The sequence below is a fragment of the Tetrao urogallus genome, assembly GCF_951394365.1.
Source record: "Tetrao urogallus genome assembly, chromosome: 1".
In the NCBI taxonomy this organism is placed as follows: Eukaryota; Metazoa; Chordata; class Aves; order Galliformes; family Phasianidae; genus Tetrao; species Tetrao urogallus.
In genome coordinates this window covers 147182916-147304811 of record NC_136813.1, presented here as the reverse complement: position 1 = coordinate 147304811, position 121896 = coordinate 147182916, and the positions used below count along the sequence as shown (strand labels likewise).

Genomic DNA, 121896 nt, shown 5'->3' with positions numbered 1-121896 from the left:
TCCTTTGGTACATTTCATAACACTCACACAACCTGTTTTAGTAGTCAGCATGGGGGTTTTTTTACACATTTTTCTTTTGCAGTTTTTAAATGTCCTTTCATAAAAAAAAAATTGTTGTTTTCTACTTATCTTCTTTAATATCACTTCATATTTCTCACAGCGAAGATTATTCTGTCAGGATGAGTTTGAAATGAAAAAGTACACCGTTCTCAGAGTATGCCTGAGTTACAGCTCTGCCTCATCCTTTGTAAGAACTTGCTGCTTCAGGTCATTTCAAGTCCCCTATTACTCTCAAGTCTCACCTTAAGAAGGTTATACTGATTAGCATTGTAAGTTTCCAAGTGATCAGCATCACCAAAGTGGGAAACTATGACAGCAACACTCTAATGTCAGTGCTTATCAATCAGTAGCCAGCTAGTATGTGCATGATGGTATTGCTCCATGAGAAAGTCTCTGTCACCACAGAAATAAAAGGTGCTACTGTCTATATATCACTAATTACTGCTGGGTAAAGCCTTTTTTTTTTTCTTCCCCTTTTTGACTGCAACACCTGTAAGCTTAAAGATGATCACAGTGCTAACTATTCAGCCAGACAGGAACAAGTTTTCTTACATAAGTTACTCAGAATTTGTTCTAATATTGTTTCCTCTGTACTTTCTTGTCAGCACTGATTTACAGGAAGTAACTGTGGGCACGTTTTGCATAATTGCAAAGAAAAAAAGAAGCCGTGTTGTCTGTTCCTACTGAAATACTTTCCTGAGTCCCATTTCAAAGAGTTTTAAAATCTTCAAGTTATGACTTTGAAGGAATACTTTCCTGTGGTATAAGCTGAAAGTGTTTCTCATAAGTGCTGAAGAAGGCTTAAGTGCTTTACCATTCAGGTCATGAACTCTCTCAGTTATGCCTTCAGATGAGTGGGAATTGGAAACTTACAGGTTGCAATTTTTCTGGAGAGCCGCATGTTGCCAGCTGGCAGTAAATTAGGATGGCTTTGGATACATTAAAGCTAACAGCTGATTCTGCTTTATAGAATTTCTCAATGGCTGCTTGAAACTTACCATACTCTTGCGTTTCTCCTGTATAGGTAATAAAAGGCTGAGAATGGCATTTTATTATGCTTCCAGGCAGGCTACTGTATTGGGTTGGTTGTGGGTTTTTTTTTGGTTGGTGAGCGCTTTCTGGCACATAAATATTATTCGCTGTGTAATGATTTTTCAGGATTTTTCCTGCTGAATTTGGCCAGAATTGCCTCAGTTCTACTCCAAGTTCTGTTCAGCCATGCACCTGTGACTGTGTTGGTGTCCACTATGTTGCTCAATTTTACAGCGCGTTCTCCTGAATGGCACTGCAGGATGACACCTCAGAAACAACTTCCCATAACACCTATCCTTAATTGCAGGGTCTTACTTAGAATAAAATTATCAAAATTGAAGCAGAATGAACAGATTAAGATTCCAGTGGAATGAAGAGACATCTGCCTGCTATGTAATTTTCTCCAGCTATGACAAAAATAACACAGCCCCATTCCTACAGTAATTTTATGTAGATTGCTTTTCTCTTTGCTTAGTCATCCTGCTTGTAAGTTTTTTGGAGAACTGAGAAGGGTATAAAAAGACACAACCCAGATGACACTCTATAGTATTAATATAAACCCTCTTGTTACATCACTATCTGTAACACGATGGAAAGCACAAGACTACAGAGCAGCAAGATGCCAGGCCACAGCAAGTGAGTATCTGCTCAGACACAACAGTGGGCACAGAAATAACGGAAAGAAGCTGCTCACCTTCAGAAGGCCTGTAATGTCCTTAGGTAAGCAGGGATCTCCAAATGAAATACTCTTGCCTCCACTGCCAACCTTTAGCTGAGTCTTGGAAGGGGTACAGCCAGGATCTGGTCCCTGAGGTGCACAGCATGGACCTGAGCTCCCTTGGGTTGTCCCTGCCTTCCCACCAGGTGCTCAAACACTGCTTCGAGCCATGCCTTAGCATTTCCACTACACCATCTGGCAAAGGTGGGTAAGGGATTAAATATGGCTGTTCCCCAAATGCAGAAAACCTCTGTGTACGTTCCATTTTCTAAAAACGAGTACGTTTTTTTTCTAGCTAGCAGGATAATTGAACAAATAAATGGATGATATCAAGGTGGAGTTGTTCATCTACAGAATCTGAGGAAAACTAGAAAAAAAAAACCCAAACATTCTATTTTAAAAGATAATCATAAAGTGCTACAAACAGAATCATGCAGGTTGGAAAAGATCTCTAAGATAATCTAGTCCTACAAACATGATAAACATTTTACTGTAGAAGGCAAAGTGTTAAATGTTCAGGCACTTCACGTCTTATCTAAAGAAGAAAACAGAATATGCCATGAGGAAGACGGTAGAAAAAAAAAGATAAGCTATCTGAATTAGAAGTGAAATAAAACCTGTCTTAAAATCACAGTATGAAGTTAATAGCCAAAAGTTTATAAGAACTTCAATTAGAAATATTGACATCTCGTTTAATGAGGCTGTTTGTGAGTCGGCAATCAAAGCAGAGTGGTCAGGAAAGAGACGGAGCTGAAGTGACTTCTTGGACTGCCATCTAGTGGTAGAGAGCTGAGGTAGAGGACAGTCCTGCTCACCGAGTTTTATTTGTGTTTAAAAGAAGGAATGAAAAATTCGGAATTCTGAGAGCTGTTCCACACCATTCTTCTTATCAGTAAAAAGCGGTGATCATCATACAATTGAATATGACAATTCTTACCGCACAAGTATTTTCCATGCTGAAAACCTGCAGTAATTACTCATACAATGCAATTACACCGTGACATTTATGACAGTTGCACCTTCCATGGTAATGGTTTGTTGAGGTCAGGAGTCATCCAAATTTGTTCTGCAGATGGGCTGTTTGGAGGCTCATTTCTTACTTAGCACTTGCTGGCTCACACCATCACTTCTGCAACGCTCAACTGAGCTCACGTCGGTCAAATATTTGAGATATTGCCAATCATCTATCTCAAATCAAATCACAGTGGTTTCAGTCATACCCTAGTAGTAACCAGCTTAATCTCACAGGATATACAGCAGCAGCCCTTAATTCATACGCTTTAGAAGGCAGTCAGCATTTTCAGTGGTCCCTTACCGAGCTGCGATGCAACTTATCTTTATGTCTAAAATTTTGCCTCAGAAAATCTTAGATAGTCTAACAGTCAACACTTAAACTACAGGGAAAAAAGCTTTAAGAAATGCATACAGTCCACTTCTCATGTTAAAATGAAAAGGCAACAGAAAGGCAATGGATAATGAAGAAGTAACAAAATGGAGATACTTCCATGTAACTGGTTAGTCTTGGCTTGGGCAAAGAGATAAAACTAAAATGACCTTTTATCAAAGTTAACAGTGTTTACCCATTTAAGTAGCTGACAACATGTGAGTTCTTTCCTTGAAGTGCAGAATGTTTCCCTTATTCTGTGTAAGAGCAGAGGCTATGAAGGGCATTCTGTTGTTGTTTTGAAGACTCACTCCTGCAGTCTGCTTCAGCTAGCAAAGCCACGCAACGTACTTGAAAGCTGCTTTACAGTATGTGAGAAGCTGCAAATTGCAAAAAGTCTTTTTAAATTCTCATGTTGGCGTTTCAAAAATAGCTCTTTTGTAAAATTGGTCTGTTTTTTCATATTCAAAATCCACATTAGCCAATAAGCAAATATTTTAATTAGTAGCTAGACAATTTAAAGATAAAATGCCTAATCCTTGCTTACACTCATTAAAATAAGTTTAAACTGCTTGAAGCTTGTAAAAAAAACATAATTATTTAACTGAAGTGGCAGTAGGTGAGAGGAGACCATCAATTTTAACTCATTTAAATTTCAAAGAGAAAATAATGATAGAATTATAAGATTTTTTTTTTTCCCATAAGAATGCTGAAGTACACTGTAAGAGCTGTAACTACACAACTCGTATTTTCCATTAACCTTAAGACTGAAGCTTTTTCTTAAGTTGATTGAGAAACAGAGCTTTGTTCTTCCAGCAAGTGGTTGCTGCTGGTAATCTTTCCCTGTTTTCCTGACACCACCTTCTAGTGATTAACCTGATCTTTGTACAAATGCTTTCAGAACTAGATCAATACAAGCTTTTTTTTTTTTTTTTTTTAATAGAAAATGGATTCTTTTTACTCACCCAAAGACTCATCCGCTCACTTTGAGCTGTTCACTTCTGCAGTATATCATTACATTTTTGTACTTCTGGAAGTGTGGATTCTAGATAGAAATTTTTATTATCAAGTTCCCTGTATGTTTCGTACGAATAAAGGCAACCATCCCCATGTCAGGCTTAGGAAATGTTCTGTAGCTAGCAGTTCAGCTTTAGAGATCAAATATGATTCCAGCTTAAGACTCAAAGTCCATCCCTAGAGGAGCCTGCTTACAACTGAACAGACAGGGAGAACAGATGCAGGCAGGCCAAGAAGGCAGCTCCTTCCCAGCCAGCACCACCCTTCCCTCTGCCAAAGGTCGTAGTATATGTAATCCAAGGACTGGAATAGTCTCCGTCATTAAGCAGGGACAGGGACATGGACACATTAGAGAGCAGCCAGGATCTACACAACTCTATCTCTTCAACAGACCTTTTAGAAGTAATTCTGTAAGGCTGTATAATTTTGATTTAAAACTGGTGCTTGTTGTTAAAGAGTTACTGTGAGAACTGAAACAACGCATGACAAATGTTTCAATGACATTGCTTGAGAAAGGGCATAGGCTCCTCAGTGTCAGCCAGTCTGACACTGTACTAGACACTGGAACAGTATTTCTAAACAAGCCAGATGAGCGTTAAGCTAATGGGTAGACCGGTTAAAATTTCCAGAGAAAATGTAAAATAAAACTTGGTATCAGTTTGCTTGCAAGCTTTCTGGAGTCAGTCTTCTGCATGCACTGAAGTTCGGTTTAGTTCTTTGCAGAATAAAAGGCTGCGATTCATTCAAGAGACTCTACTGATGATACACATTTCATACATAGGATTTAAGGAGGTTATGAGTATCAGCAGAGCCCTGAGAACAAATTAAGCCTTTTTATTTGATCTGAGGCCTTTAATTACTATTTTTAGGATTACCTATTAAGGTTTCATTTAACTATGTACTTTCAAACACAAAAAAACCCCCCTCTCTTGTTACTTTTACAATGTCAGAGTGACACAGTACCACCACTCTCAGTAATGTGAAGCCCACCGCCAAGCACACACTTCTGAACGGTCTGCTCATTATTACAAAACTGTCCTGAAAAGAAATGTATTCAGTTGTAATGAAAAGCAAAAAGATGAAACAGAATTTCTGTATCTGCACGGGGAAGAGGCGCTTTGTTTGGGCTGGGTTTTTTGGTTTTCCTTTTTGCTAACAGAAACAGGCGTCAGCTTGTGCAGTAACAAGGAAGAAGTATCTGATATTGCTATTTCTGTTTAAAAATTAAACAAGTCTCAACATATTATTCCAGCATCGTGCTGCCAACCATTCTACACATTCCTTTCCTTAGAATAATTCTAACTAGATCTTGGCAGGGGTAAGCTGAGTTAGAATTACCAACTCTGAGTGTACCAATCAGAACTCAACCAGATGAGAACTCCTCCCCTGACTCTAACATGATATCTGTGCAAACTGGGCGACCCACATTTAACACTGTGATTTCTTAAATACCTATTTGAAATACACATCTTAAGTTTCTGTATTAGAAACTGTCATGCACATTTTTGTTCACCTTATTTAGAATAAGATAAAAATTTCCATGGGTGTTAAAGGGAGTTCCGGGTTTTGAGAGGCAGGCTTTAAAATAGTGCCTGAACCAGTTCTTCCATAGAGCCCTTGATTAACATTACACACTTTCAATAACTTTTTACAGCAGTGAAAATTCAGTGTCCTCCAAAAAGTTTTAATGAAAAGCAGTTTAATTTAAACCAGTTTGATAGCCTGAATACACAAAGTCAAACCATGGGGTACTAAATACTTTTTGAGATATATCTACATTTATCTGCGTATCTACAAACAAAATATCCCCCAGACATCCCATGGAGCAGAAACAATTCATGGTAGTAAATAAAAGATTCTAGTTGTCAGATTCAAGGTCACCAGTTAAATTATTCAGTCATTTTCACTTCTAGCAAAAACAGTCTCTTACAGGTATGCATTTATTTGATGTTGTTTCCAACACTGTTCAGAAGCACACTGATAATCTGTTTCACAGCATTGTGCTTTTTTATTCATTCGTACCAGTTTTTAGCTGAAAATTGATTAATTTGTACAAACCACCCATGGTTTAAACTGCATAATTACATCTCATGTAATCTCACAATTTTATAGGGTAATTAAATGTTTCTCTAAAGCTTTTTAATATATATGTGTATATATATATATATATTTATAATCAAAAAAGCAATATACAATTAATGAATCCCTGTAGGAATTTCCCTCCTGCCCCCCACAAGCACTGACCTAACATATTTAAATACGCTGGACCAAAGCCTCGGGCATGTCTGATAAAGTTCACAGAATCAGACGTAGATGCAAAATGGCTGAAAGATCACCTTTCACAAACTGCTGGATCCTTCTGCAGGGCTATCTCCTCAGCACAGAGAGAGAAAAGCATGTGTGTGAATGTCTAAATTAGACCAGCTGTACAGATGCTGTGGGCTTTCGTGCTGGAATAAACTCCAGTAGTGCCCTCTAACTTACATTCTCCAGCATTTACTGTGGTATTTCAGGAGCATGTGTGGAAAGGGTACATAGAACTCTATAGCACCAGAGGATTATTCTTAAAATCCTCTCTGGGCAAATTACATAGAATTTAGGGCCAGTTTAGGGCTATTTTAATTTTCAGTACTATACTATTCTAGGGGATCTAACATATCATAGTGCAAATGTAACCTCCTATATAGAAACTGTCTAGTAATACTAGAACATAATCTTAACAAACAGAGGTACAGTTTGTTAACGAGGCATGGTGCGCTTTACTCAGTTAAGCAACTGGGCACCTTCTTTCATTGCTGAGCCATCCAGTTTTCAAAAAAATCCAAAGTGTTTTAAAAATAACATCTCCTTTAATAATATTGAAAGTAGCTGATATGATTTTTTTCTTCAGTAAATTAATAAAGTACGGTATAAACTGATTTCTCCAGTCATTTCAGTTTAAAATGGGCTGAAAAAAGTTACAGTATCTAATGACATTTTCAGAATAGTAACTATTTCAAAAACATTTTGTTTGTGATGAGAAAACTTTTGTTCGTGACCCAAAAAAAAAAAAAACAACCAAAAACCATGTCTTCCAGCAATTCACAAACAGTTCTTCAGATGTTGCAGTCACCTGAAGTTCTGGCAATGCCTCGCACCAACAGAACATTGTCCTACTGATGATCAACATTCATCTTCTTTATATGATGAAGCAGGGCATCTTTCTCCATTTGGACCTCAGCAAGAGCTGCTTTAGCTTTGGCTAGTTCCTGTTTGAGACATTCGTTTTCTTCAACAAGCTGAAACAGTTGGGTTAGAAAAACATGTTATTGGCATTTCTGCATACTCTCAACATTATCCGTGACAGTAACTTCTAAAATGACATACACTGGTAGTCATACCCATTGTTTGGGGATGGTCTGTTGGGGTCAGTGACCAATTCCCAGTTAATGACGGCAGGAAATGGAAAGAATTGATGCAAGATCCCTAGATTCCATGCTCCAGTTATGCCATTTCCATCCTGCAGCAGAATGAAGTAACACTACATTCTGAGGTCTAAGAATGGATTCTTATCCAGAGGAGAAAGAAAGCTAAACTGATGTGTGAACTTTTTCACCATCAATTCAATATCCAGATACGACTGAGAGGTTAATAACAACCTGACTCAGGCATCTAGTCCTTTGCCTTTGATAGCTGTGCTATAAGAAGCTGGGGAGGTGGGGAAAAGGAAGACAGGAGTATTACATAGTTTGTGACTTTCTCCTTCATGAAACTCCATCTGATATAGAGGGAAAGAACTGCTCTGCAATATACTACCACTCTGTTTAGATAGCAGTATTAAATTTATTTTGCATGCATATGTACTGAGCCATACTATATTATCTGCAATTTCTACTTTCCAACCCAAACAGATTTCTAAACAGAAGTAAACCCTCAGCTCACTCTCAAATAATCTAACAATTCTGATGACTGTAGCAACTTTGAAGGAAGGGGAAATAAAGGGGGAAAAAAAAAGAAAAAGAATTCTTACTACCTCATTTTTTATGAAGTCAGCTGAATCTCTGTTTGATTTAACTGGGCTAGGAATTTCACAAGCAGTCTGCGTAGCTTGGTCCTGTGTTTTATGTCCTGCAGGTCTTGTTGCTTGCTGCAGTGCACTACTTGAATTCTTCATCTTCGACCCATCATTTACTCTTTGATTGTCTGTATCACAGAAAGATGCTTGAGAGTAGTGTTCACATTTACAGTTTTTCTTTTTTTTTTTTTTTTTTTTTTGAAATAAAACTTAATCAGCAGCAGCAGTAAACTAAAGCCACTTCAACAAATACAGTTTTAATATCAGGCATGTTCATATTTACCTTCCAAAATTAAATATAAAAATTGAAACGAAACTGAAATATAAGCCAAATACTCTTTTGAAGGAATTAAAAAAAAAAAAAAAAAAAAAAAAAAAAAGAGGAGAGGAGGTGTAAGAAGACACAACACACATCTTCTAGCTCCAAGAAAATTATCACATTTTTATACTGAGTGCTATCATCACTACAGAGAATGCATTCTGAGTAATTATCTATACAAAGACAACAGAGCTTGCCAAAGGAAAAAGCATATCTGAATAACTGTATTTCAGATCTTCATTATCAGAAGCCTGGAACATGCATTAAAACGGGGGAGAGGAGAGCACAAGTTTGAGAACTATTAATATTGCCACTGCAGGAATGTCTGCAGGTCCAAATCAGATCTGAGGTCTGCATTTAAGTTTAAAGATACTTGGATAAACCTGCAAAATGAAGATTTTAAATTAGAAAATAACTTAAATGGCTTGCTATTAAGGAAACTTTCTAACTGGAGTGCATGATAACATTAGGTTGGATGGGGCCCTGGGCAGCCTGGTCTAGTATTAGATATGGAGGTTGGTGGCCCTGCATGCTACAGGGAGCTTGATGATCCTTGAGGTCCCTCTCAACCAGAGCCATTCTATGATCTATTAAAACAAACTGCTGTACACTAAGTGTTAAATGAGGGCATTTGTCTTTATATTCCAATATTTTTTTTCATCCTTCTAAATCCTCTTTAAATTACTCTTTCCTCCCTTGTCTAATATCTGAAGATGGCCAAAATCTGCCCTGCTTTGAGCAAAGGGAAGGACCAAATTACTCTGATATTTTGACCCATTTGTAAAAGACAGCAGTTATCAGTATTTAGTATTTGCCTATATATGTAGGAAAGAAAATTCATACATTATAAACCTTTCATAAAAGGTACAAAGTTAAATCCCTATTTGAAATGCAAGTCTCAGCACAAACGTAGTCATTATAACCAGGATGCAACCATAAAATGCACCATTTAAAATAACTTAGTGCATTTCTCAAATCGCACATATTGTAGAACAAATGATTATCTGCTATCTGCCAATCATAAAAAGAAAAAACCAACATAAAGCATGCAGATAGCTATCTTGCTGAACTGTAAAGAAATGCAACTTTCTTCAAGGAAGGAATCTCAGGCATCTCATGAAGTGATGTGCATTAATGAAACAAGCCCTGAGAGTGTTTTATGCATATTCCTCACAGACAGATTCAGCTGCAGGTTGGTACCACTAACCATAGGCCACTCAAAAAGGAGTATTTCTGCTGTGTGACTACACTTAGAATTCTACTGCAGCACTACTGACATAAATTAACCACCAGTTACCTTTTCATTATTAGGTATGTGTCTAAACAAATACAAACATGGAATCAGTAATAACTGGATTATAATACTGCGTTAACCAGTGGCAGGAAGATACAAACCTCTAATGAAGAAAGAGCCATCATCATTTCGTTCTATCCAAAGTATGTCAATATGCAGTTTTATGGGTACTAGCTCACACGCTTTGAGATTTTCACGTGGACTATCATCCTGAAAAATAAAAGTATCCAAAAATGAGTTCACCGGGAAATCAAAATTGTAAAGATGTTAAATTAAACTTAAGTTTCTTTAATGAAACTTGAAAGGGAGCAGAATTTTCTAATGGGATTTCCACTATACTTCTGCTTTCTTTTTTTTTTTTCTTTTTTTTTTTTTTTTAATTTTCCTGTGGATCATATTTAAGGCCTAAATTTATCTGTCAAGTCTGCTGAACTCAATATATATGCAGTTTGGTTAAAATACTTCAAAGTATTTTCACAGACATTTCAATAAGATTTAATTCCAACTGAAGACACTTTTTAGCTCAGGAGCTCTCAGAGTCAAAGATAAGAAGCCCACACTATATAGTATCTGATTTTCCCCTGACCTATTTGAAGATTCAGTGGCACAGCTACCATTCTTGACAGAACCTCATCTTTTTAGAATTTAGTTTGGTTTGATGCCAACTGCAATTCAGCTCATTATTGTACCAAGCGGAAGGAAAACGTCACTAATTATTTCCTTTGGGTTTCCTCCAGGAAATCTTTATAGTTCATTATCCCTGTCAAGCAAGTTGATGCAGAAAAATCATACATATTATCATTAACACAAAATTGGATGAGGTGTTACTGTCAACATTTCTTGAACATCACTAAGATGGCAGCAGAAAGTACAAAAACAAATCAGAAGTTTGAGGAAGGTTTTTTTTGTCCCCACAAAACATCCTGCAACAAGTCTCTCGTTCAGAAGAATACACGCAGCACTGAACAGATGATGAGGTATAAGGTTAAACCATGCTCTCCTGCTCTCTATTACCAACAATGATACAAAAATGAGTAATCTGTATGCCAAATCTGTCACTGGTCAGCCATCACAAGCAACTTCACTGTGATGTATGCACTGCTGTGCAAGAACTTGAGTACTTACACTTCCAAGCAGAATCTTATTGCCAGTTTATTCCCAACCTCAAACAGCCATTTTCTTAAGAACCATTTGCCTAAGCCTGCTTTTATTGGCAGGGTTGTGCTGCCAATAAGCCAGTACAACCCTGATTTTCACATATAGGTGACTGTATGTTAAAAATTTTCTTTTTCCACTTCAGTATTCACATTTGTGATGCATTGGAATCTAGGGAACAGATCCATTCTTAACAAGTGTCCTTGCACTACTTCTGTTGTAGAAATAGCCCTGAAGGAGTGCCTACAGATCCTCAGGGGATGAAGAAGCTGCACAAAGGAGAGAGGGAACACTGATGCAGTCTGATATTCAAGTCTGAGCAGAACACTGTGGAGGCAATAGATGACATTCTGGTCAAGAACGATCTTAACAGAAACAAGGCCTTAGCTCAGATGCAGAATTTGACCTATTTCAGTTCTCACTGCGTTCATCATTTGCGTGCGCAATTATTAATTTCCAAAGAAATGTTACAATGATTTTTTTTATTATTATTGTTTTTAACTGTCCTCATTTTTGCATCCAATGGTTCTGCAGCACAGAACTCACCACTTCATTTAGGTGTCTGAAAGAATGTCTTCGAGGAGACTTGAGTAGCACTGTCCTCTTAGCCTTACTATTTTAAGCTAAAGTGGTGAGAAGAGCTGCATTTAGTAACTGTTTCTAGGTAGGGCAGAACCTGAAAATCTGAGTTTGGAGAAACAGCACTCAAGAGGTTTGAACTGGAATTCTTGTTATTTTTTCCTTATTTTGAACTGAACTTTCATTATGAAAACTGTCCTTTAAAGAAGAAGAAAAAGTTAACCTCAAAAAACAGTTTTATAATTAAAATACCATTACTTTGCTAATCAAAAAAGCCTAGTTTAAAAACAAAAAAATGAAAACAATTCCACAGTACTTTTAGAAATACTGAATACTTTACCTGTATACACCAAAACTTTCTCACTCTACAAAAGTGGCTAGGAGAGGATGTTTTAAAAAATAACAAATACTGATTTCTGTAAATGGCTTGGTCTTGCAGAGAATTCCTCTCTGGGAATATCAGAGTTAACCAAATCTATGGATTTTTAAATTGTTTTAGTATTATCCAAAGACATTACAAAGCATGATAGCAGTTTCTTTGAAGTTAACTATATCCAGATTACCAAGTTATTATCAAGGAAATGAAAACACAGTTTCCTTAAAGCAGTTAAGTAGCTCTTTGTTAACATACTTTTAAATTAATCATTGCATTAGAAACTTTTATCTTCATAGGCATCACTTCTGCAACAGCTTCATCTTCTAGAAAATGCTGAATGTTTGTGAGGGAAGACGTTAGAAATTCAGCACTGAAGTTCTCAACGTGACACTGAAGAAAACCATTTTTAACAGCCAGCAGAGAGTGCGTGATGGCACTAGGCCCACTTTCCCATCTCAGACTAATCTCAGGTGATGGTTTAACTGGTCCAGCCACAGCTTTACAATCAGAACCTGTTGCAGAAGGAAAACAAATCTGCATTAAAATTTTGCAATGTACAAAAAGCAATTATGGTTCAATTATTTCCATCTCCATTGTCCAAATAGTTTTCCAAAAGTACTTGGGAAGTATTACTCAGGATAATGCAGCACTGCACATATATACTAAATTCAGACTGTACCTAGAAGTACAAAATTTTCAGTATATTACAAGTACTTGTATTTCACTGTGACAAACGAGACAATATGTAAGTACTATTGTACACAAAAGATATGCATTTTCTCAATGTCCTGACAATCAAAAAGCAATTGTTTTCATACTTTTCCACCAACTCCTTCAATTTTAATTCAGAAAAACTTGCAAGTCAGTTCACACTCTCAGGAAAGCAGGTATTCTCTTACAAAGGTAGAATTTCCTGACAGAGCAAATTACTCGCTGTGCAGGAACATAAACAGCAATCAAGATAGAGAATGTGACTATATATTGTTCTATCATTTGTAGCAGTAAATTTGAACTTTAAAAGAACTGGCATTCTCTTGTTAGATTCAGACTTTTTAACCAGTAAGGACAATTGCAACATTCAACTAAACAGTTCTAGAAATTAAATAAAAAATTTAAGGCAATGAGATATTGAGAAAGTAAGTCCAATATCCCTCAGAAAAAGAGGGTTCACCACCAGAAATAAATACCTCAAGGGTATTGGCCCTCATGGCCACCTGGGCACACTGTCGGCTCATGTTCAGCCAAGTATCAACCAACACCCCCAGGTCCCTTTCCTCTTCACAGTCATCCAGCCACTCATCCCCAAGCCTATAGCACTGCATGGGGTTGTTGTGGCCAAAGTACAGGACCTGGCACCTGGCCTTGTTGAACCTCATCCTTTCACGTCAGCCCAGTGATCTAGCTTATCTAGATCCCTCTGAAGAGCCTCCCTACCCTCAGGCAGATCGACACAACCTCCCAGCTTGGTGTCATCTGCAAACTTCCCGAGGGTGCACTCAATTCTCTCATTTAGGTCATCCGTAAAGGTATCAAACAAGATGGGCCCCAGCACCGATCCCTGGGGACACCACTTGTAACCACTTGTCGCCAGCTGGACTTAACTCCATTAACCACTACCTGTTGGGCACGGCCCTCTAGCCAGATCCTTACCCAAAGAAGGGTATGCCTGTCCAGGCCACGGGCACCAGTTTCCCTAGGAGAAAACTGTGGGAGGTCACGTCAAAGGCTCTGCTGAAGTCTAGGTAGACTAGACTCAGCAGCCTTTCCCTCATCTACCAGGGTGGTCACCCAGTTGTAGAAGGAGATGAGGTTGGTCAAGCACGACCAGCCTTTCATGAACCCGTGCTGGCTGCGCCTGATCCCCTGGACGCCACACACGAGCTGTGTGATCTCACCAAAGATGATTTGCTCCATAACTTTCCCTGGTACTGAGGTCAGGCTGACAGGCCTGTAGTCCCCCAGATCCTCCTTACGGCCCTTCTTGTAGATGGGAGTCACACTGGCAAGCCTGTTTTATCCTGTTCTTTATGCTCTCCCCACATTACTGACATGCAGTTTGTTGAAATCTCCCCTTCTTCATTTCTGGTTGTGTAAATATGAGCAATTATAGTAAAGCTGAAGAGATGGCTTAGGGGACATCTACAAGCAGTCTTCCAATACGTAGGATGAGGTTACAAGAAAGACCGAGCCAGGATCTTCACAGTGGTTCTTAGTTGAGAGACAACAGCCCAAGCTGAAACTGAAGGTAAGGAATGAGGGCAATTATCCTGTGATCTGCTGGTTTCCTGTGGTGACTGCTTTGCTGTGTACTAACATTAAGTCATAAAACATATCATATTTGTTACCCTTTACCCCTCTCTTTCAGAAATAACCTACTCTGAATTATCTGGCAAGCATTACAAAAACAATCAAAGACACTAGTATGCTGGTGAGTTGCAAGTTAGCTACATTGCTTCTTGGTCACAGATTCCTACAGTTTAAAACATTGCACACTCTGCTATTAGCAGTACATGTAATGTCTTATTAGGAAGGAAAAAAAGAAAAAGAAAAAAAATATGTATTCAGTAATGCTTTAATGCTTATTCTGCACACCTCCAAATGAAACAAACAAACAAAAAGATACTTCACAGAATTAGGGTTCCTTCTGAAATTATGCAGCCAGTTCACAAGGCACTTGGTTAAAATTCCAAGATGCCTCTGCTGATCACATTACATTCATGAGACACAAGCTTTTTGATACATCACGTCTCTACAGACACACTTAGGCTGCCTCTCAAAGAAAAGATGTTTGCACTACGTGAGCATATTTTGAAAAGGCATAGTTGGCACACTGTTAATTGCTCCTGTAATGCTATAGTAACCACTCACAGTGTCAGTGCCTAAAGATTCAGGTTTTTGATACTCTAAACCAGGAGCAGCGCAGACCAAAACTGTAGAAAACCAGACAATTATTTCATAAGTCACACTGACATTCTGCTTGGTCAAATTCCAGCCTTGAGAGGTGGGCCCAGGAGAACTTCGTGAGATTCAACAAAGCCAAGTGTACAGTCTCTGCTCTAGAGTGTTTCTCTTCCTCTCAGGCATATTTAAGGACTTTAATACCTAAATCCCGTCTGTCTGGATTAGAGCTAAAAAAAGCTGTAGCACATGTTGTGGTTGCTTTTTTGTTGTTGTTGTTTTTTTCTATTTACTTTCATAAATTACTTTCCTCTTGCTTTCATAACGACATGACAGAGAACCAAAGCTGTCTGCTGATGCATGAACCGACAGCCAGACAAAAATCCTCCCCCGCTGGACCACCCTCTCGTCTTCAGATGCAAGAACTCAATTGCAACATCATGCAACAGCTGCTCAGGTTACCAGTCCATTTTTTGTTTGTTTTGTATTAGCTAAGACATCACAGGCTGCATCACCAAGCCTCCTGAAGAAAATCCATATTGCTGAAAAGCTGGAAATAAATGGCAGTCAAGCATTGCTGTATCTTTTTCTCATGAAAGGAACTGAACCAGAAGCAGAAGGCAGGTGCACTGGGGATCCACCCCCAAAACCCTATTGCTGGCATCCAGCGATCTGTGTAGAAGGCTGGCAAAGGGGAGGAAAACAAACTGTGACAAAGTGGCATGCCAATACAGCAAGCCAAGAAAAAAACCTCATCGTATGTAAACTATGTTTTCTGGCAGAGAATGTACATGGATCCACACCCAAGAACAGCTCTGACTTAATACACTGGTTGATCTAGTTGTGCCAACACATGGCATGAAACTACATTTGCATCAAGATTTAGGAAAAAAAAAAATAGAAAGGAAAAAAAGGCCATCACAGTGGCCATCTTTCCTGGTAAAGAGTCAGTTTTTATTTTTCTTAAATCATAAATTATAAATTAGCTTAATCTGTGGGCTTTAATTTAACACACAGAAAGCATTTTGGAGAAAAGAATAAACTGTATTCAGAAACAGTCTTTCAAGACAAGGTACAGTTAGGCAAAGCATCATTAGAGCAGTAACAGGACTCTATCTTGATGAAACAATAACAAAATGTAATGCAACTTAGATGAGCTTAAAAAAAAGCAAATTCATCAAGAGAATTCAATACAATAAATGTGGGTTTTTGTTTTTGTTTTTTTTTGATTAAGATCTCACTGTTAGTTCTTACCTACAGTCCTGTTGCAAAGATAATGTCGAACACTGATGTTTCCAAGTTGATTTGGTATCACTTGGTTGACCTGAAGGCATATTTCTGTGTCTTCCCCTCTGATGTCAATTTCACCGTTAACACCAAATATTTGGAAAACCACAACAGACATCTGTCAACAAAAAATAAGATAAAAAACAAGATTTTAAATTGAATTTATATTGTTTATTGCCTATGAAGTTGTCTAGAACTTTCTCCCCTCTCTCAAAAAGAATAGAATCTTTATATCCATAACTCTTGCTCAGAAGAGTAACAGAAATTTTTCTCATTTCTTCTTCTTTTTGCACCCATTGGATTGACAACAGGTTGGTTCAATTGTCTGCTCAGACAAGAGTCTTGTAGTCATAACCCACCATAACAATTCAGAACTGGCCAGAAAAGTCCTGAGACAGACTTTCCCCACTCTTGATACATGGCCTGCGTCATACCCAACATTTTTTAAGGATGCACTGAACTTCCTGCATATCGTAAGCACAACCAAGCATTTTCAGTGCTGAATCCAGCCACGATAAAGAATCAACACAGAATACAAAACTTCAGCCATCTGCTCAGTAGTCAATCCTTCTTCCTCTATTTGCAGTGTCTTTTGAAAAAAGTAGAAGCCAGTTTCAAAAGTCGGCTTTGGTACTGGGATACATCCATCCATCATCATCATTACTACAAATTTGGGCTCCATTTTGTTCTTTTTCCTGGTGAAATGTAGAACAAACATGCCAGCATATATTTGTGTAACAAGCTGCATGAACTTAGTACTCTCCATATTACTCATACGCACAAGTGAACGAGAGCTTATTTGGAAGGAACTAATCACTTACATGAGCTATGTTCTTTTTCATTTGTTTTTATTTTTAAATGAAAGTGAAATTCACTCCATTTCATTTGACCCATGCATCCCTGGGTTTCTGGTTCACAATCTCAACTGATAGAAGAATATAACTGAAGAAATACTGATTAGTGTAAAGACCAGGAAGGAGTAAGCAGATAAGCAAATGAAAAAAAGGTGGTGCTTGCACAATGTCTCAGGAAGAAGATATTTCCCTATATCCCCTGTTCTTACAGTCCTCATTAAATAGTGGCCATTGTCTCGACATAATTCTGGACAAAAAGCATCTCTCATCTGAGCCAGGAGGACCACTGGCAAGCTCCTCTTTGCAACTACTACAGAATGTTACATGTGCTGAGGAAACATCTCCACCTAAGAGGCTTTTGAGTTATAATGGTTAATCTATACTCAGTGTGAAAAAAGCTTAAAAATACCATATTCAATACTTAAGAGCATAAAAGAACACGATGATAGAACAAAATATTTCTGTGTACTAAACCAGAAAGATTTTCTGGCATTTTAAATTAATTTTAATAAATGGAATAGCTACTGCCATTTATTAATGGTAGCTACAGAGGAGATAACAAGGATAGAGAATGCTCAGCAGAACTTGGACTATAATCTTCATTTGTACTTAATTGCACCAGATCTACAGGCCTACATAATGCACTAACAAAACCTCCCCAAACTACTTGAAAATCCCTTCAGAAAGTATTCATTTCTGCTCTATTTTCATCTTTAATTTACTGAACCATGTATTCTAATGGAATTCAACAGTATTACCATTTCTTCACTAGTCTCATGGGCATTCTCTGAAGCAGCACTCATGGCATCTGGAGATGACCCATCACAATTTTCAATCACTGTGCCTCCTTCATGGGCATTTTCTGATGGGCTTTGATAGTTTGTGGCTGTAATACCTTCCACACACACACCAGAAAAAATGCAAAAGTTAACACAGCATAGCCTGAATCACTGTTGCATTAAGAATACAGTCAGTGTCTGATACCGTATGCATGCACAAAACTCATTTTTAAAAAATGAGCTGAATAGCTTATTAAACAAAACCTATGACTGAACTGCCAAATCTATTCCTCATATAAAGAGGAGCAATTAAGGCAGGGTGGTGACAAAAATGAAATGGCACTCTACATGGATTGCCTGAAAACTTGTGAAGGGCCCTTCTTAGTTTTCTAAATCAAACATCAATCTAATTCAGCAGAAAAAAGGTTAAGGGTTCCAAGGTGTTTATCTAGAATACCATACAGCACCTTTAAAGCAAATGCAGTTTTGTGTTTAAAGAAATGAGATACATCTTTTTTTCATTAGAGTGATCATTGAGGTTATTGTTTCCTTGACAACTAGGAAGCACACAGACTTAATTTACAGCTAAATAGCGTTTAAGTTAAAAAGACATATAAAGGTTATTAAAAATGGAAGATTCATTTTATAGCATACTCCTACATATGCAGGAATACTCCTACAATCCAAAACATATAACAGGTTTGCACATACAGAATTACTGTTCTTTCTTTTCGGCCTAGAACAATAAATCTATGGAAAAAATTACTGTCATTCTAATTCAAAAGTAGAAAACAGGTAATGTCTACTTATTATATTTCCTGACATTAGAAAATTACTTCATCCGTTACATCATTAGTTGCACAAGACCACAATGCTGCAGACTATATAGAGACAATTATATTGATAAATTCATTTTTTTCCACACAGATCAGAACCAAAGACTCATGCACAGATAAGCAAAAACTGAACAAGTATTTGCTGTTACACAGTCAGTAGGTATGAACTGCTTCATAAGGAATGAGACTACCAAGTTATGTGCCAGGTGGCATGACAAATACTAGTGAAAATCTTTCTTTCTTTTTTTTTCCTCCCCTCATCTACTATTAAAATTGAAGCTCCTTTACCACTTCAAGTGTATTTCAGGGCACAACTCTAAAAACTTACAGCTGAAGCAAGTGCTTAAAGCAAAGCAGGAAACAGTTTGCTTAATTCAGGGTTCCAACACAGTGCTGCAATGCATCACCTCAAAAGATGAAAACTATGTAGTGCTTAAAATAAGCTGCACATGCAATTGCTTTCCCTTGAGATGACATGTTGTGGAAATGCTTGGTATTACTCACTAGTGGAGCTACTAGAAATAGTGCTGTAACATATCCAGGATTTGCTGCACCACAATGCATCTGAGAATCATTTTAGTAATGAACAACATTTTCATGCATTGTTTACAAACATTTTGTTAAGTGTATTTACCTTTTTCTAGAAAGCTTTGGCTATCACTTCCATCACTCTCCGCTAAATGCTCCTCTAGCATCATACTATCAATAGAGATGGTATCCAGAGAGACCTGTGATGGACTTCTTTTCATATTCTTGTAGGAAACAGAGAACGCAGGAAGGCTGGATGGGCAGCGGTCCCTAGGCTTTGCACTTTGAAACATTAAGACATAAGAAATTATTTTTTCACCTTAAGGGAATTTGCTAGAAGTTACTTTAGAGAAGTCATGTAAGCCAGGCAAGATATAAAAGAAAACAAATAAACAAGCAAAAAAAACCAACATTATTTTACAATCCTTTAGCATGGAACAATCACGCAAAGAAACAACATGCATTCCTGTATGCATGTCAATATTTTTCTCAATACATAATTTGTAACATTTAAATCAAATAAGCTGTTTAAACCAAGTAATTTTATTTTCACTTTCATTTTATCTTTTACTGAACGCTACCACATATCTTCAGAATTTATATACTTGTAAAATTTTCATCTACTAGATGTTAGATAGGTCCACCTTCATTGATCATTATCACAAATACATGGACAAGACAAGAGAAATATTTTTGAAATAGCAGTAAAACTGATTTAGTATTAGATCTTCCATACCTTGATGAAGACTGGGATGCAAACATTCTAACTGAAGCCACCTTCTCTTTGTTGATTTCAAGCTCTTCGGATTCTAAGGCAGTTTCTGTTTCCAAGTCAGTGACTTGGTTAAGACAGGCTTCAGTTGTACCTTCCAGTTCATTTAACTTATTTGACAACATATTTTTCTCATCCTCTTTGTCAATGAAAAATTCTGTAGAATCTTCTCTCTTACTTAAAATGGACAGTGAATCCCTATGATGCAAGCCACTTCTGTCACTTAGAGGTCCATAGACCTCCTCTGAATCACTTCTACTAAAAAGCCCACTGCTTCCTCCTTCACTGGTATCTCCCAAACCTTTATCTGATGCATCATCTGAAAATGACGTTCCTTTCTGAAAATCCATAGTACTGTCTGATTTAAACAAGAGAGGATCCATTAAAACGCCTTTAACTTCAACATTCGTAGGCTTACAGTCAGATACATTATCAATATTATTAATACCAGCTTGTTCCATCTTATTATTGACTAACTTGTTTTCTGAAGTAAGAGCTTCCCCATTCCCCAAAGGAGAGAGCTCTGTTGCTATGGGACTTCCTTCTTCCACAGCTGGAGACTTACACGGGTTTCCCTGAGTCACTGGGTGGAGTAGTAAGGCTAATTCTGCACTTTTCACTAGGAACCCAATGCAGATATCTGTTTGCTTTGCAGGTTTTCCTGTCACTGCTTCTACATCATTCCTTAAGTTTTCCAGGAGCAATACCAGAGATTCATGGAGAAACAGCAAGAAAAGATACTGGTAATGATTGATCTGCATGCTTACATGTTTTTGAACGTGGACAAGAACATGCACATCTGCATCAGAGGAAGAGCTTTCAGAAAGCACTCCCGAAGAGTCTGAAAAGTGAGACATTTGAATGCCATTGGCCAAAGGTTCTGTCTCAGTGCTGTAATATTCTTTTAGAAGTTTTTTGCGTTGCAGTCTATTGGCAAGATCACTAGATTCACTTTTTGGAATGTTAAAAGCTGGCTGATTGTGTGATAAAAGCTCTTTTTGTGACTTTGCATATCGTAGTGGCTGGCAAATCCAAAGTGAAAGAGGGAATGAGTCCACAAAGCTTACAGGTCGCCCCTTCCCACTTTTCGTTCCTTCATAATCTATCCAAAACTGAGAAAAATGTAAGGCCCAAACATCAGTAGCTGCAGATGTCTTTAACGCGTATTTATTCAATTTGGGGATGATATAACCTTTATAAACATCATGCATTTTAGTATCTTGTTCGTGAGCATGTCTCTGGAAGATTGGATGTAGGAGATTAAAATTCTTCTGGGACTTAGGAAATGCTGTGAAAGTTCTGCTAAAAAATTCGCAGTCTTTGAAGTTCTGAAACAAAGCTTCAAGATCAGAGTGCCTGCAGTTTGGTGAGTATCTTGTATTTGTAGCAATCATCTCTGAACTTTGAATGGAAAGTGCACAAGGTTGATCTTTGTGAATTTCAAGTTTACTTTCAGCTGGAATTATGAACTGCAAGAGAGAAACACATTTCACCAAGTTATAAAGTTGTAGGTTAACTATACAATTAAAAATTTAATAATAGCAGCCACCACAAGAGCTAAAATACAGGAATGTAATTAGAATTTTATGAGAACTCAAGCACACTAATAAAGGAACAAGGTGTCATGGCTTTCCTGTGGGGGGAAGAGTGAGGAGGGCCTAGTTCCTCATTGCAGGCAATAGGCCCTCAATACACAACAACATAAACGTCAGGCTTGGAAATTATATATTTCTTCCAATTTTTAAAAGGGATCATGCAGTATCAAAAACTCAATGCTCTTACAAAAACATATGGGACTCACACTTTTCTTCTCCAAAAGACTTAAATTTAGAGCAGCTGTGTTAGGCTAAATTTTCTAATTTCTTAGTTGAATTGAGAAATGGCTTGGTAGAAAGTTTCTCCAAGTATTCACAGTATTTAAAACTTTCAACTCCAAATTTTAATCCTCTTGTTTTAAATCTACTTTGTCAGATATGGTTTTTCCCTGCACTATTTCATTTGCATTGTAAAATAAAAATATATATATGTGCTAACACAGGTAATACTCTTAACATTGCAGAATACAGAAGAAGTGTGTGTGACAATTATCTGAAAAACATCTTCTGCTAAGAAAAAAAATAAAAATACACTCCAATTTCTAAAAATACTCAAAATATGAGAGTATTCTAGACTTACTTTTAACCTGAACACCTTTAGTTTGAGTTTTAATGGAAATGTGTATTAATGCCTGTTCCTGTATCTAATATAGCACTGTGCCCACACCCATTTTGCTGGTACCAGTGTTATAACGCAAGGTATTATCACATCCTCATATTCTGTCTAGAGAGATCAGAGTAAAAAATTCATCCTTACACTTAATAGACGGAAGTGACTAAGCCTTCCCATCTAAATAAAAAAAACTCAGAACAAAATAACCAAATATGTAGCTATGTAGTAATTAAGTATAATATGCAAATATCATGCACACCAGTAATAAAGATTCATAACTGATTAGGAAGAAAAAAAAAGCAATTAAGATATAATTAAATAAATAATATGAATCAGAGTTTGAGGAATTGATGGGTACTTTAGTTCTACTTTCTCTTAGTTTAGTGGGCTATTCACATACAGTCATTAAATATTTTATCAGCCTGTACTTGTAGCTGACTGGTCGTCAGCCCTAAATAATCTTTTCATTCAGCACCACTTCATCAGACCCTTTTAGAGATCCATTAAACATGAAGTGAGAGCCTTAAGAAGGGGACAGTCTTTCCATAAGCTGCTAAATTTTTAGAACCTTTGGAAACTCTCCTCTGGACGTTATTGAAAAGATGTTTGAAAAGATGTTTTTTCACCTCTGAACCTTGGAAGCAAGAAAAAAAAAAAAAAAAAAAAAACAACTGATGGCTTGACAAACCTTCAGTTTCAAAGAAGAAGACAAGGAAGACAAAAAGCTGATATAATACAGCTGTACAGCTGTAATATCTACTGCCATTGTTCTGGAATAAACATGCAGAGAACAGATTTCTGTACCTGAAACACAGCACAGGGCCACTGTGAAACAGAAAATGGTAAAAGTGGGTTTTGGAGAAGGACATGTGCCTTCAAATGGAGTAGCTCCTTCACCCCAGAAATACTCTAACATAATCAGAGGGCTCTGGTATGCTACAACTAAATGAGCAAAGAAGGTCACTAGCAAATACAAGGTTTTTGCTGTTTCAATACAGTTATCTTAATGTTAGATTTGAAGTTTTTTTTTCTTTTGCAATGTAATCTTTACTGAACATAGTGAAATATTTTTTGTTAATAATCTTGGTTTAGACCCTTAACTAAAAGAAAAAAAAAATAAAAAAGAAAACACCATAGGACATAGATTAATTAGTACCAAGAAAGAAGTTTGCTTTCAAATCATATTTGCATACTTTCCCTAGAGCACTGCAGTTTATTGCATGGGTTGTTTGTTCATTTATTCCTCAAGCTGCTTGGCTAATAGCTTTTCAAAGTAAAACTATTTTCTTGCAAAGAACCTCAAAATCCCTCATTAATGGCATTATACCTTTAACATTAGTCCATCAACTCTGACATCAACATGTTCATCTGATTTTGAATTGTCATTTAACTTGTACATGGCCATGAACTGAATAAGGCTCTGTTTCAAATCCAACACAAACTGGTTTAGCCAAAGAATACTTCTCTCATCCAGGGTGAACTGTAAAGCATTCAGCTGGCCATACAAATTTGGACAAGGAACTAAAAGAGAAGACAAAACAAAATCATTAGAACACGTAAAACATTTAGGGATTTTGTGGGTTTTGTTTGTTTTTTCTTTAAAACAAGCATAAAATCCTATTTTCACTTGTATTTTACATCAGAGTAACAGAAACCTACTCTTTTGGACAGGGGATGCTTACAGTGATACACCTTTCCCTCACCTGAAGCAACAAATTGAATTTTTCACTTTAAATTACTAAAATACAGTGAAATCAGATGAGAGCAGAAGGCTGTCCTCATTACCAAAGAAGGGCAGGACCAAGGAGATTTGCTGCCCTCAGGTTCCATCCCCAAGAAAACCACTGACATTTCTGTAATACAGAACAGGGAGAACCCACAACACATAAATGAAATGAGCTCCTGCAGATCTTTCATTGCATCTTAGATACAGCTACAGCAGTTGGAGTTTTTATGTGGCTACGCAGTGTAACTACAGAAACGGTGTATGGTAAAGAATCAGTAATGTCTCAGTAAAAACATTATGTGTGTTTTCAGACTTAATAAGCTATGTCTGTAAAAGCCAGTATTTATAGGGATTTGTGAGGAACAGAAATGAAGCAGTGTTGCGTCCTTTTCATTTAAAAAAACCGTTAACTATTTTTGATCGTCAACCGGGAATTAATATTAAGCTTCATAAAAGTGAAAATTACATGCTAGATTTATATATTGATTAAAAAATATATATATGTGTATCTTACTAGGAAAGTCTTTTCCATCTGGATAGTAATATTCAGTGAATTCAATATGAATAGCTGGCATTTCTGGTGGAAGATAAAGTGACTTCTTATTGCAAGAGACCAAAGTTTTAGGGGAAGAACGACACTGGTCTGCTGTTGAGACCTGTAGAAGATTAACTCTGTTAATATATTACATTTTATAAATCATTAAGCAGCTGTAGGTGCAAATCTTTCCCCTAGCAAGGTAACATTCTACTGCTCTCAGATGTAGACCCCCAACTACATAAAGCCAAACAAGAAATATCCAGTTGCCTTATAGTAGGAATCTGCACAGAATAGCTGCACAAGAAAACTATGTAGTATTAATCGTATCTGATCTCTTTCGCTCTTGTGAAGCAGGTCACTTTCAAAGACATTCAGTAGAAGCCTAAAGTAAACTGATATGTTTAATGGAAACGCTACAGTTTCTATATAAGCAATTATGTTAGGACATGGCATATTTGTATACCAACTCTCCAAAAGGGTCCTATATCTAGATGACATGGGATAAGCTAGATAAGTTTGTTAATAAAAAGTGCTATGATGTCCTTGCACTTCCAAAAGGACAAATTCCAGCATATGGGCCAACTGTGGACTGTAGACTGCTAAGCAAGCTGTTCAGCTGTCCTAGCAGGAGTGTATAAATTCAGCTGTGCCCAAAGGTCTACTTTACAGGAGAATCAAAACATCACAGAACAATAACTTATCATTTCTGTTTTCTTCCACTGTAAACCGTGAATCAAGAAAGACATCACATTTTTATATATATTTGACTCAAAATTTCATGAAACATACCATAGTTAAAAATATACATTTCCAAAACAAAGCTCTTTCATCCAACACTTTTCAGGTCTGACTGCTATCTGAAGTTAGACAACTTTCTAATATCGAATGTATGATGATATATTTGTATTATTTTCACTGGAAATAATGAATAAATAACCTTTATAAGTCTGCTTCACTCCACGTAGCTATTTTGAAATTGCAAGTATCTCTGTATTAACACAGATTTAAAGTAATGGCATAGATAGACCTATCCAGAAAAATAGCTTTTTGTAAATTGTACAGAAAAAAGGACATTAAAACATTGAAAAGGCAGCTGTGTAGGAAGGAGAAGACAACAAGCATCTGAAGAGCAGAAGACAAATGAAAACACTGGCAGTACAAAGTGATATTACAAGAACACTTGAAACCCAGATGAAAGTTCCTGGAAGGAAGCTCCAACCTCCTACTCTACCAGAAATGATATGGCTAAAAGCCCTGGAAAAAGGAATAAGACCAAGCAGAAGTAACAATGACTAAAAGAACACACTAGGCATTTTTGTTAGGATCTGAAATTTGGAGTAGGTCCTCCAGTACCACTACCATTTCACAATTACATTCCTTCTCCAGTTGCTTTGTCTGCACAAAAAGTAAGCAACTAAAACTGCTAACTGAAACAAATAATAAAGTAACAGTTAAAGAATACTCAAAATCTCACTAGGTGAAAGAGGTGTTGGAGAACAATAAAAGCCTTCACTGAACATTTCATAAAAGGAAAAACAAACAAAAAGAAAACACTATGCACTTAGATATGCACTTAGGAAAGGAAAGCAATAAGAGAAGCATGAAAAAGAAAAGAACACATTAAAATTCTACGTACCTAAGAAAGAACAATGAAGGGTGAAAGTGTCAGGATTTGTGGGATGGCAGGAATTGCATCGAAAACATGATATGATTATGATTATGATAGCTGTCCTAATATAAAGTCAGTAAGGAAATATCCACCAATTTTGACATAGTAAAATCAAGTCCATAAAGGCCTAATCCAGTAATGAGTGGAAAGACTTCTATTATATTTCAATGGACTTTGGATCCCTCCTTGAAAAAACATACTTACACAGCAGTCAAGCTCAAAGTAGCCCCAGTTTTCTAAGCTCAAAGAAGCATACCTGATATATATTGAAATCCGCAAGTCTAACCACAACAGGACTAGACATCAGTTTGCCCTTTGGCTGCTGGGAAGTTCCTTTCAGTGTCTGTTCCTTGCCTGTAGGAAAGTGGTAGAATCAATGAAAACAAGTCACCTTCTGCATAGTTTTAATAGCTAATGGAGTTAGAGCATTAGAGATACAAACAAAGGACCTGTTTGTGGCTTTTGAGGAGATACAGCAGGTGGTGATGTGGCAGGAGAACCTATGCCTTGATCCTTCACAGCCTGCTTAAGCAATTCAACATTACTTTTGAATTCATTTAATAACTCTTGGGCCCACCCACTTCTGGTTTTAGTGGCATCGCTATAATGCATCCAGTGATTGCAGCTGTCTCCTGAAAAGAAGAGGAAAATACTAATTCATTTCATTTGTAAACAAGCTTCTAACTGGGTAACAAATTTTCACTACTTCGCTATTGTACTTTATTCAAAATACAATCCCTTTGCATGCTGCAATTGTAGAACAATAGAAGTTAAAACATATGTTATAACAGGAGTTATACATTGCATAAAAAGCAAGTCACACAGCTTTATAAGTTCACTCCGAAAATGACATAACATTGCTACCTATCTTTTAACACCCCTAACTAATGCTAAAAAACATCACTTGGTATATCTAGTCCAGAGAAATTTGATGACACATTGATTTCTTATGTCAGAAGATGCAAAAAACCCATCTGATTCAGGAAAAAAGGCCAATAGCAGGAAAACGTTCCCATACTCACTCTTTCTAATCTTAATTTTCCCTCCAAAACTTTAGGACAAAATTGTTGCTGGTCCCTTTTCAGAACTGAACTGTTTGTTTTGTTTCTCTAGCACTTTCATGGCACGCAACCAAGAAGATATGCACAATCAGACATAGCCTTAAAAATAAAAACATTATTTTATTCCTGACAAGTTTTTATTGATAAAGCATTCAAACAACTGAAAAAAACTGAGATCTCTTCTAACAGACTCTGTAAATACAGTCTACTGATCTGTTCAAGTATGCAGTACAAACAACTTTTACCAAGTGTCACACACCGTTCTTCAAATATCAGCATGTAAAAGCTCACTGCATTTTGAACTAACACTGGAGATGAGTAAATATAGCTGGTATTAAAACAGGAAAATGACTTGGAGAAAAGTATTTCGAGTCTGAATGTAAAGACTTTCACATGGAAGACACTGCAACAGAGAAATGTACCACAAGAGATGACATTTCACCCCATCCTCCTGCCTTCTAGTGTTTTCTGATGGTTATTTCTATCTTTCCAGCTAAGAAAGAAGGAAGAAAGGGAAGAAAACAGCAAGAGTGCAAAAGGCAGAGGTACGTTAAATTCAAGCCCATGAAGTCCATGTGTTTTTTCCAAAACAGGGAAAAAGTAGGGTCACCTCAAACATTCGCACACAACTACAGGAAGCAGCATTGGAGAGAAAGGCTTCACCCTTCCTGTCGGGTGAAGTCGGGATAGGTGTGTTTCTCTGAAGCACCCCTACACTGACGCATGCACGTTACATGAAGAGCATGTAGGAGCAGCAGGAATTAGAGATCTGCATGCAGTTGCAGGGCTATGATCTCACTGGAACCACAGAAACACAGTGAGGTAGCACATACAAGTGAAATGCTGCCAAGTACTGATACAAGTTCTCTAGGAAGAGCAGGCTGAGAAGGAAAGGATAGGGAGCTTCCCTTACTGTGAAAAGGGAGTTTCCCTTACAGGAATGCATGGAGCTCTGCTTTGGTGTGGATGATCAGCCAACTCAGAGCTTACAGGTCAAGGCAGACCAACATGGATGACAACGTGGTGGTTATCTGCTAAAAACTATCTAATCATGGACACTATGAGGCACACTTCAGACAACAGGAAGTAGTATCATTTTCACAGACCCTGGTTCTCAAGGCAGACTTTAAGCACTCCATAATCTGCTGGAATGACAACACATTAGGACACAAGCAATCTATGTTTCCAAAGGGCAAAGTGCAGCGATGAGAGCCTTCTAACAGTAGTCAGGAAGTCAAAGACAGGACCTGCTCTGCTGGACCTGATTCTTACGGGAGGGGGAGGGAAGAGTCAAACTGGGCAGGGATATGAAGTCACTCCAGCAACCATGAGATTATGACTTCAGGATCCTGAGGTGAAGAAACAAGGCAAAAAGAAGAATAACAACCCAGGACATCAAGAAGGCAGACTGGTGTACTTGAATTACTTTCATGGTGTATAATGCTATCCAGGAGATCTATTGGATATTCAAGAATCAACTACAAGCCCAAGAATGGTCTACCTTGAAAAGCAAAAAATCAAACAAAAGTAGCAAGGGGCCTCTGTGAGTGAGCCAGGAGCTAATTTTGGATACAAAAAAGAAGGATATAAGAAGCAGCATGAGGTAACCCAGAAAGAATACAGAGGATAAGGATAGGAATGCCAAAGCGGACCTCATGGGTTGACATGATATGTGGTGAGACATGTGAAGAGCAACAAGAAACACTTCTACAAGTGTACTAGCAGCAAAAGTGAAAATTGGGCTTGCTGCTTTACTGAGTTGGGGACCTGCAGACAAAGCACATGCAGAAAGCAGAGGTATCCTGTGCCTTCTTTGCTTCATTCTTCAAAGTACTAGCACTTACCTTCCAAACTCCCAGGTCCCTGAGACCAATGTGGAAGTTAGAAGCAAGGAAGTCTTCCCCTCAGCAAAGGAGCATTAATCTAGGAAACATTTAAATAGATCAGACACATAAAAGTCCATGGGGTTCTGAAGAGATGCATACAAGAGCTGAGAAAACTGGCTAATGTCATGGAAAAGCTATTTCAAATCATTTTTGAAAGGTTACCAATGAATGGTAATCAAGACAGGTTCCAAAGGACTGGAAGAAAGCTTATTCCTATCTTTAAGAAAATAGAATAAAAGGAGCCTAGTCAATCCTAATTCTTGGGAAGGCAAAACAATTCTAAAAAACAATTCAAAACACACTGAAGAAAGGAAGGTGATTGGGACTAGTCAGCATGAATTTGTGAAAGGGAAGTCATGCCTCATGAACTTTACTGCCTTCTATGGTTTGGTGGATGAGGAACACAGAGCTGACACAGCCCACCTTGACTTTAGCAAGGCTTTCAACATTAGTCCCATAACATGCTCAATGACAAAATGTTGAAGTATAGACTAGAGAAGTAGACAATGAGGTGGATAGAAAACTGACTAAACTGACTTCAAAATGTTAGGATCAGCAGTATGAAGTCCAGTTGGAGGGAGTCATTGAAGGTGTACCCCAAGAGTCATTACTGGGGCCAATGTAAGTTCATTAACGACCTGGATGGTAACACAGATTGCAGCTCTGCACGTGGTACAAAAACAAAGAGAAAGTTAAAAAAAATAAAAAAAAATAAAAAAAATTAAAAAAGAGAGAGAAATCCAAGCCCTGGACAGGAATATTCCATTCAACTGTACAGGTCAGGATATGGTCAGCTAGGAACCAGCTTTGCAGAAAGAAACCCAGGAATCTAGGTGGACAACAAGCTGAATGTGAACCAGCAACGTGTCCTTGGGGCAAACAAAGCCAACAGTATCTAGGACTGCTTAGGAAAAACACTCCCAGCAGCTCAAGAGTAACAATTTCTGCCCTTTGCTCAGCCATGGTGAGACCATATTGAGAGTGCTTGGTTCAGTTCTAGGCTCCCCAGTATTAGGAGGCCATGGATTTAGTGGAGCAAACCCAAAAAAGGTTACAACTTTGCTTAAGAAACTAGAACATCTTTCAGACTAAGCAAATTTGAGACAGCTAGAACTGTTCACTCTGGAGAAAAGAAGGCTCAGAAGATCTCATCAGTGTGCATAAATACCTGATGGGAAGGTAAAGAAGATGGAGTTGCATTCTTCTCAGTGGTACCCACTAATAGGACAAGAGGCAAGAAGCATAAACTGAAATACAGGAAATCCCACCAAAACTAAACAAAAGCTTTCTACTGTGATTACCGTGTGTGTAATTAAACATGGGCTTAGGTTGATCAGGGAGATTGTACAGGCTCTATCCTTGAAGCTATTCAAAACCTAACTAAACACAATCGCAGGCAGTTTACTTTAGGTGACCTTGCTTTAGTTGGATAGATAGTTTCAGGGATAGAGGATGGGGCTAAACAGCCTCCAGACGTCCCTTCTATGTTCAATTACTCTACAGTTCTATACATGGGGATATCATAGCCACATTTATCTGTAACAAAATGAAGAGATAAGCCAGACTGCAACAAGAAAACAGCATTTTATTGTGTTTAGCACTGATGTTGATACAATCTGAATTCATTGCTGATTACCCAGGAAGATAATGCTATCCTATTTCTCATATTATCTCAATATATCTGCTTGATCAAGAATTTCCTTGACTGAAAAATATTCTGCATCATGGCAAAGCAGTAGGTTTCTCTGATTGTCATCCATCAGCACATCAGCTGCACAGATAACAGATCTGCTACAAGCAATTCTTCCAGAGCAATTCTGGAAGGACAAATAAAGAGATGGACTGCTGTACAGACAGCTTTAAAAAACCCAACAATCTGGCTTATGCTTCAATTATGACAGTCAATGGGTCCAATCCTGTTTCACTTTCCTGAAGTTATTATCAAAGGCTAATTGCTGGAAGGATTGATGCTCAATGGATTACAAGTTTGCCATATGGCAATTATGCCTCACATTCCCATTGGTCTTGCTGTGGTCAACTGCAAACTAAGAAGCAAACAAAAACCCATAAGAACTCAATCAGCAAACACTATTAATTATTAAGGGCTTCTTCCAGAAGGGTTAATTTTAATTTCCAGGAATGTTGTACCAAAAGAGGCATTTCTAAATATTTCATAGGCCAGAAAAGTACCAAGCAGAACAGTCTAGTAACCTTTTTCCCTTGTGTAAAAGGTCTCTCCCACCTGTGACAATAGTTTGCCCTTAGAATTGACACACTATTCTAATACAAAGATGACAACTTCTTATAGGAAAAGAAAAAGAAACCTTTGACAGTTTTATTATAGCTGTTTCTCAAACATGTTTGTGTAAAACATCAGTTAAAACTGCAGGAGAACACTACATTTGCTCTACAGATGACATTTTCTACTTCTGGTTTTGTGTGGTGGGAGTCAAGTCCCTCATATCCATTACTTTTAAAGTATTCTCAATCAGCTTCCAACATGCCTGTCCAAGATTCTGCAGTTTGTGCTTCAACTTCCAAAAGAAAATCCCTCCAAAAGAAAATCTAATTATTATTTCTTTTCCGTCTTCCACGTTTTCTTAGAGGAGATCTCACAGAAAGCATAAGTAGTGAGATCGTGCTCACACCCAATCATAGAAGGTATCACTTATGAATGAAATATATCAATATCACAGGACTCCATTCACAACCATAAGTGACAAGGACCTGCAGCAAGCTACTGCTAATTCATGTTTTTAATGCACTTAGATATCACTCCAAAGTAACTGAACTTCCTTCACTGTACTGAATTTGATCTCAAGTTCAACAGATTCATTTCCTCTCTTCCTTGTTAATAGCTGCTGGAATTATTATTTTTCTCAAATTTCTGAAAAACACATTTACTAGAAATGGTCTGTAGGAAATGCTTAGCTGGAAATTGATAACGTCTGTTCAATAACAATTCCCTAAAAACTTAAAAAAGACTGCACAATTGGCTCTCTACACACTAGCATTCTTGTTCAGCCAAGTTATAAAAAAAAAAAAAACAACCCACAAATGAGTATTGTTTATAAATGGACACAAAATCATAGACTTCTATGCAGAAAGAAGCCTGCTGTATTAAAAGGCTGCATCTGATTCCTGTAGATACCCAGCTAGCAAATTCTCAATCTGATGTACTGCCTTCTGCTGTCAAAACAATTCTTTCCATGTCAGAAATGTGTAAACACCATTTTGTTGGCCAAACAAAACAGTGAACTGGAAAACTTTCTGGCATTGAACAGTTGTTTTACAGGAATAAAATTTGTTTCAAGTTGTTGCTTTTGTTGCTTCATCTTGAATGTTGAAAGTGTACATTTCAAGTGTTTACAACATTATTAACCAAGCCTTATACATATACTTCTTTTGTTGTTCTTGCTGTTGTTGTTAGTAACTTAGCTACATAGTTACATGCACAGGTAATGCACAACACGTTCATACCTGCTTTGTGGAATGGGTAATAGTCCACCGTTAAGTAGCTGAAAGAAAGCTGCATGGCTCCTCCTGTTACACGTCTATTTGTATCTGTAAAATAAAGCAATGCTGCTCTGCAAACCTTAGATTTAGGATCATAATTCTCATGTTCATGCATTCTCTGAAACACTTAACAGCTACTACTTCTACTAGCTCTCACTACATCCTCACTAATCTCCCTTAAAATTTTCATTCTGGTGGTCTTTGCTGCTTTCAATAGACCAGATCTATGTCCTGTATTCAGTCATTACTAACAACTGCACATTGCTTTAAATGCTACCAGAAAGTAAATGCAATTCTTTGTACACACACACCTCAAGTTTACCTGAACGAAAACTCTTCATACTGAAGATTATGATCAGTAATTCAAAGACAACAGGCTTACTTTCCAGAATACTGAAGATATAATCTTTTTTATCTGACAAGATATTATTGCAGTGAAGAAAGTTTCTGAGTATTCAGTTCTGGTTTTTCTACTATTAAATTTCAAACTTTATAGCAAAAAATGTAACGGATTAAAAAAAAAAAATCTTAAGAACAATAAATTCCAGATTAAGCAGACATAGTGAGTGATATATTTCCTAAGTAAAGGAGAGCCTTTTGCTCTGCTTCTGAACAAGTATCTCCCAAAATCAGAGAAATATATTCACTAAGTTTTATGTTTTTCTCTCTCTTCTTCAGAGGACTTTGTATCTCCTCATACATTTTCCAAACAACACTTATATATCATCCTCTTCTGATCACTTTAAAAGGCATGAAAAATGTAATTTGCTTTTTTTTTTTCTGATTATAAACATGGTCCACTGCAGTAGCCTCTCATTAATGAAGTACATGGATTACAGAAAAAATAAGAACATACACTACAGACAACATCAGAACATTTGTTTCATTCTTCCCAGTTGCAGAACATCCTAAAATCTCTAAATCAGCAACAGACAGGGTTGCTTTTTTGTTAGTCTAAACTATCTGTATTTTATAAGGAATATTACTCGAGCACATTTTACAGTGACTCTTTCAAGCCAGAGTACTACTGCCACAGCATTCCTGAGAACAAAGCAAAGCTGGCATACAAAGGAAAAATCAGCAGAAACAAACTGGGCAAAATCAGCTTCTACAAGACAGGAAAAGAACTGAAGGTGCTTGGACTGTTAGCATGTGTTTTTTTGGTTTTTGGTTTTTGTTTTTTGTTTTTTTTTTTTGTTTGTTTGTTTTTTACATTTATTCTAAAATAACTGCACTTAGGAATGAAACGTTGTCTTGAAGGTATCTAGCCAACGTTAGATGTGCCTAGAGACACAGGAAGACAATTACTTTAAAATAAAAACTGTTAATTAACATTATTGGATTCTTCAAAATTTTTCCTAAGGACAATTATGGTTCACAGGTATGTTACATAAAATAAGTACATAAATAAATGAAACGGTTACCTTTCTCTTTAGAATGGATGTCATCACATATATGTAGGTCCAAATGGGAGATTACTAAGTGATGAGAAGTTTCCTTAACATCAAAATCATTAAACAATTTTACTATTGCATCATTTTGATCAGGTGCTGCTGTAGTCTGGTGTGCTTTCACCTGCTGAGAGCTGGGTGCAGGAGCTGAGCTCTGAAAATATTTGGTCATATCAATGCATAGAACTTTTTTTCATTCCATCAAGCATAAAACCACCACAATATTTTTCTTACTTAAAACAAATCCTTCGAATAAAGAAATGTCCACATCCTATATGAGCACTTTGGATCATTAATGAGATTTACGAGTACTGTTTTAGAATACAGCTAAGTTGAAATATTGGCTAAGTGTCACAAAGATGCAATGATGATTAATGTCCCACCTTTTCCTTCCCACGTCTTTTACACCCTGGTGGCTGCAGCACGAGTACTTCCCTAAATTTTGCTGCAAGCTGTTCAAGAAACTAAACTAGCAGAAAAACATCCATTTTGATTCTACTCACTTATTTCCCAAACTACATCACTATATGGTCAAACATGAGCTAGCGCTACGGTAAGGGAATTAGCAAGATGTAGGTACAGACAATTGAAGAATGAGGATCTCCCTGCTCAATAACAGCTGCGTGCTTGCTGTAGCTCATCAAATCACCCTGCAAATCATCAGGACCACAAGTACTGAGCTCTGCATTACAGTTCACCAGTTTTATTGGATGAGATTCTACAGTACAAGTTCACGTTCAACTATTCTTTACACAGCCTTTGCACCCTAGTCTTTAAATTCATTTCTTCCTGGTAAAGACACTGCTTGCTTATAAGCCCAATAATCCCCTTCATTGGTGAATCTGCATGGCTAAACAGCACTCCCAAAATAGGGAGATGAGAGGGATGAAATATCAGACACATCAGAAGAAATATGTATATTCTGTTGTGAAGGTTGTTACAGGAATTACTGACTCAGATTGGAGTCCCTGGAGGCGTTGATGAAATGTTTAGACGTTGTACTAAGGGACATGGTCTACTGGGGAAATACTGATGGTATGTGGATGGTTATTGGAGGTCTTTTCCAACCTTGGCAATTCTATGATTCTATAGTTCTTAGTACTGAATTGTTTTTATAGAACTATTTTTTATCAATAATTTGTATTTGTGCTCCTTCTTCGCAGACAACAGGTCCCTCCCACAACATTCATGAACTCATGAACCAGCCTCACAGGTCCAGTCAGCTATATGCTGTCATCTGAAAGATGACAAAGATTTATGCAAGGTTATCTTATACGCAGCACAAATATCAGACCTGTGTCAGCACATATTTGTTAAAAGTATAATTATCTTTCATTATGTGTTCCAACAAGACAGCTGTAAGAAGGAAAGCTCTTATTAAATCTTAGTATTTCAGTACCATGAAAACAAACAGTTTAAACCATTACAGTAAGCATATCTAACTACACACTGAGATTACTTCGGTGTCTCTCAAATTTGTTTCTTTATAATTATTAACCAGAACATATTTTGAGAAGAAGTTTACTAAATAATCAATTGTTAAGTAAAACAGAAGTCAAACTACTCTGTACATGGATAAACAAATGGAATTTTCCTTCCTGACATCAGTATAAAAAACCTTGTAAAATAAAGTGTATTTTATACTACCATGATCACTTCTAATGTAATTCAGGATATACAGTTGAATGAAAACAAATAAACTTGCATTCTCAAAAATCTATTGACCACACTGTATTGAATTTTACAACACGCCTCATACCTGTGTTGTTTCAGAAGCCAAGCTTTTTCTCTGTTCTGTTGATTTCTCTATGGCTTCACTAAGAGATTTGGCATACTGCACCATGGCTTTCAACTGGGAATCAGTCAAAACCCACAGCAAGTCATCCAGGATCAGAACCAGTTTTGATGCCACTACATTACAGTCCTTTAGCTGTAGAATAAAAAATTGAGGTTCAAATATCAAATGATTAAAAAAAAATGTTGACTAAAACCCCAAAGTTCCTAAAAAGTAGATCTCTTGCACACTGAATATAAATTAAAATAGCTTGTATTACATCTCTTACTAATTAAAAGATTTCTATGATATACAAAGGACTCCATAGTTGTGCCTCACTTTTCTCTTCTGTGGCATGCACTGAATACTAAACTGGTTACCTAACCATAAGGAATACAAATATAGTCTGAATCTAGAGAAGTAAAGCAAAATTCATAATTAAAGATCTGGAGATCAAATTGTTTTGTTAGAAGAACTCGTGCAAGTTCTTTAGCTTTAAATTCTGAGAGCAAAACTACTTGTGCACACTACAGGCTTAAAGTTACTACAGATTTACTTTAGGGAATTCCACACTTTATATGGATTGAAAAAATTTACGATGTGCACACGTGCACAGAAATTATGAGTTAAATATGAATTCATAAAATAATGAATGATTTCAAACTTTTTAAATTTACCCTTCTTTTAAGTGTGACCCTAATTTTTGATTGATTCGTAATGAGTCGAACTGGAGCGCTCATGATTTCATGCTTCGAACTCTGAATTGCATCCGCTTCTATCCTGATCATCTGCCAGTTAATTTCTTTAAAAGTCAATACCTTTAAACAGAAACAAAGACAAAAAGACATTTATGGAATATTAGTTTACTTCTCTCACAGTATGTGCAGATGTGCACGTGTAGACACAAACACATCCTTCATGCAGGGCTATATGAACAGAAGAAGAACATTTTACTCATTTATCCCAGTCAGAGGTGGCAGGAATTAATACCTGATCTTACTCTCTACCTCCAGAAAGTCACAGGAACATCACGTGACTTCCAATCAGTATTTAAAAAATTCTTTTTTCTTCCTGCATTCTTCACGCCGGCTGCAGATTGCATTAAAATGATCACTGTTTTGGAGAACGTAAGAGCGGAACATTACATAAGCTTGCACTGGCTTTTGCACTTTGCATCAATTTTGACCACAGCTGGAGACATAACCTTTGTTCTCACTCACATCTACCTTGTATTCCTAGAAGACAGCTGAAATTATGGAGAGCAGTGTCTCCATTCCTATTAACAGTGTGTTTCCTAAACTGTGCAAGTTTGCAGTTCTAGTGCCTCCAATTGTACCACAATAGCTATACATTAAAAAAACAAAAAAACAAAAAAACCCAAACCACCACTAAAGAAAATACTGAAGAAAATATTTACCTCTCCACGTTGAGCTTCTTGTATCCTGGTAAACCTCAGGTCAGCATGTTCCCAGTTTGCATTGACACTGTATATTCTTAGTTGGGAAAGTTCAAACGAAGCATTAAAAGCTTTTGCACCAATCCTTATTACTATGGAGTTCACAGACACCGAAATTCCTTCTACCACTTTTTCAGCAAAACCATATTCACTAAAAGGTGAAATGCAAACGTATTAATTGTGCATCAAATGAAATGGCACAAACTGTACTTATTAAACAGCTGAAATGCAACATGATGCAAGCCATGAAAGAGGTTCCTAATGTATTTTTCTCCAGTTGCAAACTTTTGTTAAATATATTTGACCGACTCGACAGTAATTCCTCCTCCACCCTACAGTCTCAAAATGATCATTAAAGAACATATTTTGGACAATGATGGATTTCCATAAACTATAACAATTAATGCAGCTTAGCATATTTATAACAGATTTTATTTATTTTTATGTAAGAGGACAGTCTACACTATTACTCCTCCTTCATGCCATTTTATTTGACAGTTCCAGTCTGGCTAGTATTAGTTTCTGTGAGCTAAGTTCTAACACCTATTAATATGAACATACTGTTTTGTATATAAAAAAAGGTAAAGTATTTGTTTTGCTTCATTCTATAAATAAAGGCATCCTACATGGCTGAATTAATAGATCAATTTAACATCTATTCCAGTAGTGAAAAAGATGAAGCAGTTGCACCTAATGCTTTAAATAAAAATCTTAACCATTCTGAACATTCTAGGCTAGTGAACAAAAACATCTATTTAAATATGTTTTCAGAATTTAAAATTATTTGGCTTTGGATTTTTTTCTTCTTGTTTACAGTTTGTCATTCCTTTTCCATTTCAAAATTGCCATCCCACAGAATCTCTATGGCAGTGACTTTCAGGTTGTGCTCTAAGAGATGGAGGCCCATGGACCTCGTCTAAGCATTACACAAAAATTAAAATAAGAAAATCAACTATACTGTCAAATTAATTTCTCTATAAATGGATCATTGTTCATATATGGACATTGTTGCATTGCCTTCTACGGTACTGACCTAAAACCAGGCCAGGACCAAATGACTGCACGCACACACCAATATGATGAACAGCAAAATGGCGTTTATTACACGTGAACTCTAGCTTATATAACCTATGTGCTTCGTCTACGCCCCTAAGGGCACGTGCCACACATCAATCATAGAGCAGGGAGAGGGCCTATCGCGTCACATCCCGTGGGGGGGTCTCGCAGTCGCCCACAACAGGACATATGCTCATATATGGATATATATGGATATGTCCATTGAAGAATGTTTTGATTCCATAAGATTGGAGGAGAGAAAAAAAAAAAAACAACCTGTTGTAATGGTATATTTCCCCCCCAAATTATGTGACATTTGGGCTACATAACATGTATTAAAACCTTCAGAAAGATCTGAATGATAAAATAAAGGAACTAGAGTTTTAGAATACCTCTCTAACAAATAATGTTAATAATGTTTATCAGATAAAAAAAAGACATACACATCCCAAAATTATGTAATTTTCCAAAAAAGCTGAAGATAGTAAGCTTTCAGAAAATTAAATACATCAAATAAAATGAGTATATTTTTGATGGAATAGTTACGCTGAAATGAAACATTTCTAGCAAGTTGCATATACAGTTCAGATGTTCTTTCCAAGCTTAGGTCTGAAATTAAACATTTCTATCTGCATATCTAACTCCACACAACAGTAACAAAAAGAGTTGCAGTATCATGCTTCAGGAAAGACATAGGGCCTCCAAGTGTCCTACACTATTTGGAAAGAGTAACTTAAACTTCTTGTTTTTAGATCGAGTACAAGTCACAATTGTCACTGACCTCTGTCCTGATGCAGTTGCTATAGGAGAAGGTCCATTAGGGGCACGTGGCTCTTCACATGTGCTCATTTCCATTACAACTTTATCCAAGGACTTGAAAAACAAAACAAAACAATGGAGACACGAGAGGTAACAAAATGAAAAGCTGACATACGAAGAAAAAAAACACTGAAAAGCTTTTTGTAAAGATTTCATAAAACTTTTCTCATGGTGTCATTTTCCCGTAAACCTTTGTAAATTACCAGTTATTTTTTATTAACTTGTTCATATAATTTTACATATTTTAAGAATTCTAACAGATAGTCCCAGTTTAAGACTGGATTGCAGAATTCCAGATCTCTAATCATTATTTACCCATCATATGTACTTTCATAAAGAGAATTTTGAAAGTGACATGTTTTAATGCATCCTAATGTGGATTTTCTTCCCATATGTTTGTTCTTACAGTGAAACATTAAACACAGCTCAATATGTTCAGAAAATTTTAATGGAAAGCATTTTAACCTAGTCCACTAGAACTGGTCATAGATGAAGTTTAGTGCTGCATCTTTAAGATGAAGTCTGTATGTAAAACTCTTAACTAACCTAGCAGAAGTATCTTCTAAAAAGATATGTCCTAGTATAATTTGCAACGCATTATATTCTAGCATAACTGTATGCAGTCATTGTATTTTTGGTACCTGAGGTGGGATCCTTACAAAAGGAGCAGGGAATTAAGGGAATGAGACACCTAAAGCCTTAAATGAAAATAGGATTTATTTAAATAGCAGAGCTAGAACACAAATTATACATATTGCATAACAACGGGGATGAAGAAGAGAATGTGAATACACCAAAAAGCAACAACTGATTTCTAACTAAGCAAATCCAGCAATCTCCTAACTTAAAGTGCAACATTCATTATCCACATTTGTGACATACACTCGGAAGTCTACTGATTTAAGGTGCACAGTTCTGCAATCTTGTCCCATTTCAAGCTCATTAGAGACTCACCAGCTAATATTCCATTCTGTCTATCTCTGACATCATATCACGTCATCTGAATCCTCCATTTACTCCCTCTCCAGTCAGACACAACACATGAAAAGCTTTGTCCTCAAACCCAGTTTTTTCACAGGTCAACCTGCTCTACCTACTGTACTTCATTACTGTAGTCACTGCACCCGTCTCCATGTTTCCTCCACAAACATTTTTCTACAATGCTCTTATCCATGAACTGCACTGACAGCTGCCTGAAAGTCAAAAGTTCCGACTTTGTATTTTCTTATACTTCACCTTATTGCAACTCTTAGAAGGAATATTAACTGTTAAAGGTAAATCTGGACATCTTAAACCAATTTTCTCTGCTGTCTCAGTGAATAAGTTGCTTTGCAAAACAACATAGAAAAAAATGAAAAACTAATCCCTTACTTTGGGGAGACAGAGGAAAATAGACTTATCCTGTTTATCCTACCATTTTGGATGTTTGATCACTCTTTTAAGGCTACATCAAGAAGCCTTAAAGCCACTGGAAGAATTTTCTTTGCTACATGACTCATGCAAAGAACAGCAGGGCACTGATTTCAGGACTGTAATAGAAGTAAAAGTTTACTAAGAACACCTAGATGTAGACACCTGACTACTGTATGTACTCTGACTCAGTTCCAAGCAAGCACCTTTAGCTATGGGGAAAAAAAAAAAAGAAAAAGAGAAAGAAAAAAAAAAGCCAACTAGGGAAAATTACTGAAAAGGTAATCAGATTTCAGGCAGTAAAAATATCTCAGTCAAAACAGTGAAAATTTAGAGATGCAATAAAGGGCTTAAGGTAGACATTTAGGCCTTCACATTTGTCTGCTTTGAGAAATCAGAAAGCCTGTTGTACAATTCACCACTGAACAGCCATCTTTTGATAGCTGTTTTCAACTAGTAGATTTGTTCAAGAGAAACTTTATGTAACAAAGGTGACCTTGAAAACAATCTCAGCCTCAAAGGCTGCTAAGGTAAGTCCACAACAAGCAAAGCAAACAATCAGGTCTTGTTACTATAGGTCTGTATGTAATCTTCAAGAATAGCATGGCTTAAACCAATTTCCTAATTTAGCAATTGCATCTCACAGTCAAGAGGTTGAATCATCCCGCTCCAGCATTACCATGCTTTAAGCTTTGTGTGTCAGGAAAAGCAGTACAGACATCAGTGTATTACAACTAGGTCACTAGCAAATCCGTCAAGTATTTAAAACATGTTTTTTTCCAAGTCTGATTCAGAGCTGAGGAATTAGAAGCACTTTCAGGAACTCACTGCAAATCCAGGAAACACAACTATTAAAGGACAATTCAATCGTAAGCAAATCCAATTAAGAAAGTTTAGCCACCATCAAGTACGTTATTTCTCATGCTAACCACATCTCCCAGCACACTTGCTAAAAAAAAAAAAAAGAACAAAATAAATGCTATTTCTTCAATTTATTTTACTCTGGTTTTGAGTCCTATTTCCTATTTCTACATCCTATTTATACACAAGCTGTAACCTAGGTTGCTACAGTAATCCTGTTAATGTTAACCATATCAAACCTATTGAAGAGGTTTAGTTAGTAAGCGACCATTAATGTTTCAACTACTTCTAGGATCAATCTGAGAGAAAGATACAAACATTTGAGATAAATTCTGCTTTGTATTCTATATTTAGGAGATCTCAGAACTCACCAAAGAGATGGGATGTGTTTTCAATTTTGTCCATGGTATCTGCAAAGGAAAATATTGTCCTAAAGTAAATATTAAAGATACAATAAAATAGTGGTTTAGGTGTATGAATTATAACTCTTGGACTCAAAATAATATTACTTTCAAATTAACAAGTTTACTGTATAATAAACTTATGAAGCCAGGACTTGGACTCTATGATCCTTATGGGTCCCTTCCATACTCAGGATGACTCTACACATACATGTATTTCATTCAGCTGTTAGAAACAAAACTTCAAAATTTACTTAGCACCAGAAGGAAAAGCACAGGAACAAAAGAGAATATGTTTCTTTAACACTGGATTGTCAAGCATCAGCAAAGGCAACACCGTCTTTCACATTCTTTCCTTTAAAAGGAAGAAAAATCTACATTTGCTCTGGTGGCCTACAAATAACTGGATGTCCATAGCAAACCATTAGTTCTCTTCATTCAGAAAAACCAAAACAAACTTCAATTAAAAAAAAAATATATAGATTAAAGAACTTCTAAAATTTCACCAGACAACTTCAGTTATAACAATCCACAGCTTCATTTCTTACATACTAGAATAATCTAGGAGAGATGATGACATACTCTGCGTCAATTCTTAGCAGCCACCAAGCAACACTGGCTAGCTGTATAGAATTTCCACATTTCCCACAAAAATCAGAATCTCTCAAAAATATTTTTGTAGACAATAAAGGATCAAGAGAGGAAAGCAATAAAATAAAAAAAGTGTGAAAGAGAAGAAATAGAGCATGAAAAAAGAGCATAGTAAGTAAGAGTTCTAATTACCATGGGCAGATTAAGATTATACCTCTACTTTTATTTCGAAACATAGGGGAATAATTCTACACAACTACAGAAGGGGAAAAAAATAATTGGATTAATTATTGCTCGAGCATAATAAATTACTCACCCTAATAGATGCTTTATTGCAAAAGACCTTGTTTATAGCAAGCCATGTTGGCAGATCCAGCATGTTTTGAAGCACCTCTTGATCCAGCTCTAAATTGGTCAGTTGACCTTCCCCCTTTAACGTGCTCAGGTTGATCTTGTCAGGCGACAGATTTTTGGTGAACCTAAGAACAAACACACATCTTAAAGCTTCCATTCACACATAAGGTGAATGAAAGCTGTCCCACACACAGCTGACAACTTACAGGAATGGCCCAGCTGTGTTGTGGAGGGAACGGACATTATCTTAGATGCTACGTCACTCTGAAAATCGTAATTACCACAGAACTTTGCACTTGATTTGTCCCTCGGCATTTCTGCATCTCACCAACCCCATTCACAAGAACATAAACAATTAAATACAAGACATTTTCCAAACTCTCCATCAGCCAGAATAACAAACAATTCAGAATATTTATTTATTTTAAGGCACATAAGCTAGCGCAGGATTCCAGTTCACTCTTTAGTTTTTCAAAAGAAAGTAAGTTCAAAACTTCTGTAACGCTCCTGGGGCACGCAGGAATGGCTGAGAATTCACTCAGGATGGGTAACAAAAATGTGCTGCTTTTAAACAGTACCTTTCCATATGTGTACATACATATATTAAATTTTGAAATGAAAAGTTTCATTTACAATATTATTTTAATCATAGTATTTAATAAAGAACTTTTATGTAAGTATGCATAAATATAAAACAGACACACAAAAATATGGTGTTTATAACACATTAGAAGCTTGAAAGATCAATCTGATGTACAAAGTTAACAATCACAGTATTATACCTACTACAAGCAAAAGAATGGGCTATATTTATCCACACCTCCATTCTGCCATGGCAATTTGCTTCTGCTCATGAGCACGTCTAATTTTGGAAGATTACATAGTAAAAAAAATACTGCTGTTTGCTTTATAACTTGGGACCTTTCCCACTGAAATCCACCCGAGCTGATATTTCCCAGGCAGAGAGCAAAGGTCTGTCTGCCCAAAACAATTGCTCTGGTGTCACTCAGATATATACTTTCCACTCAAAAGCTTGGTTTCTATACAAAGTATGAGCTCCTTATTAAGCAAGAGAGTCAGGAAGAGATGGATGAAGGTAGTGAAGAAGTCTGGCAAGCTTAACAGTTTTCAACTGTGTCTTGAAACACGGCGAGAACTTTCTCAGTTCAATTGCTTTATTGCATTGCTGTGATTGTAAGCTCTGCAGGTATCTTTACCTAGGCTGACAAAGCCAAAATGCTCATTTTACCATTCCTTTAAACAAACGGCTAGCCACCATGAAAACCTACAGAATTTCATCAGCTGTCAGTTTAATCACAAAGAGGAACTCTCAAAGATCAATTCATCTGGAGGTGGGGGTGAGCACATAAGTTTGTTCATAATTAAAAGCTTATTTATTTACCTACATTACACCAAATCTGAAATTATCCAGGATGCATCTGCAAATAATGCCAGGCATGCTGCTTTGACAGAAGAGTGTTTCTGCATTGCTTAAAAAGAATAATTATCGAGAAGGAAAGAGCGCTGATTCAAGAATATGCTTTAATAATTACAGTACTAAAAACATATTAAGATGAGGGTATTGACAAATACACTTTCCTGGACATCTAATGTACTTCTAAATGTTCCATTTAGAAACATTATGTGGGGAATAAAGGACTTAAATTATTCAGTTTTCCAGTTACCCTTCTTCGTCCCTTTTAACAAGAAAGAGCAAAATGATGATCTGAACAACCCGCCTCATTAAACCATCCTGTCAGAAACTGCAAAATGCAAAGCCTCACGTATCAGAAATCATATTGGCAAGTCTTGTCTGCCTTGCTTTATACAAATTTCTAAAGTAAAAAGTGGACATTGAACATTTTCAGTCAGATCACAGTGTATCAACTTTCTAGATGATGATCATCTAGAAAATAATACCAACTTGTAGTTCTTGAGTCACATTTATACAGCAAATGCCAAAATATTATCTCATTATATACACACACGGTCCCCTGAGACCGAAGCTCTTCGTAGGAACTCCTCTCTGGGCCGTCCACAGCTACGCCACACAAGAAATACCATACAACGTGGAGGCAGATAGAAGTCAGCTTGGTCTCAGCTGCAGTGAAATTACAGCAAAAGGCCAGGGATCTACAGGAACACGTTTCCAAACATGGCAGTGAGAAAGATACTAAAGATACTATTAAGGAGAACAGAGACAATAAAGCCAATCTTGAACATTCTTCAAGCAGACAAGATAGGAGCCAGACCTTACCAATAAGGAGCAGAAGGACAGCAAGACGATCTCAGCAAGCAGCATAAGGTTGATTTTTTGTGTTTTTGTTTTTAAATCCTTCTGAGAACGTTGCTTTGAATATGTTACCCCTCCTCTAGCCAGAGAGAATGCTGTCTGCTGCTTCATCTAGCACAGGCCACTGCAAAAGGATATCCACCAGGAAGGCTGAACCTCTCATTTAGAAAGCAACAGAATGGATCTCTAGTGGATGAGTAGTGAGAAGGTATTTCAGGCTCAGGCACCTCTAGAAGCACATCTCTTCCTTCCATTTCCACAGCTGGAATGCCACTGATGAGCAGATGTTTGCAAGACAATGACATCTCCCCCAAACCCACTGTAATTCTGTAACATATGATGACCACACCTGTTCTTCACAGAGCCATTTCTTCCACAGAGGATGCCACAACTGTGCATCTCTGATGATTCCCTGTTCCTTCTAAACTCAGTTGTTTCACAGAAACATTCAGAGCTCCAAGTCCCTCTTGCCACAAGCAAAACTTCAGAATAAAAATGTTTTGAGCAAAGAAAAAAATTCATCTTCCATATGGATTTTTAGTTTTTTTTAGGGAGACCTCTGGATTACTACTCATTGTAGTCCTGACAAAATATTATAGTCATTACAACTTACCACTCTACCATTTCATTCTAATTCAAATAACAGGAAATGTTTCAGTTCTATATGGCCTCTTCTAACTAATAAATAAATAAATATAAGTTGCCTATTTGGGCAGCTAGCCCTGCAAAAATACAATGTGATCGTACCAGTTAGAATTCAGAAGAATGCAAAACTTCGTGGAGGAAATTAAAAGGGCCAACCAAGAACAATAACAGCATTTTCCATTAAAACAAAGAAATTAAAAAAAAAAAGATATTAGGGACAACTACTACTCTCCAAATGGCTTTGTTCTAGGATCCCATGGTACATCAAACCAGGACATGAAAATGAGTCACAGGCATGTTGATATGCTTCTAGATCAGGATCCAGTCAACTTGCTACGAGCCAGCAAAACCATAACCAACAATTTCATCCAGATTACACGTGAAACTTAGTATTTTAATGCTATTAAGTATTAATTATATTATTAAATTCAATGTTAATACTATTCTGAAAACACTGGTGACAGCAATGCCTCGGAGATGCTGTCAAGTGCTCATTGACAAGGAAAGTTTAAGGAGAACACAGCACAATTTTTTAGACTAGCAAATATTGAAGGAACTACTGTGTCATCTTAGAATTGCAATCTGGCACGCATAAATTTTTTGAACTTTGATGGTCAGACTCGATGATCTTAGAGGTCTTTTCCAACCTTAGCGATTCCATGATTCTAATGATTCCAACATAGTAGAATGTCCTGTTTATTATACAGTTTTTATATAAAATAGAGAGATGCTTACCAAAAAGTTAACACAGAATCTTGTTGTTCTGAATAAGTAGTAATCAGAAGTCTGCGCCCATATTTGATGCAGTGAACACGTTATATGGAAAAACAGTGCAAAAGTCTCTGAGCTTTTCATATATTAGTTGGAATTAACAGTGTAAACAGCTCCATGATATGCACACACTCTTCTCTCTGACTTGGTTCATGCTAACAGCTCCCTCACCATGCCATTTGTTTTTCACCCCGGTATACATTCCTTAGAACAAATTAGTTACTGCCTAAAAACTGGGTCAAACTGGGAGCAGAAGCCTAGGCAACACAGCCATTTCCTGGCACATCATCCCACGAGCTTTCTTTTTGAGAGATCAGACAGTGTTAAATAACCACTACTTCACACGGGAAGAGAGTAAAGGAAAACACAGAACATTAAAAGCAAAGGGCAAGAGGAACAGAAATATAATACGGTGCATGGTTGAGTTCACCAATGTTTTCTGTCACACTTTTGCTGAGGCAGTAAAACATCACTCTGAGACAATACATAGTTGGCTTATTAATACCACAAGCTATTCTTTGCAAAAATGTTTTCATTGATTCACTTTCAATTAGGCAAAATATCCTTCCCTTCTCAAAACATACAATTTGAGGTTCGACTTATTATACCTGATAGCATGAATTTCAGTTCAGTTTAATATTCAATTCTATAAGATAAATGCTATGAAATATGGGACACATCAATGTAAGAATCCAGAAATATAAGGTTAGCAATACCATGAGTAAGTTGACATCGCTCCCCTTAGAGTATGCACACAAACACAGTAATACTGTGCAGTTAGATGAATGGTTCAATCTTCCGTTTAAAGACAACTAATTAAGAGTTCAGTGAAAAGCAAACACCACAACAACAGCAAAGTACTGAAAATCATAAGAAGAGCAGTAAGTTACAATCACTGCATTTTGTTAGGATAATGAATAGCAATGAATATGTAATGAATAGTAATCCAGAGGTCTCCCCGAAAGAACTAAAAATCCATATAGAAGATAAATTTTTTCTTCTCTCAAAACAGTTCTATGTTTTGCATGTGACAAGAGAGGCTTGGAGTTCTGAATGTGTATTCCAAAATGCATCCAGGAAAAATGGCCAAGAAATGAAAGCAAGAGGAAAAGCCACACTAGAATATAGCATAAGAAGCTATACTAAAAAGGACAGGCTAGTGTTTTGTAAAACGGAGTCAACAGATTACATGAGTTTTAGAGCAGTGCTCCACAAAGGCCGCAGAGATGCCTTGTCAAGTTTGTCAAACAGAAGCTACAACATCTGGATTTAAGAGAGAAATTACAGAAGCCTGAATCACAATTGGGCACTGACCATTCCGCACATCTACTGAGTACATCACATGTTCCACCTGGCAAGAAACAATCTTCTTGTTGTTTTTAAGCAGTAGTTGTGTGGAAAATAAAAGTTTCCATGACACTTGGTAGAGAGGAGGTCTACTATTCTTCTCACTGTATAATTCTAAATCTTAAGACTTTTTATTTCCATTAAAGAGGAAAGTGAACCAGCAAATTGTAGATGAGAAGACAGACTCTAGATTAAAAAACAACTTTAGATTCCAATAGCATTAAGCACGACATTCAGAAGAGTTCTTAGCTGCCCCTTCTTGATCCAAGTATGACAAGAAAGAAAAGAAAGAATGAGACGGACTCAAAACAATCAAACAAGATTAAAAATATTTAGCTGCCACTGAGCAAAGGTGTAATCTAAAGACAATAGACTTTACAGATGCAATGAAGTGCCTGATGTATATTGAATACAAATACAAAAAATAAATCTCTGTAGAAGTTGCCCATTTTCAACCTTCGGACCTACTTAAACACATTACAATCAACCTGTACTTTTTCTTGGTACTTTAAATAAACTTCAGTCAAGATGTCACAAAAGCTGCTACAGACATTTAGTATACATTACATGGCTTAAGGTTAGCAAAAATTAACAAGGAGACCGCAAGAGCAACATCTAATACATCCAAAGGATAAGTGGAAATCCAAAGGCACTTGAAGGTATTTACTTCACTCACCTGTGAGTGAATTCTGGCTGTTTTAGGGATGCTCTAACTTTAATGGATGAAATCTTAACTACACTTTATGGAGGATTTACAGTAAATTAGTTTTAGCTTCACCGGTTGAGGTAAAATGTTTGATAGTTGATAGGCAACATTACAGTCACTTTCATCAAGTTCTCAGCAAACTGACCTTCTGAGGAAATTAATGGATCTGCAAATTTCTCTACAGCAACAGCTAATTCTATGAAGGTGCAAGATACCAGACATTAAAGAGAAAATTCATGGAAGTTACTTGGTTTTAAGTGAAGGATATTTATAGGAAATGGAGAAAATGAGAGAAAATTGATGAAAAACTGCCTGGCACACGAGAAGCTTCAAGTACTGCTACATATATAAAGAAAGAATGGGAAGTAGTTCTAAATATCACTATGAAATTATGCGTGTCCTCACTTTGGATGCCATATTCATTTCTTAAAATATTGAAGCCAATTTAAAAATAGAGAGGATAAGCAAAAATTGATGATGAAATGAACACTGCAAAGAAAGTGAATTGGGTACTCATATATTAAAAAAAAAAACAAGAAACAACAACAATTAAAAAACCCACCAGGATATATACACTTCAAGGGCTGCCATTCTCCTTATTTTCATACAGGCATTCACAGAAGACTCATAAATGGCAATACCAATTGTAGTAGCTGCAACAACCTGATTTCTCAAGAAATTTCTCAACAGTAACTGACATCTATGGTACCAGATTACCAGCTTCTTCCACCTGCTGACATCAATTTGTACAGGAGAAAGGTCTTACCCCTTTATCCATGGTTAATGTGGCCAGCCCACACAAATACCTGCGTGCTCTATTTAAGGCCTTGAACTTCTGTAGAATCATCAGGTGTGTATTTGGTAACTGAGTGCAAGATGGAGAGCTGCATTCAGCATGATTTGGCTGGACACCCAGTCTGGTGAGGATCTCCATGAACAGATGCTGGACATTGTCTTGCAGAGGTGCTCAGAGGCCAAGCTTACAGAGAGCAAGAGGCCATTTGCCTGTTTGTGATCCCTACCTGGAGCTACTGCTCTTGGCTGGCTACAGATTACAGAACACAAGACAAGACCATGACACCATCTACAATCCTACAACTTCAGGTAGGACATTTCAGGCTACTATACATAACTTGAAACATCTAACTCTCATCAGAGCTTTCAATCTAGCATAATATAAAGACAGATCTTTTACCAACCCACTCGCCAGGCAAACCACTAATTAAGATCCTGACTCAACACCCAACCCTCTCTTCCATGACATCTCACACCATCCCCCTTCTCTCTCCCATTCTGGGAGGTGGGTGCCTGAGTATTGCATCTGCTTTTCTGATATCTTCCAAATAATTGCTTCTATTTCATCACTACACAGATGGGCTTCAGTGTGGACTCCTACTCGAGCTTAATTTGTAAAAACAACTTAATATACCCATCCATTTGTTCTAAGTCTTATTCCATACTTTCTCCAATAACAACATTTCCTCCAACTCCCTTGAGTTGGCAGTATATAAATCTCCCCAGAGGTATGCACTGCTCCTTGGGTACAGATAGAACAGAAACAGCAGCTGTCATCAATAGCTACTATCTAATGATGTGCCATGTACCAAATCTGTTCAGACACAGCCGAGCACTGCACACAGATGAGGAGCTTATGCTGCATGAATGATAATGATCCTGTAAGTAAAATAGTGCTTATTTCATTCACGATAAAACTTCACACAGACTACTCTACTCACACGTATCACTACTCTACTCCACATGTATCACTTCTCATGCACACAAATGACCAAATAATACCAAGTTCACAAAGCTAGTTACAGATATGACAATCTTCTACGTGACAGACCTTAACATGAATGTTGACTACAGGAAAATGAAATCCTTAACATTCTAGCACATCTGGGAAAGTACATGCAATTTCCATATGGTGGGCAGCAAAAATAGTGTGTCGCATTTTGAGAATTTGTTGATATTTGGTAAGATACACTCCAGTCAAAATAGAACATTTTGCAGCTAATGAAAAAAAAAAACAAAACAAAAAACACCATGAATCAAAATAATTTTAAAAGTTAAAACCAAGAAACAGCAGTGTGGTGTAAAAGCATGAGACCATCTGATGCCTTTTAGAAACTGTACCATTGATTTATGTAACACTAACAGATAGCTTATGTATGCAAAGTGATCAGATGTTATGACAAACCAAGGGTTTTTTGCTAGGACATTTTCAAAAATTTCTAAACAAACAAACAAACAAACAACACGTACAAAAGCAGAACCCACAGCTATTCTCTTACACAAATCACATGAAAAGTTCACTGAACCTCCAAGCATCTATTAATCCAAACAAAATAAACATTAAGGTGAAAACAATACATAGCAAACGTCAAGTGGCCTAAAGATATGGGTTACCACCTGAAAGATTACATTTAGAACTTACATGCAAACACATGTTTATAAAGGGATTACAGGTATACTTCACAAACCAGTTCTGCAAAATTAATATAGGACTTCTTTTGTTTTTAAACATAACTGCACAGCAAGCAACTACTTTTTGCACATCAGTTAAGTTTCAAAAGCAAGCAAAAGAGAGAAAACCCAATCAGCATTCTATAGAGATCATCTTAGTGTCAACTTTGTATAAATACATACCCCCTCTTACATTTAATCTACAAAGGCGGGAGAGGGGAAGTTACCTGAGGACAAGGTATTCAGACAAAAGGCCCCTATTCCTGATGAAAGCAAGTGGTCAGTTGCCACAGTTTCTGAGAAGCTTCTGGTGCTCATTTTGGTAGTAAGGATATTCGCAGCAAACCCATCTCCACCAGAGCCAGCAGGGATCGCTGCAGGGAACGGGACACAGGGGACACACAAGGGATCAAGTTCAAAGGGAAAAAGGAGTGATACAATAATGTAAGAGATTTGTCGCTGAAGAGAACTGCAGTTACAACAGTTTTTACACATTCTGACATTAAATAACTGAAAAGGAACGAGCTGCGTAAAGCACTAAATTCCCACAAGAATATCCCTTGCTGCCCGATACTACGATATTGCAGCTGTATTTAGATGAACAGCTTAGGTAGAAAAACTTCAATCATGCAGGAAAGATCTATATAATACAGCAAAGTGGTTTCACAGGTACTCAGCAGATTTGCAACGTGAGAAGGCAGCCATCCTGGACTTTCAGTATGTTCTGAAGTGGGAGAGAACTCTGTTGCTTTGCCTAACCTGAGATTTCTCAATCCACAGCACTTGTCCCATTCAGTGTCTCAAATACACATATTTGAATGTCGCACTTCAGAAACATGACTTTACAGAGGTAGTGGAATAGGACTTCTTCTATTTGACTGTACTTGTTGCTTAGTATGAAGACTGGCACACTTTCATCATTCTGATTTCACAGGGTATGAGTTTTAGTTTATTAAGCTTGTCAAAAATTAAAATAAGTACATACAATATAACTCAATATGACAATTTAAAAAAAAAAAATCATTGTTAACTATCCTCCCTTTGAAAAGATGCCTCAGACTAAATACCATTGTGAATACAATATAATCCTAGCATTTGGAAATGGCTCTTCATAGGCTGTTTTTTAAGATATCTGAATGACATTTAAGAGGTTTATCACAGAACTGAACTACAGATGCCTAGTTAGGATAATAATTTTTCTATGGTCTCCAGATCCCCAAGTAATGGGAGCAGTTCTCCCAGAAGTAACAACCACATAGCTTCCAGATTCCTGGGTAGCTGCATCCCAGGGTTGCTCCCTTGGGAGTCAGAGGACAGAAGCCAACCAGTCTGAGAAAACATAAGCACTGGTATTATGCTATGCTGTAAGTGGATTCCAGGATTCCACAAATCCTGTGCTGGGAGCCTGCTCACACCTGTAGGAGCAAAGCTCCCAGATCCACACTGCAAAGCCCAAGAGTACTGAAAGCCAAAGCCCGCCTGTGAGCTCATCTTACATTCCTCTCCTCTTTCTTCTAAAGAAAAGACGATGGAATGAAAAAGGTCTGAACCTTGGTTAGCATCAGCTTGCAAAGGCATGCAAAGAACTACAGGAGCTACCGATCAAGAAACCTGGGTGTCCCTGCAACCTGCCAAAAGCAACATATCTGTCATGTAATCACTTGTTAGCAACTATTCTCACTGCAAAATCTGTGAAACAAATCATTTTGTGTAAGCCCTTATAATGCCCTTAGTGTTCTATCAGCAATCTGATATCCTGTATCCAATCCGCTTGTACAAGAAAACTGCAATTACAGTGACGTACACTTTAACAATAAATTCCTGAGTGAAACATGCTTAAGTACAAAAACCCCAAGGCTTCAGCAGGAGAAACACCAGACTTCAAAAAATACAAATATGTTGTTTGGGGTTTTTTTCCACTGCATAATGATAAAACAATTTTATTCCTCAGGGGCATTATTTAAACAGCCTTCTTCCTAAGAACGCTTTGCACTACTGTATCACCTGCTTGTACACACAGTAATCTTCTACACTACTTACTTCTCAAAACTTATTTCCCAGTAAACCTATTGTGAAAACGTCTTCAAAGAAAAAGATCACATACAATACAACCAAAATGCTACTGATTAATTCATGGTGGTTCTGTAGATGTGTTAATTTTTAATATGCATACAGAAGAGTTGTCTGACAAACAAAACTTCAGCAGAACTTTAAGAGAACAAATAAAATGTGTGCAGAATTGGCATCCAAACTTATAAGGGATTTGCAAAAATAAGGTAAACCAAACTGAAAACTAAAAGGAACTGGGAATTAAGGAAATACAGAACAAATTTTGTAACTTTCTCCTTGTTTTCTCCTGTCATTTCAAGCAGTTCTTCTTTGCTACCTGCTGTGTTCTTTTTCAGACTCGATTCTTTCATTAAGTGCAGCTTCTGCTTGCCATAAACACCAGTAATGCTTTCCATAACTGTTCAGATTAAATATAGACTTATTCTGAACAATGGAGTTTGTTCCACTTACACTGTGTTGTGAAGTTTTTCCACTTACTACCTAAGCCAATGAAGTCAGTCATGTAGAACACACCCTGTAAATACTTCAGTAAAAGCAGAGAGAGAACCTGATTGCTGCTTATTCTAGGAAAAATGGACACTTCCATGTTCTTTGGCTGGCTAAAAAAAAAAAAAAAAAAAAAAAAAAAGGCTTTGCTTCCACAAAACTACACGGACACAGAAGTGGAATACTCAGAAGTGTGAAAATGAGCAGGAAATGCACACTTCTTATGCTAGTAGAATAAGTTGGAAGTTTAAAGGTTTTACAAACAACTGTAAGTAATTATTTACAAAAAGGAAATAGTCCACTCTGGCCAAATCAGTAACTGCTACACTGGTAGTTCTGAACAGAATAACCTCCAATCTCTTGGAGTGACAACATCCCTTACCAAGCAGGCATGTCTCTCACCCATGAAAACGCATAACAGAACACAGTTAAGATTTGACTTGTTTCAGCTCACCATGGAAGAGCCTGACAACACAGGAAAGTGATCTCAACATTACACAGCAAGCCCATAGGTGCTGTGTGTCATTCCCACCTTCGTAAAGGATAATGCTATTACTCAGATCTACTTACTCAATTTTAGGGCAGGTATGTTAGGAAGCAAAGGCATTCCACCATCTATGTTCACAAAAAAACAAAAACAAGCAACCTAATGCAATAAGGAGCAGTCAAAAACTCAAAATATCTAGATTCCAAATAACAAACTCATCTCTTCAGCTTAGTAAACAGCATTAACAGCATTTAGTTTCATATTTTACACCAAGAACCACATAATCTGAGGAATAAAAAGAAAACGTACGTTGTTCCCCTCTGTTTTCTTTCTCCTCATCTTTTTCCACAGTCTTGGAGAAGAGGAGCACACATTGAAAGCAAAGAACAGCTTATACTTCCAAAGCTTTTGAAAGACAGTAAGAAAACTGAAAATTCATCAGTAGACCCTGACATAAGATACAGATTTGTTAAAAACAAAGCTCTGTGAACCTTCACTGTTTCTAAGTTGTAATATGGCATTAAGAAAAACCTTCTACAAAGCTAAGAAGTTATTTTGATATCAAAACTTTTCCATTACACAATCTGGATCTCCCTTCTTGTTTTCAGATTTTAAATACTCATTATCTGTGTAAGAACTGTCCCTGAATGGAAGAATCACTATAGTTGGAGAAGACCGCTAAGATCACCTTGTCCAACCATCAACCCATCGCCACCATGGCTATTGCCTCCCTCGGTGCTACATCCACACAGTTCTCAAACACCTCCAGGGACGACGACTCCAACACCTCCATGGGCAGCCTATGCCAGCACGACTCTTTCTGAGAAGAAATTCTTCCTAATATCTGATACGAACGCTCTCTGACACAACTTCAGGCCATTCCCTCTCATCCTATCACTCTTACCTGGGAGAAGAGGCCGACCCCCAACCCACCACAACCTCAGGTCACTGTAGAGAGCAATGAGGTTTCCCCTGAGCCTCCTCCGACTGAACACCACCAGTTCCCTCAGCTGTTCGCCACCAGACTTGTGCTCCAGACGCTTCATGGCTCCACTGCCTTACTTTGGACACGCTCCAGAGCCTCCATCTCTTTCTTGTAGTGAGGGGCTCAAAACTGAACACAGTATTCAAGGTGCAGCCTCACCAGTGCTGAGCACAAAGGGACGGTCACCTCTCTGCTCCTACTGGCTTCACTATTGCTGATACAAGCCACGATGCCACTGACCATCGTAGCCACCCGGGCACACTGCTGGCTCATGTTCAGCTCACTGTCGATCAGCACCTCCAGATCCTTTTCCTCTGCACAACTTTCCAGTCACTCTGCCTCAAGCCTGTGGTGCTGCCACGGCTTGTTGACTGAAGTGCAGGACCCCACACTTGGTCTTGTTGAACCTCATGCAATTGGCCTCAGTCCATCAATTCATTCTACCCAGATCCCTCTGCAGGGTAAGGCTGCTTCTTAATCCCAATGTCCATTCATCCATCTTAAAGAACCATGAACTGCTAAATGGAAACCACACAACTGAATGACACAAACTATGCTTTTAACTTCGCATAAACAGTATCCAGACAGCTATAAAAAAGCTGAAAAGCACTAACACGTGGTGGCAGATAATGCAGCAATCTCCATTGTAAATGCTGCTTACTAAATTATCTGTAGGGTAGGGCTGGCTGATATGCTATCCAGAGGTTACTTCCAACCTCAACCATTCTGTGATATGTAACAAAAAACAGAAATACAGAACTGTAACTGGAGGTACGAGTTCACGTCTTCTATTTGTTCTCTGAAGTAAAAACTATACTTGGGTTTGTTCAAACAAAGAGGATTTAATCACTAAAAAGAATAAAAACAGAGGAAACAGAGATGAAAGTAAATCCAGATAACTGGATAATTCTTTTCCACTCTTCCTTTATTATATGTGGATTTCTACCAGGACGTCAATCCCGACACTAACACCTGCCTTGTTGAAGGTGGCAGAAGGGCATCAGTTTTGAGGAACTGAGAACTGCAGAGCAGGAACCAAATAGTGACAGAATCCAAAGTGAAAGTGTCCTTTGTCACCCTATGTGCTACAGGAACTTCCTGAGATCTTTTGCTCCAGACTGAAATAAAATAATGCACGAAGCACATTCTTATGATATTACAGGAAAACCCAAAATAAAGAACACGATTGTCACTTTTCTTCAAAAAACAAATCCTTGAAATTTAAAATGCCACCTGACTTTGTTCTCTTGTGCATTGTGTGCAACCATTGAAGCACCAGTTCTGCAAGAAGAAAGATATCATGTGATTAAGAACACCCATAATAAGGGCGTTAATAATAAGGTCTGTGTTTTACTACTTTAATATTGAGCAGTGTGGCTCAGGAGCCTCGATTTCAAACTGCAAACCTCAGATCGTTAGATATATCCCATAGGCTTTTTAAAAATACCAAAACTCGCAGCAATCAATTACAGTGGTCTCACTGAATCAACATTTTCACATCCCACACAAAAACACACATTTATCAACATTAAAAAACAAAAAATCTACTGATTTGAAAGCCGCTTATTTCACAAACCAGACAAGAAGCAGCTTGAGTTACTCATGCCCAGTTATGAGGCACATTTTGGCACTGAGACCAACTCACTTCACAGCTCCCTTAGCTCTCCATCCAGCATGCTGTCAGCACTACAGGAAGTGAACTATATCAACCAATTAAGTGCACTGATTTCAGGCACGCTCCTGATGAGAAAGCTCACTCCAGGCAGATGACATCTTCGCACTGCATTTCCATTCTCACACTGTTCAGTTACTATCTCATGAAAAGATTTCCTCATCAGCATTCCCAGCTACAAGAACCTCAAGAATAGAATGGAGGAGTTACATTATATTACTATTGCTTGATGCAACACCTTTAAGAGCTAGACAGCAAAGGCTTTAGAATGAGAATTTTGTTTTCTCTGGGCACCATCGACAGATCTGTCAAATGACAACTGCAGTATTTGCTTTGAGTCTCTGTTAGCACTAATGAAAAATACCCATCAAAAATACCGCACGGAATTAGAATGAAACATTTTGAAGAACATAAGCAAAGCAGCACAGGATCCACTTTTCAGGTAACAATTTATAAAAGTAAACCCTGAGGAATGCTGCAGTATGAGGTAGAAATGAGATACCCAAAAGGCTGTTGTCTATTCTTACAAAATGGAAGAGATTTCTTTATGTCGTTTTCAAATTGTGTACTCGTTATATTTTGCGGAGTTTCCCCAACTTTCACGCACAGACACCAAATGTCACAGCATTACCATTTTTCCTCTGGAGCAGGGGGCCCATACAATATCTCGCTCCTCGGCAGACGCACGAGGGCTCTCACCGCTCCGCGCAGCGGCACGACCCCCGCTGCCACCAGGCCAAGCCCGGCACAAGCTCGGCTGTGGCGGCCCCGCTATCGGTGCCAGGCGGACCGCCAAGCTCCATGCGCCCACCCGGGCTGCGTGCGGCACCGCCTGCTCGGCGGCGACTCACCCGGGGACTCCTCTTTGCGCCACGCACGCCGGGCCGCCTCCGGGCAGGGGGCAGCGGCCGTTTCCACGCGTGTCACGGCGGGACAACCCCGCGCACGGCCCCTACGCCCACCAGCGGGCCCTCTCCCCAGCCAGGAGCCGCCGCTGCTCCCCCGCGCACCTCAACCCACTCCGGCGCCGAGCTGACCTGGAGAGATGCTTCAGGATCTGCTTCTTGATGATCCCCGCCATGGCGCCCGCCGGCACGCACCGCTCACCACGACCGGCCCGGAACGGGGACGCACCTCATCCCTCCGCCTCCCCCAGCCCGAGCCGGGGAGACCGCGGGGAGCGGAGGAGCCGCTGCCAACACTCACGCTCCCTCAGCTCCCACCGCCATCTTGGCTGCACCATCGCCTAGTGACGGGGGGCGGGACGGAGCCACCGCCCCGCACGGGGAGAGGCGGATCCCGCTCTGTTACCACCGCCCCTCGGCACCCGCAGCCTCCGCTCCCCGCAGCCCGTACTGCCGCCCATTCATAGAGTCATTAAGGTTGGAAAAGCCTGCTAAGATCACCCAGTCCGACCGTCAGCCCATCCCAACCGTGCCCAATAACTACGTTCCTCGGTGCCACATCTACATGTTTCTCGAACACCTCCGGGGACGGTGACTCAACCGCCTTTCTGGGCAGCCTGGTCCAGTGCAGCTCCACTCCTTCAGAGGTTTTCCTAAAATGCAACCTGAACGCTCTTTGACACAACTTGAGGCCATTCCCTTTCATCCTATCAGTCTTACCTGGGAGAAGAGGCCAACCCTCGATTCACCTCCAAACTCCTTTCAGGTTGTTGTATGAGGTTTCTTCTGAGCCTCCTCAGCTCCAGACTGAACAACCCCAGTTCCCTCAGCCATCTGTGCTCCAGACCCTTCATGGCTCCACTGCCTTGTAATGGACATTCTCCAGGGCCTCCATGTCTTTCTTTCCAGGGCCCAAAACTGAACACAGCACTTGAGGTGTGTATTCAGGGCTGAATACAGAGGGACAGTCACCTCCCTGCTCCTGCTGGCTGCACTGACTGCTGATACAAGCCACGATGCCACTGACCATCAAAGCCACCTGGGCACACTGTTGGCTCGTGTTCTGCTGGCTGTTGATCAGTACCTCCAGATCCTTTTCCTCCGCACAGCTTTCCAGCCACTCTTCCCCAAGCAAGTATCATTGTCTGGGATTTTTTGTGACGAAAGTGCAGGACCCCACTCATGGTCTTGTTGAACCTCAAGCTATTGGCCTCAGCCCATCGATCCAGCCTATCCAGATTCCTCTAATTGCTACTCTCATGCAAATTAATACTTCCTTCCAGCTTGGTGTTATCTGTAGATTTACTGAGGATGCAGTCAGTCTCCTTGTCTAGATCATCAAAAAAATATTAAACAGGCCTGGCCTTAGTGCCAACCCCTGGGGAACACTACTGATCATTCAACAGCTAGATTACTCCATTCACCTCTGCTTTCTGGGTACCACTCTCTGCACTTCTCCACTCTCCCCCACTGATGATGAGATGGTAAACTACGAAGGCATTTGTCTGTGCCTCAGCTGCAGCTTCTCCCTTCGCTGCCCCGTGAAGCATGTCTCCTGCAGGCCACATTGCCTGCCCCTCACCTAGTGCACCCAGCCCATTCCCTACAACTTCAGAGACTGGCACTGGGTTGGTTTTTTTTGAAAAGCTATTACAAAGTGCAGCTAAAAGATGTAATATGCAATAGCAATAATAAATGTTTCGATATGCAGTAAAGATTCATCCAGATAAAATGTGAATTTGCATGCATGCATTACTAGATGCTGTCAAGGTGCACTTCATCTGCTTTCCAAGAGCCAGAGCTGCAAGTGGTCTGAAAGTTCACTCAGTGTGCAGTGTTTGAAGCTGCTTTGAATTTTCCAGATAAACTCCAGTATTCCCTCTGTTCTGCAGTACCTTTACTTTGATGAGCCCAGTAAGACATTTATTTTTTTTATACCTCATGTAGCAGAAATGCTAAGACACAGCTTGCAGCAGTGATTGAGCAGCTGGCAGGAAGACAGAGCCAACCCAGGGATGCTCAGGTGTATGCAATGCACCTGAGTGACCAAAAGGGGTGGAACCTGGCTCCACCCCTTCCTAGACCTCATTTAGGCAGTGAAGGCAAGGGTATTTTTCTGGGGATCCCTCCATATTTGAGGCTTCCTGGAGATAAGTAGCTTATTTTTCCTTGTTTCTTATGGTTGTTGCATTTGAGTGAATTCTTGCTTGATGCAGCCTGGGATCTTGCTGTTCAGATGTCCTTGTTGTATTTTCCATTATGTTATACCTCTCTTTCAAAGTAATGTTTGTTTCTAGTCACAGAAAGCAATTTGTTTCTATCTAGGATCCTCTAGATCAAAATGATGCACCAAGCAAACTAACAATCCACCAGCAATAAACTCAATATTGTTAGCAAGATGAAGAACTGCTCAGGCACAGCTTCTAGCCCCAGTTCTCTCGGCCTGTTCTTATACAGAGGTATTCCATCCCTTGGAACATTTCTGTGGCCCTTCTCCAGACGTGCTCCAACAAGCCCATGTTTCTCCTATCCTGAAGGCTCTACGTCTGTATGCAGTACTCTAGGTGAGGCTTCACCAGCACAGACCAGAGGGGCAGGATCACCTCCTTCTCCCTACTGGCCATACTCCTCCTGGTGCAGCCCAGGATGCGGTTGGCTTTCTGGGCTGTAAGAGTGTATTGCTGGCTCCAGTTTAGCATTTTCCTTAAGCAGAGTGTCTTGGAAGTTACTCAAACTCTCAGGCTTCTAAAATCATGTTCTTCTCCAGGTGATTTCCATGGTTGTTATGAAGCCTACAGGTTATGATTGTTTCAAGAGAATAAGTTCTCATGCTGTGGCAAAATTTCCAAGACAGTTAATTAAATGATTTGTAATAGCTTTGTTCATTTAGTAAGCCCCTTCTCTGAAGCTACTTCATTCAGGAAAGATATCTTGAAGAAATTTCATTGGTGGCTAACCAGGAACTCTAATTGTCAATATTAATCAGAAATAGCAAGAAGAATGGTAAAAACTGCCAGGTTTTTCAGATGTAATCTCTTTAAGAAAGACAGCTGACTGGCTCCAGAATGTAATCTAGGGCTGCAGAGGAAATACATCAGACACTAATTTCTTTGCTTCTTGTGCGCATGTAAATTATTTGCATGCAATAAACCAAAATAATCCAAGGACCTTCATATCTGATGTGAAGCAGTAACAAATGAAGAAGGAGGTCAGGAGATTAACACTTTTGATTGATTTTTATTTTCCAGGTATTTAAAAATCAGTCAGTTGTGTAATAGTGACATCATTATATTACTTTGAGAGACTTATAAAGTGGGAATGAAGCAACACGTTTACTCATGTTTTAGTTCACATTTCTCAACTAGAAAAAATCCACCATTGTCTCAGAATTCTTGGAGAACTTTGAGAACATGACAGTTTCCCATCAAGAAAGAAAATAAGGGGGGGGGTGTGGGGGGGAAATGTGAGGGAAAAGGAAAGCAAGATCCTTGCATGTGCTCCCTTTCAAATGTTCTTCCCACCTAGGTCTGGCAGAAGACAAGATGATCAGAATGAGAAAGTTGAAATATTCCTGCCCAGCATGGTTAACCTGTGTCATGAACTCACCTTCTCCCTCATATTTTGGAGCATGCTCCTTGGAGGAAAAGGCACAAGTCAGCCCTCCACCCCCAAGGAACTGTAAGTGTGTATGATAAGAAGCCCAGCTTATCTTGCTCAGAGTAGAATATCTGGTGTTTTGGATCCTGATAGAAGTTAATAGCAGAATATTCCCACACTGTGCTCATTAAACTTTGGACTGATTTTTTTTATTATTATTTTTCCCCCACATCTCAATCCCATGTTTTCAAGCAGATGAGTGCCAGAAGGCTCCTGCATTTTGGAGTACTGATGCATGGAGCTGACGCTTGATCCAACATCCAAAGAATGAGTCCCTTATAAAATAGAGGAAGGCAACCATTTATGAAGAATGCCACTTGTGAGAGTGTTATCAGCTGTGGCCTTAATATAAGCAGCAGAGGTTTGCTCTTCCTAACTACTTTGCCCTTAAAGACACAGCTATGAAGGATTCCTTCATCTAGCTCTTTTCTCTTGATGCATCTGCACTGAGCCCTGCGCAGGGGGAAATAAATGTCACCCGAGAAGGATTGAAAGGCAGGCTGTACAGGAAGCTCTATGTGTGAATTTTCCACGGGCCTCTTGACCTGAGTCCTGATTCAATGATTTTTCCGACAAAAAAAAAAAAAAAAAAAAAAAAAAAAAAAAAACCAACCCTGAGTGCAGTACAGGCCATTAAATGATAGCATGACTAACTGATAGAGCAGGAGCCCGTATCTAGCAAAGCGCCGTGCTGCCGCCGGGGGGCATTGTGGCGCGCCGCAGAGCCGGAGAAGGCGGGGTTGGGAGTGACGCCGACGCAGGCGCACTGGGGCTGCCGGGCACGGTTGGGCGGGCTGATGCGCGTCACCTCCCGTGGCGAATGCTTCCGGGTGGCGCTCGACCAATCGCCAGGCTCGGCGGTTCCTCGAGCGTCGCCGGCATCACGTGAGCGGCGAGCGTCCGGCGGCAGAGGCGGGTGCTCGGCCGGAGGCGGTCCCCGCGGCACTCCTGCGTCCCGTCAAGCAACGCGCGCGCGCGCGCTGCACCTCCGCTCTATGGTAACCATAGCGATCCACGGCGGTGGCGGATCAATACTGGGACGGCGGCGGCCGTGGCGCCGTGGGGAGCATGGCGACGCTGGTGCTGGATAACGGCGCCTACAACGCCAAGATCGGCTACAGCCACGCGCACGTCAGGTGAGGCCGCGCGGCGGCGCCGGCGCAGTCCCTTCGTTTCCGATCGCTCCCCGCTGAGCTCGGCGTGGACGAATCAGCCCCTCGCGTTCCCCGCCGCCCGCTCCCGCCGCCCCACCTCTGCGGCCGCTGTGAGCGCCGCCCCTGCGGCGCGTGCTGGCCACGCCTCTTCCGCTTTCCTTCGGCGGCGCGGGCGCTGCGAGCCGCGGGCTGAGGGGGTTACAGAGCGACCTCCAGCCGTGGGCGTGCTGCCGCGCACCTGCTCGGGTCTGCCCAGCGCCCTGTCCGGCCTGGCTCTGAGCGCCTTCAGGGATGGAGCACCCGCAGCGCTATGGGCAGCCTGCGCCTCGTCTCTGTAGCAGCTGCAATATTTTCTCGGTAGCCTGTATCGATAAATAGCTTAAAAACGAGGCGTGGCTGCAAATACATCATTGAAAGCACGCTGCTGTGAAAGTGATACGGAAGGACAGCTCGTGTCTTAAGCTGTGATGTGTAGGAAATGCCTGTGTTTCTTCCAGCGTCATTCCCAACTGCCAGTTCAGATCCAAGACTGCACGCTTGAAAACCTTCACAGCAAATCAACTAGATGAAATCAAAGACCCCTCTGGCCTCTTCTACATTCTCCCTTTTCAGAAAGTAAGTTAACCCCAACCTGGAATTACAGCCAATGGGAATTAGTGCTTAATGGAACATATTTCACACAACAGGCCACAGGTGCCGGGTATAGCCCGGTATTATAGACATCCCATCTCAACAGTGTATTCTCATCTATCAAAGAGAATAATGCGTATAGAAACCTACCTTCTTTTTTTAAGGTAGTAGTTAACGTATCAATGGAAGGTGATAGTAACATTCCTTGTTTTTGTGTAATGTTTATTCTTTGGCATAGAATTGTAAGAATTTAGAAATCTCCACTCTCAAATCTCCATTTGTGCTGCTAGCCTATCATGGTTTTTTGAGATTTTTAGATCTCTGGTAATTGTTTTTAAAAAATAAAGTAAAATCGTATTTTCTAAGTATTTATTTCTAATGGTTACGTTAGATTTAAATGTATTTTGTAATTGATTTTTTTTTTTTTCCCCAAACTTATGCAGGGTTATTTGGTAAACTGGGATGTCCAGAGACAGGTTTGGGATTATCTTTTTGGAAAAGAAATGTATCAAGTAAGACCCTCCTTTGTTTGTTTGTTTAACTATCAATTTCTGTAGGTTACATCCTAACTGAGAGATTTACCGTCAAGACAACAACTATTAAGTAAAACTGATGAGCTTAGTTTTCTCCTTGAAAATGACTTCTATTAGAAATCACAGGGATTTTTTAATTTGTTGTTTGTTTAATGAGGAAAATTACGACTTTGAACTTTGGAGTAGGAGTTTGAAAAACATTTGACACTTTGAGTTTTGTGTATCTCCATACCGAGTACAATCTATGCATGTTAATGTTAAATGCACATCAATCTCATTAAGAGTCCAAGTTAGTTAAAAAAAAAAAAGAAAAAAAGATTTTAGGCAGATACAGTGTGATTTAGAGACTAAGGAGCTGTTGATATGAAGGAGAGTGATACACTAGGTCTGTGGGCCAAAATTGACTATATCTTTGGCTAAGAGTTTTCTGCCAACTGAATGAGTAAAATATAAAGATCTGAAATGTAATTTTTGTTATTTGTGACACAAACTAGATTTAGCCCAAGAGGTGCAGTAAGGCTGTTCTTCTGTTTTTTTCTTGTAAAAAATGCTGTATTGTTACTTAAGCTGAAACTTGGGGTGTTTTTATTTTTGTGATCCTAGGAGGGCGAAATTTTACTCAGAATGAAAATAATGTCCCAAAATGTTTAGTTCCTGGGCTTAAAAATACATACTACTGGATTTTCATATTTAGCTTTCATTTAAATTTTGGACCTAGAATTCCAGTCACTGACAATTCCAGGAAGAATTTTTCATTTTTTAAATCCGTTTTTGTGAATACAGGCCTTAGAGGAATAAGGGCCATATCAAGGTATGGTTTGTAGTTAAACTCAAGAAATCAGTAAATGTAGAAAGTCCAGGATCTTTTGCTGGTTTAGTTAGAGTTCACTAGTTGGTGTGGAATTTCATCTTGATTAAATGCTGAGCTGTTGAAGAGATGCTTTTCTGTAGTTGGTAGTATCTTACTTGAGTATTGTAGTGTTCTTTGTGCGTATCTCTTTACAATGCTGCATTATAATGTAAAGGGAGCAGAGTACATAATGAAGGTGCTCCCTTCTATTATATTTTAACCCGTTAATGTGTTAAGATTCATCACTGCTCATAAATTCCTTAAAAAGAAAAAATAAAAGTAGAACTTCAGAAGCCTAGTTTCTGCTAACTGATATGGCAAATTATAATCATGTGTCTAAATGTACATAGTTTTAAACTGCTGTATAATGTAGCATAAAATCACAGAATGGCTTAGGTCACAAGGGACTTAAAGATGATATGGTTCCAATTCCCTGCTGTGTGCAGGACTGCCACTCACCAGCTGGGGCTGCCCATGGCCTCATCCAGCCTGGCCTTGAACAATTCCAGGGTTTCAGCATTCTCTGGGCAATGTGCTCCAGTGCCTTACCACCCTCCGAGTAAATAATTTCCTCCTAATACATAATGTAAATCTCCCCTTTAGTATAAAACAGTTCTGCCTTGTCCTATCGCTATCAGATTGTGTAAGAAGTCTGTTTTCCTCCTGTTTATAAGCTCCCTTTAAATACTGGAGGGCCACAGTGAGGTCTCCCTGAAAGTAATGGCAATTTTTGTGTATTTTTCATAGGTGGATTTTGTAGATACCAATATTATTATCACTGAACCTTATTTTAACTTCAGTTCAATACAAGAATCAATGAATGAAATCCTATTCGAAGAGTATCAATTTCAAGCAGTTCTTAGAGTAAATGGTGAGTATATCCCATCTGAATTCACATTTATGCATTGGAAAGTTCAAACTTGAAAATAAATAAATATGAATGCATACATGCATATGGAGGAATTATTTTGGCTCCTTCCTGAGTAATGTGATAGTAGATGTATTCAAACTGGATTAGGCATCCTCCCAGACTACTTCTTTAAGAGCATCATTCCGTTAAGTTCAGTTAAAGGAAATCTAAGAGGAGAGAAAGATGTCAGAGATAGTTAATAAATTTTGAAATAAGATTGCATTTGAGAAAGTCAACCAAGGGTTTGTGTGAAGACTTTCTTCTTTTAGGAATGGAGATGCTTGGGTTTTTTTTAATTTTGTTTTGTATTAGCAAATAAAATGCAGCCTTGTCATGAAATGCATCATTAGACATAGGATATCCCTTTAGATAGACTTGAACAATCACGTTGCAGTTAATCTCTGTGAACCTTAGGAGAGGAAATAGAGCAAGCGTTTGAATCCACGAGAAAGAAAAAAGCAGCGAGGTGGGTGGGAATATACAATGTGTGATCTTAGTGCTATCAGAATTAGTTCATGTGTGGTTGTAGTGTTCTGTATTGAGTTTTTGAAAGTCTGGCATTTAAAATTTGAAGCACTTTTATATCAGCGTAAATTCTAAAAGTGTGTGTTCATGTAAACATGAGTAGGTTTTCTATATTTCAGCTGGAGCTCTTAGTGCGCACAGGTATTTCCGGGATAATCCATCTGAGCTGTGCTGTATCATTGTGGACAGTGGATATTCTTTTACACATATTGTACCTTATTGTAGAAGTAAAAAGAAGAAGGAAGCAATTATCAGGTAAGCTGCATTACATATATATATTTTTAAGAATTGTTTGCTATACATAGAATCATCATAAAATTATAGAATGGCCTGGGTTGAAAAGCACCACAATGATCATCTTGTTTCAACCCCCTGCTTTGTGCAGGGTCGCCAACCACCAGACCAGGCTGCCCAGAGCCACATCCAGCCTGGCCTTGAATGCCTCCAGGGATGGGGCATCCACAGCCTCCTTGGTCAACCTGTTCCAGTGCTTTACCACCCTCTGTGTGAAAAGCTTCCTCCTCATATCTAACCTAAATCTCCCCTGTCTCAGTTTAAAACCATTCCCCCTTCTCGTACCACTATCCACCCTCATAAACAGCCGTTTCCCCTCCTGTTTATAAGCTCCCTTCAAATATTGGAAGGCCACAATAGGTGAGGTCCCCCTGCAGCCTTCTCCGTGCTAAACAAGCCAGTTCCCTCAACTTTCTTCGTAGTAGAGGTGCTCCTGCCCTCTGATCATCTTAGTGGCCCTCCTCTGGACCTGCTCCAAGAGCTCCATGTCCTTCCTGTACCGGAGTCCCCAGGTCTGTTTGCAGTACTCCAGATAGCGCCTCACAAGAGCTGAGTAGGAGACAATCACCTCCCTCTCCCTGCTGAAGTTAACAAAAATCCTTGCATTATTTATTCTCTGTAGGATTAATGTTGGAGGAAAACTGTTAACCAACCATCTGAAGGAGATAATCTCTTACAGGTAAAGCATGAGACTTGATATTGTTTCTATGAATTTTAGATTAAATACTGTTGAAAGGGGACTGTTGTCTGTTACAATCAGCTAGCTGCTGTCCTGAGCTTAAAATTGCCACTATAAAAATTTAACAGCCTAATTTATCACAGTACCAGGGCTTTTGAAATTGCTGAAACAACCTGTATGTTCACAAAGATACAAGTTCTTAAAACTTTCTGAGACAGCTGACTGATTATCTACTGTTGTCAAATATGTGCTACAGTGCTAGATTTCTGCACTGAAAACTCGTAACCCATCTCCAATAAAAAACTAGACAGGTAATGCAAAGGATTGTAAAAATTCAGTTGACAAACTTAGGTTCTATTTTATATGGAGGTTGTTTTTTTCTGTTTGTTCTTGCACAGGCAGTTACACGTTATGGATGAAACGCATGTAATTAATCAAGTAAAAGAAGATGTGTGTTATGTGTCTCAAGACTTTTACAAGGACATGGAGATTGCTAAGTATGTATGCAGTGCTATTAAGTGTAAAACTTGGTACTTCTCAATAATTAATTTGTACAAACAAATGAAAATATGCTGTTAATTAGAAAATTTTCAAATTAAGTCAATGGAAGTATTATCAGGATAAAAATGTGGAGATTTAGAAGAACTTGTTCTTTATTCTGTTGTATTTTACATTATTTTTCAGATTAAAAGGAGAGGAAAATACTGTAATGGTAGATTATGTTTTACCAGACTTCAGTACAATCAAAAAAGGATTCTGTAAGGTATTGACATTAGAGTTTTAAAATATTTTTGGACTGTTTTCCTTTGCACAAGGCTGTTCCCGTTTGTTAAAAAGACTTTTCTTTGTTCTAATGCTGCGTTGTAACTTCTGTCTGTTCTATGCATTAATGGGTTAAATTTTTAAAATGCCAAGTATCCTGAGGTGTATTAATTTGCAGTATCAAATCTTTAGTTCAGATTCTTGTTGGAATATTGCGTGTGGTTTGAAAACTGAACGGTGGCAAAGGCTCTGTCTCTTCTTTCCTTATTCTGGTAGAAAAATGGCAAGATGTGTTGTCACCTATTTTTGAAGGCTTTGAGATACAATCGTGTTGCAGCTTCTCATAAAGATTTCATACCCTTTGTAACTGCTGCTTAAAACCAAGAATTCATTTAGCTTACATTCTTCCTGAAGCATGTTCCTTTATAGTAATTTACATGTGCTAATGCTAACTTGCAGTGTACGTACAAATGTAATCATTGAGAGAAACTGACTTGCTGTCCTCAAACTTCAGATTGCTGTCAGTGCAGTACTGCGTTAAATGTGGTTGCAACCACTGTAGCTACCTGGTAATCTGATGTGCTGACTTGATGTTTCTTGCTACCTTTCCTGGTGTAGGTAGGTTTCGCCTAAATTGAGATCTGTACATTTTCTAGAAAAATTGGATTCTGTGCAGTTACCTGAATGTTCTCTAATTTGCCTCTGCTATAGGAAGGAAAAGCAGACAGCTTGTCACTCATTTTTTTAGGAAGCCGACATGAAAATGAAGTACTTGTTTCTCTAGCATAGCATTTTATGTCCTGTTATCTAACACTTGCAGATTGCTATGCTCGTGCTGTCATGAAACCTACTCTAAATTATCATGTATCACTATTATTCCTTTCGCAAAGCTGAAAGGGGTTTTCTCTTTGGTAAGTGTTAGTAAGTCTATTTGAATTTCATCTAAGCATGCCAGTAAGTAGAAAGCTCAAAGCTGTGCCTGAAGAGCCTGAAAGACCTTCATACTAGTGACAACAATTTTAAGTGTTATCCTTGTTTGGTTGGTTTTTTTTTCAGTTGGCCATAGTTTTCAGTTTCAAAAGCAGTCCCAGTATTTTAAGTATCATTCTTGTGCATACTTATTTTGTTTTGCATTGGGCAAATCTGCAGCTGGTAAGTTGATAAATTCAAATTTAATACCAGAGTATGTATTGTTATTATTAAAAGATTTATAGGTAATATGGCTTAATGTGGGATGTATGGCTTACCACTACTATAGTACATGAAAAAAATAAGCTGAATACTCCGGTGTAAACGGTTTACGGGCTGGCTCGGCCCGGTTCCGTGACGAGCGGGGCGGAGGGATCCGCAGATCCGCGCCTCCGGAAAAAAAAGGAAACAGGAGACCCCAAAATAATTAAAACAGCGGCACCGATCTGAGGAGAAACAAACTAATTTACTAAGTATATTATCGGAATGCAAGATAACACACTATAATACAATATAATCAGAATTGAAGCTAATAAATCAAATATAATGAGAGAGAGAATGTCCAAAAGGTGGATAGGCCTCACCACAACGCTAAAGTGAGATGCGCAGTCCAGTTGAGCAGCAGGGAGATGGGAGCAGCGCCCACGACGAAGGGCAGGTGAGAAAGAGCAATCAGGTGACCTTGCCAGGAGTTAAACCTCCTCTCCCTGACCGCAAGGTCCCCTGGGGAATGTAGTTCTTCTCTTCAGGGCAGGTACCCAGGACTTGAGCATTGACAGTTAAAGTCCCAGTGCCCCACATGATGTTATGATGTGGAATACCGAAAGCCAAAAATCACAAAACCATGACATCCGGAATATAACTTCTTTTCTAAAGCAGTGTTTACTATTTCTGTCTTTAATTTAGCCAAGGGAAGAGATGGTGCTAAGTGGAAAATACAAAACTGGTGAACAAATACTTCGTCTAACGAATGAAAGATTTGCAGTTCCAGAAATACTCTTCCATCCTTCAGATATTGGTATTCAAGAGATGGGAATTCCTGAAGCCATTGTTGATTCTATTCAGAATTTACCAGAAGGTATAATTTAATAAGTATTTTGGAAGTTATTTTATTTTAAACTTGTTTTAGCACCCAAAGAGTCATAAGAAGCTACATGCTCTCAATATGTCTGGTAGGCTTTTATGAACTGTTCTGTCTTTTGGCATGTATCATGTAGCCTAGAACTGATGATTATCTGTAAGATGCCCACTTGTGCAAGCACAGCTTTGTGGTAGTTCCTAGATTGGCTTCTACTTTTGCTTCAGTTGATCACCGTGTGCTGTATTACCAATGTGATCTACCTGCCACTGATGATGGAATATACTTAAATTTTTCTTCAGTGGAAGAAAATTCAGCCTGGCTGAAATCAGTCATTTAAGCAACAAAGTCTTAAACCTGTCTGACTGCTCCGTTGGACAGAAATAATATTAGTGCCTTCATGTTATAGATGATATCGATGTAGTTAATGTTAATACTACTGCAAGGATTTTCATAGGTTTTGTGATGCCACATAAGGATGGAGGTGTTGAGACTATGAAATGCTGCAAGTTTTAAGAGTACAAAATAAAATTCAATTTGAAAGGAGAATATGTTGGTAGGCAGGAAATCTAAGAGACAATTAAAAGACAACGTTGTGATTTTTAGAAATTGAAGAGCAGACGATGATTGCTCAGTTGTATTTTGCTATGAATACGACTGTGATGTTGATCACTAGATTATTACAACGTCTGTATGTGTTTCTTAACTCATTTCCAATTCATAACAAAATTGGGGAAGAAGAATCTCGTTTCTAAATCCATCCGTAGTCTCTAACTACAGGTTTTATTTATTTTGAAGAAATGCAGCCTCACTTCTTCAAGAACATTGTTCTGACTGGAGGAAACACGCTTTTTCCAGGCTTCAGAGATCGAGTGTATTCTGAAGTGCGATGCCTTACTCCAACTGATTATGATGTTTCTGTTGTTCTCCCAGAAAAGTAAGTCCTAAACTGTACCGAACAAACTGTCAGGCAGGACTTCTTTTGCTGATAAAAAGATATTAATCCCTTTAAGTGAACCGAAATCATTCAAGAACAATTGTTCTAATTTGCTGTATTTTCAGAGAAATTGAATGTATTAGAGACCATCTGCTTGTCTAGTATATTGCCTAATAAAGTTAAGCACAAAAGTAGTTGTTTCCAAGGTGAGTGTTATAAATAGATCAGTAAGACTGTAGTCTCATTAAGAGAAGTGGATACATAAGTATGCGTGATTAGAGTTTAGTACTTAAAAGAATAATTACTATATGAATGCTGACGTATCAGTTTTAATGCAGGCACTTCAGGGACTTGAAGGAATAACATCTTTGCAGGGAGTGAATATATGGTAGAGGCAAAACAAGTAGTCTTTGATCATACAAAAGATCACCTTTTAAAGTATTACTAGAGAATATTTTTGAATATTAAAGAATAGTCACGCAAAGAAAATATGAAGACATTGCTATTTCCTGCCCCCTTCACACCTGCCTCCCAAAAGTTACTTAATTTTTTTATAAAATGGGAAGTCAGCCCTGGCCAAGTTTCAAACTTCGTCTCAAAATTTGACTGGAGCTGGATGGTTTCATGTAGCAGTCAAAAAAAAAAATCATCTGAGAACAGTCTTTTCTGATTTGATATATTTTTGATAGATATGGTGAAATAAAAGTGTGCAGTCATGATTTCCAAGAACTGTATTTTAAATGAACTTGCACAACAGTGACAATGGTTTTGTTCATTTTTCAGCCCTATTACTTATTCTTGGGAAGGTGGGAAGCTCATTTCTGAAAATGATGATTTTGAAGACTTGGTAGTAACCAGAGAAGATTATGAAGAACATGGACACAATATATGTGAAGAGAAATTTGATATTTAAGTAGCATAGTTGGGTATGTTGTTATTCCATTGTTTTACTCAGAGTGGAGCTCTGAGCTGTTCTCTGTCAGTTAGGATTGTGTTTTAGCTTTCCTATACTTCATTGGATTGGGAGAAGTTCATTTTCAGAATAAAGTTTTACAAGCTTAATTTTTACTGACTGCTTCATTATGTTCTTAGTGCAAAAAGTCTTAATAGTGTGAGGCAAAATAGTGAATGCTAGTACTGGTATAACACACAGGATAATTTGATTTCCCCCCCCCCCCCCAAAAAAAAAATGTTACTGTCGTGCAACCGAATGGGCATTGCACTATTATTAAAAGGTCACTTCAACTTTGCTCATTCTGAAAATGAATATGTGAGTCGTCGTTATGATTACGTTAGTGAATAGGCATGAGGGGAATAGAAATGTGACCTCTGCTGTTGGTAACATGCATAGACTTTGAGAAAAAGTAATTGGAACATTTCCTTCTTAAAAAGAGGCTGGGGGTTAGTGGGTTGTGGTTTCTTTTGTTTATTTTTCAGGAGAGCAAATAAGTTACCTCCTCTTCTCATTTTTCTGGAATCTCTGCCAGGCTTGTGTCTCAGGTGAACCAAGTCTGCAGCTGTGGCCTGGTTACCTGTTTAGGCAACATGTAACCCATCTGTCAGCATGTGAACTCAGGACAGTGTATGAACAGGAACAAAATTAAGCTAATACTACTGTGCCAGACTATTGTAGATAACAAAGGAGGGAATAGCACAGAGCTGCATCAGGGGAGGATCAGATGAGGGGGTTAGGGACACGTTCTCCACCGAAGGGCGGTGGGCATGGGACAGGCTGCCCAGAGCAGTGATCACAACCTCAACCTGCCGTAGTACAAGAAGCGTCTGGACAGTGCCTTCAGACATACGGCTTGATTTCAGTTGGTGCTGCGTGGAGCCAAGAGTTGGACTCGGTGATCCCTCCCAACTTCAGATATTCTACAATTCTATGATTCCACAGCTGAGTTGCTCGAGAAGGACCATCACCATTTGCAAAACGTTTATATGAAGTTTTACAGACCAGCATATATAGCTTCGTTTTCACATTTTAAAGGTATTTTTACTGCGTGACAGCAGTCCTCCCTCTTGGTACGTAAGCCCTACAGCAACCGTACCCAATTTTACAAAAATAGAGGAAGGTGTCACTGCACGAGCGGCCTCTCACACGCCGCCCGAGGAGCCCCCCGAGGCACGGAGCCGAACGAGCCGCCATAACGGAAGCGGCCGCGCGCATCACTTCCCGCCCTCCGCCGCCGCCTCGGCCCTGCCCCTGCGGGGCGGAAGTGAGCCGCACACAGGCCGCCCCTCTCCCGGCGCCGTGGCTCTCGCCATGGAGTAGCCGGAGCGGGTCGGGACGGAGCCAGCGGCAGAGCTAGCTGACAGCCAGTCCTCCGGGCCCACAGGGCGACGGGCGGCCGGGTCCCGCGCCGGCGGTTCGCCCCAAGCTCAGGTGAGAGGCGCGGCCCGGCCCCGCGGGGCCACCCGGGGCCTAACGCTGCTGCGCGGGCTGCGGGTGCGCGGCCCGGGAGCGGTGTTCGGGCACGAAGGGGATGAGGGGGACCGTCCCGGCTGCGGGGCGGGAGGGGCCGTAGGGCCGGAGTGCAAACCCTCCCGCCCTGGGGCAACTGCGGGTTCCGCTGCGGGTCCGTTCTGACTGTAGATAACAGTGACATGGTGGGGCGGAGGGCCGGCCCGCGGGAGGCCGTTGTGCGGCCGTTGTTCAGGTCGGGGCTCTCCTGTTAACGAGGGACCGACACGACCGTCTGCCGTCAGTTCTTGTTGAGGTTTCAGCTGCAGTTCATTGCCAAAATGCTAGGAAAAAAAAAAAAAAAAAACAAAAAAAAAAAAAACAAAGCCGTGAAGGTGACTTACTCTGAGCATTTATTTTGGATTTTATTTCAACCTTTTCACTGTTTTGATTCATTTCTTGTTGCTGTGAGGGCTGTTACTGCTCCCCTCACACAGTGGCATCTTTCTGCTGATGTTTATTAGCACAAAGACCACCCGGCACTTGTGAGGGGACTTCATGAAAACGATGTCCTAAGCAAATGCTGTGTTTCCTTTTAGGATTGGTTCAAGATTCTGTAGACTTGGTGTAGCTATCAAGCGCTTGTTGTCATCGACTTGTTATAAATAATCCTTCCTGTTCAAACAGAAGGAAAGCAAAGTTTTTGAGCGTAATTACATGTCCTGTGTTGCTTGTCTGTGCACTGTTACTCATAAGATCTTGTACTTTTCCCATTTGCTACCTTTTAATTTGAGCTGAAATTGTCATTCTGGGTAGCAGACTTGCTTTGTTGCCCTGTGGCTGTTAGTTCTGCTATAAGTAGTAATTCAGTCTTAGAATAACCGAACAGTTGAACAGTTTCCTGCAGTTGAGAACTAAAGTTACATGTTTCAGGTATGGTCAATAACATTAAGATTTGTGGTATTTCTCAAAATGGAATGTTTGGGTTTTTTTTCCTCAAGGATTTTCAAAGTATGCTGTTCTCGCTGATGTAAATGTTTTGATTGAAATCAATAATAACAATTGTTTTTACAGAGCCAAAAAAGAAAAAAGGCTTCTTTTAGAACGCAGTCCAAATGTTGACATGAGGATTTCTACAAATGTATAAATAGTTTTTGATAGACTTAAAGCCAGAACCGTTTACTAAGGAGTACATTTCTCAGTACTCCTTTTCCTTAGCTGAACAAATCAGTAATTTGTGTACTGTCAAGCTAGAGATGAACAGGTTGGACAGGGCCTGGTAGGATTGCTGTTTAAATCCTGACCCTTCAGACTCCTGGATGTTACGGGCATCTTCACCTTCTGGCTTTTCTAGCCTTCTCACTCTAGTTAATCTGTCACCCACAGTAGAGGGCAGTTCTGAATTAATGAATGCTGCACCATTTTTTCCACTGTCTGACTGGAGAAGCTCTCTTTCAGGTTTATACAAAGGAATGTGAGCATGCATATGCACACGTTTTCTTCATCTTATCTCTGCAAGTAAATCTGTGGAACTTCTCTCCAGTTTTGCAACAGAAGAGTGTGTTACACTGATGCTATGGAAGACTTGTTAGTGGGGTGTGAATGAAACAGAATACAAATAGCACAAAATTGAACAGCAAGTAGATGAGATTTGTGGTTATTTTAAACTCATTAAGATTGGTTTTATAGTTCTTTAATATAGAGAGTTTGTCCTGTGACATAGCTGCAAAAAAAATTCTAGAGATTCCTACCACCGTGTTCAGAATATTCTGTGATCCTTATTTCCACTCATTCATCAGGTTAGTAAAAAGTTCAGTTATAAAGAAATAAATTTATAAAGGATTGGACAGTGTCTAATAACTGTTTGATCTTGGGCTGCATAGTTAAGAATTGCATGCATTTGTCCATAGCATAACTGATAAAGTTGATGTATTGCTATAAAATGTCACTTATAAATAGTAGTATAATTTAATAAAGGAATTCTGTGTTTCCTGGTTTATTTTCAGATGTTCTCAGTAGAACAATACATACCAAGCAAGTACATAATTATTCTTATCTCATTGGACTTTGACTACTCAGTCTCAGGGCCTCTGGTCCCCATAATTTCGACCTTCTTCATCCTGCATATGCATCATATCTGCTTCTGCTCCTGAGTGGTCCTGATGGAGCCATAACTGCTACTTCCTGTTTTAAAGCTGAGTGTGAGATTGAGATCTGTGCAGCTGATGCCTTTTTTATTATTATTATTATTATTATTTTATACTAATACCTCTTTTTTATATAGAACATTTTCTTGAATTTTTGATTTTGGTACTCTCTTTAGAAGTGCAAAGTTGTGTTGCTCATCTGATGTGGCTGCTCGAGAAACATTTATTGAGTCACAGCAGGAGCATGTTTCCACATTTCACTGTGGAGTCATGCTGAAAATGGGATGTAACTGCAACTGTAATCAATATAAGGCAACATAGCTGTGATGCTTCCAGCACTGGGCTAAGATCTAGATTTGCTTAAAAATACATCTTCACTGGAATGAATTCTTCAGTTACTCTTTTTTTCTTCTTTTAAGAGAAAATTTGCCTACTGTGTTAATTTTCTCTTTTGGGAAAGGGGGAGAAAGATTGCATGTCTGAATAGTGTGGTCAATTTCAGTCAAGTTGGACTGAAATACACAGATGCCAGAGATAAATTGCTACAGATTTGTGAGATTGAGGAACCATGGAGAAGAAATAAGCTCCATCTCTGCCTTGAATATGGGAAGTGTTACAATAAATGCATATCTGATTAGACTCCATTGTTCTCTGTGTAGAACAGTGCTCTGTGATGCCTGAGCAGTGGGAAAAGCTTTAGTTTGTTCAAATAGATCAGGTGGATGTTGGGGCTGATTGGCCCCAGTGCTCCCTGGATTACCTGTTACTTCTGCTTATTTTGTCCTCGTTACCATGACTTGGAAAACATCTTTATCACAGCTGACTCTGATCTCTTCCATTTGCTTAGCAGTGACATTTCTATTTTTCAAGGTAGTTTTGCATAAATTATAATCCAATAAATTGAATATATAACAAATAAGGCTGTGTTTCAGCGTATTTGCTAATGTGTTATCATAGGTTTATTCTACAAGTTGAAGACATTAGTATTCTTCATACCTTATATGAAAGGAAGAATGAAGAAATATTCTTCAATATTTCTTCAAAATATGCCGTATGATACTGATTCCAGGAGATCGTTTCTCTTTGCATTCTCTCTTTGTCTGTGCATATACCGATAAAGAAGATGAATGCCTGTCTCTCTCTTTTGCTATTTCTTTCTTGTCTCCATTCTTTCTTATATATCCATTATCAGAGAGGCAATTGTATAAATGTGGCATATCCTTCAAACTTTTCTCTGGCAGAAATGAGAAATCAGATTTTTTTGAACTAACCATGTCAACTTAGGAAACTCTGTAAGTATGCAGTAGAGGGAGAGGAAAGTGAAATGAACTGTAAGGAGCCACAGTCGTTTAGCTCTCAAATTTGCAAATGTTATGCTAATAAACTTACATGTACAATTTTGTTGAAAAAAGCATAAAAAGGCAGTTTCTTGTTTCCTACTTTCACAGCAGCTGATCACCTCCTGAATGTTCAGGTCAGACAAATAATGTCAGCAATTCTAATGGGTAAAGTACTGAATTTTGAGCTTGTGTTTTGTTAGTCACAATGTGGGAAAGAAAATGTGGGAAAGAAGTTTGATTTTTTTAAATTGTCTTGTGCGTAATAGAAATCATTCTTTTGCTGGCCCTCTGGGCTGAGCAGTATTTTCCCTCAGAAAATGTCTAATTCCACAAACACTGAATTGATGGATTCCGCTTTCATTCACCTTTGGTTCTGCTGATTGATATTAATATAGAAGTTGTGAACCTTTCCTTTCACAGGAGCAGTCTAATTGATTCAATCACCTGTTTTTTCAATAAGTGGTTGAGTTTTTCAGTCCTCAGTTGCTTTGATAGATCCTATGAAGAGCCATCAACAGATTCAGCAGTTTCTGAGGAGGAGTAGCAAGGACATACAGCCCAGGCCTCCAGTATTCCACGGATCTTTGGTCAGATGACCTTAATATTATTTTCGACATTTGTCTTTGTTTATTGTATTTCTAAAAGACTGTGAAGCTTTTTTTCTTGTCTTTTTAGCATAGTACGTTGGTGTACAGCTGACACAATGGAGTCCATGCTGAATAAGTTGAAGAGCACTGTTACAAAGGTAACAGCCGATGTCACCAGCGCGGTCATGGGAAATCCCGTTACCAGGGAATTTGATGTAGGTCGACATATTGCCAGTGGTGGTAACGGTCTTGCCTGGAAGATATTTAATGGAACTAAAAAATCGACAAAGCAGGTGAGTTGTCAAGTAACAACTTATGTTTGTAAGTGTTAAATAACAGACTGGTAGGTATCACTTGGTGATATTCAAAAGGAAAATCCAGCTGTGCTGACAAATGCTAAGAGTGTAAAAATTGAAGACCCCTAAATGATTTAAGTATGGTGTTATCAGCTACTTAAGTGAGCTTTGCTGCTGGAGAAAAAAATGGTTCAGTAGTCATAGCACACAACTTGAGAACAAGGTGAAGAACTGATTTGAGTTAACTGACCTGACAAGAACGGTGAGGTTTGTTTGTTTGTTTGTTTGTTTTAACACGGTTCATTTCTCCAGCTTAGTTTACTTTGCAGTTTTGGGACATAATTACACTGGCTTTTTACAGCATTAAAAGATCATGAACCATGCCATTACTTGATCTCAGCAAAACAGGCTGTGATTTTTTTGTTCAGCTTTGACACACGAATTGAAGGGTTAGAAATGTTATTAAGAAGTGAGATAACAGTGGCAGAAAGGCATTGCATACTGGAGGAGGGTGTGGGGGAAGAGAATCCTGTCTCCATTGTGCAACTTTCAGATCAGTATTGTTGCCAGAGAAGTAACTCTGTCTTAAAGTGTTACAGTTTAGAGCACTAGTACATGTACTTTTGCTTCACAGGAAGGTGCACATATAGATAAAAGTGGGACTGTGACTTTGGAAGAAGGTTTGACTTTAGTAATGACAGAGATGGTGGGATTGATTGCACCTTCAGCAAGTTGAGGATGAACCACCAAGCCAAGTGGTGTAGTTGATACAATGGAAGAAAAGGATGCCTGCCAGAGAGGCCTGTGGGTCCACGTGAGCCTAATGAAGTTTAACAAGGCCAAGTGCAAGGTGTTGTACTTGGACTGGGACAATCCCAGTCACAACTACAGATAGAAGAACTCCTTGAGAGCAGCCCTGTGGAGAACGACTTGGGGTTCTGGTGCACAGAAAGCTAGACATGAGCCAGCAGTGCATGCTTTCAGCCCAGAAGGCCTACATTATTCTAGTCTGCATCAAAAGAAGTGTTGCCAGCAGGGCAAGGGAAAGGATTGTTCCCCTCTATTCTGCCCTTGTGTGGCCCTATCTGGAGTGTTGTGTCCAGGCCTGGGGCCCCCAGCACCAGAATGATGAGCTGTTAGAATGAGTCCAGAGGAGGGGTACAAAGATGATCAGAGGGCTGGACCACCTCTTCTGTGAAGAAAGTTTGAGGGATCTGGGCTTGTTCAGCTTGAGGAAGATTCCAGGGATAGCTCATTTTGGTCTTCCAGTACTTAAAATGAACTTTATAAGTCGGTCTTCCCTCTTTTTATCACAATCTGATGGTGATGGGACTAGGGGGAATGGTTTTAAACTAAAAGAGGAGATACTGAGATTAGATACTGGGAGATGTCTTTCACTCAGAGGATGGTGAGGCACAGGCTGCCCAGGGAAATTGTGTATGCCCTTGGAGGCATTTAAGGCCAGGTTGGATGGAGCTCTGGGCAGCCTGGTCTGGTGCGTAGCATCCCTGCAAGGGGAAGGAAGATTGGAACTAGATGATCTTTAAGGTCATTCCAACTCAATCGATTCTATGAATCTATGAGAAACAGAGTTTAAAAGCTGGTGTTATGGAACATGATTTTATTGATTGGGAGAAATATGAAATATCTTTTTAAAACTTGGCAAGAAAATAGAATATTCTTTGATTAAGTAGAAGATGCAGTTAAACTTGATGCTGAAGTAATATGAAGTCACTTGTAGAATGAATCAGCTTGCTGTAAATGTGCCAAAAGAGATAGTCAGGGTAACTTACTTCAGTAAGCATGTATACAGCCCGTCAAATGGTAGCTGGTGGAGTAGTATAGTATGCAGAATAAATACTGTGTGGGAACTGTGTGATCTGTGTCAGAATCTGCATAATGTTCATCATATGTTGTACCATGTTTCTCATGCATCTGTCTAGCCATGACAGGATTTTATCATAGTATTTACTGAATTTATCAAATGTGCTGAATTTGTGTTTATTTTGTGTTGGTTTTTGGTGTTATTCAATTATGCAGTGCAGTAACAATATTTAAAGTTTTGATAGGTTTTGTACAATCTCCATGTTCCATAAGCAAGTGACCTGTAGTGGGCATAGCTTTGAGGGTATGGAGTGTTGTAATTTCTTTCACTCTGCCCAACTGACAGTATATGGAAATCCATTCCTGTGAGTAGGTTGTGTGTTGTTTATTTTCCAAGCCTTTGAAATGGGTGTCTGACTGTTGATTTTAAAGGGTGTTAGTTCAGATGTTACCATATTTGAACCTCATTCTCTCTATAAACCTTGACTAGCACCTGCACATTTGTATGCCATCATCAGTCATTAAAAGTACAGCAACAGTTGTATTGCAGAGAATTTTAGCTGGCAATTACCATTCATTATTATTATTGCCAGGTAGATAACATCATGTCAACATTCAGCTTAATATTGCGAAAGTCATCAGGACGAAACACTCTGTTCTGCTGGGTCTGTTCTTTAGCATTCCTTTGTATTTCTTTTGCACGGGCCCTTTAGAAGGTTGGTTGGGCACTATGGAGGAGGTAGTTGCAGTCGCTTCTGTCATGTGCTGCATGCAATTCCTGCGTTGCAAAAGTGTATCTAACTTGGAGCTACGAGCACTTAGCATGTTTGTTTGTTTACAATAAATGTGTATAGTGATCAAACAAAGAGGATGTAAAGCTTAATTGCCCTTCTTGTTATTTTATAACACAAGTAGTAATTTAAGTCATTGTAGCCATGTAAACTAGCTAAATTGAAGTGTATTGCATCAGCAGTTTGTTTCCCAGAACAAATGGAAGTCAGCAGCTGAAGTTAAAATTTCAAATGTGAAGTAATTTGATTCTTATTTTAATTCTATGACATATACAAAAATTTAAAGCTTCAATCACCAGTGACAGCAGATATATATGATAGTATTCTTTTATTTCATATATCATCTTACATGAAGCAACACATTGCTTATTTTATAGTATTTGTTTCTGCCCATTGTGGAGTTGCTTACGTAGTCTGAATGTGCTGATGTTCTTCTGGCATAATATAGCACCTTTGTGACTAGAACAGCCTGATTGGGAAGTAGAGTTAACATTGTAGAGAAACATTGTCTAACTTAGGAAAAAAAAAAAAAAAATCTGTAGGAAAATCTTTTCTGGCAAAAGACCAGTGTAACACTGGAATGCTTTCCAGTATTGTAATTCAGAGACTATTTTGCTTTGCATGGTGGGAGGCTTTGGTAAAACATCATGTGTTTTCATATTGAGTGGCATTTGAATATTCATTAAAAAAAAATGTGAGTGCATTTGGGTAAAATAGAGAAGAAATATGAAAGGCAAAGCAAACAAGATTTCTAAAATCAGGTGCTCCTTTGATTTTGTTTACGGCTTAATCTTTAAGAACATGATCACATTAAATCTTTTGCACAAGAGCACCACATCATTCAAATCATTGGGTAGATGGCAGGCTGCAGTCATTCAGCATTCTGTGGGTTTTTCTTCCTCCCATGTTGTCCTGTGCTAGGTCTCTGCTGTTACTACTGTACACTATTCTGAATTTCCTGAAAAGAGTTTCTCTCATGTCCACCACTACAGTGTTTGGTTGTTTTCTATATTATTAACATCTTTCCTCAACATGCAGTAAAATAGGGAGGATGAATTGATGCTGTTGCATCATTACATTTTCACAGCTCCTAAGAGCTTTTATTTAGAAATGCCTTATAGTTGTGTTTGTATCTTTAGCAACACACGTACTCAGTGCTCCTGCAGTCTTTGTGTGGCTTGCCCTCCTCTCAGTGGCGAAAAAGAAAGCGTTACGTGACTGGGTGGCCTGATTGCCTTCTGTTGTTGTAAGCAGAGTACATCAGGAGCTTAGAATGGAAATGATGGAGCACAGCTTACTGAGAATCAGCAAGTGTGGTTGCACTACTTATTTTCTTTCTCTTGGTCATGGCCTTTGTTGATAGAAATCAGCAATACTTTTATTTATATATATTTTTTTTTTCCCCACTTGAGAATAGAGTAGGGCTTGCTTTCTAATTTTGACTTTTCACAACTACTACCTGCTTTCCTAAGATTTGGGAAATACTTTTTTATGTTTATAGGGTGTTTGGCTAGTTAAGAATGGGTGCAAGTGTACTTTCTTTCCAACTGATTTATTTGTAGCTTCTATGATGGATATGACCAGTTGTTGATTTTTCTTTCTTTGTTGTTTCTGTGTTTTGTTTTCTTTTTAATTTCATATCCACCTCTGTAATTTTGAAGTTTCATTTAAATTCCTTAGTTTTCTCCTGCTCCATTTGCAGAGGTTCATTGGAAAATCTATTTCTTCTCTTTTAACATTTACTACGTTTCTGGGGCTTATTTTACACATTCAGGAATTTTTTACTATGCTTAATGTGTTATGATGGAATCATAGAATGGCCTGGATTGAAAAGCACCACAATGATCATCTGGTTTCAACCCCTCTGCTCTGTGCAGAGAGAGAGTGCCAACCAGCAGACCAGGCTGCCCAGAGCCACATCCAGCCTGGCCTTAAATGCCTCCAGGGATGGGGCATCCACAGCCTCCTTGGGCAACCTGTTCCAGTGTGTCACCACCTTCTATGTGAAAAGCTTCCTACTAATATCTAACCTAAATCTCCCGTCTCAGTTTAAGACCATTCTCCCTTGTCCTATCGCTGTCCACCCATGTGAACAGTTGTTTTCTCTCTAGTTTGCATGCTCCTTTCAAAGATTGGAAGGCCGTAAGGAGGTCTCCCTGGAGCCTTCTCTTTTCCACGCTAAATAAGCCCAGTTCCCTCAGCCTTTCCTCACAGGAGAGGTGCTCCAGCCCTCTGATCATCATCTTAGTGGCCCTCCTCTGGACTCACTCCAAGAGCTCCACATCCTTCCTGTATTGGGGGTCCCATGTCTGGACTATCATGGGAATGATCAGGTTAATTGATAGATGTTATTCACCACAAGTTCTCTCTTATGAAAGTGTACTTCAATATGGAACATACTTGTTTGGAACAGAACTTTGAGAAAGAGTGTAGTTTAATGAAACATCTCTTAATGCAAATGAGTAAGTACCCTCAGAATATTTTATTTATTTATAGTTAATATAAATGCTTTTGTTTACCTAAAAATCAAGCTGATTTCTATCTTGTTAGCCTGCTGTTCTATAATTCTGTAGAAAATGATTGTAGTTTATGCAGTAGTTTGTAAGGTTTGGAGCACAGTAATTCTTAAAACACATATTCCAGAAATTCTATACAGTCATGATGAAAATGGCTGGGACAGAATAAGGACAGTGTGTAGCTGCAGATATATATAGTAGTGCTTCTTGCACTGGTAGGATTGTACTGTTGATTTTTTAAAAAGTATGCATGTACATAATTTTATATAGGTTTTATTTTTTGGATATGTTATGTACTGAGTGAATTTCATTGGTTATTTCTAGGAAGTGGCTGTTTTTGTGTTTGATAAGAAGCTAATAGACAAGTATCAAAAGTTTGAAAAGGATCAGATTATTGATTCTTTAAAACGAGGTGTTCAACAGCTAACGAGGCTTCGACACCCTCGACTGCTTACTGTTCAACATCCATTGGAAGAATCTAGGTAAGCTATAGTAAAGGTGAGAGCAGACTTTCTTAATTACTGTTTTGTTATTGATTATAAGAAGTCTGGACCATTCAGCACTTAGATCTGATGAGGTTCAAGTTTAATATATTTACTCATGAGAGAATGGTGTTTTCTCCATCCTCAAATCTCTATTCCCCAAGTCATAGCATGCATCCTTGGTGTGAATCTAATTGATAATCTGTTGCATGATCTAAGTCCTGCTGCAGCTGGAGGACTACATGTGACCATTACAGCAAGGATGTTTAGGAGTTCAATTAATTTCACTTTAAAAGAGCCTTTTAAATTTGTTTTCTTTTAAAAAATTGTTCATTTATTGTTTTCCATTTATGAGATTGGGGACTGTTGGCAAATTGTATTTTTTGTGGCACATGTGCATTTAGAAGATCCTCAGGTACCAAATGAGGGAGACAAATCTGTATTTTTTTAGTGTTACTTTGATTTATATAAGATTGGTCACAAGGTACAATAATGGGTTAGTTTTACACCTTTATTATTCAATTATAGTGATAAGAGTACACTAAAATCTGATAAATAAAATGAAGATTTCATGTTAAAACAGAAAGCTGATCGTACTGAAGAAGATCATGAAGCTTTTCAACTTCTTCCAAGAAAGTTTTTTCAAAGTAGAGTCTAATAAAGATTCATGTACATTGCCTTTCAAACTTGTCCACTTTTTCTTCTGTCTGTTAACCTGCACATTTCCAAAGACACTGGTTTCTAGTTGCTGAGAAAGCCATGGGAATACTTCTTTATCTTTGCAGTGCCTACTTTGGGAAAGATTTATTGGATCAAATGACAACTGCGTATTCATATATATCTTTCCTCCTGTTCTAAAGTCATTTGGTTTAGTATGCTCCTTGTATAAGTCTAAGATGGATTGCTAATTGAAAAGAACTGTCAATATTGTACAGTAGTAAATCATAACCAATTTCATGGCCTATGGTTGTCTTAGTCATTGTTTATGTAGATGAGTTGTATATACCAGGATATACCTCAAGGTTTTCACTTAAAACCTTGGTTTTAAGTGAATGGTGTTTCAGCTGAGCCAGAAACCTTGTATTTTTTCCTAAATTCTATACTTAAGAAGAAGATGGTAAGATTCACACCTTGGAGACATAAGGAAGCTTTGGTATTTTTTCCTGCAAACAATTTAAGCCTTTTGAGTAAAATTGATCTTGCAGTTTGGTCAGAGTCCTTGTTGATGAATTTTCAGTAACACTCTGCTTTGGTCTGAATACTGTTCATACTCAATAAGCTCTTTGTAGGGCCATCACTATGAGCAAACCTGCCCAGCTGCTTGCTGTGCCAGAAACTGGAGTAATAGATTTGTGGGGTTCATGAAAGGAAAACTTGCTTAGACTGTGTATATATCTGTGTACAAGTGTACCGTAAGACTGACAATATTTTTAGACTAGAAGAAGGTGCTTGCAGAGTGCTTATTTTTTGAAGACATCTATAGGGGGCTCCTTCTGGGCCGGTCTTTTTTTGGTGGATCCAAAGTAACATACAGTTGTGCTGAAATTGCTTGCACAATTTATTCTTTTTGTGTGGTGTGGTGCAAAAGAATGCTTTTGGTGTATCTGCACCAGGTAGATGTTTCCAGGCCATGCCATTTGGATCCCAGTATGTAGCTAGCTTCTGTTTCATGTAATTGGTATTCAGCATAATTATGTTGATTATAAATATTTTGTTAGTGGTAAATTTTACATGCGTTTACATAATGTATGCAATGTATATTTTTAGTCATACTAAACATTTAATATAACGTATATTTACTTACAACTTGTTTTGGTTTCCAGTAACAGAAAGGCATGAAAAAGCCAAATTGTAAAACCATTCACAAAGAATGAAGGGTTCCAGATATTTAATTTCATAGACACTCCATCTGTTGGTGTTTTTCCCAAAGCATATGTGTGTTTGGCCATTACTTTTCTTGATAACTTGTTTTCTTTTTATTTTGTTACTCAGAATGTCATTTTGATATTATTCAGGGAACTGGTAAAGAGGATGCACTGCATGGCAGATAACAGCTCCTACAATACTAAATTGCTTTAATTAGATTTGCCCTATCCTTCCATAATTCTGATGTGGCACCTTATTTAATTAACTCCTGAAGTAAAAGACCAAACATCTTTCTATTCCCTCAAAGCAACAGCAATTGGAGTGTTTATGTTGTGAAAATATCAAATAACTGTTTTGAATAACTGTTTTGATTTTCTGCCATCAGTGCCTTAACTGTAACTAAATGGAGAAGCTCCATAGTAAAGCTGAAATAAGATTAAAAATGAAGATCTTTGTCTTTCTGTGCTTTGATTCCTCCTGGTGATTAATCAAAAAATGAGGTTTGTAGCGCTAGCTGTGTTAACAGAGAAGTGGAGGAGATGTTGTCTACAGAATGGTGTGAAGGTGGTGAAGCAATTACACTTCAGTCAGGTTAGGTGAGGCTTACGAATCAGTGAATTTTGATTTTCTTTTTTTCCTTCAGGAAGGCATCAGAAGTCATTCTTAGTCTGGATGATTAATGAGTGTTGTATGTTTCATCAACCTTCTTTTACCTCAAAGAGCCAGTGTGTTAATCTACAGAGATATATAAAAACTTTGTGATAGATTCATGCTGGAACATTTTGTCTTCTGTGATTATTTTAAAGGAATAAACAAAAGGTTAGGCTTCTGCCTTCTTGCCAGTAGTGTTATTACTCACAAAAATATCTTGTGTTACGCAGTCTTGGTTTTCTGTGTTCATGCTGGTGCAGTGTTTGAACACAGTGTGTTTGCATAGAAAATATTCATTCTTAGACCAGATATATATGCTACCATCCACACAGAAATAAAAAACAGACTATAGCTTCCAGTATTGTTCAGAGTAGGGTGAAGTGTGGGAATATATAAGACAAGTTGGTCTTCTTATACATGAAGCTTGTGAAACTGTGACATGTGCTGTTTTCAGGACTTCAAGATTTGACTTTCTGGAGCACAGTGTTACAGCCACTCTGCTCTTTGTGCTTCATCTGTGCTTTTCAAACACTGCTACCACAGAAACGTTAAAAAGACCTATTGCACAGGAATAAAGCAGTAGATAAATTAACTGGAGAAACAGTTCATACAACAAGCATAGTTATGTGCGTCTCTGATTGCTGTCTGACTACATGAAGCACTGCTTCAGTCAAGGGGGGTAGCAATTTTAGGCAAAGCTAACAGTCTGATTTTACAGGGTTTAATGGTAGTAAGAAAAATTTGCTTTTCTTGGATCAGGGCAGGAAAAAGTATAGTTTTCTTAAAACTTTAGTGAAGTGCTGTGTGCACAGTAAGTGATATATGTTGATGTTAGAGAATACAGTGACTTAAGCTGATTTCTATACTATAATTTTTTTTTCATTTCACATAGATATATGCATATATAAAATCTCTCATTTAATGATTAGAAGCCTGAAATAAAATATGTTTTTAGGTAACACAGAGTCTCTGCTAATGTATAATACTATGCCTTCATGGTTGCTCCAGGCCAAGATGTGCTGTATTACATTATTTATAAAAAACATTTTTTAATCTATTTTCTCTTTAGAGATTGCTTGGCTTTTTGTACAGAACCAGTGTGTGCAAGTTTAGCTAATGTTCTTGGCAGCTGGGACAACCTACCTTCTCCTGTACCATCTGACATTAAAGAATACAAGCTTTATGATGTGGAGACTAAATATGGTCTGCTTCAGGTGTGACATTTTGATTATTTTCATGTGCTTTTATTATTAATAGTTGTTTTATAAATGCCATGTTTGTGTATAGTAAATCAAATAATTGTGAAGAGAAAGATGATAGTGACCTGAACATTGTAAATATAAGAGAAGGTGAATACTGGAGGCTCTGTAAGTTGCTGCTATTTTTGGTTATTCTGATATGGAAAATTAAGAAATGAATTAATTTTTGTATTCTGTATAAATGTCAGTCCTACAACTGTCTCTCCTGTACATGAATCTTTTCTTTACCTTCTATGGAGGAACAATAGCTTCCAGATTATATTTGGTGGAAATTTTGTTCAACATCAAAAAACATTTTTGTTCTTAAGCTTTGGTAGTTGATCAATGTTAGTAATCTCACCTGCTGCTTACCCACATCTATATTTAATTTCCTTCCTACATAATTTTTAAAACATAGCCCAAAATCAATGATGAGGAATGGCTTCTTAGTTAATGTGTTAGTATACCATGACCACAGGAAATAAGGCTGTAGATATGACAGAAATTTTTGTAGATGTTTTACAATCCATCTTAGGAAATATTTAACCTGAAATCTTTTATTAACAGGTTTCTGAAGGCTTGTCCTTTTTGCATAGCAGTGTGAAAATGGTCCATGGAAATATTACTCCTGAAAATATAATTTTGAATAAAAGTGGAGCATGGAAAATTACAGGCTTTGATTTTTGTATCCAGTCAACAAATCCATCTGAACAGGAGGTACTACATCCAACTTTATATTTTTATTTATTAGTACATTTCATATTCAGATCTTTGTCTGAAACCAGTTTCTTGAGCTTGCATTTCAATATATTTATGTAATATTCTGTATTTTGTTGGCAGAAAGTCTGAATGTATGGCATAGGTTTGTATTGAAGTTCTGCCTTTGATCATCAGAGAAGAAGCCTGACTTGGCTCAGTAGGCTTGGAATAGGCTAGTGAAAGTTTCAGACAAAGGCTGAAAGTGCATGTGATTCTGCTAACCTGCATGTTCAGTGACATCCTTTCAGTGCCTTGTTGTTACATCCTCAAATTAATTTCTATCATAGTTCATGTTCCTCTCCTTACAGCAGTGCTTTTACATTTGCATTACAGTTCTTAATTCTAATGTCCAGATTTTACTGCATGAACTGATCACTGAGTTACAGCCACTGATTTTTAACAGTTCTGCTTTACTCCGTTTCTGTTTCATGATTTGAAGGGATTAAAACTTTATTTTTTGCTGCTACTCAAACTTCATGTTAGTTTTTATAAAATGCATAATAAGTTCTTTTTGTTGTTGTTGGTTCTCTTATAGCCCAAGTTCCCTTGTAAGGAATGGGATCCAAACTTGCCATCTTTGTGTCTTCCAAATCCTGAATATCTGGCACCAGAATACATTCTCTCTGTGAGCTGTGAGACAGCAAGTGATATGTACTCTCTAGGAGCTGTTATGTATGCAGTGTTTAATAAAGGGAAACCAATTTTTGAGGTCAACAAACAGGATATTTATAAAAGTTTTAGTAGACAACTTGATCAGGTATCTGTTTATGAATATTATACATTTATTTTCATATTTGAAAAATCACTTTTTTAAAGCAAATTTAAATATTTTAGATACAAGTTAAAAAGTCCTAAGCAAAATATGGAAAATGAAAGTATGTGTAGAGAAATTTCTGTACTGACTTTATCAGCTGGAGGATTTGTTTTTCAGCCGATTATAACTATGTTGAATGCAGGTCTTATGGGATAAGTGCTTTACCTGTTAGGGCAAATAGTGCCAAACAAAAGACAATGTATGACCAGCATAGGGCTGCTGGAGATTGCGGAGTTCAGAGTGATTTGATCAATTGGCAGCCATTCAGTTACCAGCTATTTCACATTCTTTGTGGACTGTGAGTATTCACAGATGAAGTTAATTGGAACAACTGGTGTAATATGGTCATATGCAAGTTCTTTTTGTTGCAGCTTCTTTGGGTGCCTATTGCCTTAACCAGATATAAAGTATTTTTATGTATCTAAATAAGACCTCAGGTAATAACACATCTTTAAAAATACTGATTTTCTGTTATTCAATAACCTGAACACAATTAGAAGCTGGGAGCAGGAGAATGTGACTGGACATGGGCGGGCTGTTGGGAAATAGAAGGAAAACTATGAGGGATCAGGAGCAAATGGGTTGTGAAAGGTGGGAGGGGAATGGTATCAAAGGTTTGGTTTAAGAAGTCAGTATGAGAAACAAATTGTAGTGCTGATGTATACTGGAAGTAGTTATATACAAGATTTTCTGATTTCATGGAACATATGCTTGAACTTCTATGCAGCTGAGCCGTTTAAGTTCCAGTACTCTCCAGAATATACCAGAGGAGGTGCGTGAACATGTAAAGCTACTCCTAAATGTAGCTCCAGCAGTCAGACCAGATGCAGATCAAATGACTAAGGTCAGTTTATGGAAAATATGGTAGCTAAAAGAAAAAGGGAAAACAATGTTTCATTTATGGAAATAATAGAGCTGTTTTGAAGTTTGATTGTTTTGTTTTTATTCCTGTTAATCTTTTTGGTTGAAATGTTTTTAAAAAACCATCTAACTTTTGAAAATAATGCTGTTAGCTGGTGGCAAGTATTCTTCTTACATTAACATTTAATATGAAAGAAGTGTGTGCTGAAACAGAATTTAGAGTAATCACTCAATACAACACTACTTTATTGCTTTCCTGAATTGTAGGATAGAGATTAGGGCTAAATATATATTGTAACAAATGTGAGTTAAGCAGTTAATTAAGGTTAGCATGGTGCAAGCTAATATGGAGCTTTGCATGGGAAAATTTACCTTGCTATTTTTAATGACGTTAAGTTAACCTATGTAGAGCTTCTAGCTGAAAGCTGAATATTCAGGGATGGATTTTAGATAAAAACAGTCTTATCCTGTATGGGAGCTGCTGAGTCACAGCCTGAACCTCTGATTGATCACTGAGGTGAGCCATGAGTCAGCCAGAGGAGCACAGGTGAAGGCAATTCACCTGTGCTGCTGGAAGGGGTGGAGCCTGGCTGCACCCCTCCTAGACCTATTGAAGAGCTGGCTACCAGTGGGGAAGGATGTTGTCTGGAGATCCCTCCATCTGGTGTTTTGTGGTGAGCCTATCGTAAGGGTAACACTTCCATTTATTCTCTCTTGTTATCATAGTCCACTTCGCCTAACTCTCTTGTTTATTTTGTGATTGTAACATCTTGATATCCATTGATTATACATATCCTCATCATGCATTTTTATCAGTCTTTCATTAATGATGAAGCAGCTATGTCAGTATTGATGATTTACCAAGGCAATAGGATGATCCAGTCATGTTGTTAATGCAGTGTTCATAAGCCTGGTATATGTATATACACAAAACTACATTGTTACACAAAACTACATTGTTACACAAAACTTAAGAAGGCAGACCCTCTTTTCTGACAACTAGAGCTGCAGCTGAAGTGATGCAAACATGGGATATCACGTGTATCCTATCCATTGTAGCTTTTTACAAGCAGGTATGAACGCCAAAGATAAATTTGTGTAATCAGACATCTATTGCATATAAACTCTTATTGAAACATTATAATATTCTGGGAATGGTTCTTAGACCCAGAAGGCTTTTAGGTAGGCCTTCATGATATTAAATAGCATACTTATTCCTAGAGAACTTTTAGTTTGTGTTTTTACTTCTCTTTTTTTTTTTTTTTTCTTCTTGTAAATAAAAAAAATATTTCTTATACAATCAGTTAATTTAGATACTTATTTAAAATGCTAGGAAAATTGTCTTAATGATCAACCTTTGTGAATATTATACTACTCAGTATGTAAATATTTACTTTTCTAACTGTTGGTTGCAGACACTTCATTGTAGAAGTTTACTATAGTACACTGAGAGGATAAGCATACAGTTATGTGAGTGTAAGTAAGCTTTCTAATAGCACTGATCTTATTTTTAGATACCGTTCTTTGATGATGTAGGAGCAATGACTCTTCAGTATTTTGATTCATTATTTCAAAGGGATAACCTTCAGAAATCACAGTTTTTTAAAGGACTACCAAAGGTTCTGCCAAAGCTGCCTAAGGTATGTAAGTATGACTTCATGAAATCATTTAAAAATGCATACAAATCTATTAACGTTCTTAATGTTAGAATTCTGAACTTCATGTAGCATTGTACCTGGCATAGTAAACTGCCACAGTATTGTCAGAATAGAGTAGCAGGAAAGAAAGAGAGGTTGGAAAATAATGTATAGATTTTCTTCAGCTGTTGATAAATCAGGAAACATGAAATGGTAAAATGTGCTATTAGTTCATCTATGAAATCATTGTTTGTATATCCTCTATGTAGTTCATCTCACTTTAAAAGGGAATTATCTGCTCTGCACTTACAAGGCTTTCCCTTTTTTTTCAGATGCTATCATTAGCTCTTTGAAATCATCTTGCCCTATTTTCTCCCAGTTTGTTTATAGGATTGTTTCAACTTCTTTATAGCAAGGTAGTACTTTAATGTTGAAGGATGCAGAGTATCCTTCCCTCAGAAGGCTGAATGCTTTCTTGTGCTAGCAGAACCCAGAAACCTCAAAAGCTACTGTCTGTCATTCCACATTTCACCTATATAGTGCTAGACACTGTGTCTAGACTTTCTCTTCTTGTCGTATTCTCATATTTATATAAGACAGTGTGTGTATGTGATGTAGAAGTAGTATTAGGTTAATGCATAGTAGAATAGATGAGCTTTTCAACCATTGCATTAAACTTCTTTCTTTTTAATTGAATTTTGAACTGCACAATGAACTACACAGATTTAACGTTGTCATCTTCTTAATTGAGTAACTATTTCTTTTGATCAAGTATCAAATTCTTGATACTTAGAATTTGGGCATAGATGGGATGTATTTCAGCTAACTTCAGATAGCCACAAATTGTCTTCAGGGCATTCACTTTTTTCTGTCTGTAGAATGTTATTATGGAGATGGGCTGTGCCCTTGCTCTTAAATGATTTTTAAAGCATTTAAGCTTGCCTGTCTCTACCCTCGGCATCCACAGTGTAATTTTCTGTGTTTTGTCAGCTGAATCCCACTTAGAGAATGTATGTGGAGTTTTCAGGGAGATATATATTAGGTTTGTGAGTTTGTTCAGTGGGTTGTGAGGTAGTGAAAGGCTGAGGTCTTGGGTGATACAACTTTCTAATTTTTTCCTGAAGGAAAGATGTAGAATGAAGTTTTCGTAATGCATATAAGTGACTTAAAGTCCTATTTTCTGTACAGTTAATAAGTTTTTACTGACCTTCATAGCTGTTGTAATCTCAAATTGTGTCTTGAGTGCAAGCAGAGACAAGTAAGAAAAGTAGAACAGTGTAAATTAGCTTAAACATATGGTGAAAGTAAGATCAAAATTGAAAGTTTTATCTTTTTGTTAATATCAGATTGATGCAAAAGCTGTTGAGCTGGCACAGTAGCATCGTGGTGTAATGTGATGCATGCTTGTCTTTCTCTCTCAGCGTGTTATAATTCAGCGAATTTTACCTTGCTTGACCTCCGAGTTTGTGAATCCTGATATGGTACCCTTTGTCTTGCCTAATGTTCTACTAATTGCTGAGGAATGCACCAAAGAAGAATACATCAGGCTCATTCTGCCTGATCTTGGTCCTGTTTTTAAGCAACAAGAACCAATCCAGGTATGTTAAAATTGTTCAGATTACAGTTATTCTCTTCAGTGCTTCTTCCCTCAAAAATGACTGTTCTAGTTCCCTTTTCCAGCTTCACGTGGCTTGTCCAGCTTGCTATGTAGTCGTCCAAGTACTCAACCTCAGTTCATAAAGAATTTTTCCAGGAAGTTCACCAAGTCTTTATCCCTACTATTTACTTGGGTTTTCTGAGGTTATATTGTATTTATAGATGAGATTTAGAATAGCAAAAAGGAAACAGTTTTTACTCAGTTCTTGTCTTTGGTTGGTTGTTGAAAATATATTCTAAAATCTTTTTATCATGATTGTAGATCGAAGCAGGGTTGTATGGTACAGTATTTACACATATTCTACTGATAACCTATGATTTTATTCTTGTGTCTGGATTGGTAACACTGGGATCTTGAGGTGGAAAAGTCATAAATTTGACATCTTTTTAATGTGCTGCTTACTGATGATGATAAAATAGTGTTTATTTGTGGGCTGTACACAAGTTTGAAGTGCTTCATTTTATTGGACAAATGTTACCATTAAAGATTAAGTAAAATCTGTTTTGTTATTGTTGTTTACTTGCATAGAAGTAGTAAAGGAGCACAAGATTTGCATCCTTTTTATCAACATAGTGTGTGATGTTGTGTCACTGGGTTAGGCATCGTGCATCAGGAGTGAAAATGTAGCTATGCATTCCTTCTAGCACACCTCATTTTAATGCTTACTGTGGCTGTTTGTCTGCAACGCACATAAGGGCCAAGGTAAATGTAGGAATGAGCAAGTAGGTGTTTAACCTGTGAGTTTCAAAGAACTGGAGGAGAGAGCTCCCATTATACTGGGAAGTAGGGAAAGGGGACAACTGTATTACCTCAAAATAGCTCATAAAGTTGGAACTTCTTAATATTCCTTTGGTACATTGCAGGTTTACGTCATCTTAATTTTTATCTTGAAAAAGTGTCTAATTCACAGCCAGTAAACATCTCATTTCTGCTGTTTGATTGTAAAAGATAATGCTCAGCTTTTCTACCTGTAACATCAGGTTTGTGGACAGTCCTTCCTGCAAAAACTTTGTCTAGGTTTTATCTTAAACGTAATGGGTTTCCTATTTAAAACATATTTATAAAATATATTATTATATTTAGAGCTATTTTATTTCTTAGGAAATAAGAAGAAACTGAAATACAGACTTGTAACGTTTCTTAGCTTACTAGTTACTATATACTCTTATCTTGATATTTTTAATTACTCTTATGTTGATATTTTAAGTACAAAGTGGCTTGTTCTGCTTTTATTTCTGTGGACTTTTCAGTATAGAAGGTTCATCTAACTGGACTTTTTTCCAAAGTCAATATACTAGGAATTCAAGGGAAAAAGTAACAGGTGCTAGAAGATTTAATTCCAGGTCTGACTGGGAACATCATGTCTTTGTACAGGGCACAAACTTTCAGTTCCTGTGTGTTTTTAACTCATAGTGAGAATGCCAGTGTTTTTTCCACATATTCTCTTAAGATGTTTTGGATGTGTATAATGCACATTGCTTGGCTTCTGTGAGGCACCTGAGTTAGGAAGCAAATGTGTATGGGAAGGCTACTGTATTTCAGAAGGAGGAAATTATTATTCAGCATTAAAATGATTTTGTATGAGGGAATTTATAACCTTGAAATGGAATAATTAGTTAAACTGTTCACATGACAGTCTTGAAGTTACTGTGGGGTACCTGAAGCGCTATCCTATCCTGCAGCAGAAAGAAAATGAAAGGAGAAAACTTGTATTTACATTGATATGCTTACATTTCTACATTCTGATGCCTTTATTTATCTGACCCATACCAATATGGATTTCTACATATTTTAAGGCTTGAACATTGAAATCACTTCCTTCAGTGAAATGCTTGGCTTTTTATGAATGTGACACCGTTTATCACAGTTTTTTCACTTAGTCCAACCTGTTTTCTAAAAAGAGGTTGGAAATTGATGTTGAGTCAGTCCCTGTAAACTTGTCTTACTTAACTCAAATGGTTCCCTTCAAAATTAGTTCTCTGAGTTCTCTGAAATGAGAATTAGCTTGGATAAGTGATTCACGTTATCAGCTAGCTTTTAGATGGCTAATCTGACTGAGATGAATCTCACTTTGCAAATGTGCCATTGGAGTGTTACTTTTTAGCTAAACGTGCTGTGAGTTTGTGGTGTTGTTTTGTTTGGTGCTTGAGATATTTTTATGATAGACATTTCCAATATGAAATATAATAAAGCTATTTTATGTCCATATAGTAACTGTAATATTCATGTCATCAGGTAACAGTTTTGATTTTAGATTTAGATGGAATGCAGCTTTTCTAGGTGGAGTTCTGATCAAATGCTTTGAAGACATTTGATCCTTGTTTTTGGGGGGGGCTTACTATTTTCAATAGCGATGTCTCTAAAGAGTGGTCGATTTTAATTAAAAAAAAACAAAAAGTTGTAAATAGAAACAATAATGCCCTTCTCAGCTGTTATGATTTCTAATTTCAGAAGTATTAGTCTAGAAGACATATTTTGTTTGATCTGTATTCGCTGTTTTAAAAATGCAATAATATGTCAAAGTGTTTTTTGTTTTCCATGCCTTCAGGCAAGCAACATGGTAAGTGATCACATTTACTGAGTTACAAGAAAACTTCTGAAGTTTTAATGTTATGGTGCAATGCACTTTTAACTCCAGAAAGATGTACTCATAACTTAACCTTTTAACTTCCTAACTGTCCTTCTTTTAATAGATTTTACTGATCTTCCTGCAAAAGATGGACTTACTTCTAACCAAAACTCCACCAGACGAAATAAAGAACAGTGTTCTACCAATGGTTTATAGAGCCCTGGAAGCACCTTCAATTCAGATCCAGGTATAGTAATTGCTGCCTTTATTTAACATTGCTTAGCAGGTCTTTCGTCTTTCTTTCAGATATACTAACTTTTTGTCTGGTTACTTGAATGAGGGGAAAAAAACCCAAAGAATATAGCTGTATAATATACTTGAATGTTGAAAGAGAATAATGTTTTACTTTAGAACAATTTGGCATATTAAAATAAACTTTAGTTCTCTGATTTTCCAGAGTAACCATTTGACTGTTACTCCAACATCCTAAATTCTTACTAAATACCATAGCAAAGAGTTGAATGTACCTTTATCGTGTCTTACCTCTGCAGAAAACATACATGCAATAACTTACAGAATCACAGAATGGCCAGGGTTGGAATTGACCTCAAGGATCATGAATCTCCAACCCCCCTGCCACAAGCAGGGCCTCCAACCTCCCCATTCCATACTAGACCATACTAGACCGGCTGCCCAGTGCCCCATTCAGTCTGGCCTTGAGCACCTCCAAGGATGGGGCATCCACAGCCTCTCTGGGCAGCCTGTTCCAGCAGCAGTTAGTGATACCAGTGGCTACCAGTTAGTGATGGGTGGCGTTCTGGGATTCTACTGGTAAGAAGATATGTACTGACAGTTACCTTGGAAGATACAATATGCTGTAAAATCATGCTAGTACAATTTCTGGTGACATTTTTATATATCCTTATTTTAATTTTTCTTTGTGCTTTCTGTATGTTTCTAACTTTGCTGTTTTTGTTTTGATTTTTGCAAATTTTTCACTGGAATTAGCTTGCTCTGCGAGTGGAATCAACTTCTATTGGAATTAATGCCCATTTAGACATTCATGAGTGGGAGGAGGGAGATAATATTAATTAAACAAGACTTTGGATACACATATGTGGCTTGAGATTTCTCTGCAGTAGTAATTTGGTTACTCAAATACTTGCTTGCCATCTATAGTAAATATCACTCTTACCTCTTCAGATTAGGCTGAAATTGAGTAATTTTTTTTTTTCTGTTGGTTAAATACACTCTTTTATCTTTCAGTGTGTCATTTTTCTGGTGCATAATGTTATTCATAGTGCTTGCTCAAATTTGCTTAACTTCTGTAGAAAAATAATGCACTGGGATTGTCTTGTAATAAAACATATACACACACACAAAGGTGCTTTGTGAAAATGCAAGATATTCTTGTTATCCAAGTATCTTACTACAAGTGTAGGAATACGCTTTCAAATACGTTTTCCAAATTCTATCTTCATAACATTATGTTTTATTGTTTTAGGTATTTTTAAACGAGTCTATCTACTTGAATGTTTCATTAAACTGAAAGCTTAGGGCGACTTTTCAAGCTAATTTCAATCTTGAGTAATATTAGTACTAATTTTATAATAGGAAGTCAGATTTAAACTTTTGTGGAACATTAAACTAATGTGGAATATTTTTTTATAGGAGCTTTGCCTAAACATAATTCCCACATTTGCCAATTTAATAGATTACCCGTCAATGAAAAATTCACTAATTCCAAGAATTAAAACTGCATGTTTGCAGACTTCTTCTCTTGCTGTAAGTATTCTGAAATCTTGTTTTCTTCTTGGTCCTCAGAAAATGTTGTTGCCTTTCATTACTTTGGCTTTTTGGCTGTTATGTTTTCAAAGGAAACCCAAACATCAAGCCCAGATTTTTTTTTGAGTTTTCTTCTTTTTTTTCAAATTCAAAAGAATTTACTTCTGCACTTAAGAATTTTTAAAACAGTGTTAACAACATTAAGTTGTTAATATAGCAATTTCTAATGTGCGTTTCTGAGCACTATATGCTAGTAATGTCTGTTTTGCAGAAAAGCCAAGATTTTGTGAGCGGTGTACAACTGTATGTTTTCTTTTCCTGACACAAAAGTTTGTTTCAAACTATACTGAATTTTCAGACATGGTGGCTGTAGTTTCAGAACCACTTCTCTACTTATGAATTTTGTGGCTTCTAAAATAAACACGTGGTTAAGATTTTGTTTCATTCTTATGCTTCCTAGGTCCGGGTAAACTCACTGGTCTGCTTAGGGAAGATTTTGGAGTACTTAGATAAATGGTTCGTTCTTGATGATATTCTACCTTTTCTACAACAAATTCCATCCAAGGAACCTGCAGTACTAATGGGAATTCTAGGTAATTAATACTTCAGACTTTCCTCTCTTATGCTTTTGATTTTGTAAATCTCAGAGAGTTTGTTTAATCATTGATAATATTTCCATAGCATATTGCTATTGTGTCTATTAAAAACTAATTGTCTCTGCTTCATAAGTGTGTCCCTGTTCGTTTACTTTATGTATTGCTGGTACTTCTGATCTCTAGTGCATATATTTGTAGTCGTCAAGGCCCAGCGCACTTCAGAGCGCTCTGCTATCCTTGGGCTGAAGAGGATACAGAAGAGTATGCAATCTGTTCGCTTTCAAATGCTGAGCACTTGGCTGGAGCTTTTAAGGTGTTAATATTGCCTGCTCTTGCAGGTCAGATGCTGTAAATCATTGCTGTGCAAATCTATTGCTCTTTACTGCAGGTTTTGTCAGACTCATTTTATTGGACATTTAAGCAAACGTTGCTGCCTTTGTGCTAAAATGGAGTGTAGTCTGGGTGAGGTTTCACAAAACAGCTAAGAAAATCTAATGGCTCGTTACTTCTGGAAGGGGAGACCTCCAGTGCTGAGCTAAGCTTTCCTAGTACCACTCTGATGTGTGGCCAATTTAGCATGCACACTTCTAATAGCTTGAGTATTAAAGGAGACCAGCTGATCAATGATCAAGAAAGAGGTGTGACTGAGTGGCCAAGTGAGAAGGACAGTGACTGTTTCACTTAGTGGCAGCAAAAAGGTAGACAGATGACCGTTTGTAATAGTTGAACTGTCTGGACAATAATCCTCATTAAGCTGTGACATCACAGTAACAAATGTGATGGGAGAACTATTTTAATTTGCTTGAAGTCAGCAAGAGAGCATCTATCTGTAATAATTTAGAGATATTCTCTCTCCCTTAATTTCCTAGTTTCTAACTCTTACATTTATTGTCTGAGAATAAGAGGCAGTGTATCTTCTACTTTAGTTGTGTTATTCCTGAACTCTAGTTGAGTACAGCTGTTGAAAATGAAGGGCTGAAAGCAATTTAATATACTAGGGTTCCTTTTTTCTTGGAATCACACTTTCCATCTTGTGCATGATACCTTCTTCGGCCATCTGACTGCTCTGTTCTAATACTAACCATGGAAAATGAGGAAAGCTTCTTCCTGTACTGTGCCAGTATGTTCAGTGTTTGCCAGCAGAAGGGAACTGTTTAAACAGAGGAATCCTCCTGCCAGAAACTCAATAGAACTGGTATGCTTGATGCTGTATCACTTGTGCATGTCAGTATTCTCTCTTTTTCTTTATAAGTGATTTGTAGAACAGAGAAAATATGTCTCGCGATTTCTGATCCTGTGTATAACACAGCCCCAAACCTTTAGGTAGAAGTCTTTGTAAAACGCATTCAGGGTAGAAGTTATGGTAGCATGACAATTACTCCTGGTCTCTTGAAGTGCCAGGTGAGAACAGGGGCTTAGTTAATGCAGATTGGTTTCTTGGTTGCAATTTGTCAGTTTGTGTACCAGTGTATATTCAGATGATTTATACATGTAGAAAGAAATTCCACTTGGAATTTTTTTCACATTATTTACAAAACTTTACAGGCTTTCTATTTTGATGTTGTATGGCAGGTATTTACAAATGTACATTTACTCATAAGAAGCTGGGAATTACCAAAGAACAACTTGCAGGAAGAGTATTGCCCCATCTAATTCCTCTTAGTATTGAGAATAATCTTAATCTCAATCAGGTAGGAACAGAAATACTTTGCATGCTTTTACTTGATAAGTGGTCGAGAATAGTTTTAAACTGTTATCACTGAAAAGCTCATACATTGCTATAGGTCTCTTTACTGTAAAAAATGAAATAAATCCTCTTCTGATATTACTCTTTGTATGTCTAAGGGTGGTTGTTTTACAGTCAATTTTACTAAAACAGTGTAAAATTTCAAAGTGAATACTGTCACCTTCCAAATAGCCTGCAAAAGAAATGAACAACTAGCATAATTACAATTGAAATTAAAAGCTAAAATACAATCTTAGTATTTCTTCCCTTAGTTTTGCTTGTGAATGTTGTAGATAATGTAAAAATGTAGTAGTTGCATGAAATAATTAGGAAATAAGATACCTAATAGGATTTTTTTTTTTTTTTTTTTTTTTGAGAATGAATCTGGTAATATTCATCTGTTTGTGGTTTTGGTTTTTTTTTTTTTTGGTCTGAGTTGTCTCCCTTCTGTTGTGATGTTATCCTTTTTTTAGTGATACATTATTTTCACTGTTTCAGTATACACTCTGCTTGTAGCCAAGTACCTAGCAGAAGATAGTGAAGCCAGATTATAAATAATCTAAAGGCCTGTAGTTTATCTCACATTGTGACTACCTTTTGTGAGAGATTGATTACCTTTTAGGTTATATGTCTGAATTCTGTCACTGCAAAATCCAAACTTGTACTTTTCTTTTCCAGTTCAATTCTTTTATTTGTGTTATAAAAGATATGCTTAATAGATTGGAGGCAGAGCATAAAACAAAACTTGAACAACTTCATGTCATGCAAGAGCAACAGAAGTAAGTGTTTGTGGCTGCGTTAGAGATGGACTAAGTGAGCAGAGATAAAATTTGGGGTTTTTCTTCATTTCTTTAGGAAAATTTGAGATAACTTTTAGCCATAGCAATAAAAATGTAATTCTCAGTTCAGTGGTAGAGAATTGCATCAAATAAGTGCAATTGTCAACACCTGTTTACTAGTCTGGAATGAGTATTATTTTGATGTCTGTTTTTAATAGTATAAAATTATTTCCTTTACACTGTTCACTCACAATTTATTGTTTCATTAATTAAGGAATTCATTAAATATAGAAGTCTATATTGAGTTCCACCAGTACAGTTGTACCTTACATCTGTACATGAAGAATAGTTACTTTTCTGTAGCTGTTGAGAGCACAAACAATATGCATTCTGAATATGACAGTGCTCTCATAGCATTTTGTTTATTTTTAAATCTGTGCTGCTAAGTTAATGTAGTGGATGTAACTGTAGTTACCTTTTTTTAAATATTTGTACTCTGCACCCTGTAGATCTTTGGATATAGCTAATCAAATGAGCGTGACTGAAGAGGCAAGATCTAGTAGTACAAATAATCAGGTAAGAGTCAGTATTTTATTGTGTAACTTCAGCATAGAAATTTGAAATTTAATATCACATAGCATTTACATTACCTAAAGTTATTCAAATAACTTAGTGTTGATTCTTTGACCTTAAACAGATTGACAAGGTATTCAATAATACTGGAACTGACCTTCTAACTAGTGGACCTGATAGTAAAGGAAATGAGTTGTCATCAGTACAGAAAAAGGTATGCTTTTCTTTGTTCTGGAGTTCTTACATCTTTTTGTCTAATTTAAGTTTGGTATGGCTACATGAAAAGAATATGTAAACGTATTTACTGTATTTAAAGCTTTACAGAAAAAAAAAACTTTCTGTAAACTACAGCACTGTGTAACCCAGTCACATGTGAAGATCCACTGAAAAATGTTCAAATAGCATCTTTGAATTTCTGTGAAAGTCTTTTCTTGAAAATAGCTCTTCTCTGTACGGAGAAGTCAGTGATTAGGATATGTTTTTGGTCACACCTCTTTAATTACGGACATGAAATTGAAGCTGCAGCAGTGGATTTAGTTTGCCAAATCAAAATGGCCAGGCAACTTTATTATAAAATCAAAAATAGAGGTTGAGATCAAAAACAGAATTTCATAAGGTAGCTGACAATAACAGCTAGTGTAAAAATTCAAAGTTAAATGAAAACAGACAATATGAGGATAAATACGAGAAACAAAGAATAAGCATGTCATGATGCAGCCTGTGATTATAGTTAGTATTCAGTGATAAAATTATTGTCATTGCTGTTAGCCATGGCTATTAACAAGTCGCTCCCCCAGACTGTAGGTAGTTTATCACTTCTGTTTCTGTATCATTTCTGCCATCTGAATTCTCTTCCTAATTTTAGTCTAAGGGGCAACAATTTTACGATTTTATCATTTGTTAAAGAAAGTAGAATTAGAATCCTGAAAGATCTAAATGTTCTTAAAATAGACAACACTGTCAGTTGAAATTCTGTATCAAGTGCCAGTGGGTAATCATATGAAAAAAAAACAAAACTGAGAAGAGTTCTTCTTACACCCAATATTTAGAAGTCAAAGCTGAAATGACTTTTTTGAAAAACTACTTTACTTGAGATCTGCCCAGAATTTCTCATCATGCTGTTTCACTATTATTTTTATTTGCTTTAAATACTTTTTATCAGTATGTGCTTATCCACTTTTTGCTCTGAAATGATTGTGCTATTTATTAAAAAAAAAAAAGAAAATCAAAAACACAATAAGTAGTTATACTGTTCAACTTAGTACTTTCTCTTTTAAAGGCATCACTTACACTTGAAGAGAAGCAAAAGTTAGCTAAAGAACAGGAACAGGCACAGAAACTGAAAAGCCAGCAACCTCTTAAGCCACTAGCAACTTCAGTAACACCTCCAGTGAAGCAGGTGAGATACAGTTCCAGTAGAAACAATACAGTACTTTGCTGTGATTTTTTTTTTTTCACCTGCTGTATGCTTTTAGCAGTTTTTTTCTGCTGTGAGTCATCTTTGTTTTCACCTGCAGTACAGTGTTACAGTTGTGAAAAACTAAATTGCAATTTGTCATGTATTTGCGTCATTAGCAGTATTTCCCTCTTTTTAAAGTGCAGTAGTTTCCAAAGACATCATTTTTACTGGATGGCCATTGTGTTAGATATGAGAAAAGCAGATAGAAAAAGAAGATTTTGTTCAAAACTGTTCACCTAACTAATATAGAGGGCGTGGAGTTGAGAATGGCACATGCAAGCAAATGGTATACTCAGTATATGCCTAACACTATTTGCTGTATAGTCATAGTTGTCAAGCCGAAGCTGCAAAACAGTTCCAAGTAGCAAAGAGTGAAAATAATTGTACGTGAGGTGAATTAGTTTACAATTTGTACCCAATTCCATGCAATAAATGAGAATTTCTGGAAAAAATGAGTGCCAGTTCCGCGGGAGCAGTGATTAAAAACTGTTGCTGGCATATATGTACAGGAAATATATTTAATATATTTAATATAATATATATTATATTAATATATTAATATTTATCTATTTTGCAGACAAAAGATTTGACAGATACCTTAATAGACAGTATGTCATCTTTGACCAGCCATTCTATCAACAAAGCTAAAGTGGCATCTTCAAACAGCTTCTCTTCTGTCTCTTGTATGGGTGTTGGAATGGGATTTTCATCACCTGTCGACAGCACAAAGAGAAATATGACAAATGGACTAAATACTAATATGGGTTTTCAGACTGCTGGATTCAGTATGGGAAGCGGTCCTACTGCTCAGAATTTCTTCAGTGGTCCAAGTGCAGCAGGAACAACCAAGATGAGCATCGTACCAACAGCCAGTATGCCAAATTACAGTCCTATGAGTGCTGCATCTGCGATCTCTCCACTGACACAACCAAACAGACCCCCAGATATGTCTGCTTTAGATAATCTTTTTGGTCCTCAAAAACCCAAAGTTAGTATGAAACAGTTGGCTCAACAGAAATCAAACCAGTGGGTCAATCAGTTTGTGCCCCCACAAGGGTCTCCAAGTGTGAGCAGTTCAGTCATGGGGCCTCAGATGAACATGATAGGACAGACTGGCTTTGGTATACAGGGTAACCCTTTCTTTGCTCCTCAGAACTTTGCACAACCAGCAAACACAATGACAAACAGCAGCTCAGCTAGTAATGACTTAAAAGATCTTTTTGGGTAATGTGTGTCTTTTCTTTTTTCAAAGATTGATATAATTTGAATCGTGGGTAAGCTGATTAACATCTTTTTTTAACGATAAAAGCATGGTTTGGGGAAAGTTCATCCAGCAAGGTAAAGATTTCTGCACCGGAAAAAAGACTGATTTTTGCATTCACCTGGTACTGCAGTGGAATTGTGCAAGTGCAAAGTCATCTTGCGTGCTAAAGATTTCTCATCTTTTTACCCAGCTTCAAAGCACTGAAGGTAGGATACATAAATTCAATTGAAAAAGAAGGAGCTAAATGTTTCAAAATTATTAAGAAGTGTATTCACAGTTCCTGAATTTAAACAAAACTGCATTTCTTAAACAGAAATGTTTAGGGGGATAATAACACTAAGAAATGCAACTTAGTGGTGTCCTATCTTGTGGATCAGTCTTTTTGGTGCCTGCTGAATTCAACTATTGTTAACGATTTATGTCATCTGAATTTGGTACCAACTGTTACAATATCCCATGACAGTTTCCAGAAAGTAAATTCTTATGCTGACGCAGAATGTTTTGGTAGCCACGTTAATAGAAATATCTACCTGATAACTGTGTGAGACACTATGAAAAAACATTTTGCCTTTCTTCACTTGTGAGATAATTAGAATCGATGTGGTAGTAAACTACAAGATAAAGTGGTTTTAAAATTCTGTGCAAATTTTGAGCAGTGGGAAAGTTCTGCTACAGTTGACAACCTGTTTTATAACATCAGATCCTTGTTACCAACTCCATGGCAAAAGCCACATACCACATAAGCAGGATTTAAAAATATGCGTGGTGATTCAGTCACATTTGCTATTCATTTCAGGATAGTTTTTGTTTGCTTGATACTGCTTTGGACTGGTGAGAGGGAAGAAAAGAACGGTATGAGTAGTTTCAGAATTTCCCAGAAAAAAAAATGTCTGTAAAATTCAAGTGTTGACTGCCCCAATTTCTTACAGTTGATTTGGTAACGGAAATGTCTTGAATTACTTGGTTTGGACACTGTTGGGAAGATGGGAAAGAGTTGCCTGCCTAGAAGTTTCACATGGTTTTGTGAAAAAGCAGACTGCCATTAATTGCCTTGACTAGAATAAACTATTTCATTTTAGTTTTATTTTAACTCAAGTCCTTATGGAGGATGGATTAATGTGAAGTAAGTTCTCAAATACAGATTTGTAAGCTCTAGAATACATGACAAATACACAGATATTTCAGATCCTTTTTATTGTATTACTCCAAATTTAATAAAGCTCTCCAGAAAAAGAAGCAGTAGTTTGTTCTAGTTTGCAGAAGGTAGACGTTCAGCTTGCCCATGATAGAATCTCTGCTTTGTCAGATACTACTGTTGGATTTTAACTTCTTCTTTCCTCAGAATTTCAGGAACTTTCTTATGTAATATTTTGGAGACTCTAGCTGGCTATTTCAAGAAGGAAAGAACTAGTTACTTTTTTTATGGAAAGCCTACATGCTTTATTTTTCAAAGCCTTTCACTGAAGAAATTGTTCTTTCATTTGCTGCTTAAGAAACCAAAGGGCCTTATGCTGTAAATGTGACATGTATTTTGTTATACTTCAACAACTCTAAGTAGTAATAGCATTAAGCATATTTCCCAAATAATTGTTTATGTATTGTAGCTGCTGCCTTAGCCCTATTATTTTAGAATAACTGGGACCAGTGAAATTATGGTTTAGAAAACAAAGCCTAACAGATTGTGATGCTTATGTGCTGTTAATATTCATGGTAAACATCATAGGTTATATTAAGGTATCTGTGTAAACCTAAGTACTATACTAGAACTGTTAAATTATTTAAATTCATTTAAAGTTACTAGTACTCTGTATTCTCAATCACACTAATGTTTTCTTTTACATCAACTTTTTGAAAGCTACATTTTGTTAGGATAACTTAAGTCAAGACTTTGAAAAATTACTTGAATCTGTATTCCTCTGAATTATTTGGAAAAGAAGGTTATATTCAAAATAACATCTCTTGGGACTCTACAGTGTATGTAATTAATATATCTATGGTAAAGGCAGTTTTAAATATCAGTGTCCTGATCTTGCTTTTTAGCTGCTGATCCTCTTGTCCTAGGGAAATTTCAGAACTTCATTTAGATTTAATTTATGGAGAGAAAGTTGACTGAAAAATTTTGATTATATTGTGATTAAATTTTATGCGTAAGATTGCTGAACTCTGAGGTTTGAGGCGTATACTTTTGGCATCTACTGTTGAAGAATGTATTTGGTAAGAACAAAGCAAAAAATATCCTAAAAGATAAAACTAAAGGTTCTTTTTTGTGATACTGATGTGTTGGAATAATATTTTTATGTGGCTCAAATAATATGAAATGTTTCTTATTTCACATTTCCACACATCATTCTGATTTCTCTGTTAGCCTCAGTTTTCAGAATGTCCAAAGTAGATGAATAGAAACAAAGAAAACAGGGAGCTTATGAAAATCATAGAATTTTTTTCCAGTTATTTAAAAAATAAAATTGGAGAAGTAATTTCAGTTAAAATCAGAGGATCGCATCCCTCTTTTTTGCACATACTTCCTATTTAGTGTGTCAGAGAACTGAATGTTGAACATTTCTGCTTAACTTGAAGGGAAGAGGAGTTGCAAGAGGTAAGTCACTAATGTGCCATGTGCCACTTGGCTCCAGCTACAATAGACTTTCCTTAGAAACCATTGTCCAGTTCATGAATTCACTTGTACATCATCATTCTGAAGCCCTGCAAGAGGATGAAAGACTTATATTATGGCCAGAAGTAAACACCAGTGTTTGAAAGCAACGGTTGTGCTTCAGATCCGTTTCAGTTTGTGGAAGGGAGTAGGAGGAAGGAACCGTATTACAAAATGTGGGTATTCCAGAGACCTTCTATCTCTTGACTTGGATGGAAAACAGTTCTGCGTCTCAACTGGCCTGAAGTAGAGGAGACTGTTCAGCCCTAATGCAAAACAAAATGGATAACACAAATTCAAAACTGGTATCTGTTAAAGAAATTCTATATTGGAAAAGTAACCTGATATAAAATATGTCTTCATTATCTGAAAAATTCTGTAAGTTACACAGAATTTCTACCCTTTATATTCAACCTAATTTAAAGGAAAAAGTGTGGAAGCTGACTGGTTGAATCATCACCATACAGCCTCTGCCCTGCACACCCGTTTTGCTTGCCTGGCCCTCCTCCTTGCTTCCCATTCATTTGTAAAGGATTAGCAAAGACAAGAAGGGTGAAATGTTTTTTGATTGATTTGTCTATGAAATGTTTACAAAAAAGGAGAAATGCAAAGAAGAGAAGTAGAAATTGTTGCGTATCTTAAGCGTAAGCATCAGTTGTCCTTTGGCTGCTCTGGTGTATGTTAAATGAACACTCTCATACCAACACAGCAGTTTTTCCGTATTAGAACTGTGGGTTCAAAATTCTTGAAGTGTGAAAGCCTCTGAAGCATTCTCTAAAAACCCAGTCTTAGAAAATTAATTCTGTAGGTGGAAGGATGGTATTAAAGAGGCCTGAGAAACTACTGGGGCTGATTGAGAGGAACCTTGAAACTAGTTGCATATTGAGTAGTGAGCTTTGTAGTAGTTAGCCGAGTAGTTAGCTGCTTCTTTCAAGAGGAGAGAAGCGGAAATGAAATGGCACAAGTGTCATTTCAAGGATGGAGGGAGGAGCAGATTTTCCCACACGTTTTGTGGATAAGGCATAGTAAGGCCTGTGAAGTCTTCTTATCTGAAGGGCAGTACCAATCTTTTGAAAGTTAGAGAATCACCAGCTGTATGGGAGAGACAAAGTAAGAAACTTTACTGAGAACAGAGATAGGATGTTTCCTAGTTTGTTTTATTGAATACTCTATGTCTTCCTCTCTGAATGGTGATGTGAATTAGAAATGGCCTGGGGAAGTTGAGGCCTTACTGGTCTGCCCAGGTGCTGAGTACTCCAAGTAAAAGGTTGCGTTTTTAATGCTTGAAATATTGTGCACCTAAGTCTTAAAAACTTTTCTGTTAAGGTTAGTAGCAACATTTATTTCACATATATTTCCATAAATATCCCAGTGGCACCTTAGAGTAAGGAAAATGTGGTAGCTTTAGTATTGTAACCTCTTTTGTGTGTATGTCTACAGATAGGTAAGTGTGTATTTAGACTACAAGACTACAGATTTTTTTCAGTTTGAGGGGAACCCAGGAGAGCAAAGAAAAAAAAAAGTAGTTTAAAATTTAATTCAAATTCTACAAGGCTTCCATTTGGGCAAACGATTATATGCTGCTTTGTTATGTATTATAAATTAATTCGGTTAGTCTGCCCATACCTACATGATTTGAGCAGAAAAGAATGGTTATTAAAAGGTAAGTTCATGAAGACTGAGTCCCTTGTTTTCACAGTGATTTTTGTTCATTGATGAGTTATTTGTGGAGGAGGGAAATATCACTGATTTGTGCCACTTCCAGCTAAAGAAACGTGAGGAAGGGGAATACAGAAATATCTTGCTGTACACATAACCCTTTTATGTTCTTTGTTAAGAGATATGCTGCATTTTATATACTCTATTATGAACTTTTATTCTGAAATAGCTGTGAGGAAACCTGTCTGGAGATTTTCGGATGATTGAGCTGATTTTCACGTGAGGTCCTGCTTTGTATCTATCTTTCCAGTAGGTTTTGGCTGCTTTACAAAGAAATTACACAAGGCAGTAAAACCTTGAATTCATACACCAAATCCTCTTGCCTTCCAGGCCTCACACTTCTATCAACCGAACATACAAGCCTGTGAAGTTGTATCGTCTTTGAGTTCTCTGAAACAATTCTAACTGCTGTACAGATTTCTGAGATGAAGTTGTAAATCAAAATATGTTATAGTGAACTCAGGCCTTGTGCAAAATATTTAATATTTGTTTATTTGTCTAATCGTACAGTCTCTGTACTAGTGGCAATTTTATGTGTTGATTGTAAAACATGAAGATCCTAATTTATGAAGTAGTGTTCTGTAGTGTCAGCTGTGATTCATGATTAGAACTGTCATAGCATGGCATTGGTGTATCTCCAATTTAATGGACAGCTCTTCAAAAACAAATTTATTCTTGTATCAACTTTTAGATCAATTACTTAAAATATGTAAAAGGTACAGTGACTGTTTTGAGAAATTCTTATCACTTTGTACTGTGAATGAGGTTGCCTATGGAAATAAATGAACTTTTCATATATTTGTGTTGAAAGATAATTTGATTTTAGATCTCCATAAAATACTAACTTCTCTGGAGAACCTTGTCACTTTATATTTTGTTTGAATTATAGTTTATGGAACATAATTTCATTTCTTAAAGTGGTGCCTGTGAAATTTGATCATGTATTTCCCTCACGGAAGGAACAGAAGTTGTGGGGAAGAACTGACAGGTAGGATAACTCTGACATTAACATTTACTTTTTCTGAAAGCACGCTAAGCCCGTGTTTGAAGTTGGCGTTCTGATGCCACGTAGTGATCTAAATTTTCATTTTCACTGTTCATTTCTTAAGAAACATCACTTACTTTAAACTTGGGTTTCAGGCTCTGCTGCGTTGTCAGGCTCTTGAGTTTACCAGCACTTTGAAGGAAGGTGGTGGCCAAATTTTTCAATTAATTGATCAACTGTGTGATGTCAGGGATCTCATTCTGCTTAGAAAGATCATCCTTGGCTGGGGCTGGTAAGAGAGGAAAGTACAGCAGGGAGGACAGCTTTCTCGTATTTCATTCGCTGGTCATAGGAGAGAAGAGAGTGAAGTTCCAGTGAAGATAAACTCAACAGCATCCCACAATGAAAATCACAGTCATGATCTCTGACTTGAGTGCCTTTTTCTGTCCTAGTGGTTCTCTTCATCCTCTCTGTTCCTAGGCACTGATTGGATCTGTAACTATTGTCTGTATCTTGAGCAAGAAAGTGCTGTAATCCACATTTTCTGGGTTGGTTTGCAGCGCCTTAGAAATCACAATTTCACGAATTCTTTCATTAATGCAGCTAACCTATGTGTCAAACAGGAAAAGCTGAAGAACTTTGCATTTCATTGTTCATTACCTGGGACACTTTGATGCTGGATGAAGTATGTCTCCACTTCATCCCTTTACTTAGTATCTCTAGTCCCTCCTTTTGAGTATATAGTATACCAAAGCTTTAGATTAATCATTCTTATGTCAGTGTTTATAAAGCTGTTACCATATCATGTGTGAAGCTGTGAGGAATGTAAGAAATGAGCAATTTGTGGGGAGTTGTGCAAGCAGTGGTTCACTTGATATTCTTCTCCTGTTGCTAGAGACAGATGTGTTTTTGTCCTGGATCTATGAAGCTCCCTGCACTCACATCATTACACTGCAGTTGCTTGGTAGACTGGGAGCTGACTCCTAATGTGAGAAAAGCATTTTCCTACCTATGCACAAGCACACGAACAGCTAAATAAATATTAGCTATTCAGTGTTGTGTTTTTTTTTTTAAGGTAATTTACAATATATTCTAAGCATGTATTTGAGCAACTTAAAGGAAAAAGCTTTCTAAATATATCAGAGCAGTTCCTCACTGGCAGTGACAGGCTTTAAAGGTTTTAAGAGATCTTAACTTTCCGAACGACCTGTAAAATACAATAAAACTACCATAAGGTGTCACTGTAACCCAAGCAACTTTCAAGTAAATTGCAAATATTATAGAAATATACCCACTGTGTAAGGTGCAAGAAATTCTCATTCTATTAGCAGTTTCTTTATAAAGTTTATAAAGTTTCTTTATTTAGTTTATAAAGAAAGCTATTTCTTTCTCTCGTTATTGATTTGCTGTTAACATCCCCAGTCTCTGTTTCTTCACAGAATCACAGGGGCTGGAAGGGACCTGTGGAGGTCATCACATCCAATCCGACTGCTACAGCAGACCCCAATGGGAGGTTGCACAGGAGCGTGTCCAGGCGGGGTTTGAGTACCTCCAGATATTCAGATATGTTCTTTTTCTTGGTTTTGTTTACAGTATCTGTAGTTATGGTTTCTCTTGGAAATGCCATGGCTGAAAGAGACTCTCACATAAAATTCACAGTTGATGTTTTTTTCTTAGGAAATGACTGGTTACAGACCTCTGCAGTCCCCTCCACTGAAGGAGCTGACCATCAGCAGGAGTCATCAGAGCGTTCTTGTTCCTTGTGCACAGAGCCCTGTGCTCAGAAGTGCCACATTACAACTCCTGCCTCTTGCTGTGAGAGTTTTATCTGCGTTACTTAATGCTTTACCTCCTGAGGTGAACTGATAATTTCAGCTTTAAATGACTTTAATTCTGTCTGAAAAGAGGAAAGCAAAATATATCCATTTAGATAAGGACTCTCATGCTTTCTAATTTATGTTCTTACGATTTCTTGGAGCACCTAATGTGGCTCTTAGCATTATCCTACCACTACAAAGTACATGTGATAATCTTGTCTGTTATTCTATGTTTCCTTTAATTATTGAGCCAATTTCAACACTTTTTAGTGGAGTAGTTGCTACATTACTTCAAGCAATAAGCAGCAGGGTAGCACACACTTGATAAGATGCCATCAAATCTCTGAGGCAGCTTTTAAACAAGGTCTTGTCTGTGAGAAGAGCATTGTCAAACTTGCTCTGCTTTAGATTTAACCAGGTTTACAAAATGATGTTTCTCTAAGGGAATAACAAGAGTGATCCAATAAGCAGCTCACAAGCAACAGGGACGTGATCACATGGCCTGAAACAGAGAAGAAACAGATTAAAAATTAACAGTATGCCTTGGACTGGCCAGGCTTTAGGATGCCTTGTACACCTGCGTATGGTTCCATTGAAGGACCCCAGCAGCCTTTGGTGAAGGCTGGCCTGAACTGAAAGAATTATCTGCTAATTCTCCAAAACTAGACGGTTAAACTGACTTTCGTAGGGTCTCCTGAGTGTTGTTTTTTTTTTTTTTCTGGTTTACAAGCCTTAGTAGAAATGTCTGCCTGCAAGGCTGTGTCAGGGACCACAGTCAAAAGAGGTGTGCCTTTTAAATGACATCACATGTGTAAAGTCTATGCTATCCAGCCCACACTGCAAGCGGTAGCAAAATTCTCCTCTTCACTGACAGGTTTTACCCTAAACATTATTTTGAGCAGTCAAAAGCAGAAGCAGTATGAAGATTACTTTTCCTAGGCTTTTCAACAAAAGAAACAGCTCTAACAAAGTGGGTAGCCTCTAGGTGTACATTTACTTAACCACGTACAACTGAGAATTGTTTCCTGCTAGCTCTGGTGTTTTCTTGCCTGGCATTCCTGAGAGGATGCTGCCAACCTGAATCCAGCTATGTGCCCTCCGTGCACAGTTAGAGTCAGAGTCGACATCTGAGTTTTCTTAAAACTCATTTTATTCTTGAGCACCCATAATGATAGCAGGTGAGCCCCAGCAGTCGCTGTCTACATACTGGTTTTATGTCTCTAAAATACAGTTTCAATATAGCCTTGCAAGAGCCTTTCATGATATGAGTCTGTAGATCCAGTTATAGCTACAGTCTGTATGTAACCAGGAGTAATTTTAATTTCACAAAGTATTTATTTGCATATGCAGACCTGGATTGTGCTCAGATAGTGCTCCAAAATACATACAGGGATTGCACAGAGGTTGCAATTGCCTCTTCCAGCGCATTCTTGTTGGGAGTTGTGTGATGTTTCATGGAAAGTGTCCATCAGGAGCAAAGCCCTGCAGAGCTCCTTGGACCTACATCAGCTGCTTGGAATCAGGGTCTTTTGCCAGCCTTTGAACCCAGAGGGGGAAGCAAGAAGCTGTGCTGCTCCTGTTTAGAAGCCTCCCTGCATAAATGTGAGTTAGCAACACTGTTGCTTTAAGCCTTACAGAAAAGATTAGGAAATTGCAAAGTGGCCACTACTGTGGCATAGCAGAACTGCAGGCAGTGGAAGGATTGCAAACCTTAGAGGGCAGGGAGAGGTGACAACTGCTGTGAGAAATGGACAGTTGTACTAGAGGTGAGGTGTGCAACACAGAAGCAGAGAATAGTTTGAGTTGAAAGGGATCTTAAAGCCCGCCCAGTTCCAACCCCCTGTCATGGGCAGGGCTGCCACCCACCAGATAAGGCTGCACAGGGCCCCATCCAACATGGCCTTGGGCATCTTCAGAGGTGGGGAGAGAGTGTTGATGGCCATGAGGGGAACATACCCACCCACTTGATGCAAAGCTCTGGGGAAGCTGCTTGACAGTTTTCCAACTGCATGAAAGACAGATTTCACAGTAAATGCAACTAATGTGTGTGTGTGGATAGATGAATAAGGCATTAAATGTAGAGCACAGCTTCTTTCTGGTGTGTGCTCCCTTTAACTGAAGCAGGACCAGAAGACCGGGATGGGGGCAAATTAAAAGCTTCTGCTCTACGGCTTCTGGAAAAGATGGATTGAAAACCACTTGTCAAGATGAGCAAGCTCTCTTACAAGGCAAATACATATTTACTGAAATGTAAGACAATTTCATTATATGCTTCTACGTGTGCGTATCTCTACAAATATTTATACCTTGTTTTATAGATCCCCTTTGAAAAGTGGAGACCCAGCTTTGCTGTATATGGGTGATTGTACTGGGTCCATGTTCCCAAAGCAATGACCTTGCTACCCTGCCAGAGGTGCATGGGGGGTAAGTGCTAGGAGATGGCCTTGCAGCCTCATTCCCCCTTTGCTCGCTGTGGGAGGGCTGTCTTCTAGACCCAATGTGCTGGTTACCTGTGCAGAACCTAGAGTTTTCCAAAGCTGCTGTCGAGTGTGTCAATTATTCAAGAGGCAGAAAGAAACAGTAACCAGTTCAGCAGCAAGAGAGATTCCAGCCTAGTAAAGCCTCCCCAGTTCCCAGGCTTTCCCCTCCCTGATGAGTGAGGCCTGCTCTGTTTGACTACAGCCAACACGGAGGCTTGGTGAGGCAGCGTTTCCACAGGAATTTGCATGAAATGCTTCTTTTCCTTGCTAGGAAAGGCATGTTACCATCACAAATTCATGCTGAGTTGAAACGGTTCACCTTTTTCGACCACACTGTGTTTTGAAAATACACTGCGTTTAATTCACGGCCGCTCTTTCGCTGCTTGATTGAACCACGTGATCTCAGCAGTCTTTTCCGACCTTAGCGATTCTATGAGTCAAACAGCACTGTGGCAGTGCATCTCTGTGCCTGTCAGCCCAAGGGGCTGGCAGCATCCATAATTAATGCTAGGGCCGGGACAGAGGCCACGGGTCCTTCAGCAGATGCAGAAGGCAGCGGCCCACCTGGGTTGGCGTAAATAGAGAATGAGCGCCGCAGCCTGCCTTCTCCTTGCTGCAGAAAGGGCTCATCAATTTTTAATAAACTTCTTGTCTTTGCTGTAGATGAGGTCCTGCTCCTGAACCGGTGTGACCTGAGGACAGGTATTGTGCCTGTTACTATAGCACCACCTCGCACAGCTCTCCGTATGGAAGGAGGGAGGGAGGGAGGAGGGAGGCAGGCGGAGAGGACGAGCCCTGGCAAAGCAGCGAGAGGTGTACAGATGCACGGTGGAGCTGCTGCAAGTGTGCAGCCGACACCCTGAGCACTGCCAGGGGTTCCACACTACCGCTCTCCTGGACTGGCCTGCTGGCTTGGGAAGATCTGCTCTGAATTCTTCTTTCTGTTTTCCTTTCTTGAGCAACTGGTTGACATTTTAGGGGTCACCGAGGGGACCGGCGCAGGCTCCTGAGTCTGACATCAGGAAATATGTCAACAGAACTGAGCGCTTGTTAACGACAGGAAAAAGGACAACATGCCTTTCAAAGGGTTTGATTCGCTGAAGGAAAGGTTTTTTAACCCAGGAAAGGAAGAGGTGAAGAACACCGTTAGCGACTCACTGGGGAATCTGCAAAGGTAAAATCTGATAGCAAATTCCTTGCGAGATCCATTGGTTACATTGCTTAAAGAGAAATGAAGTATCAAAAAATCTCTGAATGTTAAACAATTTGGAGTTGCAAAATTACTGAATCCCCACAGTGTGAGACGCCCTGCTGTGCAAAGCAAACTGTGCCAGAGGAGTGGCATGGAGCAGCGTGTGGCTGCAGATAAGATAATATTTATACCGAGCAAAGGAGAGGTGAAAATAAGTTATAAAATACTATTCTGATGTTACAAAGCGCATGAAGAAGGGTTTTAATTAAGAAAACCTCTAGGTGATTAAATGTGAATTATTCTGTTTATCTTGCACGAGAAAAAATGATTATTTAATGGGAACTAAATGTCCCAAATTATGTCACTCTTGAAATCAGATTTAAAATTCCTAAATTACAGAGGAATTCTGGAGAATCTTTTTTTCACTCACTAACATGGTAAGAGAAAACACATAGAAGTAGTACCAAGTTCAGCTGCGTGTGCGTGCGTGTGTGCTTATTGAGAGTAACAAAGGAAAACAGGAGCTGTTTGCAAAAGGAGGTTTAAGGATTTAGAACTTAATCTGGCAGTTTACAAGATAGTAAACCAAGATTTTTGGTTTGGAATAAATGAAAGTACAGTGCAACAGATGACTGGTTTGGTCAATAAGACTGTTGGTTTAAAGGGAAGCTTATTTCTATTGGAGTGGCTACTGGCAGCACTGAGATGTGCAATGGACAGCTGAGAGGCAGGGAGCCTAGTGGCACTGCTGGCACGCTTCATGTGTTATTCATCTTTGCCAAGGTCAGGGTACTATTTGAATCCTACATCTTTTTAGTGTTTTTCTTTTGTGTGTAACTTCTTTCTTTCTCTTGGGAAAGTTATTTTGAGTCAAGGTACAGTTCTTGGCACATCCAAACATGCATTTGATCACAAGAAAATGTACAATAATTCATGGGTACCATACTACATTGTGAATGTATGGAAAAACATGCATGTATACTTTGGTGGAAGTTACTAACATTCACCATTATGTTGCCAATTACACTATTCCTATACTACCTGAATGGAGTTATCTCCTTCCACTTAGTTGCAAGGAGTTGTTCATTCAGTCACACATTCTAAGCACTATGGCCTTCCTTTGCTAACTTACCCAAATACTTTCAGGGTTTGTATCTAGTGTGCCAGTATGGAGGTTTTGCCATGTGCCCATGGCACAAAGGCTTTGAATGATCTGGATCTATTTCCTCTTGTAGCTGTACAACCAGGGATGCCCTGCTAATACCACTGATACCTAACTTCATCAACTTTACTGCTGAATCAGAGCAGAACAGATCATAGAATGGCCTGGGTTGAAAAGAACTGCAATAATCATTGAGTTTTAACCCCCCCTGCTATGTGCAGGGTCGCCAACCACCAGAGCAGGCTGCCCAGAGCCACATCCAGCCTGGCCTTGAATGCCTCCAGATTTGGGGCACCCACAGCCTCCTTGGGCAACCTGTTCCAGTGTGAACAGATCTGAGCTGACATACAAGAAAGTCTGCAGAACTTCCTCATTTTCTGTGTTAAACACAGGTTTGCCTGTGCCTTTTCTAAATGTATGGGTCAATGGAGGAAATACTCCAAATGATGCAAGTTTTCTTACTGTGTCTGCAATCAGACCCAAGCAAGAACTGTCAATTTTAGCAGTCTCTTAGGAAATGTGCAGTCACATCCAAAGTTTTCTGAAGGAAACATGTGTGTTTTTAACTTGAAGTTAACTTTCCACAACTAGCCTATAAAAAAGAGCGTATGCTTATATATTATGTGATGGTACGTGTGATACATATGTGTATTTACCAGTTGTGACCCCAGCTTTGCTAATTGACTCTAATATGTTGTAAACAAAAAAAGAATTTGGCTTCACTTCTCACATTTATAGGTGGATAGTTGTATTAGCACAGGTCAGGTCTCCGAGGATGCATTGGCTATAGTAACCAGCAAAATGTCTAGAAAAGTACTCCTAGCTTTGATAAATATGATGAGCCTAAATCTTCCTCCTACATTTCATCAAACAAGAGAGAAGATCCAGCAACTGATGTCTGGCAAGACCATCTACCAGGTCCTGTCTTCACAGCAATTGCTTGAAGATTGATACATTCTGATGCTCAAGCATGTGACAGAGTGACGCACTGCCTCCCCACGGGTGGTTAGCAGCCTCCAAATATTTTGTGGCTGCTGCAAAACAGGACTCTGCCCCCAGGAGTTTACCTTGTGGTAGCTGAGGGGCTGGTGAAGGGCAAAGGAGATGGAACAGGAGAGACGTAGGAAGCATCCTAACTCTGGGCATTTTCTTCTGTAACACCTCAGAGAAATATCCATTTGTTTTTAGAGTACCACCAGCTGGAATAAATTCACCAGAGGCAAAAGGGGGCTTGTTCTTAATTAGTTAAATATAGCAGGGCAGCGAATAAAATTGATTTAGAGGATTCAAGACCTGAGTAAGTAACGCTGGAGATCTCAGAACACTTTAAGTTTCCCAGAAGAGAAAACTTTTTCTGCAAAACTTCTTGACAGGTACAAACACTTTTGGCCATCTGTGTGCTCAGTGTATGCAAAGAAAAAAATGTGAATTCAAGGCTCTTCTGATCTTGAAGATTTCAGAAGTCCTTGGTCAGCTAGTGACAGCAGTGGGCTTACCACAGAGCGGGAAGAAGCCAAACAGGTTCACCTGCCAATAACAACATGGTTAATGTGAGAATTAACATGGGCTGTGTCACACAGCTGCTGACTGTAGTCTGGGCCCTGCTAGGTGTAGCACCTGCAGACCGCCCTTAGTGAATTAGACATCCCAGTCAGCTAAAAACTGCAACCTGAAGCTGCTTGATCTACCCTTGTGTTGGACAGGCTCCTCTGCCAGGAATGCTGCACTACTGCAACAATTTCAAGATTTGCTGTAGACAATCATCACGCAAACAAATCTGCAGAGTAGATGCGATCTCAAGCGATTGTTTCTGCCTTTGGATAAATAATATTTTTCAATAGCCTGTGTGTAGGATTCTGAAATTACATCAGGATCATCAGTAACTGTTGTGTGCGGTGACTGTTGTATTGTAGGTGTGAAGTTTGAACACCTATGGCTCTGCCTGCTATGAAAGCATGTAGTCTGGTAGTATGAATTTGATAAAGTGTTTTAATACATGGCAAGAATTAATGTTTTCTCCTTCTTGTAGAATCCATGGGGTTTTAATCAAATTAAATGAAATAATAGATGAGGGCTGCTCCAAAAATAATGCCTTCTATTTTATTCTGTTGGCCCACGATGCCAGAGGTGAATATTGCTGGTATGGCAATAGAACCTTTCCACCAATATTCCTTTATGTTTTGTTGCCATGCAATAGATGGCAGCAGAAGGGCAGTCTGACAGAATGACCTCTGACGTGGAATTGTGGATGAAGCAAAGGTGTGTAGGTGAACTGTTCAGTGTGGAAAATATTGTACCCATTGATATTCATTGACAGTGGCTGAATGCTTATGGAGACCAAACAGTTGATCTGGGCACAGTGGAAGTTGGACTGTGTGGGCAATGTTTTCCTAGCAATGGTGTCATGATAGCAGCTGTAAAGTCACCTTTGCCGATGCAGATCTTGACAAGTACAGCTTGCAGGCTTTTGTCTACGGTTGGTGAAAGTGCACTGCTAATGATGGTGACTATGCTGAAAAATAGTGTCTTCTAGCTGATAATTTTCTCTATCAGATATTGTTGTTATGCTCTTTGTATCAGTTGTGGTTTCCGCAGGAATAAATAGGAGGCATTACTTTCAGAGCAACATGTGCAGCTCTATCCCACTTACGTAATTAGAAGAACGACTAATTCCTATGCTAAAATGCATAAATTACAGATTGGTAAATGTGTATGTATACTATGAATTTTATTTATGACTGATTAAGTTTTAAAAACTTTCATTCTTTCAAAACTTTACATGACTGCGAGTTAAAGCTCTTCAGAAAAGAAGAAAAAGAATGTCAGATGCAGAAATGTTACATGCAGTAATTATGATATTTGGGTATGGAATATAGATGTAGATATTTTCAAACAGCCAAGATGTTCTTGTGTGCCAAGTGTTGCGTGCTTGCTGAAAACATCAGAGGGATATAAATACCAAACAAACATCTTCCAGCAAAATGTTCTCAGCATTATTCAAATAATTAAAGAGAAGACTGTTTCTGAACAGCTCTCTTCTAAACTATTAGTGTACAACAAGGGAAATTTCAATGGCACTGCCAAATGATACTGATCAGCTGTAGGATCTATTTCTTATCCTTTATGGATTTGTCATACCTCCATTCTACATTTACACTGTTCAGTGACATAAGGCCAAAATGCAAGGTCAAACACAGACTGTGTGAATGCTTGCGCTGCTTACACTTTGCTCCAGATTCATTTTTGGATTTGGAACTGTTTTCTCTGAGACACCTCTGCTATAGTAGAACGGTTAATGTTAAGCTTTCAAGATACCAAATATTCTGTGATTATCTGAGGTTATGAATCAGTTCTCATTCTGCTTTTATTAGTGAGTAGTTGAATACAGTAGCAAAACAATTCCTCTGCAGAAGCGTTGCTGGACAATAGTGTCCTGCATCAACACTGCCAACAGTGAATTTGGAGTCAAAGGATGTTTTCATGCCTATGTGAATTGACAGCTTGCTGAAAGCATCCAGAAAGGAGCAGATGTTTTTGCTTTGGATGATATGTCCAATCTTTGCCAGCTGTCCAAAAATGATGAGCCAATTAAAGCATAATCTCTCTCATATAAACAGAGTGATAAAAGTACAGAAAATGAGGAATTATGCTTTAATTCATTCAGTATCTTAGTTTACTCTGGAGTAAGACAATAAAATTACTTTTTTTTTTTTTTTTGTTAATAGATCTTTTGAGTTAACAATAATAGCTCTAGAAATAATTGTCTTTTTTTTTTCCTGCCTTCTTCATTTTTGACATTTTATATGGTTTATACCAGCTGTCATGAGCACATGGAGCAAGGAAAACACAGGGTCTTTCTTTTAAAGTGCCTCGCCGTGTTTCTGTCTGTACTCTCATTTCACCAACAGTGCTGTCTCTTTGCCAGTGGATTGCAAGATCTCAGTCACCTTCAATAATACCACAATCCTATCATGTTTCCTGCGTTACCTTGCTTTAATGCGAAGTCCTCACTCCAGCCTAAACCAAGCCAATTTAACTTCACAGTTAGCACTGCTCTGAGCAAGGGGTTAAATCAAATAACCATTTCAGTTCTGGTATTTCTTGGAAGTGTGAACTGATGTATTCCATCGTGCTTCTTTTTTTTTTTTTTTCTTGTTGCTGAGAATAAAACTAGATTAACAGTTTTATTATACGATGTAAAAAAACAGTAATATAGCAAATGATGCACCTGAAGCTAGAAATGGAGCTTGGAAGTTATAAATGCTAACAATTTAAAGTGAAATTTCCTATTTAAATCCCCATGCAGCAGCTCAGGAAGCTATAGATATCATCTGTATTTGCAAAACCTTGAGTATGGAATACCATCCATTAGGCTATGGGCAGTACTTTAGACACAAAGGAATTGGAGAAGGCTGTGATTAAACACAAAACTTTTCTTGAAAGAGCCAGCCAACCACTGTGTAGGTTGCCAAGTGTAGCCCAACCATACGTGCTCTGGAAATATTTTTTAGTAGTCGATTATTATACGGAAGACTGAAGTGCATTAGATTTTAGATACATTTCAGACCAGATGTTTGAAGGAAGGAAATAAGTTACTTCTTACCAGAAAAGAATGAATTAAATCATTTCATCATCTTATACATCAAGCCAAGCTTCTTTTATATTAAGTATGTGCTCACATTTTGCTAGTGGTGAGAGCACCTCCATGGCGGACACAAAAAAAGCTGGATCCTGCACCCACTAATTCACAGCAGTGCCAAAGCTAAAAGGCTTCCTAACACAGCTGCTGATCAAGGCTTTCCTTTAGAGAACACTTAACCCTAATCTTGCAGGTGGTGTTCAGAGGGCAGCCATGCATTCAGAGTGTGCTTAAGTGTTTTGGCATGTTGGAAAGCCTGTATATGCATTTAAAACAAAGGCATTAGAAATTAATGTTAGGAAAGGAAGTGTTTAGCTCCAGTTTAATGGTGTGTCTTCAGTTCCTTCTGATCTCATCTTTCCCACCAGAGACATTCCCCATTCCTACAGCACAGGGTGTTGGTATTTCCAATCGAACTGGGAGACCAAATAATTTTTAATTGCTTTAGCACAGGAAAATAGTTCCGTAAGTGCAGGAAATAGCAATGGGCAACTGTTGTACTGATGAGACCATCTGTATTGTAAGATGCTGCTACAGAGTGCAACTTGGGCTGATGGCAGCAGCTGTTTGCCCTCCAATGGGCCCTCCCTCTCCCTATGGTTGGTGCAGTGAGAGCAGGCTGACATGCATAGGTACCATTTGCTCCTATTCCGAAGTAAACAGAAAAGTCCGTGTCTCTGGACCTTCCCTCTGTATTCTCCCCAGTTGCACTGCAGTGCCCACACAAAATTTGCTCCCAGGTGAAGCCCCTTCAGCCTCTGCTGCTGAGGGGCAGTGAGCAGAAAGTTGCTTAATTTTCAGATCTCACTGAACGTTAATTATTTTAAAGAAAAAGGTAGAATGCTCAACAACAGGAATTGAGCTTTGTAATGAGCTAACTTCTTGTGGTGAGTGATATTTCACAGCAGAGGGGTTACTTGTTGTCAAATCCCTTTGTACAGAGAGAGCCTGGGCCTGGCTCTTAGAATCATGGAATTGCTTGGGTTGGAAGGAACCTGAAAGATCATCTAGTTCAAACCCCCCCTACCAAAGGCAGGGTTGGTGACCACTAAATGAGGATACCAGGTCAGGATGCCTAGGGCCTCATCCATGTTGGGCTTTAACTCTTCCAGGGATGGGGCACCCACAGCTTCTCTGGGCAGCCTGTGCCAGGGCTTCACTGTCCTCTCAGGGAAAAATTTCCCCCAACATCTAAACTGAATCTGAGAAAAAATACGCTTCATGCTGTATTTGCCCTTTCCTTGAAACTCGCTGCCAGTCTGTTCAGTGGATCTAATTAGAAGATGGATTTCTTCATGTGTATATTGACGTTGTTAACAACCAGCAGGATTTATCGCAGCAGAGCTCATCAGACCTTTCATAACGATGCTTGTGAAAAGCCCACAAGCACTTCTATGCAAGCTGTCCAGCCAAATGTCTGGGATTTTGGAACTTTAGGGGTTGCTCGTGACAAAAATACAGGCTGTGTGTGCCCAGCATGATCTCATCAAAGCGCCAAGAGGCAAACCCCTCACAAAGAAGTGCTTTAAAAGCTGACTGCAGCACCTAATTGTCCATCTATATTTCACAGTAAGGCATTTCTATTTTCTCTTGCTTCTTCTGCTTAGGAAAATCGATGGCACCAACATTGAGGAGGACCACATTGAGCTGACAGAAGAGGGGAGACCTGTGCAGGCCAGTGCCCGCAAGCCGCAAGTGTGTGACTGTTACTGCTGTGGGCTGCCCAAGCGCTACATCATCGCCATCATGAGCGGCCTGGGCTTCTGCATTTCCTTTGGAATTCGGTGCAACCTGGGTGTCGCCATCGTGCAAATGGTGAACAATAGTACTGTTTATATTAATGGCAAACCAGAGCTGCAGGTGAGAAGCCATCCTCTATCTCCTGTTCTCCTTTGAGAGTTGTTAAGTGCCACATATCGAAGAACAGTGCATGTAGAGGTCAAAAACTCAGGCAGGAAGACATGCAAGTCTGGATTCCTACAGATGTGTAGGTTCTTTATCCTCAGTTAGGTCTCTAAGTCACACAAGAAATCTGTGTGATATGAGCATTTGCAATGACATACGGAAAGTAAATAGCAGAAATGAGAACTGAGTTGGC

The 121896-nt window shown here is 38.3% G+C and overlaps 4 protein-coding genes across 5 annotated transcripts in view; 3 read left to right on the top strand and 1 right to left on the bottom strand.

The window, feature by feature from the left end:
- Positions 1–7363: 7363 nt before the first annotated feature.
- On the bottom strand, positions 7364–57728 carry BLTP3B (bridge-like lipid transfer protein family member 3B; the record flags this gene model as incomplete). Its single annotated transcript, XM_079548615.1, has 21 exons — positions 7364–7489; positions 8224–8393; positions 9980–10088; positions 12244–12500; positions 16141–16291; positions 17786–17922; positions 19277–19452; positions 19907–21411; positions 23478–23671; positions 24391–24532; positions 26340–26437; positions 26533–26715; positions 32511–32594; positions 33971–34151; positions 35757–35927; positions 36449–36589; positions 37189–37378; positions 39065–39156; positions 41745–41783; positions 42682–42844; positions 57685–57728. The coding sequence occupies 21 exons, from the start codon at positions 57726–57728 to the stop codon at positions 7364–7366; spliced, it is 4353 nt and encodes a 1450-aa protein (XP_079404741.1).
- A 4549-nt stretch (positions 57729–62277) lies between these two features.
- Positions 62278–71493, top strand: ACTR6 (actin related protein 6; the record flags this gene model as incomplete). Its single annotated transcript, XM_079549420.1, has 11 exons — positions 62278–62345; positions 62861–62978; positions 63437–63505; positions 65124–65247; positions 65931–66066; positions 66728–66784; positions 67183–67281; positions 67469–67547; positions 69422–69593; positions 70392–70530; positions 71314–71493. 11 exons carry the CDS (start codon positions 62278–62280, stop codon positions 71441–71443), a joined length of 1191 nt encoding a protein of 396 aa, XP_079405546.1. The 3' UTR covers positions 71444–71493.
- A 5631-nt stretch (positions 71494–77124) lies between these two features.
- Positions 77125–103115, top strand: SCYL2 (SCY1 like pseudokinase 2; the record flags this gene model as incomplete). Of its 2 annotated transcripts, XM_079547327.1 has the most annotated exons (18): positions 77125–77301; positions 82760–82917; positions 86504–86648; positions 87240–87389; positions 87967–88188; positions 88973–89089; positions 90621–90746; positions 92165–92341; positions 94949–94960; positions 95094–95216; positions 96641–96754; positions 97215–97347; positions 98923–99041; positions 99755–99855; positions 100365–100431; positions 100553–100642; positions 101708–101827; positions 102465–103115. In XM_079547327.1, the coding sequence occupies 18 exons, from the start codon at positions 77125–77127 to the stop codon at positions 103113–103115; spliced, it is 2802 nt and encodes a 933-aa protein (XP_079403453.1). The 2 variants fall into 2 exon arrangements, with proteins under 2 accessions (XP_079403453.1, XP_079403454.1); XM_079547328.1 differs by lacking the exon at positions 94949–94960.
- Positions 103116–113872: 10757 nt separating this feature from the next.
- The window catches only part of SLC17A8 (solute carrier family 17 member 8), a gene marked incomplete at its 3' end in the record, with an annotated part of 26227 nt that continues 18203 nt past the window's right edge, over positions 113873–121896 (top strand). Inside the window, exons 1-2 of the mRNA XM_079549523.1 lie at positions 113873–113979; positions 121406–121658. Coding sequence (XP_079405649.1) covers positions 113879–113979; positions 121406–121658 — 354 coding nt within the window. The 5' untranslated portion in view covers positions 113873–113878. The remainder of the gene's footprint in view (positions 113980–121405; positions 121659–121896) is intronic.